Source organism: Ranitomeya imitator, chromosome 3 (assembly GCF_032444005.1).
Source record: "Ranitomeya imitator isolate aRanImi1 chromosome 3, aRanImi1.pri, whole genome shotgun sequence".
Taxonomy (NCBI): Eukaryota; Metazoa; Chordata; class Amphibia; order Anura; family Dendrobatidae; genus Ranitomeya; species Ranitomeya imitator.
Window position 1 is genome coordinate 364,389,253 of NC_091284.1, and position 144,179 is coordinate 364,533,431.

Here is a 144,179-nt window from a genome sequence, read left to right on the forward strand (position 1 = left end):
TTAAGAGGAGTACAAAAGCGGCATAGCTTTGACCAGCGGAGGAGGACAACTGTAATTAGAGGCTCACACAATTACTAGGCCCAAATAACTAAGTAGGCTAAATGCAGTTCAAAATTGGTAAGAGGAGTACACAGGCGGTATTGCTTTGTTCAGTGAAGGACACCTGTAATGAGAGGCTGACACAGTTACTAGGGCCAAGTAAGTAAGGTGGCTAAATGCAGTTCAAAATTGGTAACAGTAGTATACAGGCGGCATAGCTTTCTTCAGCGGAGGAGGACAACTGTAATGAGAGGCTGACACAGTTACTAGGCCCAAGTAAGTAAGTAGGCTAAATGCAGTTCAAAATTGGTAAGAGGAGTACACAGGTGACATAGCTTTGACCAGCGGAGGAGGACAACTGTAATGAGAGGCTGACACAGTTACTAGGCCCAAGTAAGTAAGTAGGCTAAATGCAGTTCAAAATTGGTAAGAGGAGTTCACAGGCGGCATAGCTTTGTTCAGCGGAGGACAACTGTAATGAGAGGCTGACACAGTTACTAGGCCCAAGTAAGTAAGTAGGCTAAATGCAGTTCAAAATTGGTAAGAGGTGTACACAGGCGACATAGCTTTGTTCAGTAGAGGAGTACAACTGTAATGAGAGGCACACACAGTTACTAGGCCCAAGTAAGTAAGTAGGCTCAATGCAGTTCAACATTGGTAAGAGGAGTACACAGGTGTCATAGCTTTGTCAAGCGGAGGAGGACAACTGTAATGAGAGGCTCACACAGTTACTGGGCCCAAATAATTAAGTAGGCTAAAGGCAGTTCAAAATTGGTAGCAGCAGTACACAGCTGGCATTGCTTTGTTCAGCTGAGGACAACTGTAATGAGAGGCTGACACAGTTACTAGGCCCAAGTAAGTAAGTAGGCTAAATGCAGTTCAAAATTGGTAAGAGGAGTACACAGGTAGCAAAGCTTGTCCAGCGGAGGAAGACAACTGTAATGAGAGGCTCACACTGTTACTAGGCCCAAAAAAGTAAGTAGGCTAAATGCAGTTCAAAATTGGTAAGAGGAGTACACAGGCGGCATAGCTTTGTTCAGTGGAGGACAACTGTAATGAGAGGCTCACACAGACATAGTAGGCCTAAAATAGAAAAGTAGGCTAAAAGCAGTTCAAAATTGGTAACAGGACTAAACAGGCAGCATTGCTTTGTTCAGCAGAGGACAACTGTAATGAGAGGCTCACACAGTTACTAGGCTCAAGTACGTAAGTTGGCTAAATGCAGTTCAAAATTGGTAAGAGGAGTACACAGGCTGCATAGCATTGTCCAGCGGTGGAGGACAACTGTAATGAGAGGCTCACACAGTTACTGGGCCCAAATAAGTAAGTAGGCTAAATGCAGTTCAAAATTGGTAATAGGAGTACACAGGTGGCATTGCTTTGTTCAGCGGAGGACAACTGTAATGAGAGGCTAACACAGTTACCAGGCCCAAGTAAGAAAGTAGGCTAAATGCAGTTCAAAATTGGTAACAGTAGTATACAGGCGGCATAGCTTTCTTCAGCGGAGGAGGACAACTGTAATGAGAGGCTGACACAGTTACTAGGCCCAGGTAAGTAAGTAGGCTAAATGCAGTTCAAAATTGGTAAGAGGAGTACACAGGCGACATAGCTTTGACCAGCGGAGGAGGACAACTGTTATACGAGGCTGACACAGTTACATGGCCCAAATAAGTAAGTAGGCTAAATGCAGTTCAAAATTGGTAACAGTAGTATACAGGCGGCATAGCTTTCTTCAGCGGAGGAGGACAACTGTAATGAGAGGCTGACACAGTTACTAGGCCCAGGTAAGTAAGTAGGCTAAATGCAGTTCAAAATTGGTAAGAGGAGTACACAGGCGACATAGCTTTGACCAGCGGAGGAGGACAACTGTTATACGAGGCTGACACAGTTACATGGCCCAAATAAGTAAGTAGGCTAAATGCAGTTCAAAATTGGTAAGAGGAGTACACAGGCGGCATAGCTTTGTTCAGCGGAGGACAACTGTAATGAGAGGCTGACACAGTTACTAGGTCCAAGTAAATAAGAAGGCTAAATGCAGTTCAAAATTGGTAACAGGAGTACACAGGCGGCATAGCTTTGTTCAGCGGAGGAGGACAACTGTAATGAGAGGCTCACACAGTTACTAGGCCCAAGTGAGTAAGTAGGCTACATGCAGTTCAAAATTGGTAAGAGAAGTACACAGGCGGCATAGCTTTGTCCAGCAGAGGAGGACAACTGTAATGAGAGGCCCACACAGTTACTAGGCCCAAATAAGTAAGTAGGCTTAATGCAGTTCAAAATTGGTAACAGGAGTACACAGGCGGTATTGCTTTGTTCAGTGGAGGACAACTGTAATGAGAGGCTCACACAGACTTTGTAGGCCTAAAATAAAAAAGTAGGCTAAATGCAGTTCAAAATTGGTAAGAGGAGAACACAGGCGGCATAGCTTTGTTCAGCGGAGGACAACTGTAATGAGAGGCTCACAAAGACTAAGTAGGCCTAAAATAAAAAAGTAGGCTAAATGCAGTTCTAAATTGGTAACAGGAGTACACAGGCGGCATAGCTTTGTTCAGCGGAGGAGGACAACTGTAATGAGAGGCCCACAAAGTTACTAGGTCCAAATAAGTAAGTATGCTAAATGCAGTTCAAAATTGGTAAGAGGTGTACACAGGCGGCATAGCTTTGTACAGTAGAGAAGTTCAACTGTAATGACATGAGAGGCTCACACAGTTACTAGGACCAAGTAAGTAAGTAAGCTAAATGCAGTTCAACATTGGTAAGAGGAGTACACAGGCGGCATAGCTTTGTCAAACGGAGGAGGACAACTGTAATGAGAGGCTCACACAGTTACTAGGCCCAAATAATTAAGTAAGCTAAATGTAGTTCAAAATTGGTAACAGGAATGCTCAGGTGGCATTGCATTGTTCAGCTGAGGACAACTGTAATGAAAGGCTGACACAGTTACTAGGCCCAAGTAAGTAAGTAGGCTAAATGCAGTTCAAAATTGGTAACAGGACTAAACAGGCAGCATTGCATTGTTCAGCAGAGGACAACTGTAATGAGAGGCTCACACAGTTACTTGGCCCAAATAAGTAAGTAGGCTAAATGCAGTTCAAAATTGGTAAGAGGAGTACACAGGCGACATAGCTTTGACCAGCGGAGGAGGACAACTGTAATGAGAGGCTGACACAGTTACTTGGCCCAAATAAGTAAGTAGGCTAAATGCAGTTCAAAATTGGTAAGAGGAGTACATAGGCGGCATGGCTTTGTTCAGCGGAGGACAACTGTAATGAGAGGTTGACACAGTTACTAGGTCCAAGTAAGTAAGTAGGCTAAATGCAGTTCAAAATTGGTAAGAGGAGTACACAGGCAGCATAGCTTTGCTCAGTGGAGGACAAGTGTAATGAGAGGCTCACACAGTTACTAGGCCCAAGTAAGTAAGTAGGCTACATGCAGTTCAAAATTGGTAAGAGAAGTACACAGGCGGCATAGCTTTGTCCAGGAGTACACAGGCGGTGTTGATTTGTTCAGTGGAGGACAACTGTAATGAGAGGCTCACACAGACTTAGTAGGCCTAAAATAAAAAAGTAGGCTAAATGCAGTTCAAAATTGGTAAGTGGAGTACACAAGCGGCATAGATTTGTTCAGCGGAGGACAACTGTAACGAGAGGCTCACAAAGACTTAGTAGGCCTAAAATAAAAAAGTAGGCTAAATGCAGTTCAAAATTGGTAACAGGAGTACACAGGCGGCATAGCTTTGTTCAGCGGAGGAGGACAACTGTAATGAGAGGCCCACACAGTTACTAGGTCCCAATAAGTAAGCAGGCTAAATGCAGTTCAAAATTGGTAAGAGGAGTACACAGGTGGCATTGCTTTGTTAATCGGAGGACAACTGTAATGAGAGGCTGACACAGTTACTAGACCCAAGTAAGTAAGTATGCTAAATGCAGATCAAAATTGGTAAGAGGTGTACACAGGCGACATAGCTTTGTTCAGTAGAGGAGTACAACTGTAATGAGAGGCTCACACAGTTACTAGGCCCAAATAAGTAAGTAGGCTCAGTGCAGTTCAACATTGGTAAGAGGAGTACACAGGTGGCATAGCTTTGTCAAGCGGAGGAGGACAACTGTAATGAGAGGCTCACACAGTTACTAGGCCCAAATAATAAGTAGGCTAAATGCAGTTCAAAATTCGTAACAGGAGTACACAGGTGGCATTGCTTTGTTCAGCTGAGGACAACTGTAATGAGAGGCTGACACAGTTACTAGGCCCAAGTAAGTAAGTAGGCTAAATGCAGTTCAAAATTGGTAAGAGGAGTACACAGGTGGCAAAGCTTGTCCAGCGGAGGAAGACAACTGTAATGAGAGGCTCACACTGTTACTAGGCCCAAAAATGTAAGTAGGCTAAATGCAGTTCAAAATTGGTAAGAGGAGTACACAGGCGGCATAGCTTTGTTCAGTGGAGGACAACTGTAATGAGAGGCTCACACAGACATAGTAGGCCTAAAATAGAAAAGTAGGCTAAAAGCAGTTCAAAATTGGTAACAGGACTAAACAGGCAGCATTGCTTTGTTCAGCAGAGGACAACTGTAATGAGAGGCTAACACAGTTACCAGGCCCAAGTAAGAAAGTAGGCTAAATGCAGTTCAAAATTGGTAAGAGGAGTACGCAGGCGGCATAGCTTTCTTCAGCGGAGGAGGACAACTGTAATGAGAGGCTCACACAGTTACTAGGCCCAAGTAAGTAAGTAGGCTAAATGCAGTTCAAAATTGTTAAGAGGAGTACAAAAGCGGCATAGCTTTGACCAGCGGAGGAGGACAACTGTAATTAGAGGCTCACACAATTACTAGGCCCAAATAACTAAGTAGGCTAAATGCAGTTCAAAATTGGTAAGAGGAGTACACAGGCGGTATTGCTTTGTTCAGTGAAGGACACCTGTAATGAGAGGCTGACACAGTTACTAGGGCCAAGTAAGTAAGTTGGCTAAATGCAGTTCAAAATTGGTAACAGTAGTATACAGGCGGCATAGCTTTCTTCAGCGGAGGAGGACAACTGTAATGAGAGGCTGACACAGTTACTAGGCCCAAGTAAGTAAGTAGGCTAAATGCAGTTCAAAATTGGTAAGAGGAGTACACAGGTGACATAGCTTTGACCAGCGGAGGAGGACAACTGTTATGAGAGGCTGACACAGTTACATGGCCCAAATAAGTAAGTAGGCTAAATGCAGTTCAAAATTGGTAAGAGGAGTTCACAGGCGGCATAGCTTTGTTCAGCGGAGGACAACTGTAATGAGAGGCTGACACAGTTACTAGGTCCAAGTTAGTAAGAAGGCTAAATGCAGTTCAAAATTGGAAACAGGAGTACACAGGCGGCATAGCTTTGTTCAGCGGAAAAGGACAACTGTAATGAGAGGCTCACACAGTTACTAGGCCCAAGTAAGTAAGTAGGCTACATGCAGTTCAAAATTGGTAAGAGAAGTACACAGGCGGCATAGCTTTGTCCAGCAGAGGAGGACAACTGTAATGAGAGGCCCACACAGTTACTAGGCCCAAATAAGTAAGTAGGCTAAATGCAGTTCAAAATTGGTAACAGGAGTACACAGGCGGTATTGCTTTGTTCAGTGGAGGACAACTGTAATGAGAGTCTCACACAGACTTTGTAAGCCTAAAATAAAAAAGTAGGCTAAATGCAGTTCAAAATTGGTAAGAGGAGAACACAGGCGGCAAAGCTTTGTTCAGCGGAGGACAACTGTAATGAGAGGCTCACAAAGACTAAGTAGGCCTAAAATAAAAAAGTAGGCTAAATGCAGTTCTAAATTGGTAACAGGAGTACACAGGCGGCATAGCTTTGTTCAGCGGAGGAGGACAACTGTAATGAGAGGCCCACAAAGTTACTAGGTCCAAATAAGTAAGTATGCTAAATGCAGTTCAAAATTGGTAAGAGGTGTACACAGGCGGCATAGCTTTGTCAAGCGGAGGATGACAACTGTAATGAGAGGCTCACACAGTTACTAGGCCCAAATAATTAAGTAAGCTAAATGCAGTTCAAAATTGGTAACAGGAATGCACAGGTGGCATTGCATTGTTCAGCTGAGGACAACTGTAATGAGAGGCTGACACAGTTACTAGGCCCAAGTAAGTAAGTAGGCTAAATGCAGTTTAAAATTGGTAAGTGGAGTACACAGGCGGCATAGCTTTGTCCAGCGGAGGAAGACAACTGTAATGAGTGGCTCACACTGTTACTATGCCCAAAAATGTAAGTAGGCTAAATGCAGTTCAAAATTGGTAAGAGGAGTACACAGGCGGCATTGCTTTTTTCAGTGGAGGACAACTGTAATGAGTGGGGCAGACACGGTTAGTAGGCCCAAATACAAAAGTAGGCTAAAAGCAGTTCAAAATTGGTAACAGGACTAAATAGGCAGCATTGCTTTGTTCAGCAGAGGACAACTGTAATGAGAGGCTCACACAGTTACTAGGCCCAAATAATTAAGTAGGCTAAATGCAGTTCAAAATTGGTAAGAGGAGTACAAAGGTGGCATAGCTTTGTTCAGCGGAGGAGGACAACTGTAATGAGAGGCTGACACAGTTACTTGGCCCAAATAAGTAAGTAGGCTAAATGCAGTTCAAAATTGGTAAGAGGAGTACACAGGCGGGATTGCTTTGTTCAGTGGAGGACAACTGTAATGAGAGGCTCACACAGACCTAGTAGGCCTAAAATAAAAAAGTAGGCTAAATGCAGTTCAAAATTGGTAAGAGGAGTACACAGGCGGCATAGCTTTGTTCAGCGAAGGAGGACAACTGTAATGAAAGGCTGACACAGTTACTAGGCCCAAGTAAGTAAGTAGGCTAAATGCAGTTCAAAATTGGTAAGAGGTGTACACAGGCGACATAGCTTTGTTCAGTAGAGGAGTACAACTGTAATGAGAGGCACACACAGTTACTAGGCCCAAGTAAGTAAGTAGGCTCAATGCAGTTCAACATTGGTAAGAGGAGTACACAGGTGTCATAGCTTTGTCAAGCGGAGGAGGACAACTGTAATGAGAGGCTCACACAGTTACTGGGCCCAAATAATTAACCCTTGTCAGGCTGCATAATTTTACAACCTTAACAGGCTGCATAGGTACAATTGTACCTTCACATATACCTCCACTGTGGGAAGACTTTACTTGGTTTCAGAAACTAAAGTTCATTCAGCTACAAATGTTATGCTGATATCTATTGTTCAGTGTTGTTACTGGTCACTTATGTTGCTGTCAATTAAGTTAATTCAAACTGGGAGTGGCTTCTACTTGTCTTCCTGCCTCCCTCCTCTCATTAGCCATTTTGCTGTTCATCTCATTGCTGTGAGCACACATTTCTAGGCTTGTGAAGTCTTCAATTTCTTGGAAACGAAGGTAGGAAAGTCTCACAGCATCTAACAGCCAGTTATACCTTTATTCTCATTATGTGGGGACAGAACAGTCAAATTGTCTTTCAGCCTGGACTTGGCTTACATATATTTTGTATGAAACTTATCACTATAGGTATAATTTTTATACGAAAAATGGATAATAATTAGTATCTACATATTGTTTTACGATGTTTTATTTATATTCAGCACAAAATACGAAGCCAAAATTCATCTAGCAAGTCATCATGAGTGATAGTAATGCTGGATCTAGTTTCCGCCATAATCCAAGAAAACGTGTTTGCAGGTTAGTATAATTTTGTGAAAAGCCAATAATGTAGTATTTCGGAAAATTATTTATTTTACATTTTTTCATATTTACAGATTTACGTCTGACGAAATAATGCGAATGCTAGAAGAATCTGATTCTGAGCATGAGGATGAACCATATGTTCCATCTGATGATGAAAACTATGTACCACAAGTGGATGTTACTGAAGAAGATTCAGACATTGAACAAGAAATGGTCATAGAGCATGAAAATGAATACGAATCAGACGAAAGTGTTGAGGATGATTCTGTGCCTCAAAGTGCAGGCGACATTTGGACTGCTAAGGATGAAACTCAATGGTGCAGTAATCCACTGCCAAATGCACAAACAAAATCTCGTAATGTCCTACGACAAAGAGGTGGCCCTGCAGCAATCAGCAACCTATATACAGCAAAAGAGCTATTCAAGTCCATCATGACTCCCGAGATGTGTGACATCATATTACGGGAAACGAATCGAAAGGCCAAGAGAGTTTGTGATGCTTACAACAACGAACTGGTACAACGTTTTCCTGATTCTTCCAAACGGCCACCACAAAAAACATTCAAGCAATTTACTGAAACTGAACTTCATGCATTTTTGGGCATACTGATTGCTGCTGGTGTGCACAGAGCCAACAAAGAGAATCTGGAGGAAATGTGGAATGTTGCTGCTCTGCCTCTTATACGTGCAGCCATGTCTCGTGACCGCTTCAAGATGATACTCAGATTTATCAGGTTTGACAACGAAAATACACGTGCAGAACGTGTGCAAACAGATAAAGCTGCACCAATACGGGACATCTGGACAATGCTGAACAGTAATCTGGAGAGAGCCTACAAGCCATATCATTGTATCACCGTCGACGAGCAATTATTTCCATTTAGAGGTCATACTAAATTTACCCAGTATATACCTTCAAAACCAGCTAAATATGGCATAAAGATTTTCTGGGCTTGTGACTCATCAAATGCCTACCCTTTACAAGGTCAGCTCTACACTGGGAAACCAACTGATGGTCCTCGACAAGTAAACATTGGAGAACGAACAGTATTGGACCTAGTGAGCTCGTATAAAGGCTCTGGAAGAAATGTCACCACCGATAACTTCTTTACAACCATGGAACTAGCTAAGGTATTGAACTCCTGGAACATGACACTAGTTGGTACAGTGAGAAAAAACAAAAGGTTCCTACCTAACAACATGCAGCCTGCCAAAGAAAGGCCTGTATACTCGACAAATTTTGCCTACAATCATGATGCAACAGTCTGTTCATATGTACCAAAGAAGAACAAATCAGTCGTGCTTCTATCATCTATGCACATGACGGGAGAAGTTGAAGAGACACTAGCAGCCAAGCCAGAGATAATAAAATACTACAACATAACAAAAGGTGGCGTTGATGTTATGGATAAAATGTTGGGAGAGTACACTGTGAAACGACGAACATCACGTTGGACTTTGGCATTTTTCTACAATATGATTGATGTCAGTGGGTTAGCATCCTACATCATCTACAGAGAACACAATCCAAGCTTCAGGGCAAAGGATCAACGAAGAAAGTTCCTGAAAGATCTCGCAAATCAGCTGTGTATGATTGCAATTGAAGATCGTAGTACAAACAAAATGATAATGAGAAACCATTTTCTTCGAGGTGCAGTAGAAATGGTGCTTGGACGATGCATTGTGGTAGCATCGCAGCCAGCAGCTGGCCCCAAAATACCTCATGGTAGTCGTGGACCCTCCCCTGTTGTTGGTAGTTGCTATGTCTGCAGAGACCTGAGGCGAAAACAACGCAAGACTAGAAAGTCTTGTGTGGTTTGTGTGAAACCCATTTGCGATGAACACTCTGTAGCAAAGCCAACATGCATTACTTGCAAAGAAAATCAATAAAAAAAAGTTTCTTACATTTTCTTTTATAATGTAAATGAACAGTTTTTTACTTGTTTATAATAGTTAAATAGCATTATCATTAAAAAAAAATTTATGCTTTTTCCCTTGCATTATCTTCATTCAAAATATATGAGGTACATTTGTACCTATGCAGCTTGTTATGGATGCAAAAAGATCTCGACCCCTTATCTCGGAAGCGGGTGGAGATATTTTATTGAAATTTGGCCAATATATTCTGGACCAAAAATGTAGAGATGTCACGAAATTTCAGCCCTCTACGTCTTTTCAAAAAAAAGTTATTGCAATTTTAAAACGGAATAGTTACAATTGTACCTATTCAGCCGGATAAGGGTTGAGTAGGCTAAAGGCAGTTCAAAATTGGTAGCAGGAGTACACAGCTGGCATTGCTTTGTTCAGCTGAGGACAACTGTAATGAGAGGCTCACACAGACATAGTAGGCCTAAAATAGAAAAGTAGGCTAAAAGCAGTTCAAAATTGGTAACAGGACTAAACAGGCAGCATTGCTTTGTTCAGCAGAGGACAACTGTAATGAGAGGCTCACACAGTTACTAGGCTCAAGTACGTAAGTTGGCTAAATGCAGTTCAAAATTGGTAAGAGGAGTACACAGGCGGCATAGCATTGTCCAGCGGTGGAGGACAACTGTAATGAGAGGCTGACACAGTTACTAGGCCCAAGTAAGTAAGTAGGCTAAATGCAGTTCAAAATTGGTAAGAGGTGTACACAGGCGACACAGCTTTGTTCAGTAGAGGAGTACAACTGTAATGAGAGGCACACACAGTTACTAGGCCCAAGTAAGTAAGTAGGCTCAATGCAGTTCAACATTGGTAAGAGGAGTACACAGGTGTCATAGCTTTGTCAAGCGGAGGAGGACAACTGTAATGAGAGGCTCACACAGTTACTGGGCCCAAATAATTAAGTAGGCTAAAGGCAGTTCAAAATTGGTAGCAGGAGTACACAGCTGGCATTGCTTTGTTCAGCTGAGGACAACTGTAATGAGAGGCTGACACAGTTACTAGGCCCAAGTAAGTAAGTAGGCTAAATGCAGTTCAAAATTGGTAAGAGGAGTACACAGGTAGCAAAGCATGTCCAGCGGAGGAAGACAACTGTAATGAGAGGCTCACACTGTTACTAGGCCCAAAAAAGTAAGTAGGCTAAATGCAGTTCAAAATTGGTAAGAGGAGTACACAGGCGGCATAGCTTTGTTCAGTGGAGGACAACTGTAATGAGAGGCTCACACAGACATAGTAGGCCTAAAATAGAAAAGTAGGCTAAAAGCAGTTCAAAATTGGTAACAGGACTAAACAGGCAGCATTGCTTTGTTCAGCAGAGGACAACTGTAATGAGAGGCTCACACAGTTACTAGGCTCAAGTACGTAAGTTGGCTAAATGCAGTTCAAAATTGGTAAGAGGAGTACACAGGCGGCATAGCATTGTCCAGCGGTGGAGGACAACTGTAATGAGAGGCTGACACAGTTACTAGGCCCAAGTAAGTAAGTAGGCTAAATGCAGTTCAAAATTGGTAAGTGGAGTACACAGGCGGCATAGCTTTGTCCAGCGGAGGAAGACAACTGTAATGAGTGGCTCACACTGTTACTATGCCCAAAAATGTAAGTAGGCTAAATGCAGTTCAAAATTGGTAAGAGGAGTACACAGGCGGCATTGCTTTGTTCAGTGGAGGACAACTGTAATGAGTGGCGCAGACACGGTTAGTAGGCCCAAATACAAAAGTAGGCTAAAAGCAGTTCAAAATTGGTAACAGGACTAAATAGGCAGCATTGCTTTGTTCAGCAGAGGATAACTGTAATGAGAGGCTCACACAGTTACTAGGCCCAAATAATTAAGTAGGCTAAATGCAGTTCAAAATTGGTAAGAGGAGTACAAAGGTGGCATTGCTTTGTTCAGCGGAGGAGGACAACTGTAATGAGAGGCTGACACAGTTACTTGGCCCAAATAAGTAAGTAGGCTAAATGCAGTTCAAAATTGGTAAGAGGAGTACACAGGCGGGATTGCTTTGTTCAGTGGAGGACAACTGTAATGAGAGGCTCACACAGACCTAGTAGGCCTAAAATAAAAAAGTAGGCTAAATGCAGTTCAAAATTGGTAAGAGGAGTACACAGGCGGCATAGCTTTGTTCAGCGAAGGAGGACAACTGTAATGAAAGGCTGACACAGTTACTAGGCCCAAGTAAGTAAGTAGGCTAAATGCAGTTCAAAATTGGTAAGAGGTGTACACAGGCGACATAGCTTTGTTCAGTAGAGGAGTACAACTGTAATGAGAGGCACACACAGTTACTAGGCCCAAGTAAGTAAGTAGGCTCAATGCAGTTCAACATTGGTAAGAGGAGTACACAGGTGTCATAGCTTTGTCAAGCGGAGGAGGACAACTGTAATGAGAGGCTCACACAGTTACTGGGCCCAAATAATTAAGTAGGCTAAAGGCAGTTCAAAATTGGTAGCAGGAGTACACAGCTGGCATTGCTTTGTTCAGCTGAGGACAACTGTAATGAGAGGCTGACACAGTTACTAGGCCCAAGTAAGTAAGTAGGCTAAATGCAGTTCAAAATTGGTAAGAGGAGTACACAGGTAGCAAAGCTTGTCCAGCGGAGGAAGACAACTGTAATGAGAGGCTCACACTGTTACTAGGCCCAAAAAAGTAAGTAGGCTAAATGCAGTTCAAAATTGGTAAGAGGAGTACACAGGCGGCATAGCTTTGTTCAGTGGAGGACAACTGTAATGAGAGGCTCACACAGACATAGTAGGCCTAAAATAGAAAAGTAGGCTAAAAGCAGTTCAAAATTGGTAACAGGACTAAACAGGCAGCATTGCTTTGTTCAGCAGAGGACAACTGTAATGAGAGGCTCACACAGTTACTAGGCTCAAGTACGTAAGTTGGCTAAATGCAGTTCAAAATTGGTAAGAGGAGTACACAGGCGGCATAGCATTGTCCAGCGGTGGAGGACAACTGTAATGAGAGGCTCACACAGTTACTGGGCCCAAATAAGTAAGTAGGCTAAATGCAGTTCAAAATTGGTAATAGGAGTACACAGGTGGCATTGCTTTGTTCAGCGGAGGACAACTGTAATGAGAGGCTAACACAGTTACCAGGCCCAAGTAAGAAAGTAGGCTAAATGCAGTTCAAAATTGGTAAGAGGAGTACGCAGGCGGCATAGCTTTCTTCAGCGGAGGAGGACAACTGTAATGAGAGGCTCACACAGTTACTAGGCCCAAGTAAGTAAGTAGGCTAAATGCAGTTCAAAATTGGTAAGAGGAGTACACAAGCGGCATAGCTTTGACCAGCGGAGAAGGACAACTGTAATTAGAGGCTCACACAGTTACTAGGCCCAAATAACTAAGTAGGCTAAATGCAGTTCAAAATTGGTAAGAGGAGTACACAGGCGGTATTGCTTTGTTCAGTGGAGGACACCTATAATGAGAGGCTGACACAGTTACTAGGGCCAAGTAAGTAAGTTGGCTAAATGCAGTTCAAAATTGGTAACATTAGTATACAGGCGGCATAGCTTTCTTCAGCGGAGGAGGACAACTGTAATGAGAGGCTGACACAGTTACTAGGCCCAGGTAAGTAAGTAGGCTAAATGCAGTTCAAAATTGGTAAGAGGAGTACACAGGCGACATAGCTTTGACCAGCGGAGGAGGACAACTGTTATGAGAGGCTGACACAGTTACATGGCCCAAATAAGTAAGTAGGCTAAATGCAGTTCAAAATTGGTAAGAGGAGTACACAGGCGGCATAGCTTTGTTCAGCGGAGGACAACTGTAATGAGAGGCTGACACAGTTACTAGGTCCAAGTAAATAAGAAGGCTAAATGCAGTTCAAAATTGGTAAGAGGAGTACACAGGCGGCATAGCTTTGTTCAGCGGAGGAGGACAACTGTAATGAGAGGCTCACACAGTTACTAGGCCCAAGTGAGTAAGTAGGCTACATGCAGTTCAAAATTGGTAAGAGAAGTACACAGGCGGCATAGCTTTGTCCAGCAGAGGAGGACAACTGTAATGAGAGGCCCACACAGTTACTAGTCCCAAATAAGTAAGTAGGCTTAATGCAGTTCAAAATTGGTAACAGGAGTACACAGGCGGTATTGCTTTGTTCAGTGGAGGACAACTGTAATGAGAGGCTCACACAGACTTTGTAGGCCTAAAATAAAAAAGTAGGCTAAATGCAGTTCAAAATTGGTAAGAGGAGAACACAGGCGGCATAGCTTTGTTCAGCGGAGGACAACTGTAATGAGAGGCTCACAAAGACTAAGTAGGCCTAAAATAAAAAAGTAGGCTAAATGCAGTTCTAAATTGGTAACAGGAGTACACAGGCGGCATAGCTTTGTTCAGCGGAGGAGGACAACTGTAATGAGAGGCCCACAAAGTTACTAGGTCCAAATAAGTAAGTATGCTAAATGCAATTCAAAATTGGTAAGAGGTGTACACAGGCGGCATAGCTTTGTACAGTAGAGAAGTTCAACTGTAATGACATGAGAGGCTCACACAGTTACTAGGACCAAGTAAGTAAGTAAGCTAAATGCAGTTCAACATTGGTAAGAGGAGTACACAGGCGGCATAGCTTTGTCAAACGGAGGAGGACAACTGTAATGAGAGGCTCACACAGTTACTAGGCCCAAATAATTAAGTAAGCTAAATGCAGTTCAAAATTGGTAACAGGAATGCTCAGGTGGCATTGCATTGTTCAGCTGAGGACAACTGTAATGAAAGGCTGACACAGTTACTAGGCCCAAGTAAGTAAGTAGGCTAAATGCAGTTCAAAATTGGTAACAGGACTAAACAGGCAGCATTGCTTTGTTCAGCAGAGGACAACTGTAATGAGAGGCTCACACAGTTACTAGGCCCAAATAATTAAGTAGGCTAAATGCAGTTCAAAATTGGTAAGAGGAGTACACAGGTGGCATAGCTTTGTTCAGCGGAGGAGGACAACTGTAATGAGAGGCTGACACAGTTACTTGGCCCAAATACAAAAGCAGGCTAAAAGCAGTTCAAAATTGGTAACAGGACTAAACAGGCAGCATTGCTTTGTTCAGCAGAGGACAACTGTAATGAGAGGCTCACACAGTTACTAGGCCCAAATAATTAAGTAGGCTAAATGCAGTTCAAAATTGGTAAGAGGAGTACAAAGGTGGCATAGCTTTGTTCAGCGGAGGAGGACAACTGTAATGAGAGGCTGACACAGTTACTTGGCCCAAATAAGTAAGTAGGCTAAATGCAGTTCAAAATTGGTAAGAGGAGTACACAGGCGGGATTGCTTTGTTCAGTGGAGGACAACTGCAATGAGAGGCTCACACAGACCTAGTAGGCCTAAAATAAAAAAGTAGGCTAAATGCAGTTCAAAATTGGTAAGAGGAGTACACAGGCGGCATAGCTTTGTTCAGCGAAGGAGGACAACTGTAATGAAAGGCTGACACAGTTACTAGGCCCAAGTAAGTAAGTAGGCTAAATGCAGTTCAAAATTAGTAAGAGGTGTACACAGGCGACATAGCTTTGTTCAGAAGAGAAGTACAACTGTAATGAGAGGCACACACAGTTACTAGGCCCAAGTAAGTAAGTAGGCTCAATGCAGTTCAACATTGGTAAGAGGAGTACACAGGTGTCATAGCTTTGTCAAGCGGAGGAGGACAACTGTAATGAGAGGCTCACACAGTTACTGGGCCCAAATAATTAAGTAGGCTAAATGCAGTTCAAAATTGGTAACAGTAGTACACAGCTGGCATTGCTTTGTTCAGCTGAGGACAACTGTAATGAGAGGCTGACACAGTTACTAGGCCCAAGTAACTAAGTAGGCTAAATGCAGTTCAAAATTGGTAAGAGGAGTACACAGGCGGTATTGCTTTGTTCAGTGGAGGACACCTGTAATGAGAGGCTGACACAGTTACTAGGGCCAAGTAAGTAAGTTGGCTAAATGCAGTTCAAAATTGGTAACAGTAGTATACAGGCGGCATAGCTTTCTTCAGCGGAGGAGGACAACTGTAATGAGAGGCTGACACAGTTACTAGGCCCAGGTAAGTAAGTAGGCTAAATGCAGTTCAAAATTGGTAAGAGGAGTACACAGGCGACATAGCTTTGACCAGCGGAGGAGGACAACTGTTATGAGAGGCTGACACAGTTACATGGCCCAAATAAGTAAGTAGGCTAAATGCAGTTCAAAATTGGTAAGAGGAGTACACAGGCGGCATAGCTTTGTTCAGCGGAGGACAACTGTAATGAGAGGCTGACACAGTTACTAGGTCCAAGAAATTAGAAGGCTAAATGCAGTTCAAAATTGGTAAGAGGAGTACACAGGCGGCATAGCTTTGTTCAGCGGAGGAGGACAACTGTAATGAGAGGCTCACACAGTTACTAGGCCCAAGTGAGTAATTAGGCTACCTGCAGTTCAAAATTGGTAAGAGAAGTACACAGGCGGCATAGCTTTGTCCAGCAGAGGAGGACAACTGTAATGAGAGGCCCACACAGTTACTAGGCCCAAATAAGTAAGTAGGCTTAATGCAGTTCAAAATTGGTAACAGGAGTACACAGGCGGTATTGCTTTGTTCAGTGGAGGACAACTGTAATGAGAGGCTCACACAGACTTTGTAGGCCTAAAATAAAAAAGTAGGCTAAATGCAGTTCAAAATTGGTAAGAGGAGAACACAGGCGGCATAGCTTTGTTCAGCGGAGGACAACTGTAATGAGAGGCTCACAAAGACTAAGTAGGCCTAAAATAAAAAAGTAGGCTAAATGCAGTTCTAAATTGGTAACAGGAGTACACAGGCGGCATAGCTTTGTTCAGCGGAGGAGGACAACTGTAATGAGAGGCCCACAAAGTTACTAGGTCCAAATAAGTAAGTATGCTAAATGCAGTTCAAAATTGGTAAGAGGAGTACACAGGCGGCATAGCTTTGTCAAACGGAGGAGGACAACTGTAATGAGAGGCTCACACAGTTACTAGGCCCAAATAATTAAGTAAGCTAAATGCAGTTCAAAATTGGTAACAGGAATGCACAGGTGGCATTGCATTGTTCAGCTGAGGACAACTGTAATGAAAGGCTGACACAGTTACTAGGCCCAAGTAAGTAAGTAGGCTAAATGCAGTTCAAAATTGGTAAGTGGAGTACACAGGCGGCATAGCTTTGTCCAGCGGAGGAAGACAACTGTAATGAGTGGCTCACACTGTTACTATGCCCAAAAATGTAAGTAGGCTAAATGCAGTTCAAAATTGGTAAGAGGAGTACACAGGCGGCATTGCTTTGTTCAGTGGAGGACAACTGTAATGAGTGGCGCAGACACGGTTAGTAGGCCCAAATACAAAAGTAGGCTAAAAGCAGTTCAAAATTGGTAACAGGACTAAACAGGCAGCATTGCTTTGTTCAGCAGAGGACAACTGTAATGAGAGGCTCACACAGTTACTAGGCCCAAATAATTAAGTAGGCTAAATGCAGTTCAAAATTGGTAAGAGGAGTACAAAGGTGGCATAGCTTTGTTCAGCGGAGGAGGACAACTGTAATGAGAGGCTGACACAGTTACTTGGCCCAAATAAGTAAGTAGGCTAAATGCAGTTCAAAATTGGTAAGAGGAGTACACAGGCGGGATTGCTTTGTTCAGTGGAGGACAACTGTAATGAGAGGCTCACACAGACCTAGTAGGCCTAAAATAAAAAAGTAGGCTAAATGCAGTTCAAAATTGGTAAGAGGAGTACACAGGCGGCATAGCTTTGTTCAGCGAAGGAGGACAACTGTAATGAAAGGCTGACACAGTTACTAGGCCCAAGTAAGTAAGTAGGCTAAATGCAGTTCAAAATTAGTAAGAGGTGTACACAGGCGACATAGCTTTGTTCAGTAGAGAAGTACAACTGTAATGAGAGGCACACACAGTTACTAGGCCCAAGTAAGTAAGTAGGCTCAATGCAGTTCAACATTGGTAAGAGGAGTACACAGGTGTCATAGCTTTGTCAAGCGGAGGAGGACAACTGTAATGAGAGGCTCACACTGTTACTAGGCCCAAAAAAGTAAGTAGGCTAAATGCAGTTCAAAATTGGTAAGAGGAGTACACAGGCGGCATAGCTTTGTTCAGTGGAGGACAACTGTAATGAGAGGCTCACACAGACATAGTAGGCCTAAAATAGAAAAGTAGGCTAAAAGCAGTTCAAAATTGGTAACAGGACTAAACAGGCAGCATTGCTTTGTTCAGCAGAGGACAACTGTAATGAGAGGCTCACACAGTTACTAGGCTCAAGTACGTAAGTTGGCTAAATGCAGTTCAAAATTGGTAAGACGAGTACACAGGCGGCATAGCATTGTCCAGCGGTGGAGGACAACTGTAATGAGAGGATCACACAGTTACTAGGCCCAAATAAGTAAGTAGGCTAAATGCAGTTCAAAATTGGTAATATGAGTACACAGGTGGCATTGCTTTGTTCAGCGGAGGACAACTGTAATGAGAGGCTAACACAGTTACCAGGCCCAAGTAAGAAAGTAGGCTAAATGCAGTTCAAAATTGGTAAGAGGAGTACGCAGGCGGCATAGCTTTCTTCAGCGGAGGAGGACAACTGTAATGAGAGGCTCACACAGTTACTAGGCCCAAGTAAGTAAGTAGGCTAAATGCAGTTCAAAATTGGTAAGAGGAGTACACAAGCGGCATAGCTTTGACCAGCGGAGGAGGACAACTGTAATTAGAGGCTCACACAATTACTAGGCCCAATTAACTAAGTAGGCTAAAGGCAGTTCAAAATTGGTAAGAGGAGTACACAGGCGGTATTGCTTTGTTCAGTGGAGGACACCTGTAATGAGAGGCTGACACAGTTACTAGGGCCAAGTAAGTAAGTTGGCTAAATGCAGTTCAAAATTGGTAACAGTAGTATACAGGCGGCATAGCTTTCTTCAGCGGAGGAGGACAACTGTAATGAGAGGCTGACACAGTTACTAGGCCCAGGTAAGTAAGTAGGCTAAATGCAGTTCAAAATTGGTAAGAGGAGTACACAGGCGACATAGCTTTGACCAGCGGAGGAGGACAACTGTTATGAGAGGCTGACACAGTTACATGGCCCAAATAAGTAAGTAGGCTAAATGCAGTTCAAAATTGGTAAGAGGAGTACACAGGCGGCATAGCTTTGTTCAGCGGAGGACAACTGTAATGAGAGGCTGACACAGTTACTAGGTCCAAGTAAGTAAGAAGGCTAAATGCAGTTCAAAATTGGTGACAGGAGTACACAGGCGGCATAGCTTTGTTCAGCGGAGGAGGACAACTGTAATGAGAGGCTCACACAGTTACTAGGCCCAAGTGAGTAAGTAGGCTACATGCAGTTCAAAATTGGTAAGAGAAGTACACAGGCGGCATAGCTTTGTCCAGCAGAGGAGGACAACTGTAATGAGAGGCCCACACAGTTACTAGGCCCAAATAAGTAAGTAGGCTAAATGCAGTTCAAAATTGGTAACAGGAGTACACAGGCGGTATTGCTTTGTTCAGTGGAGGACAACTGTAATGAAAGGCTCACACAGACTTTGTAGGCCTAAAATAAAAAAGTAGGCTAAATGCAGTTCAAAATTGGTAAGAGGAGAACACAGGCGGCATAGCTTTGTTCAGCGTAGGACAACTGTAATGAGAGGCTCACAAAGACTAAGTAGGCCTAAAATAAAAAAGTAGGCTAAATGCAGTTCTAAATTGGTAACAGGAGTACACAGGCGGCATAGCTTTGTTCAGCGGAGGAGGACAACTGTAATGAGAGGCCCACAAAGTTACTAGGTCCAAATAAGTAAGTATGCTAAATGCAGTTCAAAATTGGTAAGAGGTGTACACAGGCGGCATAGCTTTGTACAGTAGAGAAGTTCAACTGTAATGACATGAGAGGCTCACACAGTTACTAGGACCAAGTAAGTAAGTAAGCTAAATGCAGTTCAACATTGGTAAGAGGAGTACACAGGCGGCATAGCTTTGTCAAGCGGAGGAGGACAACTGTAATGAGAGGCTCACACAGTTACTAGGCCCAAATAATTAAGTAAGCTAAATGCAGTTCAAAATTGGTAACAGGAATGCACAGGTGGCATTGCATTGTTCAGCTGAGGACAACTGTAATGAGAGGCTGACACAGTTACTAGGCCCAAGTAAGTAAGTAGGCTAAATGCAGTTCAAAATTGGTAAGTGGAGTACACAGGCGGCATAGCTTTGTCCAGCGGAGGAAGACAACTGTAATGAGTGGCTCACACTGTTACTAGGCCCAAAAAAGTAAGTAGGCTAAATGCAGTTCAAAATTGGTAAGAGGAGTACACAGGTGGCATTGCTTTGTTCAGTGGAGGACAACTGTAATGAGTGGCGCAGACACGGTTAGTAGGCCCAAATACAAAAGTAGGCTAAAAGCAGTTCAAAATTGGTAACAGGACTAAACAGGCAGCATTGCTTTGTTCAGCAGAGGACAACTGTAATGAGAGGCTTACACAGTTACTAGGCCCAAATAATTAAGTAGGCTAAATGCAGTTCAAAATTGGTAAGAGGAGTACAAAGGTGGCATAGCTTTGTTCAGCGGAGGAGGACAACTGTAATGAGAGGCTGACACAGTTACTTGGCCCAAATAAGTAAGTAGGCTAAATGCAGTTCAAAATTGGTAAGAGGAGTACACAGGCGGGATTGCTTTGTTCAGTGGAGGACAACTGTAATGAGAGGCTCACACAGACCTAGTAGGCCTAAAATAAAAAAAGTAGGCTAAATGCAGTTCAAAATTGGTAAGAGGAGTACACAGGCGGCATAGCTTTGTTCAGCGAAGGAGGACAACTGTAATGAAAGGCTGACACAGTTACTAGGCCCAAGTAAGTAAGTAGGCTAAATGCAGTTCAAAATTGGTAAGAGGTGTACACAGGCGACATAGCTCTGTTCAGTAGAGGAGTACAACTGTAATGAGAGGCACACACAGTTACTAGGCCCAAGTAAGTAAGTAGGCTCAATGCAGTTCAACATTGGTAAGAGGAGTACACAGGTGTCATAGCTTTGTCAAGCGGAGGAGGACAACTGTAATGAGAGGCTGACACAGTTACTTGGCCCAAATAAGTAAGTAGTCTAAATGCAGTTCAAAATTGGTAAGAGGAGTACACAGGCGGGATTACTTTGTTCAGTGGAGGACAACTGTAATGAGAGGCTCACACAGACTTAGTAGGCCTAAAATAAAAAAGTACATTTCAAAAAACCTGATCTGCACATCCAAACATAGACACAGTGTGAACAGGTGCTGAACCCAGAGTCGCCAACTCGTATATATTTAAGTAAATAGGGCAGCACACTGCAGCGCCAAAACATGCAAACTTGAAAACACAAAATTTGAACTGCATTACTGCACTGAAAATATGAAAAATGAGAGCTTTTAGTGCATAAAAATGGCCAATTTTATGTGTACCTCGTAGCCACGATAAGGCATCTCTCTTATACGAGGCCCTACGCTTGACCTACCTCTCTGAGAATAAACGTCTCCATCTGAATGGGTACATGTGAAACCTCTCCTTGGACTCAAATTCTCTCTCACTGTGGAGGGGTATTGGACCTATTATAATTAAAACACCTGAAGCTAGGAGGCGGGGAGTGCACGATCAGAAGGCTAGAGAATACATTTCAAAAAACCTGATCTGCACATCCAAACATAGACACAGTGTGAACAGGTGCTGAACCCAGAGTCGCCAACTCGTATATATTTAAGTAAATAGGGCAGCACACTGCAGCGCCAAAACATGCAAACTTGAAAACACAAAATTTGAACTGCATTACTGCACTGAAAATATGAAAAATGAGAGCTTTTAGCGCATAAAAATGGCCAATTTTATGTGTACCTCGTAGCCACGATAAGGCATCTCTCTTATACGAGGCCCTACGCTTGACCTACCTCTCTGAGAATAAACGTCTCCATCTGAATGGGTACATGTGAAACCTCTCCTTGGACTCAAATTCTCTCTCACTGTGGAGGGGTATTGGACCTATTATAATTAAAACACCTGAAGCTAGGAGGCGGGGAGTGCACGATCAGAAGGCTAGAGAATACATTTCAAAAAACCTGATCTGCACATCCAAACATAGACACAGTGTGAACAGGTGCTGAACCCAGAGTCGCCAACTCGTATATATTTAAGTAAATAGGGCAGCACACTGCAGCGCCAAAACATGCAAACTTGAAAACACAAAATTTGAACTGCATTACTGCACTGAAAATATGAAAAATGAGAGCTTTTAGCGCATAAAAATGGCCAATTTTATGTGTACCTCGTAGCCACGATAAGGCATCTCTCTTATACGAGGCCCTACGCTTGACCTACCTCTCTGAGAATAAACGTCTCCATCTGAATGGGTACATGTGAAACCTCTCCTTGGACTCAAATTCTCTCTCACTGTGGAGGGGTATTGGACCTATTGTAATTAAAACACCTGAAGCTAGGAGGCGGGGAGTGCACGATCAGAAGGCTAGAGAATACATTTCAAAAAACCTGATCTGCACATCCAAACATAGACACAGTGTGAACAGGTGCTGAACCCAGAGTCGCCAACTCGTATATATTTAAGTAAATAGGGCAGCACACTGCAGCGCCAAAACATGCAAACTTGAAAACACAAAATTTGAACTGCATTACTGCACTGAAAATATGAAAAATGAGAGCTTTTAGCGCATAAAAATGGCCAATTTTATGTGTACCTCGTAGCCACGATAAGGCATCTCTCTTATACGAGGCCCTACGCTTGACCTACCTCTCTGAGAATAAACGTCTCCATCTGAATGGGTACATGTGAAACCTCTCCTTGGACTCAAATTCTCTCTCACTGTGGAGGGGTATTGGACCTATTATAATTAAAACACCTGAAGCTAGGAGGCGGGGAGTGCACGATCAGAAGGCTAGAGAATACATTTCAAAAAACCTGATCTGCACATCCAAACATAGACACAGTGTGAACAGGTGCTGAACCCAGAGTCGCCAACTCGTATATATTTAAGTAAATAGGGCAGCACACTGCAGCGCCAAAACATGCAAACTTGAAAACACAAAATTTGAACTGCATTACTGCACTGAAAATATGAAAAATGAGAGCTTTTAGCGCATAAAAATGGCCAATTTTATGTGTACCTCGTAGCCACGATAAGGCATCTCTCTTATACGAGGCCCTACGCTTGACCTACCTCTCTGAGAATAAACGTCTCCATCTGAATGGGTACATGTGAAACCTCTCCTTGGACTCAAATTTTCTCTCACTGTGGAGGGGTATTGGACCTATTATAATTAAAACACCTGAAGCTAGGAGGCGGGGAGTGCACGATCAGAAGGCTAGAGAATACATTTCAAAAAACCTGATCTGCACATCCAAACATAGACACAGTGTGAACAGGTGCTGAACCCAGAGTCGCCAACTCGTATATATTTAAGTAAATAGGGCAGCACACTGCAGCGCCAAAACATGCAAACTTGAAAACACAAAATTTGAACTGCATTACTGCACTGAAAATATGAAAAATGAGAGCTTTTAGCGCATAAAAATGGCCAATTTTATGTGTACCTCGTAGCCACGATAAGGCATCTCTCTTATACGAGGCCCTACGCTTGACCTACCTCTCTGAGAATAAACGTCTCCATCTGAATGGGTACATGTGAAACCTCTCCTTGGACTCAAATTCTCTCTCACTGTGGAGGGGTATTGGACCTATTATAATTAAAACACCTGAAGCTAGGAGGCGCCTTATCGTGGCTACGAGGTACACATAAAATTGGCCATTTTTATGCGCTAAAAGCTCTCATTTTTCATATTTTCAGTGCAGTAATGCAGTTCAAATTTTGTGTTTTCAAGTTTGCATGTTTTGGCGCTGCAGTGTGCTGCCCTATTTACTTAAATATATACGAGTTGGCGACTCTGGGTTCAGCACCTGTTCACACTGTGTCTATGTTTGGATGTGCAGATCAGGTTTTTTGAAATGTATTCTCTAGCCTTCTGATCGTGCACTCCCCGCCTCCTAGCTTCAGGTGTTTTAATTATAATAGGTCCAATACCCCTCCACAGTGAGAGAGAATTTGAGTCCAAGGAGAGGTTTCACATGTACCCATTCAGATGGAGACGTTTATTCTCAGAGAGGTAGGTCAAGCGTAGGGCCTCGTATAAGAGAGATGCCTTATCGTGGCTACGAGGTACACATAAAATTGGCCATTTTTATGCGCTAAAAGCTCTCATTTTTCATATTTTCAGTGCAGTAATGCAGTTCAAATTTTGTGTTTTCAAGTTTGCATGTTTTGGCGCTGCAGTGTGCTGCCCTATTTACTTAAATATATACGAGTTGGCGACTCTGGGTTCAGCACCTGTTCACACTGTGTCTATGTTTGGATGTGCAGATCAGGTTTTTTGAAATGTATTCTCTAGCCTTCTGATCGTGCACTCCCCGCCTCCTAGCTTCAGGTGTTTTAATTATAATAGGTCCAATACCCCTCCACAGTGAGAGAAAATTTGAGTCCAAGGAGAGGTTTCACATGTACCCATTCAGATGGAGACGTTTATTCTCAGAGAGGTAGGTCAAGCGTAGGGCCTCGTATAAGAGAGATGCCTTATCGTGGCTACGAGGTACACATAAAATTGGCCATTTTTATGCGCTAAAAGCTCTCATTTTTCATATTTTCAGTGCAGTAATGCAGTTCAAATTTTGTGTTTTCAAGTTTGCATGTTTTGGCGCTGCAGTGTGCTGCCCTATTTACTTAAATATATACGAGTTGGCGACTCTGGGTTCAGCACCTGTTCACACTGTGTCTATGTTTGGATGTGCAGATCAGGTTTTTTGAAATGTATTCTCTAGCCTTCTGATCGTGCACTCCCCGCCTCCTAGCTTCAGGTGTTTTAATTATAATAGGTCCAATACCCCTCCACAGTGAGAGAGAATTTGAGTCCAAGGAGAGGTTTCACATGTACCCATTCAGATGGAGACGTTTATTCTCAGAGAGGTAGGTCAAGCGTAGGGCCTCGTATAAGAGAGATGCCTTATCGTGGCTACGAGGTACACATAAAATTGGCCATTTTTATGCGCTAAAAGCTCTCATTTTTCATATTTTCAGTGCAGTAATGCAGTTCAAATTTTGTGTTTTCAAGTTTGCATGTTTTGGCGCTGCAGTGTGCTGCCCTATTTACTTAAATATATACGAGTTGGCGACTCTGGGTTCAGCACCTGTTCACACTGTGTCTATGTTTGGATGTGCAGATCAGGTTTTTTGAAATGTATTCTCTAGCCTTCTGATCGTGCACTCCCCGCCTCCTAGCTTCAGGTGTTTTAATTATAATAGGTCCAATACCCCTCCACAGTGAGAGAGAATTTGAGTCCAAGGAGAGGTTTCACATGTACCCATTCAGATGGAGACGTTTATTCTCAGAGAGGTAGGTCAAGCGTAGGGCCTCGTATAAGAGAGATGCCTTATCGTGGCTACGAGGTACACATAAAATTGGCCATTTTTATGCGCTAAAAGCTCTCATTTTTCATATTTTCAGTGCAGTAATGCAGTTCAAATTTTGTGTTTTCAAGTTTGCATGTTTTGGCGCTGCAGTGTGCTGCCCTATTTACTTAAATATATACGAGTTGGCGACTCTGGGTTCAGCACCTGTTCACACTGTGTCTATGTTTGGATGTGCAGATCAGGTTTTTTGAAATGTATTCTCTAGCCTTCTGATCGTGCACTCCCCGCCTCCTAGCTTCAGGTGTTTTAATTATAATAGGTCCAATACCCCTCCACAGTGAGAGAGAATTTGAGTCCAAGGAGAGGTTTCACATGTACCCATTCAGATGGAGACGTTTATTCTCAGAGAGGTAGGTCAAGCGTAGGGCCTCGTATAAGAGAGATGCCTTATCGTGGCTACGAGGTACACATAAAATTGGCCATTTTTATGCGCTAAAAGCTCTCATTTTTCATATTTTCAGTGCAGTAATGCAGTTCAAATTTTGTGTTTTCAAGTTTGCATGTTTTGGCGCTGCAGTGTGCTGCCCTATTTACTTAAATATATACGAGTTGGCGACTCTGGGTTCAGCACCTGTTCACACTGTGTCTATGTTTGGATGTGCAGATCAGGTTTTTTGAAATGTATTCTCTAGCCTTCTGATCGTGCACTCCGCCTCCTAGCTTCAGGTGTTTTAATTATAATAGGTCCAATACCCCTCCACAGTGAGAGAGAATTTGAGTCCAAGGAGAGGTTTCACATGTACCCATTCAGATGGAGACGTTTATTCTCAGAGAGGTAGGTCAAGCGTAGGGCCTCGTATATAAGAGAGATGCCTTATCGTGGCTACGAGGTACACATAAAATTGGCCATTTTTATGCGCTAAAAGCTCTCATTTTTCATATTTTCAGTGCAGTAATGCAGTTCAAATTTTGTGTTTTCAAGTTTGCATGTTTTGGCGCTGCAGTGTGCTGCCCTATTTACTTAAAATAAAAAAGTAGGCTAAATGCAGTTCAAAATTGGTAAGAGGAGTACACAGGCGGCATAGCTTTGTTCAGCGGAGGACAACTGTAATGAGAGGCTGACACAGTTACTAGGTCCAAGTAAGTAAGAAGGCTAAATGCAGTTCAAAATTGGTGACAGGAGTACACAGGCGGCATAGCTTTGTTCAGCGGAGGAGGACAACTGTAATGAGAGGCTCACACAGTTACTAGGCCCAAGTGAGTAAGTAGGCTACATGCAGTTCAAAATTGGTAAGAGAAGTACACAGGCGGCATAGCTTTGTCCAGCAGAGGAGGACAACTGTAATGAGAGGCCCACACAGTTACTAGGCCCAAATAAGTAAGTAGGCTAAATGCAGTTCAAAATTGGTAACAGGAGTACACAGGCGGTATTGCTTTGTTCAGTGGAGGACAACTGTAATGAAAGGCTCACACAGACTTTGTAGGCCTAAAATAAAAAAGTAGGCTAAATGCAGTTCAAAATTGGTAAGAGGAGAACACAGGCGGCATAGCTTTGTTCAGCGTAGGACAACTGTAATGAGAGGCTCACAAAGACTAAGTAGGCCTAAAATAAAAAAGTAGGCTAAATGCAGTTCTAAATTGGTAACAGGAGTACACAGGCGGCATAGCTTTGTTCAGCGGAGGAGGACAACTGTAATGAGAGGCCCACAAAGTTACTAGGTCCAAATAAGTAAGTATGCTAAATGCAGTTCAAAATTGGTAAGAGGTGTACACAGGCGGCATAGCTTTGTACAGTAGAGAAGTTCAACTGTAATGACATGAGAGGCTCACACAGTTACTAGGACCAAGTAAGTAAGTAAGCTAAATGCAGTTCAACATTGGTAAGAGGAGTACACAGGCGGCATAGCTTTGTCAAGCGGAGGAGGACAACTGTAATGAGAGGCTCACACAGTTACTAGGCCCAAATAATTAAGTAAGCTAAATGCAGTTCAAAATTGGTAACAGGAATGCACAGGTGGCATTGCATTGTTCAGCTGAGGACAACTGTAATGAGAGGCTGACACAGTTACTAGGCCCAAGTAAGTAAGTAGGCTAAATGCAGTTCAAAATTGGTAAGTGGAGTACACAGGCGGCATAGCTTTGTCCAGCGGAGGAAGACAACTGTAATGAGTGGCTCACACTGTTACTAGGCCCAAAAAAGTAAGTAGGCTAAATGCAGTTCAAAATTGGTAAGAGGAGTACACAGGTGGCATTGCTTTGTTCAGTGGAGGACAACTGTAATGAGTGGCGCAGACACGGTTAGTAGGCCCAAATACAAAAGTAGGCTAAAAGCAGTTCAAAATTGGTAACAGGACTAAACAGGCAGCATTGCTTTGTTCAGCAGAGGACAACTGTAATGAGAGGCTTACACAGTTACTAGGCCCAAATAATTAAGTAGGCTAAATGCAGTTCAAAATTGGTAAGAGGAGTACAAAGGTGGCATAGCTTTGTTCAGCGGAGGAGGACAACTGTAATGAGAGGCTGACACAGTTACTTGGCCCAAATAAGTAAGTAGGCTAAATGCAGTTCAAAATTGGTAAGAGGAGTACACAGGCGGGATTGCTTTGTTCAGTGGAGGACAACTGTAATGAGAGGCTCACACAGACCTAGTAGGCCTAAAATAAAAAAAGTAGGCTAAATGCAGTTCAAAATTGGTAAGAGGAGTACACAGGCGGCATAGCTTTGTTCAGCGAAGGAGGACAACTGTAATGAAAGGCTGACACAGTTACTAGGCCCAAGTAAGTAAGTAGGCTAAATGCAGTTCAAAATTGGTAAGAGGTGTACACAGGCGACATAGCTCTGTTCAGTAGAGGAGTACAACTGTAATGAGAGGCACACACAGTTACTAGGCCCAAGTAAGTAAGTAGGCTCAATGCAGTTCAACATTGGTAAGAGGAGTACACAGGTGTCATAGCTTTGTCAAGCGGAGGAGGACAACTGTAATGAGAGGCTGACACAGTTACTTGGCCCAAATAAGTAAGTAGTCTAAATGCAGTTCAAAATTGGTAAGAGGAGTACACAGGCGGGATTACTTTGTTCAGTGGAGGACAACTGTAATGAGAGGCTCACACAGACTTAGTAGGCCTAAAATAAAAAAGTACATTTCAAAAAACCTGATCTGCACATCCAAACATAGACACAGTGTGAACAGGTGCTGAACCCAGAGTCGCCAACTCGTATATATTTAAGTAAATAGGGCAGCACACTGCAGCGCCAAAACATGCAAACTTGAAAACACAAAATTTGAACTGCATTACTGCACTGAAAATATGAAAAATGAGAGCTTTTAGCGCATAAAAATGGCCAATTTTATGTGTACCTCGTAGCCACGATAAGGCATCTCTCTTATACGAGGCCCTACGCTTGACCTACCTCTCTGAGAATAAACGTCTCCATCTGAATGGGTACATGTGAAACCTCTCCTTGGACTCAAATTCTCTCTCACTGTGGAGGGGTATTGGACCTATTATAATTAAAACACCTGAAGCTAGGAGGCGGGGAGTGCACGATCAGAAGGCTAGAGAATACATTTCAAAAAACCTGATCTGCACATCCAAACATAGACACAGTGTGAACAGGTGCTGAACCCAGAGTCGCCAACTCGTATATATTTAAGTAAATAGGGCAGCACACTGCAGCGCCAAAACATGCAAACTTGAAAACACAAAATTTGAACTGCATTACTGCACTGAAAATATGAAAAATGAGAGCTTTTAGCGCATAAAAATGGCCAATTTTATGTGTACCTCGTAGCCACGATAAGGCATCTCTCTTATACGAGGCCCTACGCTTGACCTACCTCTCTGAGAATAAACGTCTCCATCTGAATGGGTACATGTGAAACCTCTCCTTGGACTCAAATTCTCTCTCACTGTGGAGGGGTATTGGACCTATTATAATTAAAACACCTGAAGCTAGGAGGCGGGGAGTGCACGATCAGAAGGCTAGAGAATACATTTCAAAAAACCTGATCTGCACATCCAAACATAGACACAGTGTGAACAGGTGCTGAACCCAGAGTCGCCAACTCGTATATATTTAAGTAAATAGGGCAGCACACTGCAGCGCCAAAACATGCAAACTTGAAAACACAAAATTTGAACTGCATTACTGCACTGAAAATATGAAAAATGAGAGCTTTTAGCGCATAAAAATGGCCAATTTTATGTGTACCTCGTAGCCACGATAAGGCATCTCTCTTATACGAGGCCCTACGCTTGACCTACCTCTCTGAGAATAAACGTCTCCATCTGAATGGGTACATGTGAAACCTCTCCTTGGACTCAAATTTTCTCTCACTGTGGAGGGGTATTGGACCTATTATAATTAAAACACCTGAAGCTAGGAGGCGCCTTATCGTGGCTACGAGGTACACATAAAATTGGACATTTTTATGCGCTAAAAGCTCTCATTTTTCATATTTTCAGTGCAGTAATACAGTTCAAATTTTGTGTTTTCAAGTTTGCATGTTTTGGCGCTGCAGTGTGCTGCCCTATTTACTTAAATATATACGAGTTGGCGACTCTGGGTTCAGCACCTGTTCACACTGTGTCTATGTTTGGATGTGCAGATCAGGTTTTTTGAAATGTATTCTCTAGCCTTCTGATCGTGCACTCCCCGCCTCCTAGCTTCAGGTGTTTTAATTATAATAGGTCCAATACCCCTCCACAGTGAGAGAGAATTTGAGTCCAAGGAGAGGTTTCACATGTACCCATTCAGATGGAGACGTTTATTCTCAGAGAGGTAGGTCAAGCGTAGGGCCTCGTATAAGAGAGATGCCTTATCGTGGCTACGAGGTACACATAAAATTGGCCATTTTTATGCGCTAAAAGCTCTCATTTTTCATATTTTCAGTGCAGTAATGCAGTTCAAATTTTGTGTTTTCAAGTTTGCATGTTTTGGCGCTGCAGTGTGCTGCCCTATTTACTTAAATATATACGAGTTGGCGACTCTGGGTTCAGCACCTGTTCACACTGTGTCTATGTTTGGATGTGCAGATCAGGTTTTTTGAAATGTATTCTCTAGCCTTCTGATCGTGCACTCCCCGCCTCCTAGCTTCAGGTGTTTTAATTATAATAGGTCCAATACCCCTCCACAGTGAGAGAAAATTTGAGTCCAAGGAGAGGTTTCACATGTACCCATTCAGATGGAGACGTTTATTCTCAGAGAGGTAGGTCAAGCGTAGGGCCTCGTATAAGAGAGATGCCTTATCGTGGCTACGAGGTACACATAAAATTGGCCATTTTTATGCGCTAAAAGCTCTCATTTTTCATATTTTCAGTGCAGTAATGCAGTTCAAATTTTGTGTTTTCAAGTTTGCATGTTTTGGCGCTGCAGTGTGCTGCCCTATTTACTTAAATATATACGAGTTGGCGACTCTGGGTTCAGCACCTGTTCACACTGTGTCTATGTTTGGATGTGCAGATCAGGTTTTTTGAAATGTATTCTCTAGCCTTCTGATCGTGCACTCCCCGCCTCCTAGCTTCAGGTGTTTTAATTATAATAGGTCCAATACCCCTCCACAGTGAGAGAGAATTTGAGTCCAAGGAGAGGTTTCACATGTACCCATTCAGATGGAGACGTTTATTCTCAGAGAGGTAGGTCAAGCGTAGGGCCTCGTATAAGAGAGATGCCTTATCGTGGCTACGAGGTACACATAAAATTGGCCATTTTTATGCGCTAAAAGCTCTCATTTTTCATATTTTCAGTGCAGTAATGCAGTTCAAATTTTGTGTTTTCAAGTTTGCATGTTTTGGCGCTGCAGTGTGCTGCCCTATTTACTTAAATATATACGAGTTGGCGACTCTGGGTTCAGCACCTGTTCACACTGTGTCTATGTTTGGATGTGCAGATCAGGTTTTTTGAAATGTATTCTCTAGCCTTCTGATCGTGCACTCCCCGCCTCCTAGCTTCAGGTGTTTTAATTATAATAGGTCCAATACCCCTCCACAGTGAGAGAGAATTTGAGTCCAAGGAGAGGTTTCACATGTACCCATTCAGATGGAGACGTTTATTCTCAGAGAGGTAGGTCAAGCGTAGGGCCTCGTATAAGAGAGATGCCTTATCGTGGCTACGAGGTACACATAAAATTGGCCATTTTTATGCGCTAAAAGCTCTCATTTTTCATATTTTCAGTGCAGTAATGCAGTTCAAATTTTGTGTTTTCAAGTTTGCATGTTTTGGCGCTGCAGTGTGCTGCCCTATTTACTTAAATATATACGAGTTGGCGACTCTGGGTTCAGCACCTGTTCACACTGTGTCTATGTTTGGATGTGCAGATCAGGTTTTTTGAAATGTATTCTCTAGCCTTCTGATCGTGCACTCCCCGCCTCCTAGCTTCAGGTGTTTTAATTATAATAGGTCCAATACCCCTCCACAGTGAGAGAGAATTTGAGTCCAAGGAGAGGTTTCACATGTACCCATTCAGATGGAGACGTTTATTCTCAGAGAGGTAGGTCAAGCGTAGGGCCTCGTATAAGAGAGATGCCTTATCGTGGCTACGAGGTACACATAAAATTGGCCATTTTTATGCGCTAAAAGCTCTCATTTTTCATATTTTCAGTGCAGTAATGCAGTTCAAATTTTGTGTTTTCAAGTTTGCATGTTTTGGCGCTGCAGTGTGCTGCCCTATTTACTTAAATATATACGAGTTGGCGACTCTGGGTTCAGCACCTGTTCACACTGTGTCTATGTTTGGATGTGCAGATCAGGTTTTTTGAAATGTATTCTCTAGCCTTCTGATCGTGCACTCCGCCTCCTAGCTTCAGGTGTTTTAATTATAATAGGTCCAATACCCCTCCACAGTGAGAGAGAATTTGAGTCCAAGGAGAGGTTTCACATGTACCCATTCAGATGGAGACGTTTATTCTCAGAGAGGTAGGTCAAGCGTAGGGCCTCGTATATAAGAGAGATGCCTTATCGTGGCTACGAGGTACACATAAAATTGGCCATTTTTATGCGCTAAAAGCTCTCATTTTTCATATTTTCAGTGCAGTAATGCAGTTCAAATTTTGTGTTTTCAAGTTTGCATGTTTTGGCGCTGCAGTGTGCTGCCCTATTTACTTAAAATAAAAAAGTAGGCTAAATGCAGTTCAAAATTGGTAAGAGGAGTACACAGGCGGCATAGCTTTGTTCAGCGAAGGAGGGCAACTGTAATGAAAGGCTGACACAGTTACTAGGCCCAAGTAAGTAAGTAGGCTAAATGCAGTTCAAAATTGGTAAGAAGAGTACACAGGGGGCATAGCTTTGTTCAGCGGAGGGGGACAACTGTAATGAGAGGCTAACATAGTTACTAGGCCCAAATAAGTAGGCTAAATGCAGTTCAAAATTGGTAAGAGGTATACACAGGTGGCATTGCTTTGTTCAGTGGAGGACAGCTGTAATAAGCTTCTGACACAGTTAGTAGGCCAAAATAATAAAGTGGGCTAAATGTCAGCCAAAAAATGTTCATAAATAAACTGGTGGCATAGCTAGTTACAGGGGTGGGCTCCTATGGGGAGTAGCAGACAGTGGTAGTTGGCACAAAGTATTAACTGGTCTAAATGGAGGCCAGGGCCCCTGTATATTTTTACTATCATCTGTCATTTGAACAAATTTGTGTTGGCATTGCCAGTGAAGAATTTAACAGCACAGACTACACAGTGGTGGAGCAGGGAGTGGTAGAGCACTGTTCGAGCTGGAGGGATCACTCTCTTGTGAGCGGCAGTACTGGCACAGGGCCCTTCATATTACGACGGTGTGTCTGACGTTGGTTGTCCACCACCACCATCAGAGACACTTCATTGTACTATGAGGGACCCTGTGCCAGTGCCGTCGCCCAAGAGTGAGCACACCCACCTGTCCAGACAAATGGCACTCGCACGGGTGCTTGTGCCAAGTGGTGACCACAGCCCTGTGGGGGGAGTCAGCCCATTTAGGGAGGTATAAAATGGCCTATGGTGGACATTCAGCAGCTGCAAATGGAGGAATTGGAGCAGTCAGTAAGAGGAGACACATGTAGTGCCACATATTGCCATCTTGGTGTCAATAATCTTTTAGCTGTACCTGACCAATGATACCTCTCTTTTGTATTCCTGTTTTATCTTTAATATATGTATAATAAAGTATACTATTTAATTGCATTAACCCCTTTTTGCTTTCTTTGGGAATCCTTAGTATAGATTTGATACGACCACAGTGTTATGCATTACTATTGCACAATATAATCATTACATGGACCCAAAAGCGTGTTCTGCTCTTGTTGAGCATTGTTGTTTGGTATATATGATTGGCGTTAGGGGTTAACATTCCGTTTTGGCCACAGAAATCTATTTGTAGGTTGTATCGTCCAGGAGAGATCCCTGAGCAAACAATGGCTGACTGTCATCAATGCTTCCCTCCTCCTCGGCTGCAGACGCCTGCTCCTTGATGTGCGTCAAACTTTGCATCAGCAGACTCATTAGTGGAATGCTCATGCTTATGATGGCGTCGTCTGCACTTACCAGCCATGTGCATTCCTCAAAACACTGAAGGACTTGACAGAGGTCTTGGAGCTTCGACCACTGCACACCAGACAACTCCATGTCTGCCATCCAACTGCCTGCCCGTGTACGTATATCCTACCACAAATAACTGACAGGACGCCTCTGTTCGCACAGCCTCTGAAGCATGTGCAGTGTGGAGTTCCACCTTGTTGCAACGTCGATTATTAGGCAGTGCTGGGGAAGATTCAGCGATCGCTGATGGTTCAGCATACGGCTGGAGTGTACGGACGACCGGCGAATGTGCGAGCAAAGTCTTCATACCATCAGGAGCAGGGCTGGTAACACCAGATAATTTTTCAGGAAGCACTGCACCACCAGGTTCAAGGTGTGAGCCAGGCAAGGTATGTGTTTCAGTTCTGAAAGGGCTATGGCAGCCATTAAATTCCTTCCGTTATCACTCACTACCTTGCCTGCCTCAAGTTGTACACTGCCCAGCCATGACTGAATTTCTTGCTGCAAGTACTCGGCCAGTACTTCCGCAGTGTGTCTGTTGTCACCTAAACACTTCATTTGTAGCACAGCCTGCTGACGCTTACCACTAGCTGTTCCATAATGGGACACCTCGTGTGCAACATTGCCGGGGGGGGGAATGGAGTGGTCGTGCGACTGCGCTCTGTGGACGAGCTTATACTTCTGGAGGAGGAGGAGGGGTGGCAAACGCCTAGAGCAAACTGTTTCCTAGACCATGTTCTAGGCAGAACTGTCCCACTATGGCTGTCCCCTGCGGACCCTGCATCCACCACATTAACCCAGTGCGCTGTGATGGACACGTAACGTTCCTGGCCATGCCTACTGGTCCATGCATCTGTTGTGAGGTGCACCTTTCTACTGACAGATTGCCTCAGTGCATGGACAATGCAGTCTTTGACATACTGGTGGATGGCTGGGATGGGTTTTCTCGCAAAGAAGTGTTGACTGGGTAGGTCATAGCATGGTACTGCATAGGCCATCAGGGCTTTGAAAGCTTCGCTTTCAACCAACCGGTAGGGCATCATCTAATGAGATTAGTCTAGCAATGTGGGAGTTCAAACCCTGTGTACGCGGATGACAGGATGAGTACTTTCTTTTCCTAATGAGAGTCTCTTGTAGGGTGAGCTGGACTGGAGAGCTTCATATGGTGGAACTAGCGGGGGTGGTGGTGAACATGGCAGATTGAGAGAAGGTTGGTGATGGTATCCTTGATGTTGGCCTACATACAGTGTTTCCTACCAAGAACCTTGTGATTGCCTGACTGCTTTGGCCTTGTGACGATACCTCCACATTTGCTGCTGGTGGTGTCCTAACCGGTGGGCTTACAGTGAGGGAAGCAATGTAGCGTTGCTGACTACCTTCATTCTGAGCAGGTGCACCAACTGTACGGGACGTTTGGTAGTTAGTCCAGGCTTGCAAGTGCATGCTGGTTCAATGTCTTCGCATGCACGTTGTATTTAAATTTAGGAGATTCTTCCCTCTGCTAAAGGTCTTTGAGCACTTCTTACAGATAACTTTGCACTGATCATTCGGATCTTGGTTAAAAAATTCCCACACTGCACTCTTCCTACTATGGATTACCTTTTCAGGCATTGCACGCTGTGCTACTTTCACCGGATCGCCACGCTGTCCTAAAACTGTTTTTGGTTTTCAAAAACATTTTTGGCCAGATACGGGCCTTCCAGATGAAAGCTGTTGCGATGTAGATGGCTGCTGCGGTCATCCTCCTCCACTTCTGAGTTACTGGCAGTGGCACCCCCTTCCCCCAATGGCTGCCAATCTGGGTCAACAACTGGGTCATCAATCACCTCCTCTTAAATGTCATGAGCACCTTCCTCTGTGTCACTGTGTAAGGTGCTATAGCATCCGTGATGGGGCACCATAGTCTCATCAGGGTCAGATTCTGGCTCAGTTCACTGCGAGGGCAATGTAGTTATCTGAGTTAATGGAACAGCATAATAATCTAGCTGTGGCTGTGCATCTGTGCACTCCATGTCCGATACATCTTGTAATGGGCTTTTAACAATTTCCCTCTCTAACTAAGGCACGGTATGTGTAAAGAGCTCCATGGAGTAAACTGTAGTGTCACCTGTCGCATCCTTCACTTTTGGTTTGGGTGAAGGACACAAGGAAGCGACTTGTTCCTGACCGGGAGCATCCACTGACGACTCGCTGCTTCTAGATTTCGAACCTTCTGAAGAGGAGGCGAAAGAGCTAGAGGCTGAGTCAGCAAGGTAAGCCAAAACTTTTTCCTGTTGCTCCGGCTTTAAAAGCTGATTTCCTACTCCCAGATAAGGGAGCCTTCGAGGCATTGTGTAGCCAGACGATGATGCTGGCTCAACACCTCGAGCAATTTGGTGCTATTTTGCTTTTCCCACTACCACCAGATGCTCCACCACCACCACCATCAGTACCAGCTGGCAACGACTGCCCACGGACTCTTCCACCAGACTTCCTCATTTTTGGAAAAATCTAACCAAAATAACACTCGTTATATGGTACTCTGAAATAAGGTAGAAGGTGTATATAAACTTGTAGAGAATTTAAATCTCCCTTTTTTAGGGGGGGGGGGGAGACTGCAACAAAACATAGGCGTAGTGTATTACACTACACAATGTAAGTGGCAGAACGTGGCTGGCTGATATACAACAAACTAACAGAACTGACATAGATCCACTTAGTGCCAATTTAAATCTCCCTTTTTTTGCGGGGAGACTGCAACAAAACTCAGGCCCAGTGTATTACAACACACAATGTAAGTGGCAGAACGTGGCTGGAAGATGTACGACAAACTAACAGAACTGTGACGTAGATCCACTTAGTGCCAATTTAAATCTCCCTTTTTTGGGGGGGAGACTGCAACAAAACTCAGGTCCAGTGTATTACACTACACAATGTACTGTAAGTGGCAGAATGTGGCTGGAAGATATATCAATAAATACAAGGGATGTAGTACAATTTCAATCTCCCTACAATGATCTCAGGAGTCAGGACAAGTATGGCAGCAATAAAAAGGACTGCTGCACACAAAAGTGTGGACAAAGAAGCAAGAGAACTGTGCAGAAAGGAGCAACAGGATTTTTGTTTTTAAAAAAGCAGTTGGTTTGCACAGCGGCGTGCAAACAGCAATGCAGCTATCAGGGAGCCTTATAAGGCAGCCTAATAAGCTACAGAGCTGATGCACAAAAATATAAACTCCACTGTCCCTGCAAACAAATGGTGGTGTTGGACAGTGGAAATCGCTACAGCACAAGCAGTTTCAGGGTTAATCTTCCCTCCCTAACTATATCCCTTCTTCTGAGGCAGCTGAAGCAACCTCTCCCTATGCTGAGATCTGCAGAAGTAAGATGGCGGTCGGCATGCACGCCCCTTTACAGCCCCTGTGACGACGCAGAAAGCAAGCCAATCACTGTCATGCCCTTCTCTAAGATGGTGGGGACCGAGTCCTATGTCATCATGCTGCCCACACACTGCGTCCTCCTTCATTGGATGAGAAATGGCCCTGAAAACATCATATGAAACCCGACTTTGGCGCGCTGATCACCGACCTCATGGCCGATCTCACACTAAGATCGGGTCGGGTTTCACAAAACCCGACTTTGCCGAAAGTCCGCAATTTTTCAATTTGTTTGATCCGTTTCGCTCAACCCTAAGTGGATGCATTAGCAGCACTGCTCCCGGTTGTAAACTGTACATTCCCCTAGATACGGATTACGGTGTGGGGCTGACTGTACGGCGGACAGGAATGGGTATATTGCTGTTTTTTAATTGTGACATGTTTTACAGGAGCTTGAGGGCTTCACTTGGAATGGCAGAGTAATAAAGTTGGCAAAACTGTGTTTGATTTCGTTAAAAGACTTATTTCTTAGTGTGTGGTGTTTTTTTTAACCCTTTGACAACTATAGGATTAATAATGGAGAGGTGTCTTTTTGACAGCAAAGCTCCAGAATTGTCACATCTAGTAGATATGCCTTTTCTGGGCAGCTGCGGGCTGCTGTTTTTAGGCTGGGGGGGGGGGCAATATCCATGACGCCTTACCAGCCTGAGAATAGCAGCCCGCACCTATGAGTTTTAGATTCTGTCTCTCATAGTTGAAGTGCACCTACCATTAAAATTATAGAGATATCCATTCTTTTTAGGTGGGAAAACTTGCAAAATCAGCAGGGCATGAAATGCTGAATTTCCCCACTGTATGCCTCCTAAATTATGTCAATAAAAATGTAAGCTCAAGTCACTAAAACCAAGTTCTTACCCAGATGAAAAATGAAAAAAATATGGGTTTAGGTATATGGTGACACAAACAAATTTTTTTTCTAGATTTTGTTTTCAACACTAAAATAATAACAAAAAAAAAAACAGGACAAATTTAGTATAAAAATAATTGTAAAAAACAGAATAATCATATTATCAGGCAATTTTAATCGAACAATGAATGGTGTAAAAACTTAATGTATATAAAAGCTGTAGCGGAATTGCTGTGTTTTTGTAATTTTTGTGCACTTGGAATTTTGTTATCGTTTTCCAGTATATCGTATGGCAATATTAATGGTGTCAACCAAATCTACAACTTGTCCCAAAACAAGCCATCATATGATATATTGATGGAAAAATAAAAAAGTGATGGAAATTGAAAAAATTCCATGACGTCGCGGTCATGGACGTGATGGAAATAGAAAAAATTCCATGACGTCGCGGTCAGGTGACCGGTCACCTGACCGCTCACGTGACCGTGACGTCATCAAAGGTCCTTCACTCACTGCATTCTTAGGAACGGAGGCAGACCCTTGCAGCGGTGACAGCCAGGGTTCGCCGGAGGGGTGAGTATAGCCATATATTTTTTTTTTATTCCTTATTTTTTACATGAATATGGATCCCAGGGCCTGAAGGAGAGTCTCCTCTCCTCCAGACCCTGGGAACCACACGCACCGCACACGCCGATTCTGATTTACGATATCGCAAAAATATCGGAACTCGGTATCGGAATTCCGATGCAGCAAATATCGTCCGATACCCGATACTTGCAGTATCGGAATGCTCAACACTACTTAACACTTATTACAATGTGATATTTCAGTTTTTCGTTTTTATTAAAGTTGCAAAAATTTCTACATTTCTGTTTTTTTTTCCGGTCAAGATGGGGTGCAGATTGTAAATTAATGTGAATCTACCAAATGGCTGCAATGAAACAAAGATTGAAAAATGCAAAGGGATCTGAATACTTTCCGTACCCACTGTATATACCAGAAAGGCGCCCAAAATGGGAGACATTACTTTGGTTAAGGATTTTCATCTATCTGTATGACACAGGATTAGACAGCCCCTCCAGAGTGAGAATTTTTTTTATAGTAAATTTCCACTGTGACCAAGAGTTAAAAAATACTGAATAGAGAATTCACTCTTCGTTCATTAAATCTTCATTCATTAAATTCTTTAATAGACTGTATCAAATGAGAGTTCTTCCATGCACTGTGACCTCTGCTTTAGCTTGCATATTTTTCTAATTTAATTGCCTTTGATATTTCTGTTAACATCATCTCATGAAACCCCAAAATTTGTCCTATGGAACTAGAATGAATGAAAGATAATAAATAGAATTTAAACACTTAGGAAGAAACATCCACCATGTCTTTTGAGGTTATAATGATGCAAAGCACTTTATTTTTATTCTGCTCAAGTATAATGGTGTTTTCCACTGGAGATAGGTTCTGTAATTTAATGTCCTACATATATCACAAGAAAATGGTTTTCCAGATAAGCAGGAGTGTCAGTAAATTAAACAGGAGCTTCTGATCTGTCTGTCTTCCAGTGCTGATGCATGCCGGAAACAGGAATGCTTTGAAATTGAGGAATGGTTGCATATTGGCAACTGTAAAGCAAGTACTGTGCTGCTGAGATAAATGTCATTGAATTCCATCTTCCTAGAGGAAAGTTCTGGCAAAATAATCAAGTATGAGCAACTGCATTACTAAGAAACAATTTTCACCTTTTTTGATCTGCTTTTTTTTTTACTTCCAGATGGCAAAAGTTTTAATTGTCATGGAAACTTCCAAAACATAACTATGCATTTATTTTTATACTGTACAAAATAACAAAATCAGATTAAATGATCTAACATAAACAACATTGTTGCTAATTCGATATTTATTTATTAACCCCATTAACCCCGAAGGTGATTTGCATGTTAATGATCAGGCCAATTTTCACAATTCTGATCAGTGTCAATTTATGAGGCGTTAACTCTGGAATGCTTTGGATCCCGTTAATTCTGAGATAGTTTTTTCGAATCGTGGCATATAGTACTTCATGTTAGTGATAAAATGACTTGTGTTTATTTGTGTAAAAAATGGAAATTTGGCAAAAATGTTGAAAATTTAGCAATTTTCAAACTTTGAATTTTTATGCGCTTAAGGCCGACCTCACACTAGCGTGTTTTACGGACGTAAGAGAGGTGCTGAAAATACGGAGTGCATACGGTACAATGCTTCTCTATGCCCCAGCTCGTATCATCCATATTTTACTGATCCGTATTATACGGTGTTCTACGGCCGTAGAAAATCGCAGCATGCTGCGTTTGTCACCGTATTGCGCAAAAATACGCCAATAAAAGTCTATGGGGGCCAGAAAAATACGGATTACACACGGACCAGCAATGTGACTTGCGAGAAATACGCAGCGGTGTTCTATAGAAAAGCCGGCAATTCAGTGCGGTGTACAGTAAAATCACACTGACAGGTTAGAATAGAATAGCTAAAATAAATGTCTACACATAGTATAGGGGTATACAGTGGGGCAAAAAAGTATTTAGTCAGTCAGCAATAGTGCAAGTTCCACCACTTAAAAAGATGAGAGGCGTCTGTAATTTACATCATAGGTAGACCTCAACTATGGGAGACAAACTGAGAAAAAAAAATCCAGAAAATCACATTGTCTGTTTTTTTATCATTTTATTTGCATATTATGGTGCAAAATAAGTATTTGGTCAGAAACAAAATTTCATCTCAATACTTTGTAATATATCCTTTGTTGGCAATGACAGAGGTCAAACGTTTTCTGTAAGTCTTCACAAGGTTGCCACACACTGTTATTGGTATGTTGGCCCATTCCTCCATGCAGATCTCCTCTAGAGCAGTGATGTTTTTGGCTTTTCGCTTGGCAACACGGACTTTCAACTCCCTCCAAAGGTTTTCTATAGGGTTGAGATCTGGAGACTGGCTAGGTCACTCCAGGACCTTGAAATGCTTCTTACGAAGCCACTCCTTCGTTGCCATGGCGGTGTGCTTTGGATCATTGTGATGTTGAAAGACCCAGCCACGTTTCATCTTCAATGCCCTTGCTGCTGGAAGTAGGTTTGCACTCAAAATCTCACGATACATGGCCCCATTCATTCTTTCATGTACCCGGATCAGTCGTCCTGGCCCCTTTGCAGAGAAACAGCCCCAAAGCATGATGTTTCCACCACCATGCTTTACAGTAGGTATGGTGTTTGATGGATGCAACTCAGCATTCTTTTTCCTCCAAACACGGCAAGTTGTGTTTCTACCAAACAGTTCCAGTTTGGTTTCATCAGACCATAGGACATTCTCCCAAAACTCCTCTGGATCATCCAAATGCTCGCTAGCAAACTTCAGACGGGCCCGGACATGTACTGGCTTAAGCAGTGGGACACGTCTGGCACTGCAGGATCTGAGTCCATGGTGACGTAGTGTGTTACTTATGGTAGGCCTTGTTACATTGGTCCCAGCTCTCTGCAGCTCATTCACTAGGTCCCCCAGTGTGGTTCTGGGATTTTTGCTCACCGTTCTTGTGATCATTCTGACCCCACGGGGTGGGATTTTGCGTGGAGCCCCAGATCGAGGGAGATTATCAGTGGTCTTGTATGTCTTCCATTTTCTAATTATTGCTCCCACTGTTGATTTCTTCACTCCAAGCTGGTTGGCTATTGCAGATTCAGTCTTCCCAGCCTGGTGCAGGGCTACAATTTTGTTTCTGGTGTCCTTTGACAGCTCTTTGGTCTTCACCATAGTGGAGTTTGGAGTCAGACTGTTTGAGGGTGTGCACAGGTGTCTTTTTATACTGATAACAAGTTTAAACAGGTGCCATTACTACAGGTAATGAGTGGAGGAAAGAGGAGACTCTTAAAGAAGAAGTTACAGGTCTGTGAGAGCCAGAAATCTTGATTGTTTGTTTCTGACCAAATACTTATTTTCCACCATAATATGCAAATAAAATGTTAAAAAAACAGACAATGTGATTTTCTGGATTTTTTTTTCTCAGTTTGTCTCCCATAGTTGAGGTCTACCTATGATGTAAATTACAGACGCCTCTCATCTTTTTAAGTGGTAGAACTTGCACTATTGCTGACTGACTAAATACTTTTTTGCCCCACTGTATATATATATATATATAAGTCAGTGAGACACATATATGTATATATATTAAGATTTCATACAGCGCTACATAGCTTAAAAGCCGGTAATTCAATTACCGGCTTTTGCTATCTCCTTCCCAAACCCGACATGATATGAGACATGGTTTACATACAGTAAACCATCTCATATCCCTTTTTTTGCATATTCCAGACTACTAATGTTAGTAGTGTGTATGTGCAAAATTTGGGCGCTCTAGCTATTAATTTAAAGGGTTAAATCGCGGAAAAAATTGGCGTGGGCTCCCGTGCAATTTTCTCCACCAGAATGGTAAAGCCAGTGACTGAGGGCAGATATTAATAGCCTGGAGAGGGTCCATGGTTATTGCCCCCCCCCCGGCTAAAAACATCTGCCCCCAGCCACCCCAGAAAAGGCACATCTGGAAGATGCGCCTATTCTGGCCCTTGGCCACTCTCTTGCCATTACCGTGTAGTGGTGGGATATGGGGTAATGAAGGGTTAATATCACCTTGCTCCTGCCTGTAAAACCCCAGCGAATGAAAATATTTTGAAAAGTTCCCAGGCTCGAGTTCATGTGAGGACATCCAGCAGAGGGTGCATGCAGGATCACAGCTGCATTAGTTAAAATTATATGAATAAGGAGTATACAAGGAGCATAAAGGTAATCAGCAAAAATAACAATACTTTATTAAGTTACATGTAAAAATACAACATACCAATATTAATAATGTGCTAATAACACAAACAATACAGTACTCAAGGATGGTTAAAAATAATACATAAGTGGGCAACCCCCGGTGTGCACCATCAATAGAGCCAGTGTACAAGCAAACTGTTAAAGTGTGCCGCTATAGGTGCATATATCTGTAACTGCACCAATACATTTAACCATGCCCAGTGGCGTAAGAGGAAGATGTAACGTCGCTACACTTACCGATGCATGACGCCTCCTGTGACGCGGCGCTCGGCGTTGGATGCGCGCATGCGCCGAATACTCCGCGGCCACTGGCTGGGATTCAGCACGTGACCTGTTACATGGCGGCGGGCCGGCTCTATTTAAAGCTGCCAAACTCTTCCGGCGTTATCTCCCCTTGATAAAGCCATCTTGTCTCTGGGCGAAACGCGCGTCGGGGGTCGCATAGGTGGATCCCGTCCGGTGTGCCCCCTCTTGGAGCCCTGAATCGGTAAGTGTAGCGACGTTACATCTTCCTCTTACGCCACTGGGCATGGTTAAATGTATTGGTGCAGTTACAGATATATGCACCTATAGCGGCACACTTTAACCGTTTGCTTGTACACTGGCTCTATTGATGGTGCACACCGGGGGTTGCCCACTTATGTATTATTTTTAACCATCCTTGAGTACTGTATTGTTTGTGTTATTAGCACATTATTAATATTGGTATGTTGTATTTTTACATGTAACTTAATAAAGTATTGTTATTTTTGCTGATTACCTTTATGCTCCTTGTATACTCCTTATTCATATAGTCGTATGGAGTTGGTTCTTTTGTTTGGTGGGGGGTTATCTTGCACTACTTAGTGCACTTACCCCCCCCCCAGGATTTATTATGTTGCCTGGACGTGTTATCATTAGTTAAAATTAGTTAACCCTCCGTCAGGAACAATGGATCTGACAGGCGCAGCACTTCTACTTTCATTTCTCCCTTCTCACCAGATTTTCAGGAAACCCCTTCCCTCTAGATAGTCTCCTGGCTCTAGCTGCTGTGTGAAACCTGATACCACAGTAGGTCTGCAGAGCTTCAGGAAGGAAGATATAGCTGTGCTGGCTTCTCAGGCTCATTGGTGCCGAACACATCACACTTTATAAGGTTGGTATGTAATGTTTTTAGTCATTACTATTATTTATTTAGCTTGTTTTATGAATGGATTGAGAAAGGTTTGTTGATATTTCATATAAATAAGGCAGATTTTCTTACAAATGAATGGCTATTTGGTGGCAGTTTTGAAATTTGTGTATATCAAAGTTATTACTTTTATGTTGAGTAAATGGGATTGTTTTGCACCTGATAATGTGTAGTCTTTTATTACATCCCTATGAAGGTCTATGATCACTTTTAGATCGCTGAAATTGAGAAAATTAGATATTCTAGGCATTTTTCCAGCCTGCGCTTGAAAGGCACATTGTTCCATTACGAGTTAATGCAAATATTGTTCCTGACGGAGGGTTAACCCCTTCAGATGGATTTACATCGTTGGACGTGACAGAACGACGGAAGGTATGGGATATTGTTGTTTTTTTATTTTACCTTTTTACAGAACGAGGGTCTTCAGGTGTACCAGTATAATAAAATATTACAAAAACCTGTGTATTTATTTCATTAAAAGACTTTGTAATAATGTGTGTGTGTTTTTTAACCATTTCAGACTATTGGATTAATAATGGATAGGTGTCATAATTGACGCCTCTCCATTATTAATCAGGCTTAATGTCACCTTACAATAGCAAGGTGACATTAACCCTTCATTACCCCATATCCCACTACTACACGGGAATGGGAAGAGAGTGGCCAAGTGCCAGAATAGGCGCATCTTCCAGATGTGCCTTTTCTGGGGTGGCTGGGGGCAGATGTTTTTAGCCAAGGGGGGGCCAATAACCATGGACCCTCTCCAGGCTATTAATATCTGCCCTCAGTCACTGGCTTTACCATACTGGCGGAGAAAATTGAGTGGGAGCCCACACCAATTTTTTCCGCGATTTAACCCTTTAAATTAATAGCTAGAGTGCCCAAATTTTGCACATACACACTACTAACATTAGTAGTGTGGAATATGCAAAAAAAAGGGATATGAGATGGTTTACTGTATGTAAACCATGTCTCATATCATGTCGGGTTTGAGAAGGAGATAGCAAAAGCCGGCAATTGAATTACCGGCTTTTAAGCTATCTAGCGCTGTATGATATATTAATATATATATATATGTGTCTAACTGACATATATATATATATATATACAGTATATATAGACAGTATATATGTTTTTACGATTTTGGGAGAACATGGATCCATTTTATGTCCGTATGTCGGTTTTGCAAGCCTGCGAGAAAATCGTGCAGTACGGATGCCATACGGATTACATACGGAGGATGCCATGCGCAAAATACGCTGACACACTCTGCCTATGGATGAGATACGGACCACTATTTTGGGGACTTTTCTGCGTATTACGGCCGTAAATTACGGACCGTATTTTTATACGCTGAGTGTGAGGCCGGCCTAAATCAGAGAGATATGTCAGCCAAAATAGTTAATAAATAACATTTCCCACATGTCTACTTTACATCAGCACAATTTTTTAAACAATTTTTTTGTTGTTAGGAAGTTATGGGGTTAAAAATTGACCAGCGATTTCTCATTTTTAAAACAAAATTTACAAATCCATTTTTTAGGGACCACCTCACATTTGAAGTCTCTTTGAGAGGTCTATGTGATAGAAAATACCCAAAAGCGACAGCATTCTAAAAACTGCCCCCTGCCAAAGTAATTAAAATTATATTCAAAAAGTTTATTAACCTTTCAGGTGCTTCAGAGGAATTAATGGAATGTGAAAGGAAAAAAAAATGAACATTTAACTTTTTTCACTAAAATTTAATTTTAGACTTTTTTTATTTTCACGAGGGTAACAGGAAAAAATAATCCCCAAAATGTGTAACACAACTTCTCCTGAACAAGCAAGTTCCCCATATTTGGGAAAATAACACTGTTTAGATGCACGGCAGAGCTCGGAAGAGAAGGAGCACAGTTTGAATTTTTTAATGCAGAATTGGCTGGAATTGAGATCAGATGCCATGTTGCATTTGGAGAGCCCCTGATGTGCCTAAACAGTGGAAACCACCCACAAGTGACACTATTTTGGAACTTATCTAGCTGTGTAGTGAGCACTTTGAACAACCAAGTTCTTCACACTGCCCCGATCTCACCCTTTATACTTACCGGTGTCCGTCCGTCTTCAGTGCTCCCGCGGAATCTGCCGGCCGGCAAATTCATTCCAGGTATATTTTGATCACTGTGATATAACCTATCACAGTGATCAAAATAAAAAAAATAGTAAATGACCCCCCCCTTGATCACCCCCACAGGTTGGGCCAATAATAAAATAAAGAAAATATATATTTTTTCTTTTTCCACTACAGTTAGAATTAGGGTTAGGGTTAGGGTTACAGTATTTGCACACGGTGCGGATCCGCAGCGGATTGGCCGCGGATCCGCAGCGGATTGGCCGCTGCAAATTCGTAGCAGTTTTCCATCAGGTTTACAGTACCATGTAAACCTATGGAAAACCAAATCCGTTGTGCCCATGGTGCGGAAAATACCATGCGGAAATGCTGCGTTGTATTTTCCGCAGCATTTCAATTTTGTGCGGATTCCGCAGCGTTTTACACCTGTTCCTCAATAGGAATCTGCAGGTGAAATCTGCACAAAAAACACTGGAAATCCGCTGCAAATCCGCAGGTAAAACGCAGTGCCTTTTACCTGCGGATTTTTCAAAAATCGTGCGGAAAAATCTCACACAAATCCACAACGTGGGCACATAGCCTTAGGGTTAGGGTTGGAATTAGATTTTGGGTTGGAATTAGGGCTAGGGTTGGAAATAGGGTTAAGATTAGTCTTGTGGTTAGGGTTATGGTTAGGGGTGTGTTGGGGTTAAAGTTGTGGTTAGGGTTGGGATTAGGGTTAGGGTTGGGATTAGGGTTAGGATTAGGGTTGGGATTAGGGTTACGGGTGTGTTGGGGTTAGGGTTGTGGTTAGGGGTGTGTTGGGGTTAGGGTTGTGATTAGGGTTATGGCTAGAGTTGGGATTAGGGTTAGGGGTGTGTTGGGGTTAGTGTTGGAGTTAGAATTGAGGGGTTTCCACTGTTTAGGCACATCACGGGTCTCCAAACGCAACATGGCGCCACCATTGATTCCAGCCAATCTTGCATTCAAAAAGTCAAATGGTGATCCCTCCCTTCCGAGCACCGATGTGTGCCCAAACAGTGGTTTACCCCCACATACGAGGTACCAGCGTACTCAGGACAAACTGGGCAACAACTATTGGGGTCCAATTTCTCCTTTTACACTTGCGAAAATAAAAAATTGCTTGCTAAATCATAATTTTTTAGGAAAGAAAACTTATTTTTTATTTTTACGGCTCTGCGTTATAAACTTCTGTGAAGCACTTGGGGGTTGAAAGTGCTCACCACATATCTAGATAAGTTCCTTGGGGGGTCTAGTTTCCAAAATGTGGTCACTTGTAGGGGGTTTCTACTGTTTAGACACATTAGGGGCTCTTCAAACGCAACGTGACGCCCGCAGACCATTCCATCAAAGTCTGCATTTCAAAAGTCACTACTTCCCTTCTGAGCCCCGACGTGTGCCCAAACAGTGGTTCCCCCCACATATGGGGCATCACCATACTCAGGACAAACTGGACAACAACTTTTGGGGTCCAATTTCTCCTGTTACTCTTGTGAAAATAAAAAATTGTGGGCTAAAAAATAATTTTTGAGGAAAGAAAAATGATTTTTTATTTTCACGGCTCTGCGTTATAAACTTCTACAAAGCACTTGGGGGATTAAAGTGGTCACTGCACATCTAGATTAGTTCCATGGGAGATCTAGCTTCCAAAATGGGGTCACATGTGGGGGAGCTCCAATGTTTTGGCACACAGGGGCTCTCCAAACGCGAAATGGTGTCCGATAACGATGAGCTAATTTTTCATTCAAAAAGTCAAATGGCATTCCTTCCCTTCCGAGCCCTGCCTTGTGCCCAAACAGTGGTTTTACCCCCACACCCCCACATGTGAGGTATCAGTGTACTCAGGAGAAATTGCCCAATAAATTTTAGGATCCATTTTATCCTGTTGCCCATGTGGAAATGAACAAATTGAGGCTAAATTAAAATTTTTGTGAAAAAAAGTACTTTTTCATTTTTACGGATCAAATTGTGAAGCACCTGGGGGTTCAAAGTGCTCACTATGCATCTAGATAAGCTCCTCGGGGGGTCTAGTTTCCAAAATGGGGTCACATGTGGGGGAGCTCCAATGTTTAGGCACACAGGGGCTCTCCAAACGCGACATGGTGTCCGCTAACGATTGGAGCTAATTTTTCATTCAAAAGTCAAATGGCGCTCCTTTCCTTCCGAGCCTTGCCGTGTGCAGAAACAGTGGTTTGTGACCACATATGAGGTATCGGTGTACCCAGGAGAAAATGCCCATCACATTTTACGATCCATTTTATCCTGTTGCCCATGTGAAAATGAAAAAATTGAGGCTAAAATAAATTTTTTGTGAAAAAAAGTACTTTTTCATTTTTACGGATCAATTTGTGAAGCACCTGGGGGTTCAAAGTGCTCACTATGCATCTAGATAAGCTCCTTGGGGGTCTAGTTTCCAAAATGGGGTCACTTGTGGGGAAGCTCCAATGTTTAGGCACACAGGGGCTCTCCAAACGCGACATGGTGTCTGCTAAAGATTGGAGCCAATTTTTCATTGAAAAAGTCAAATGGTGCTCCTTCCCTTCAGAGCGCTGTTGTGCGCCCAGACAGTGGTTCCCCCCCACATATGGGGTATCGGCGTACTCAGGACGAATTGTACAATAACGTTTGGGGTCCAGTTTCTCCTTTTACCCTTGGGAAAATAAAAAATTGTTGCTAAAACATCATTTTTGTGACTAAAAAGTTAAATGTTTATTTTTTCCTTCCATGTTGCTTCTGCTGCTATGAAGTACGTGAAGGGTTAATAAACTTCTTGAATGTGGTTTTGAGTACCTTGAGGGTGCAGTTTTTAGAATGGTGTCACTTTTGGGTATTTTCAGCCATACAGACCCCTCAAATTGACTGACCCCTCAAAATTGTGCTGATGTAAAGTAGACATGTGGTAAATGTTATTTATTAACTATTTTGTGTCACATAACTCTCTGGTTTAACAGAATAAAAATTCAAAATTTGAAAATTGCAAAATTTTCAAAATTTTAGCCAAATTTCCATTTTTTTCACAAATAAACGCAAAAATTATTGACCTAAATTTACCACTAACATGAAGCCCAATATGTCACGAAAAAACATTGTCAGAACCGTTAGGATCCGTTGAAGCGTTCCCGAGTTATTACCTCATAAAGGGACACTGGTCAGAATTGCAAAAAACAGCCAGGTCATTAAGGTCAAAATAGGCTGGGTCATGAAGGGGTTAAAATAATGGTCCTAAAATGATCCATTTAATTCATTTGTGACCAGGCAGACTGTTCTGTGTATACTGTACAATAGACTCAAACTGATGGTGTCATTGATAAAGGTAGCATCATCCTGCTGTGACTGAGAGAAGTGTGGAACCATAGGTTCTAATTGCAGAAGTCGCAAAGGTCTAAAAAGATAAAAGCACGAGAATAAGTAGGATATTGAAAAAGTTTAAAAACAAGGCACCACAATATAGCACTGTCTTAACTCTCATCCACAGGTGTGTCTATCTGGAACTTAAAGGGAACCTGTCACCCCCAAAATCGATGATGAGGTAAGCCCACCGTCATCAGGGGCTTATCTACAGCATTCTGTAATGCTGTAGACAAGCCCCCGATGTTACCTGAAAGAGGAGAAAAAGAGGTTAGATTATACTCACCCAGGGGCGTTCCCGCTGCTGGTCAGGTCTGATGGGCGTCCGCGTTCCCTCCGGCGCCTCCTATCTTCATTCAATGACGCCCACTTCTGGTCTTCACGCCAGGGCTCTGGTGCAGGCGTACTTTGTCTGCCCTCAAAGTACTGCAGTGCACAGACGCCGGGCCTCTCTGACCTTTCTGGCGCCTGTGCACTGCAGTACTTTGCTCTGCCCTCAACAGAGCAGACAAAGTACGCACGCGCCAGAGCCGCGGCGTGAAGACCAGAATAGGACATGATTGAATGAAAATGGGAGGCCCCGGAACGGACCGCGATGCCCAGGTGAGTATAATCTAATGTCTTTTTCTCCTCTTTCAGGTAACATCAGGGGCTTATCTACAGCATTACAGAATGCTGTAAATAAGCCCCTGATAATGGTGAGCTTAACTCACCATCGATTTTGGGGTGACAGGTTCTCTTTAACTCCTTAATGACCTTTGACGCATATTTACATCCAAAGTCATGTCTCTGCCTTTACGGCGGGCTAGCACACATAGCCCACATCTCTGCACAAAATGTCTGATTTTAGCAACCATCGTGTGCCCTTAACCCTTACATGATCTTTGATCTATGATCTACTTGCTCTTTCTATGATCTATTTAAGTCAAAAGCCATGTCCCTGCCTTTGATGCAAGTTTGCATGTCAAGTCCAAATCTCTTCCCACACAAATTAGCTGATTTAACCTGTTAGCGACATCCGCCGTACATGTACAGTGTATGTTCTGCAGCGAGCCCGCCCCATATCCAGCAGGTGATGGCTTCGTATTACAGCCAGGGCTTACCATTAATAATCGCTGTTGGAGCAGTCCACTGACTATGGGTTGTCATGTCACCTGGTAGTCAGCTGATGACCGCCGTGCATGTCATTACAGAGTTCCTTTGAAACCCAGCCTGTGACCGGGCTTCAAAGAAGACTGTTTTTACTGATACATGCAGCGATGCGCTATATATAGGACAAGAAATCGGACAATGGCATGTTTCAGTCCTCTATGGGGCCTAACAATAACAGTAAACAGTAAAAAAAACATGTTTTTAAAATATGAATAAGTAAATGAATAAATAAAAGTTCAAATTAACTCCCTTTTTCCCATTGAAAATAAAGATATACAAATAATACACAAATGTCGTATCACCGCATTCAGAAAAGTAAAATCTATAAAAATATAAAAGTAATTAAACTGATCAGTAAACACTATAAATGGAAAAAATTAAATGACGCCAAAATTAGCTTTTTTCGTCTCTGCAATGCCACAAAAAAGGCGGTAACAAGTGATTAAAAATTCATCTTTCCCAGAATGGTACTAATAAAAACGTCGTCTCGCCCTGAAAAAAATTAAGCCAGCACACAGCTCTATTGCCCAAAACATAAAAATATTACAGGTTTCTGAAAGTGGTGACAAAAAACAAAACATTTTTTGCAAACTTCAGATTTTTTTCACCACTACATTAATTAAAAACTGGATATGTTGAGTATTTGAGAGAAAAATAGAAGAATCTGGCTCCAGGAATTAAAATAGCAAAAGATTTATTTAAACATTTTAAAATTGAACAAGTGCTTGTAGATGACCAGCAAATTGTTAAGGAACAGCCATTAACCACTGAACGCGTTTCGAACAACTTCTGTGTTCTTAGTCCTCAGTACAAAGGTGGAGAATCCACGCCTTCTATAAACTATTCCCAACAGGTGAATAAAATTAGCAATAACAATGTGAACATTATTCAAACAAAGAAAAACAAAACAAAAATGAATAAATACATGCAAAATAAGAAACAAAAACTATATAAGTGAGATACTATCTTGTAGCCACTAGCCCAACGAGTCCCTGGCTATCTGAAGGATTCCAGAGATGTTCTCAGTATGTTTGATGGTGTGATTTGGGACTCTCAATGGTCATGGCTTACCTGTGACGTAGTTGTATTTTACACGTCTATACCTCATAGAATTGCTCTGAATGCGGTACAGTTTAATTTGCAGAAATATAGCAGATTTTCCCAGGATTTACCGTCATTTATCATTTCGGTTCTTGCATTTCTTCTTTACCATAACAATTTTTTATTTGATAAAAAAATTTTTTTACAAATAAACGGAGTTTCCATGGGAGCTATATTCTCCCTTTTGGTGGCTAATTTGGTCATGTCATGGTGGGAAGAAAATTACATCTTTTGTCCTGATAACCCATTTTTTTGAACATATCAAATGGTATTCCGGGTATATAGACGACTTACTGCTTGTATGGGATGGAGATTGTATTTCCATAAATACATTTAGTTTTTATATCAATAATAATCCTTTTAATTTAAAATTCACACACAACTGGAATCATGAATGCATCAACTTCTTAGATTTATGCCTTTCAGGGATCCCTTGTGAAATGATCAGAAGTCTTACTTATCGCAAACAGACCGCAGGTAATACCATCTTGCATGCAGATAGCTTTCATCCATCCCACACCATTCATTCCATCCCCATAGGAGAGGCACTTATAGCAAGGAGGAATTGTAGTAATGAATCAGCTTTCAATCGGGAAAACTCTATCATCCGAAAACGTCTCACCCATAGGAGATATCCCAAATGGACTATAGCAGTGATGCAATAAAGGAAGCACGGCGGATAACCAATAAAACACACTTTGAACAACCGGTTTTAGTACTTACCTATAGTATGTATTTTAAATCTATTTCGGAGATTGATTTCCACAATTTGAATCTCTTGAGAGATGAGCAGATTATGGATTCAATCCTTAAAAACGGCGTTAAAATAGTTCCCAGGAGGGCTCCTACATTGGGCAATTTTCTTTCCCCCAGTTTCTTGAATTCCAATAAATATAATATTCTCTTCAAATTGGTTGTCAACCACGTGTTTCTTCAGATGTGGATCATACCCCTGTAAAACCTGTCTTCACACCAAAAAAACTGCAACTTTCTCTTGTTCAAAAAAAACGAAAAAACATTTTCATAAAAAGATTTTTAAATTGCAATTCAGACCATGTAGTTTACATTATAGAATGTGTGGAATGTAAATTGTGGGCTCCACAATAAGAAAACTTAAAAATAGGTTTCGAGAACATCTTTATGACATCGTACAACCAACATTTCGCCATGTATCTAATGCATCCAACCACTTAATAAGAACTCACAATGGACAAACCACTTTTTTGAGAGTTTTTGCTATAGAACAAGTATACAAAGACATACGAGGTGAGGACAGGGAAAGAAGATTGCGCGATAGGGAAGCCTTTTCAATTTATTGCTTAAAGGGAACCTGTCACCCGCAGGCGTTTGTAACTAAAAGATCCACTTTGTGCAGCACTAATGCTACATTCTGACAAGGTGGCTCTTTTAGTTATTGTTCATTGCAATGCAGAAATAATCACTTTTGAATTTGGTCCCTCATACCTTCAAATCATCCGGGGGGCAGGGCTTTCCCCCCTCATCCAGACACAACACAGCCGTCACTCTGTGAGAAGGGCACCGCCTCCTCAGCATTATTCAGTTGTCCTGGCGCCTGCGCGGTCATATTCTGCATTGGGCATGCACAGTTCGCACTGCCCGACCACTGACATCACTTGATGTCTTGTTTATTGTGCCTGCGTATATTAGATAGAGTCATTACAAACAGTGTGATCTATTTCAAGTGTTTATTATTGTTAATGTTGATGATTATGGCTTACAGCCAATGAAACCCAAAAGTTATTATGTCAGTAAATTAGAATAGTTTATAACTAGTGTTGAGCGATACCGTCCGATACTTGAAAGTATCGGTATCGGATAGTATCGGCCGATACCCGAAAAGTATCGGATATCGCCGATACCGATATCCGATACCAATACAAGTCAATGGGACACCAAGTATCGGAAGGTATCCTGATGGTTCCCAGGGTCTGAAGGAGAGGAAACTCTCCTTCAGGCCCTGGGATCCATATTAATGTGTAAAATAAAGAATTAAAATAAAAAATATTGATATATTCACCTCTCCGGCGGCCCCTGGACATCACCGCGGGTAACCGGCAGGCTTCTTTGTTTAAAATAAGCGCGTTTAGGACCTGAGAATGACGTCGCGGCTTCTGATTGGTCGTGTGCCGCTCATGTGACCTCCACGCGACCAATCAGAAGCCGCGACGTCATTTGCAGGTCCTAAATTCCTAGAATGAGGAGTTTAGTGCATGAGAATGACATCGCGGCTTGTGATTGGTCGCGTGGCGGTCACATGAGTGGCACGCGACCAATCAGAAGCCACGACATCATTCTCAGGTCCTAAACGCGCTCATTTTAAACAAAGAAGCCTGCCGGTTACCAGCGGTGATGTCCAGGGGCCGCCGGAGAGGTGACTATATCAATATTTTTTTATTTTAATTCTTTATTTTACACATCACTATGGATCCGATATTGATTCCCGATACCACAAAAGTATTAAAACTCGGTATCGGAATTCCGATACCGCAAGTATCGGCCGATACCCGATACTTGCGGTATCGGAATGCTCAACACTATTTATAACTAGTGTTGAGCATTCCGATACCGCAAGTATCGGGTATCGGCCGATACTTGCGGTATCGGAATTCCGATACCGAGATCCGATACTTTTGTGATATCGGGTATCGGTATCGGATCAATAGGGATGTGTAAAATAAAGAATTAAAATAAAAAATATTGATATGCTCACCTCTCCGGCGGCCCCTGGACATCACGCTGCTAACCGGGAAGCTTCTTTGTTTAAAATGCGCGCCTTTAGGACCTGCGAATGACGTCCCGGCTTCTGATTGGTCGCGTGCCGCCCATGTGACCGACACGCGACCAATCAGAAGCCGTGACGTCATTCGCAGGTCCTCAATACCTAGAATTAGGAGTTTAGTGAATGAGAATGACGTCGCGGCTTCTGATTGGTCGCGTGCCGCCCATGTGACCGGCACGCGACCAATCAGAAGCCGCGACGTCATTCTCATTCACAAAGACTCCTAATTCTAGGAATTGAGGACCTGCGAATGATGTCACGGCTTCTGATTGGTCGCGTGCCGGTCACATGGGCGGCACGCGACCAATCAGACGCCGGGACGTCATTCGCAGGTCCTAAAGGCGCGCATTTTAAACAAAGAAGCCTCCCGGTTAGCAGCGTGATGTCCAGGGGCCGCCGGAGAGGTGAGCATATCAATATTTTTTATTTTTATTCTTTATTTTACACATCCCTATGGATCCCAGGGCCTGAAGGAGAGTTTCCTCTCCTTCAGACCCTGGGAACCATGAGAATACCTTCCGATACTTGATGTCCCATTGACTTTTATTGGTATCGGATATCGGTATCGGCGATATCCAATATTTTTCGGGTATCGGCCAATACTATCCGATACCGATACTTTCAAGTATCGGACGGTATCGCTCAACACTATTTATAACACAAACTTGAAAAATGATTTTAAAATCCAAATTGTTGGCCTACTGAAATGTATGATCAGTAAATGCACTCAATACTTGGTTGGGGCTCCTTTTGCATCAATTACTGCATCAATGCTGCATGGCATGGAGGCGGTCAGTATGGGCCACTGCTGAGATATTATGGAAGCCCAGGTTGTTTTGACAGCAGCCTTCAGATCGTCTGCATTGTGGGGTCTGGTATCTCTCATCTTCCTCTTGACAATACCTCATAGATTTTATATGAAGTAAAGGTCAGGTGAGTTTGCTGGCCAATCAAGCACAGTGATACTGTTGTTTTTAAACGAGGTATTGGTACTTTTGGCATTGTGGACTGCTGGAGAATGAAATTTCCATCTCAATAAAGGGTGCTGACAGAATGAAGCATGAAGTGCTCTAAAATTTCCTGGTAGACAGCTGCACTGACTTTGGTCTTCATGAAACACAGTGGACCTACACCAGCAGATGAAATGGCTCCCCAAACCATCACTGATTGTGGAGACTTCAAACTAGACCTCAAGCAGCTTGGATTGCGTGCCTCTCCACTCTTCCGCCAGACTCTGGTACCTTGATTTCCAAATGAAATGCAAAATTTACTTTCATCTGAAAACAACACCTTGGACCACTGAGCAACAGTCCAGTTCTTTTTCTACTTGTCCCAGGTAAGATGCTTCTGGCATTGTCTACTGGTCATCAGTGGCTTGACACATGGAATGCGACACTTATAGCCCATGTCCTGGATACATCTGTGTGTGGTGGCTCTTGAAGTAATGACCCCAGCCGTAGTCCTCTCCTTGTGAATCTCCCCTAAATTTTTGAATGGCCATTTCTTTGCAATCCTTTCAAGGCTGCGGTTATCCCGGTTGCTTGTGCACTTTTTTCTACCACACTTTTTCCTTTCACACAGCTTTCCATTCATATGCTTGGATACAGCACTCTGTGAACATCCAGCGTCTTTAGCAATGATCTTTTTTGGCTCCTTGTGGAGTGTGCAAATGACTGATTTCTGGACATCTGTCAAGTAAGCAGTCTTCCCCATGAATGTTGAATCTACTTAAACAAACTAAATGACCTTTTTAAATGCTTATTTGATGTGTTTTTTGTTAATTATTCTTATTTACTGAGATAATGACTTTTGGGTTTTCATTGGCTGTAAGCCATAATCATCAACATTAACAGGAATAAACACTTGAAATAGATCACTCTGTTTGTAATGATTCTATATAATATATGAGTTTCACCTTTTGAAATGAAGAACTGAAATAAATGAACTTTCTTTTATATTCTAATTTAGTGTGAAACACTTGTATGCGTAGTGTGTATATGAGGCATTTTAGGAGCTAGTCTCTACTCACTACCTCAGAGACAGCTAAAAATTGGAGCAAGAGACTCCAGATTGGAAAACTGAAGAATAATGAGGCATACACATCATGATGGTCAAAAATAGTATTATTCCTCAAATACACAAAATAACCTATTGTGAAAGTTTTGTGAAATGACATTTATGCTTTAATGATTAATTTTGGGCAGTGATTAACTGTTTATTTTCTCTACAGGGCTGCAATCCTTCCTGTATCTCTTTTTACTAAGCATCCTATTGACAATTCCACAATTATAAAGCAATATTTCTCTTCGACTATAAAGCACAATAATGGCTAGAAAATATGCTTCTTCCTGTTCTTCACATTTCTAAGCTTTCAGAGTCAATATAGATGGTTCTGTGCAGGATTATAAGCTACATGTTATCTTAAAATGTTACTCTCAATAATTAAACCATGTTTATATGGCCTATTAGGGCATATAGCTGTCATACATTGGGGTTTTCAGCTCAGGTCACCTTCATTAGCAATGCCACAAAGCCACTAAACAAACAGACCAATAACTTTGGAAATATCAGTCCAATCAGTTAAATGGCCACCATATAATTCTTCATTTCTGAAACAGCATCCAAAACTTTTACCACTAATAGAATAGTTAGACTGTGTCGCGGTTAGCAGCGGGGGTACCACAGGGGTCAGTATTGGGCCCTCTTCTTTTTAACATATTTATTAATGACCTTGTAGGGGGCAAATTTTAATATTTGCAGATGACAATAAACTCTGCAGATTAATCAATACAGAGGAGGGAAATTTTATATTACAGGATGATTTATGTAAACTAGAAGCTTGGGCTGATAAATGGCAAATGAGCTTTAATGGGGATAAATGCAAGGTCATGCACTTGGGTAGAAGTAATAAGATGTATAATTATGTGCTTAATTCTAAAACTCTGGGCAAAACCGTCAATGAAAAAGACCTGGGTGTATGGGTGGACGACAAACTCACATTTAGTGGCCAGTGTCAGGCAGCTGCTACAAAGGCAAATAAAATAATGGGATGCATTAAAAGAGGCATAGATGCTCATGAGGAGAACATAATTTTACCTCTATACAAGTCACTAGTTCGACCACACTTAGAACACTGTGCACAGTTCTGGTCTCCGGTGTATAAGAAAGGCATAGCTGAACTAGAGCGGGTGCAGAGAAGAGCGAACAAGGTTATTAGAGGACTGAGGGGTCTGCAATACCAAGATAGGTTATCACACTTGGGGCTATTTAGTTTGGCAAAACGAAGGCTAAGGGGTGATCTTATTACAATGTATAAATATATGAGGGGACAGTACAAAGACCTTTCTGATGAGATGATATTTTTAATCATAGACCTGAGACAGGGACAAGGGGGCATCATCTACATCTGGAGGAAGGAAGGTTTAAGCAACATAACAGACGCATATTCTTTACTGTAAGAGCAGTGAGACAATGGAACTCTCTGCCATATGATGTTGTAATGAGTGATTCATTACTTAAATTTAAGAGGGGACTGGATACCTTTCTTGAAAAGTATAATGTTACAGGGTATATACACTAGATTCCTTGATAGGGCGTTGATCCAGGGAACTAGTCTGATTGCCGTATGTGGAGTTGGGAAGGAATTTTTTTCCCCAATGTGGAGCTTACTATTTGCCACATGGTTTTTTTTTACTTCCTCTGGATCAACATGTTAGGGCATGTTAGGTTAGGCTATGGGTTGAACTAGATGGACTTAAAGTCTTCCTTCGACCTTAATAACTATGTATGTTACTATGTATGTAGAAAGGATTGAAGCGTTTTTATGTTGCGTGTAGGATGCAAGGTATTCTACATCTGCGAGAGACAAATACATTTGAAGTCCTGGTTAGAAGATATGTTACCCTGTATCTTGTGACATGCTTTATAAATATAAATTCAGAATATATACATGGCATGTCACATATTGATAGATTTTTGCAATATGATTTGTTTGGAGGATATAATTACATTTAAAGAGGTTGTCCACTACTTTTACATTGATGGCCCATCCTTAGGAGAGGTCATCAATGTCTGATAGTATTAAAGATAGACGTTTCGGTCAGTTTAGACCTTCATCAATGTACCTCACTTAAGTACTTTATTATGGGTCACATAGGGTTAAAAGTACCCCACTTGGAATAGAGAGACGATCTCTGATAAAGCTGGGTCCGGCACTAACGGACAGGAGTGACGAATGCAGTATCCACCGCTAGTCCAGTGTCCAAGTGAGTACATCTGGCTGGCGGCCTTTACCACTGACACCAATATCAGCTGTAAGCTGGTGGGGGTGCTTGTGGGGTTTTCAGACCTCAGCTAATTAAGTATTGATGACCTATCCTAAGTATAGGTAATCAATTTAGAAGTAATGAACAACTTCTTTATGGTGGACTTTTCTCAATATAAACTGCATACATTTTTAAAGCAGAGCTCTTAGGCCTGATGAGTAAAGTGTACTTATTTTGAAAATTCATGTTAGAACAACAGTATAATCCTTAGAGCTCATTCACGTGTGCATATTATGCGGATGTGTCCACGTAAATATCTGACAGCACACTGACCAAAGTAAATCATTGCGGTCAGTGTTAAAAATAAAAAATTGCAACATGCACTATTATCTTCCAAGTATCAGATGAGAATCACCTATACAAGTATATAGGTTTGCAAAAACAATCAGATCCAAAATCGATCATCTGTGTATTATCCACTTATTTGCCATATGAAACTGTATTTTCAAAATGTTAATGTATAAAAAAATGAATGCCACAAAGATGTCACATGGATAAAAAAAAAAAAATGAACAAACGAGTGGCAAATGGTGTTTTCAGGATGAAACTCAGATAATTTGGGGGGACTTGTTGAGCATAAAATGAATACTCTTGGACTCATGAGCACCCTTAATCATTAGCAGTACTCATAAAATACTGATTTTAATTTGAGGACTATACGGCCATTAATTATTTTGAAGTCAGCATACTAGCCTCATCAGATCCATGAGATCTATTTAAAGAGGTTCTCAGTTTGAATTGTGATGGTTTCCAGTGGGACCAAAAGTTTTGCAGTTTTTTTAAAGTGTGATTACTTCTGTCTGGTTGTTGTGATGCCATTTTCCTCATGATGAATTGTAAGTGCATGAAGCTGTCATCATGCAAGACCTTAATTTTAACCAAAACACTTTAGAATATAGGTATGGTTATTTAATGATAGAAAACTGAGAGGCAAAAGTTCTGCATATACTTTTATTGATTACAACATAGAGAGTAATTCATTGTTTACAATGCCACAGTATAAACTCTTGCTTTAATTACTGCACCAACAGAGCATTGAAGCTACTAGTGTATCCAAGACATCCTGAGGGATTTTGTTCCATTCCATTTGCAAACAATTCATCTTTATTGCTATTGGTATGGGCCCTAACTTAACGCCCTAACTCATCCCAAAAATGCTCTATAGGGTTTAAATCAGGTGATTGGCTTGGTCATTGCAACAGGCGAACATTTTTCTTTGCTAATTCATTTTTATTAAGTTGGATTTGTACTTATGAACATTGTCTTACTGGAATGTCCAGCCCCTGTCTACTTTAGTTTTACCATGTGGCAGCATTACATTCTCCAGTATATCCTTGTACATGGTAGAATTTATATTTCCATCAATTCTCTGCAGAGGGCCAATGGGAGATGCAGAAAAGCATCCCCAAACCATGACATTGCCACCACCTTGATTCACACTATAGGTGTTTGGCACCTTATATCATTATATTTTCCAATTGGGCAGTATGAATAGTGCTTGCCATCACTATGAAATGAATTGACCTTCGATTCATCCAACCACATTACCTTATACCAATCTGACTCTTCATTGGCTGTGTTTTTTGGCAAATATAAGTCAGACCTTCTGGTTCTTTTCAGAGATGAAAGGCTTCTTGACTGAAATTCATACATTCAACCCTACTGCTCTTAGCCGTCTCCCCACAGTTTGTTGACTCACTTTGACCTAATTTTCCTCATTCATTTTGTATGAAATCTGTACAGCACTTTTATGGACATCAGATAATGACTTTTTCTTAATAACGTGATCAACTTTGCAGGAAGTTTTCCGTGGTCATCCACTTCTAGGTTTGTCAACTGTCCCGTAACCTTCTTTTTCTTTCATTATTGTGACACTTGACTCTGAGAGCAGTTGAATTCCATAGCTACCTCATTTTGGATTTTGCCTGGCATCACTCTCAGAATAATAAGCTTCCTACATCTGGTGATAAATTTGGCTTTGAATTTGCCATGTTTTAACAGAAAAACACACAAACAAGCAAACAAACAAAAAAAAGTGTTAAAATTTGACTACCCATGACAAAAAATGCAAAACATTTTGCCAAGCAAATATTAAAAACTAGCGCATAAAGGGATAATGTCAAACACAATTTTCAGCCTTAATAATAATCTTTATTTTTATATAGCGCTAACATACTCCGCAGTTTGCACACATTATCATCACTGTCCCCGATGGGGCTCACAATCTAGAATCCCTACCAGTATGTCTTTGGAATGTGGGAGGAAACCGGAGTGCCCGGAGGAAACCCACGCAAACACGGAAAGAACATACAAACTCTTTGCAGATGTTGTCCTGGGTGGGATTAGAACCCAGGACCCCAGCGCTGCAAGGCTGCTGTGCTAACCACTGCGCCACCGTGCAGCCTTATAGCTGACAACCATTTCCTTCTGGTTTACTAAAATCATCTGGAAAATAGCATACCATCTACTAACCTCCCTAAATCTGACATTTCCCTCTCTGTGGGTGGCACCATAATAACACCCCGGCAGCAGGCGCGCTGTCTGGGTGTTATGTTTGACTCCGATCTCTCCTTCACCTCCCATATACAATCTCTTGCCCGCTCGTGCCGCTTACACCTAAAGAACATCTCTAGAATCCGCCCTTTTCTCACCATGGAGACAGCTAAAACCCTCACTGTCGCCCTGATCCACTCCCGCCTGGACTACTGTAACGCTCTATTAATTGGCCTCCCCCTCACGCGACTTTCCCCTCTCCAGTCCATCCTTAATGCAGCAGCCAGGGTCGTCCATCTAGCTAATCATTACTCGGACTCGTCCGCTCTTCGCCAGTCGTTACACTGGCTACCCATTCATTACAGGATACAATTCAAAGTACTTGTTCTCACCCACAAAGCTCTCCACAGTGCGGCACCCCCTTACATCTCCTCCCTCATTTCTGTCTATCAGCCTAACAGACCACTGCGCTCTGCAAATGACTTTCGATTAACCTCTGCACTATTCCGTACCTCCCACTCCCGACTCCAAGACTTCTCCCGTGCTGCGCCAATCCTCTGGAATGCTCAACCCCAAGATATTAGGACCATCCATAATTTGCATAGTTTTAGGCGCTCGCTCAAAACACATTTGTTCAGAGCGGCCTATCACGTTCACTAATCAAAGTTATGTTATGTTTGTGTGTGTGTACCCCATTCACTATCCCCATCTATCCCCCACCCCCTGATGATGGCTGGACCATGATTGTAAATACATCATTGTAAATACACACCTGTACTTTGCATCTCCCCCTCCTCATTGTAGATTGTAAGCTCTCACGAGCAGGGTCGTCTTATTTTGCTTTAATTATTGTATTGTTGACGTTGTTACTTATGACTTTTGTGTTTGAAACTGTTAAACTGTAAAGCGCTGCGGAATATGTTGGCGCTATATAAATAAAGATTATTATTATTATTATTATTATTAGCATTAAAACATCCAGGAAGAAAATCACACTTAAAAAAAATGCAAATGTTTTGGTCGCCACTGTAAATATTATTCTGCACATACTAACGTTTTTAAATGAACTCTACAACACACGTCTTTATAGAATATACAGGCGAGGTGACTACATTGTTAATTAAGGATTGTAAAGACAAAGCTTTATAGATGTACTCTGTATTATTAAAGGATTTACTGTATTCAGACTAAATCCTGAACATTTCCATCTAATCAAGTCTCAGGGGGTATTTTAGCCTCACAATGAAACATCTGATGTTTCAACTATTTGTTATTCTGAACATTCTGTAGGCACATTAGAAAACGTACATAGATATAGAGAGATGTGCTCAACATAAATGTGTTCACTCCAACAGATTTGGTAGAATTTTTTTTGTTTCCTTTCAGAATCAATAGTTCTATGGGTTACCACACTACAGAATACTCTCACAAAGGTGGGCCATTGATTTCAGACAAGATTTGTTATTTTGCTTAACCAAAAAAATAATTTTCTTAACAGCAAATTCATTCAATGCTACAATGGAAAAATGTTTATACCCCAATGAAAATTTTAGGAGCAAAGCTGAAGTTTAGACTATAAAATTCTGATTAGCAAAAAATCCACCACAGAAGTCTAACTATTCATTAAACATGCATCCTTTAGATGGTTGACTATAAAATGGCATTACTAAGAAAACCTCTTCCTATTTCATGGTGTCAGCAATAGCACCACATGGAAGAGAAATGTCACAATACCTGAGAAAGAAAATCATTTCTTTCCACAAGAAATGTGAAAGCTATAAGAAGATCAGCAAAGCTTTACTTCTCAGTCACACCACAAAGGTTATTACCTAACAGAAGCATCTTCTGATAAGAAGGATTCAAGAAAATCGACAAGCAAGTTCATTGCAGCTAGCTAAAAAAGTAGAGAGCCAAACCAGGGTGAATGTTTTCAGTGACACAACACGACATTCACTGAAAAGGAATGGCAGGCGTGGATGTCATCCAAAAAGAAAGCTTATTCTAAATTCCATGCACAAAAAATCCCTCCTACCTGCTGAAAAATATAAAGTTTACTGTGACTCTATACTCTGGCGTGATGAAACTAAGATAAAGTGACTGATGGTTTCAAAGGTATATGTCATTACAGGGGTGACAAACACAATGAAAAATGCATGGTGCTCACAGTGAACAATGGTGATGGCAGTGTCCTTTTGTGGGGCTGTATGAGTTCTGCTGGTGTCGTTAATGGTGTCATCATAATTAATAGTGTCATTAATTTACAGATTTCCTGCTTTTTATTGAAAGAAAAGATGGTACCATAACCCTATGGCATTGGTAGACATCAAACACTCATCTAAAGACCATTGCTGCATTTCTGAAGGACAGTGTGAAAGTGATTCAGTAACCAAGTATGTCTTCTGATCTGAACCCAATTGAATATCTGTGGGGAGTTCTGAACAGACAAGTTGATCACTAGTCTCCATCCAGCATCCAGACTCTATAAGAGGCTGTTCTTGAAGAATGGAAAAAGATAGATGTTGCAACATGTCGTCAACTTCTTCATTCCATGCCTATAAGGCTTGATGTTGTCCTTAAAAATCATGGGGGTCATACAAAATACTAGATGTAGCTGTTTATATGTGGGGTGTTCATTTTTCCTTTGACTAATTTGAGTAAAACTTTTGTAATGAAAGTTAAAATACTATTATTATGAAAATCAGTCTTTTCAAAATTTGGGAAACTGTTCTTGTGCTCAATGAGATATTGACTAAAATCTTCCTTTTTGAAAGGCGTGTGTGTACTCATTTATACTGAGCACTATATTTTCCAAAAAGTTTGGAACACTGTAAAATGTAAAGAAAATCAAGAACACAATGAACTGGAAATCTCCTATTTTATTCACAGAACACATATTAATCTATATTATGCTATAAATATAAATATATATACATATATATAAAAATATAAATATAAATGTATCATATATTTTATTCAAAACAGAACAAGGAACACAAATCAGAAGTTGAAAGCTACACATTTTCCATTTAACTTGGAAAAATTAACTGATTTAGAAATTGATGGCAGCACCACATCTCAAAATATTTGGGACAGAGCCATATCTACCATTGATTAGCATCCCCACTTCTTTTTACAACACTCTTTAAATGTCTGGGAAGTAAGGAAACCAATTCCTGGAGCTTTTGGAGAGGATTGTTGTCCCATATTTTTCCTTTGTAGGATTATAGCTGTTCAACAGTCCTAGGTCTTTTTTGCTGAATTTTTCATTTCAAAATGCATCAAATTTTTTCTGTTGGTGAAAGATCTGGACAACAGGCAGTCAGTTCATCACTTGAACTCTTCTTTTGCACAGCCACAATGTTTTGATGGATACAGTAAGTGATTTAACATTGTCCGGCTGAAATATGCAAGGCCTTCCTTGAAATAGATGTGGTCTAGGTGGGAACACATGTTGTTCTAAAACCTCTATGCAATGCTCAGTATTGATAGTGTATTTCAATATGTATAAGATGCCCATGCCATAAGCACTAGCATAGTCTCATAGTATCAGGGTACTAGGCTTTTGATCTGTTCGCTGATGATAAGAAGGATGGTTCCTCTCTTCCTGAAGTTTCAAAACATGGTGTCTGTGGTTTCCATAAAAAATAAATTGATCCATCTGACCACAGAACAGTTTTCTACAGTCCATTTTAATTGAGTTCATTACATGAAAGAGCTTTGTTTTAAAAATGCAGTGTCGCCTGTTAGAGTATATGCACACGCTGCAGATTTTGCTGCGGATCCTCAGCGTTTCCGCAGCTGCGGATCTGCAGCAGTTTCCCATGCATTTACAGTACCATGTAAAGCAATGGGAAATGAAATCCGCAGTGCACATGCTGCAGAAAAAACCGTGCGGAAACGCAGCGGTTTATTTTCCGCAGCATGTGAATTCTTTCTGCGGATTCCGCTGCGGGTTTGCCCCTGCTCCAATACAAATCTGCAGTTGAAAACCCTCAGAGGAAACCGAAAAGAAACCGCGGTAAATTCGCAGTAAAAACGGTTTAGCAAATCCGCTGCGGAAAATTCCACAATGGAATCCGCAGCGTGTGCACTTAGCCTTAGCCTGTTGATCACAAGCATCTGGTATTAACTGTCTACCTTGTCCCTTGTGCACATGGATATCTTTAGTTCCTCTCAATCTTATGCTGATATTTTGTTTTATAGATCTTTGTAGTATATTCAAAGTATGTTCAATTTAGCATTGAGTAACTTTTTCTCTGACATTATTTACAACTTTTAGTTGCAGTTGTTCACAGATTGGTGAACCTCTCACCATCTTTGCTTCTGAGAGACTCTGGCATAGAAAGGATTCAGAAAGATCTAGATAAGCTTGAACAATAGGCAGCAACTGATAGAATAGTATAAACCAAAGACAGAAATAAAGTAAAACACCTTACACTAAATACATAAATAGCATAGTGGATGAAAATAATACACAGTATTTATTAAAAAAATCCTGCCTCGTCATGGCGACCGTAATTGGGACGGTCCTAACTCTAATATTAAAAGCCTTACTGAGATGGACTGCGACCAACAAGTGGATACATGTCTTAGGGAGACCACAGGCAGAAATGCACAATTATGCACCTGGGCAACAAAATTGAAAATTGCATCTACAGAATGGGAGGAATAGAACTAAGCAATAGCACATGTGAAAAAGACTTGGGTAAACTAATAGATAGAATCATAGAATGGTAAAGTTGGAAGGGACCTCCTGGGTCATCTTGTCAGACCCCCTGTTCAAAGCAGGATTCACTGAACCATGCCAGACAGATGTCTGTTTGTTGACTTCCATGGAAGGAGAACTCACCCTCCTCTCATGGCAGCCTGTTCCACTCATTGATCACCCTAACTGTCAAGAACTTTTCTCTAATATTTAATCTGTGTCTCCTCCCATTCAGTTTCATCCCATATCTTCTAGTCTTTCCTTCTGCAAATGAGAATAAAGATGATCCTTCTACAATGTGACCGCCCTAGAGATATTTGTAGACAGCTGTTAAGTCTCCACTCGGTCTTCTTTTTTGCAAGCTAAGGATTCCCAAATCCTGTAACCGCTCCTCATAGGACATGGTTGGCAGACCAGTCACCATTCTGGTCGCTCTTCTCTGAACTTGCTCCAGTTTGTTGATGTCTTTTTTAAAATGTGTACACAGTATTCCAGGTGAGGCCTGACCAAAGAGGAGTAGAGGGCAATAATGACTTTGCGTAATCTAGACTGCCTGCTTCTGTTAATACATCCCATCTATTAGTATACCCAAGCCTTTTTCACATGTGCTGTTGCTTAGCCCTATTCCTCCCATTCTGTATGTGCTTTTTTAATTTTTAATTTTTATTGCCTAGATGTAGCACTTTGCATTTTTCCTTGTTAACATTTTTTTTAGTTGCTGCCCACTGCTCCAGTTTATTTATATCTTTTTGAATCCAATCTCTCTCTTTTTCTTCTTCACAGACTGCATAAGGGTCAACAATGTGATGCAGCAGCCAAAAAGGCAAACACAGATCTAAAATGTTTTAAGAGAAGATAGTCTAGATCACGTGAAGTAATTACTCCCTTCTATTCCTCCTTTGTCAGGCCGCATCTGGAAAACTATGTCCAGTTCTGAGCACCACATTTTAAAAGAGACATTTAAAAACTAGAACAAGTAAAGAAAAAAGACATTAACCGCTTAACCCCGGAGGTATTATTATTTTTGCATTTTCATTTTTTGCTCCCCTTCTTCCCACAGCGATAACTTTTTTTTTCACTCAATATGGCCATGTGAGGGTTTGTTTTTGTGGGACGAGTTATACTTTAGAACAGCACCATTGATTTTTACATATTGTGTACTGGAAAACAGGAAAAATAATTCCAAGTGCAGTGAATTGCAAAAAAAAACTGCAATCCAATGCAATTTTTTAACGATGTTCACCAAATGATAAAACTAACCTACCAATATGATTCTCCAGGTCATTATGAGTTCACAGACACCAAACTTGTTTAGGTTGTTTTTAGACAGAGAAAAAATGAAGGCAGCACTCCTTTTTTTTATCTAAGTGGTGAAAAAAAATTCCAAAGTTTATTAAATAAATAAATAAAAAATAGTGTCATTTCCAAATACCCATAGCGTCTCTTTTCATGATTTTGAGTTGAGTGAGGGCATATTTTTTGCGTGCCAAGCTGATTTTTTTAATATACCATTTTGTTGCAGATAAGATCTTTTGATCACCCATTATTGCATTTTAATTCAATGTTGCAGCGACCAAAAAAACATAATTCTGGCGTTTTTACTTTTTTTTCTCATTACACCATTTAGTGATTGAGTTAATTTTTTTATATATTGATAGGTCGGGCAATTCTGAATGCGGCGATACCAAATATGTGTATGATTGATTTTTTTTCATTGTTTTATTTTGAATAGGGCAAAAGGGGTGATTTAAACTTTTATATTTTTTTATTTTCTTAATATTTTTAAACACTTTTGTTTTCCACTTTTGGCATGCTTCAATAGTCCCCTTGGGAGACTAGAACCTGCCATAACTCGATTGTCTCTTCTACAAACAGGCAATGATCATACCATAAACCCAAACATATGCGCCCTTGAGAAAAAGTAGGTGAAGTATTAGGGCTATAAAGCAGCAAGTAGTCAAAGTGGAGGCAATCCAGAAGTGGCAGCAGTCAGTCTTCAAAAAGCAGATCAGGGTGTTTCTGGGAATTATGGGATATTATCCCGAACTTCGCCATGATTGCTGTCCCCTGACTGATCTTCTCAAAGGCACAAAGTCGACAATGGTCAAATGGTCCTCTGAAGTGGAGATGGCATTCTAGGAGTAGAAGCTCATCCTGTGCAGACAGCCAGTCTTGGTTGCACAAGACTTCAATAGGGAGTTTTTGCTCCAAATGGACGCCTCCGAAGTCGGTTTAGGAGCAGTGCTGTCCCAGGAAATAGATGGCGATGAACACACAGTCCTATACCTGAGTAGGAAACTCTTCTCCAGTTAGAAGAACTATGCCATCATGGAGAAATAGTGCTTGGCCATCAAGTGGGCAATCGACACCCTAGGATATTACCTGTTATGCAGAAGGTTCAGGCTAATATCAAATCATGCACCCCTGAGATGGATGATGGAAAAGAAGGGGAAGAATACATGTGTAACTAGTTGGTTTTAGGCATTCCAGGACTTCACTTTCCGTGTGGAGCACAAGCCAGGGAGGTTGCATGGAAATGCAGATGCCCTGTCCAGAATCCCTTGCTTAACCAGTGAATGTGCCAAAACCCCCTGCTTTGGGAAGAAGGGGGGCCTATATGTGACAGATTCACTGGGAAAGTGATGGAAGGGAGATATGTATCACTGCACATGATGGTGTCAGTGATGTAAAACCAGAATAGTTTCCTCCAGCACACTATGTGTTGGGAGGATTAAATGAAAGTTATATTATGGGCTAATTATAGTGGACCTTTATAGAGTGGGTTGGAGGAGGTCCATTGTATCTCCACCTGCAGAGTCCTGACAATACCTGTATGATGTCAGGATCATGTGATCAGTCACATGATAAAGGAGTCACAAGGTCTGGGCTTAAATTGCTGATGGCCAGAGCTTTCAGTGTTCAGTGTGTGTCTGGAGAGGGAGCACTCCAGGAAGATGTGTGCTAAACCTGAATCGTGGGCATTGCTGCCTGTGAGCGGGCTGATCCCCACTAGGAAAGGGATTGTGTTCCTTTTTGCTTCTTTATTTCTTTGTTTTGCCCAGAGGACCATGTTTATTTTCCCAAGCTTGGTTTATGCTGTTTACAATAACCAAGCCTCTTCTTAAATAGACAGTGTTTCTGTTATACCTCTGTGTGCAGCTGTGTTAGCCGCTCTACCACACTTAGTATTGGGGTGCAGTGATGAGGCCCAATTAGCTACTCCAAATTGTTTGTGATAAAACTTTTTCAGTGACAAATCAGAATCCCAGATTTCCACCTAAAAATCATTAGGCCTAATATTTGGGTGCAGTGAGGAGGCACAATTAGTTACTCCAAATCGTTTGAGATAAAACTGTGTTTCAGTGGCAAATTAGAAGGCCAGAGTTACACTTAAAAAATGTTATGCCTAATATTGGGGTGCAGCAACGAGGCCAAATTAGCAACTCCAAATCATTTGAGATAAAACTGTGTTTCAGTGAAAAATCAGAAGGCCAGATTTCCACGTAAAAATCACTAGGCCTAAAATTGGGGTGCAGTCATGAGGCCCAATTAGCTACTCCATATCGTTTGTGATAAAACTGTGTTTCAGTGACAAATCAGAAGGTCAGATTTTCAATTAATAATATTGGGATGCAGCTAGGAGGTCAAATTAGCTACTCAAAATCATTTGTGATAAAACTGTGTTTCAGTGACAAATCAGAAGGCCAGATTTTCACTAGTGATGAGCGAGCATACTCGGTAATATTCGTTACTCGCCCTAGCATCACTGTACTCGCGTTACTCGGCAAACACCGAGCATTTCCGGGTTTGCTCGGCAAGAGCTCGGGTCTCCACCCTGAATGATTGGTGCTCTTTACAGAGCCAATCAAAATGCAGGGATTGTCTGCCATGCACTGTAATGCCGCAGCCATCTTTGTTGTGGTGTTACAGTGATTGGCTGGCCGCACAGCTTCATCAGGTCTATAAGAGACCTGGAGCCGCCTGGCTCGGCGCATTTAGCTCCAGGATCAGACAGTGTAGGAAGAGCTGCTGCTGAGATAGGGTCAGATTTGTGCCTTTTATTAGTTAGTGTGGGTCTGCTAGTGTTCAATCCACACCTCCTGAGAAACCAACAGTCCTTCTAAGGACTAATTACGGGGTCTATAGTTTGCAGTGCTAGGTAGGCAGGGGAATGTATGTGCGTAGTACACATCAGTGCAAGACATGCAGGCACTGTATGTGGCTATATAGATATTGCATACATCAAGAGGGTCCACTACTGTCTGCTACTGCTGCCTATTAAATATATACTGTATCTAGTTCCAGGTATCAGTGGCTAGCAATAATTTTTAATTGCACCTTAATCCTGATTTTTTTTTATTCCAAAGCAATCCAGACCCCCTTTTTTTCTCTATTTGCTTGTTGACAATGCAGAATACAGCCATATCATTTTAATATTCCAGTGTGAAAATCCAGCAATTTTAAACAGCTTTGCCTGTTCCAGGTATCACATCTGAGTGCGCAGAAAAATGTTGCATTTTTTGTGGTACTATAGTATTTTTTTCAGTGTCTTATAAAACTTTTTTACACCATTTTGTTGACCCAAAAAATATTTATCTGCCCAAAAAATATTTAGCTGCTCCAAAAAAATTTAGCTGCCTCAAAAATATTTAGATTGCAAAAAAATATTTATCTGCCAAAAAATATTTAGCTGCTCAAAAAATATTTAGCTGCCCAAAAAGATTTAGCAGCCCCAAAAATATTTAGCACGCAAAAAAATATTTAACTGCCCCAAAAAATATTTAGCTGCCCAAAAAATAATTAGCTACAGTTCATATATTTAACACTGTGTTTTGTCCACCACACACATCACATATCATTGTGCTAAATATTTAACAATTTTTTTGTAGTGTCATAGCCTAGTTATTGACACAATTTTGGTGGGCAAAATAAAACAAACAGGCCACATATTTAACAGTGTGCTATCTCCGTCAAAAGCCTGATCTATCTGTGGCCTACAAATTGTGGCATTTCAGGCCTACATTCTCCTTTTTTGCCTGTGTCTTCCCGTAATTCTATACAGTATTTTTTGTTTAAAAAAGAAACATACAGGCCACATATTGAACAGTCTGGTATCTCCGCAGGACGCCTGATCTATTTGTAGGTTACAAATTGTGGCATTTCAGGGCTACATTGTCCTTTTTTTGCTGTATCTTACCCTAGCTCAATATACTACTTTAGGGTAAAAAAAATTTCAAAATAAAGGCCACATATTGAACAGTCTGGTATCTCCATCAAACGTCAAATCTATCTGTGGGCTACAACTTGTGGCATTTGAGGGCTTCTTTGAACTGGTTTTCTTGTGTCTTACCCTAGTTATTACCAACATTTACAAAATGCTTTTTGTATCCTTCAAATGAACAACTATGTTGAATAACCTTTGTTTTCAGATCATTAGATAGTTGTTTTGAGGAGCACATGATGCCACTCTTCAGAGAAGATTCAAACAGGAGAACAACTTGCAAGTGGCCACTTTAAGTTGCTTTTCTCATGATTGCATACACCTGGCTATGAAGTTCAAAGCTCAATGAGGTTAGAAAACCAAAAAAAGTGCTTTAGTAAGTCAGTAAAAAGTAGGTAGGAGTATTTAAAACAAGAAAATGACAAGGGTACCCATACTTATGCACCTGTCAAATTTTGTTTTAATGCAGATTGCACATTTTCTGTTAGTACAATAAACCTCATTTTAAGGCAGAAACATTACAGTGTCCAACAGTTATTAGATATATGAAACTGAAATAGCTGTTGCAAAAAAAACAATTTTAATAAAACATTAAGCTTAAGATTAATAGGGGTGCCCAAACTTTTTCATACAACTGTAAATAAAATTGAAAAATGTACCTACATTCTACATAAGTAAAACTGTGTTTTTTAAGCACACTGATCACACATAAGTTTGCTCCAAATTCAGCCATTTGAACGTGGAAAGTATCTTAGTAGTCCATTTAAAATGGGCAAGGAACGTGGCAAGGGACAGGAAAGTAGATGTGATGCTGATGGTGCAGAGGACGAGGCTGTGGCCAAGCTGAAAGTGGGCAACAACAAACACCCACATCTTCTAGCTTGACCTTCCTGTCCCAATTACTAGGGGACCGCAGAACACCACTATTGATCCCAGAGCAATGTCAAAAGTTTGTTGGTTTGATAGTGAATAATGCTTCCAGTCACTTTGCCACCACCACACCACATCTTCCACATGGTCAAGCCTGAGTAGCCGTGAGTCTGGTCTGCATATTACTCACCCTGATCCTCCTTCCTCCCACCATGCCAAATGCTCAGAGGCAACTGATCCCACACTTGGACACTCCGAAGAGCTGTTCACTTTTCCATTTATAGATTCGGGACTCTCAGCCGGTCCACTTGAAGTGGGGCAAGATGACATCACATGTAGCGATGCTCAAATATTTGAGCAGCCACGGTCACACAAAGACGACGGTGGGAAAGTGTCACAAGAGGTGAACTATGATGAGACACAATTGCCAGAAAGTCAGGAGGAGGACCAGAGTACAGATGTGGAAGACGAGGCAGTGGATGATATAGTAACTGATCCAACTTGGCAGGAGAAAGTGCAGAGCAAGGAGAGCAGCACACATGGAGAAGGAGGCTTAGCACCCCAAATGGCAGGAAAAAGCAATGTGTTGCCACAGACAGAAGGCATTCATCTGTTTCCCGTAACACCAACATGATGGAAGTTGCCACTCCAACTTTTAGGTCTTCCCAATTATGGTTATTTTTTAAAGACTCTGACGATAACCACAAAGAGGCCATTTGCACCTCCTGCCATGCCTGCATCAGCAGGGGTAGCAAAACTAACAGCCTCACCACCACCAGCATGATCAGACACATGGCAGCAAAGTACCCAACTTTGTGGGACAAACCCCAGGCTCCAGGAACACTGTCTGCAGGTGACACCACTACCACTACTTCTTCCACTGTTTTGCGCGCAAGCCAATCCCCTGTCCACGGTGCATGAGAAGATGCCTCGCACCCTGCACATGTCGTTGCCCACAGTCAACTAGCATCATCATCAAGTACGTCCATGTCCTTGTCCCAGCGCAGCCTTCAGTTGTCCATACCCCAGTCATTGGAACACAAGTGGAAATACGCAGCCAATGCCTCACAGGCTACAGTACTAAATTCACACATTTCTCATCTGTTTGTGGTCGAAATGTTGCCTTTAAGGTTCATGGAGACAAAAGCTTTCCACAACTTGATGGCGGCAGCCTTCCCAAGGTACTTGGTCACCAGCCGACATTATTTCTCCCTTTGTGACGTACCGGCATTACATCAGCACGTGTCCCACAACATTACCAGTGCCCTCAACATTGCTGTTACAGGGAAAGTCCACCTAACCACAGACACGTGTACAAGTGCTTGTGGGCAGGGACCATACATCTCACTGACAGCACACTGAGTTTACATAGTGGAAGCCGGGACCCAGTCGGATCTTGGGATGGAACACGTCCTCCAGTCACTGAGAATTGCGAGCCCTATGTTAATCAGGATTGCCCCACACAGTCTACAGCTCCTGCACCTCCTCCTCTTCAGCCTCCATCTCGGAAATGAGCACAACAGTCACAAGCTGTAAGCATTGCAGCACTGCCTCAGCCTTGCGACAACAGGCTGTGCTGAAGCTAATCTGCTTAGATGAAAAACCGCACAATGCTGAAGAGTTGTGGACATCTCTGAAAAAGCATATAGTAGAAAAAAGGTAAGGCTGACAGCACTCACTCAGGGGGCGCTCGTTCCTTGTCCAGGGAACCAACCTGGATATTCCAAATAGTCCAAGAGAAGATGAACAGCGCTCCAGCCGGGTGTCGTAATCTCAAACAAACTTTATTAAGCCATGAATACACGACGTTTCAACCAGTACCCTGGTCTTTTTCAAGCATACAGCAAGGTACAAAGTGCCGGCTTAAATGGTGTGGACACCACGCAGGGCACCAATCACCAACTAGCCACTAATTACTAATAAAAATAATTCAAGTAACACAGATCAGACAGTACCTGTTCTCTTCAACATATTCATTAATGATCTGGTAGAAGGTTTACACAGTAAAATATCGATATTTGCAGATGATACAAAACTATGTAAAGCAGTTAATACAAAAGAAGATAGTATTCTGCTACAGATGGATCTGGATAAGTTGGAAACTTGGGCTGAAAGGTGGCAGATGAGGTTTAACAATGATAAATGTAAGGTTATACACATGGGAAGAGGGAATCAATATCACCATTACACACTGAACGGGAAACCACTGGGTAAATCTGACAGGGAGAAGGACTTGGGGATCCTAGTTAATGATAAACTTACCTGGAACAGCCAGTGCCAGGCAGCAGCTGCCAAGGCAAACAGGATCATGGGGTGCATTAAAAGAGGTCTGGATACACATGATGAGAGCATTATACTGCCTCTGTACAAATCCCTAGTTAGACCGCACATGGAGTACTGTGTCCAGTTTTGGGCACCGGTGCTCAGGAAGGATATAATGGAACTAGAGAGAGTACAAAGGAGGGCAACAAAATTAATAAAGGGGATGGGAGAACTACAATACCCAGATAGATTAGCGAAATTAGGATTATTTAGTCTAGAAAAAAGACGACTGAGGGGCGATCTAATAACCATGTATAAGTATATAAGGGGACAATACAAATATCTCGCTGAGGATCTGTTTATACCAAGGAAGGTGACGGGCACAAGGGGGCATTCTTTGCGTCTGGAGGAGAGAAGGTTTTTCCACCAACATAGAAGAGGATTCTTTACTGTTAGGGCAGTGAGAATCTGGAATTGCTTGCCTGAGGAGGTGGTGATGGCGAACTCAGTCGAGGGGTTCAAGAGAGGCCTGGATGTCTTCCTGGAGCAGAACAATATTGTATCATACAATTATTAGGTTCTGTAGAAGGACGTAGATCTGGGTATTTATTATGATGGAATATAGGCTGAACTGGATGGACAAATGTCTTTTTTCGGCCTTACTAACTATGTTACTATGTTACATCATTAATTAAAAGTGAACAAAAAACCGCCCACATCATAGAGGATGATGAAAATCATGGCAGAATATATATTGTGTACCGATATTGCAATGTTTATTTTCTGTCAAGCCAGTCAGACTCCAGCATTCTTGTAACCATGGTCACTAGGCACCAATGATGTAGCCACTGGAATGATTATCACAACCAATCCGGATCTCTTTGTGTGGTTGGCGCCAAACAGCAAAGTCAGCCTATCCAGCCTTCCAGTATTCCAAGGTATGACCTGAATAACAAATCAGGTAACTGCTTACATCTTGTATCATACCTGCGTCATAATCCTGCGTCACACATCCGACAAACAGCAGGATCGCAGACTGCCCAGAATCCCCCTGGTGTGCGTAGCTGCGCATCATGGCAACAGACAGCCCACAGCACATGATCGCAGGAAGAGCCCGCCCAGCCGCGATGCAACCACCTACACCAAAGAGTGGAAGAACGCCCACAAGTGCGCACAGGCGCAGCGTCTCCGGACAGGACTAGAACATAAACAAAGACAAAACAAAATCCCCTATGTACAAAAAATATAAAAACAATTTAAAAACAAAATTTATTTTGTTTTTAAAGTGTTTTTATATTTTTTTGTACATAGGGGATTTTGTTTTGGTGGTTTAGTTGCAGGCGTTTTTTTTTTTTAGATGTATATGGCTGTGGTGGGCTATTGGCCCCCTCACCCATTGGTCTCTATACCGCCTTTATACATTGCTATGTTCTAGTCGTGTGCTGTTTTTTATTGTCTAAGTCAGGGGCTTGTTGGCTCTTAGATGGTTAATCTGCCTGTTTTTTTCTTCCAGGTCACCTTGACAACCTATAGTGGTTGCGGGGACGCAGATCCACTGGTGGTTCTTGCGCTTGCGCTCTGGCGTCTGATATGCCCGCGCTGTGGTGTTGAGATGTGGACGCTCTAGCGATGACGCCGCTGCATCTCCAATAGGTGGTTGACGCTACGGGTGTGGCGGTCGCGTCTCCGTTGGGCTGGTCTGCACCGTGTCATGCGATGCAGCTGGTCCCGGAGATGCTGCGCCTGCGCGCACTTGTGGGCATTATTCCACTCTTTGGTGAAGGTGGTTGCATCGCGGCTGGGCGGGCTCTTCCTGCGATCATGTGCTGTGGGCTGTCTGTTGCCATGATGCACAGCTACGCACACCAGGGGGATTCTGGGCAGTCTGCAATCCTGCTGTTTGTCGGATGTGTGACGCAGGATTATGACACAGGTATGATACAAGATGTAAGCAGTTACCTGATTTGTTATTCAGGTCATACCTTGGAATACTGGAAGGCTGGATAGGCTGACTTTGCTGTTTGGCGCCAACCACACAAAGAGATCCGGATTGGTTGTGATGATCATTCCAGTGGCTACATCATTGGTGCCTAGTGACCATGGTTACGAGAATGCTGGAGTCTGACTGGCTTGACAGAAAATAAACATTGCAATATCGGTACACAATATATATTCTGCCATGATTTTCATCATCCTCTATGATGTGGACGGTATTTTGTCCACTTTTAATTAATGATGTACTGTCTGATCTGTGTTATTTGTATTATTTTTATTAGTAATCAGTGGCTAGTTGGTGATTGGTGCCCTGCGTGGTGTCCACACCATTTAATCCGGCACTTTGTACCTTGCTGTATGCTTGAAAAAGACCAGGGAACTGGTAGAAACGTCGCGTATTCATGGCTTAATAAAGTTTGTTTGAGATTACGACACCCGGCTGGAGCGCTGTTCATCTTCTCTTGGACTATCTCTGAAAAAGCAGTCAGATTTCTGGCTGACACTGCTGAACCTACAGCGAGGCATGGTTGTGTGTGACAATAGCTGGAACCTGGTGGTGGATCTAAGGCAAGGTGAGCTCACACGTGTACCATATGCCTGGCCGATGTGCTTAACTTCGTTGTTCAACGGTTTCTCAAAAGCTACGTGGAGCTGTCGGATCTGCTTGTGAAAGTACGCCACCTGTGTGCCCATTTTAGAAAGGCACCTACAGCTTCAGCTGCCCTTGCCATGCTTTAGCAGCATTTGCAGCTTCCGACTAACCGACTGGTGTGTGATGCCCCACGCATTGGAACTCTACTCTGCATACGTTGGAAAGGATTTGTGAGCAGAAGAGGGCAGTTGTTGACTACCAACATCAGTAAGGCTGTCGTTATTCAATTTAGACTCCACACATAAAACCTCAGGAGTGGACATGGATGTCAGACTCAGGAGTGGACATGAATGTCAGACATGTGTACCATCCTACAAAGCTTTGAGGACTCCACCAAGATGGTGAGCGGTGATGATGCCATAATTAGCATTACTATCATGCTTCTCTGCATTCTGAAAAGCTCTCTGCTCACAATGAAAAAGGATGCATTGCAGCCGGAGCACAAGGACATAGTTCAAGGAACCATACAGGGTGATTACTGACAGCCCAGCATCATGTCATCCCAACATGGATTGGTAGACAATGAAGAAGAGGAGGAGGAAGAACAGGAGCTACTTTCAAGCACTATAGACGGTACTACAAGCACAACTGTTATACCGTCTGTTCCACGTGGATGGCCTGAGGACAGGGAGGAGGAGGACAGCATGGTCAGTCATCCTGTTGGTGAGGACACAGAAGTATTGCCTGTTAGCAGTCTGGCATGCATGGTTGACTTTTTGTTGTGCTGCCTTTCCCGTGACCCTCGCATTATGAAAATTTCCGGTGACACTCATTACTGGTTGTGGACACTTCTAGACCCAAGCTACAAGGAGAACTTTCATTCTCTTCTTCCAAAGGCAGACAGGTCTACTAAAATGGTGGAGGATCAGAGGGCTCTTGTTGCGGAATAACTAAAAAAATTCTTATCTGAGAACGCTGGTGGCAGACATCATAGTTCATTTGACAACCAAGGAGTACATGCGAGAGAGACACAGCTCCAATCCAGCAGAGGAAGGGGAACACTGGCAAAGTTCTGGGAGAGTTTTCTCAGACCCTCCCATCGCCCTGGCCCAGAGGCGCAGGGTACCGTGACAAGGAGTGCAATGTTTTGGAAGATGCTGAGGGAGTACCTTGCTGACCGTACCAATGGCCTCCATGATTCCTATGTGGCTTTTAGTTTTTGAGTATCCAAGCTGGACACATGGCATGAACTGGCTCTCTATGCCTTGGCGGTCCTGTCCAGTCCTGCTGATAGCGTTTTGTCAGAGCCGGATTTTAGTGCCACTAGTAGAATTATAACTGATAAGCGCATCCGCCTGTCAACTGAATATGCTGACAGGCTGGCTTTTATAAAAATGAACAAGGGCTGGATTGGGCCAGACTTCTCTACGCCACCGAATGATAACAGCGAAATGTTACCTCCAATACATTGTCTTTTTTTGGCAGCTGTGCTTCCTGATTTTGGCTATTTGGTGTTATCCTCCTCCTTCTCCTCATCCTCATCATCCACCACGACTAGAACACCAGGGTGAACGTGTTCCTTGATGCTACAGCCACTCTAGTTTTTGCAAGGGTGTTTATGATGCCCATAAAATTTTTTAAACAAATATGTACCCCCAAGAGGAAAATGTTTGTCAGCTCATACACTTAGTGTATTTGCATTCCAAGTATAAGAGACCCACTCCTTTAAATTGGGAAAAGATTCATAGGAGGATATCCTCCACGTCTCTTCAGACACCACCACTAGAACACAAGTGTGAACGTATTCCATGATGCAACAGCCACTCTAGTTTTTAGCAAGGGTGTTTATGATGCCTGTAAGAAAAATTAGAAAAGAAAAAAGCTGATGTGTATTCCTCCGGGGGAAATATTTTTCAGGAGACCTGCTCTTTTAAATTGGGAAAAGACTCATAGGAGGACATCCTGCACATTTCTTCAGACACCACCACTAGAACATGAGGGTGAAAGCATTCCATGATGCAACAGCCACTTTAGTTTTTGACAAGGGAGTTTATGACGCCCATAAAAAATTAAGAAAATATGTACCCCGGTGGAAAATGTTTGTCAGCCCTTACACTTAGTGTTTGAGCATTCCAAGTATAGTAGACCCTCCCATTTAATCCGTTCCTGACCTATGACGCATACACTGCATAATCAAAGTCGGTGCTGATCTGACCTGTGACACAGCGTATGCGTCATGGCGGGATCACGTTCTTGCAGGTCGGGTGAAAGGGTAAACTGAAACTCATCTGACCTGCAGGAACAGGGAGACTTGTATTTTAGCCCAGGGGGGTGACTTTGCCCCCTTGGCTACGATTGCCTTGGTGACGACTTTGTCACCACCCCTCAGATCTGATTGGAGCTAACGTCTATGTGACGCTAGCTCTCCATTCAGATGTGAAGGGGTGGAGAAAACCATGGCTGCCCCAATGTCCAGCTTCATGCTGTCTGTGGAAGCTGAACAGCGAGGTGCCTGCTTGGCTATCTTTCACATACCGAGATAGCTGCCTCTGCCATCGCTGCCATCACCACCGCCGCCATCGCCTGGTACTCCCCTCTGCTGCCCTCCAATCCCCTGCCATTTGATTCCACGCCCCCAACTTCTGCTCCCTTCGCCTGCCCCGGTGATAACGCCTGATCACCCCCTGCTGCTGCCTGCTCCATTACCTTCATTTGCTGCTGCATCTCAGCCCCCCTGCACCTGACATCCCCTCCTGCCCCCTGTGATCACCCCTCCGCCCCAGTAATCACCCCCTGATCGCCCCCTGCCCCCCTGATCTCCCCCCTACCCCGCTGATCTCCCAACAGGCCCTGCTGATCTCCCCCTGCCCTGCTGATCTCACATCTGGCCCGCTGATCTCCCCCTGCCCTGTGATTCATCCCCTGCACCGCTGATCTCCCCCTTCCATGCTGATTTCCCCTCTGCCCTGCTGATCTCCTCCCTGCCCCGCTGATCTCCCCTCTGCTCTGCAGATCTCCCCCCTGCCCTGCTGATCTCCCCCTGTCCCACTGATCTCCCCCTGGCCCGCTGATCTCCCCCTGCCCCACTGATCTACCCTCTGCACCGCTGATCTCCCCTTTGCCTCAAGGATCTCCCCCTTGTCTCGCTGATCTCCCCCTGCCCCGCTGATCTCCCCCTGCCTTACTGATCTCCCCTCTGCCCTGTGGATCTTCCCTTTGCCCCACTGATCTCCATCCTATCCTGCTGATCTCCCCTCTGCCCCGCTGATCTTACACATGCCTCGATGATCTCCCCTTGCCCTGTTGATCGTCCCCTGCCCCGCTGATCTCCCCTCTGCACCGCTGATCTCCCCCTTTCCTGCTGATCTCCCCTCTGCTCCGCTGATCTCCCACTGCCCCGCTGATCTCCCACTGCCCCATGGATCTCCCTCTGCCGTGCTGATCTCCCCCCTGCCCCGGTGATCATCCCCCTGCCCCAGTTTTTCCATTAGGGTTAGAGTTGGGCTAAAGTGAATTGGGCTAAAGTTAGGGTTAGGGTTGGGGATAAAATTAGGGTTGAGGATAAAATTAGGGTTAGGGTTGGGGCTAAAGTTAGGGTTGGGATTAGGGTTAGGGGCAGGGATAGGGGTAGGGTTAGGATTAGGGTTGGGATTAGGGTTTGGGGTAGTTTTAGGATTAGGGTTTAGATTAAGGTTAGGGGTAGGGTTAGGGTTGGCATTAGGGTTAGGGGTAGAGTTAGGGTTGGCATTACGGGTAGGGTTAGGTGTAGGATTAAAGGTAGGGCTAGGATTAGGGGTAGGGATAGGGTTTGGATTAGGGTAAGGGGTGTGTTGGGATTAGGGTTGGAGTTAGAATTGGAGGGTTTCCACTGTTTAGGCACATCAGGAGCTCTCCAAACGCAACATGACGCCCGCAGACCATTCCATCAAAGTCTGCATTCCAAAATGCCACTTCTTCCCTTCCGTGTCCCGATGTGTGCCCAAATAGTGGTTTACCACCAGATATGGGGTATCAGCGTACTCAGGACAAACTGGACAAAAAATTTCGGCATACAATTTTTCATGTTACCCTTGTAAAAATAAAAAATTGGGGGTTAAAAATATCATTTTTGAGGAAAAAAAGATTTTTTATTTTCATGGCTTTGCGTTATAAACTTCTGTGAAGCATTTAGAGGTAATAGGTGCTCACATTTAGATAAGTTCCTTTGGGGTCTAGTTTCCAAAATAGGATCACTTGTGGAGGCGCTCCAATGTTTACACACACAGGGGCTCTCCAAACGCGACATGGTGTCCGCTAACGATTGGAGCTAATTTTCCATTCAAAAAGTCAAACCGCACTCCTTCCCTTCCGAGCCCTGCCGTGCACCAAAGCAGATGGTTTACCCCCACATATGAGGTATCGGTGTACTCAGGAGAAATTGCTCAAGAAATTTTATGATCTATTTTATCCTGTTGCCCATGTGAAAATGAAAAAAATGAGGCTAAAAAATATTTTTGTGAAAAAAAAGTAGTTTTTCATTTTTATGGATCAATTTGTGAAGCACCTGGGGGTTCAGAGTGCTCACTATTAGTGTTGAGCATTCCGATACCACAAGTATCGGGTATCGGCCGATACTTGCGGTATCGAAATTCCGATACCGAGATCCGATACTTTTGTGGTATCGGGTATCGGTATCGGATCCATAGGAATGTGTAAAATAAAGAATTAAAATAAAAAATATTGATATATTCACCTCTCCGGCGGCCCCTGGACATCACGCTGGTAACCGGCAGGCTTCTTTGTTTAAAATGAGCGCGTTTAGGGCCTGCAAATGACGTCGCGGCTTCTGATTGGTCGTGTGCCGCTCATGTGACCGCCACGCGACCAATCAGATGCCGCGACGTCATTCGCAGGTCCTAAATTCCTAGAATTAGGAGTTTAGTGAATGAGAATGACGTCGCGGCTTCTGATTGGTCGCGTGCCGCTCATGTGACCGCCACGCGACCAATCAGAAGCCGCGACGTCATTCTCATTCACTAAACTCCTAATTCTAGGAATTTAGGACCTGCGAATGACGTCGCGGCATCTGATTGGTCGCGTGGCGGTCACATGAGCAGCACGCGACCAATCAGAAGCCGCGACGTCATTCGCAGGCCCTAAACGCGCTCATTTTAAACAAAGAAGCCTGCCGGTTACCAGCGTGATGTCCAGGGGCCGCCGGAGAGGTGAATATATCAATATTTTTTATTGTAATTCTTTATTTTACACATTAATATGGATCCCAGGGCCTGAAGGAGAGTTTCCTCTCCTTCAGACCCTGGGAACCATAGAGGATACCTTCCGATACTTGGTGTCCCATTGACTTGTATTGGTATCGGATATCGGTATCGGCGATATCCGATATTTTTCGGGTATCGGCCGATACTATCCGATACCGATACTTTCAAGTATCGGACGGTATCGCTCAACACTACTCACTATGCATCTGGATAAGTTCCTTGGGGGTCTAGTTTCCAAAATGGGGTCACTTGTTGGGGAGCTCCAATGTTTAGGCACACAGAGGCTCTCCAAACGCGACATGGTGTCTGCTAAAGATTGAAGCTAGTATTCCATTCAAAAAGTCAAATGGCGCTTCTTCTAAGCCCTGCCGTGCACCCAAACAGTGGTTCCCTGTTATGGAAGGCAATTCAGTACTACAATGGACATAGCGGTCAGAGCACATACAGTGATCTGACAATAACCCAAAATCATAGAACGAGCTCTGAGACGTGGGAACTCTGCAGACCGCAATCCCTAATCCTCTCCAAACAACACTAGAGGCAGCCGTGGATTGCGCCTAACTCTGCCTATGCAACTCGGCACAGCCTGAGAAACTAACTAGCCTGAAGATAGAAAATAAGCCTACCTTGCCTCAGAGAAATACCCCAAAGGAAAAGGCAGCCCCCCACATATAATGACTGTGAGTTAAGATGAAAAGACAAACGTAGAGATGAAATAGATTCAGCAAAGTGAGGCCCGACTTTCTTAACAGATCGAGGATAGAAAAGGTAACTTTGCGGTCTACACAAAACCCTAAAGAAAACCACGCAAAGGGGGCAAAAAGACCCTCCGTACTGAACTAACGGCACGGAGGTACACCCTTTGCGTCCCAGAGCTTCCAGCAACAAATTAGACAAGCTGGACAGAAAAAATAGCAAACAAATAGCAAAGAAGAACTTAGCTATGCAGAGCAGCAGGCCACAGGAATGATCCAGGGAAAAGCAAGTCCAACACTGGAACATTGACAGGAAGCCAGGATCAAAGCATTAGGTGGAGTTAAGTAGAGAAGCACCTAACGACCTCACCAGATCACCTGAGGGAGGAAACTCAGAAGCCGCAGTACCACTTCCCTCCACCAACAGAAGCTTACAGAGAGAATCAGCCGAAGTACCACTTGTGACCACAGGAGGGAGCTCTGCCACAGAATTCACAACAGTTCCCCCCCACATATCGGGTTTCAGCATACTCAGGATAAATTGGACAACAACTTTTGGGGTCCACTTTCTCCTTTTACCCTTGGGAAAATAAAAAAAATGTTGCTAGAAGATCATTTTTGTGACTAAAAAGTTAAATGTTCATTTTTTCCTTCCACGTTGCTTTAGTTCTAGTGAAGCACCTGAAGGGTTATTAAACTTCTTTAATGTAGTTTTGAGCACCTTAAGGTTTTAGAATGGTGTCACTTTTGGGTATTTTCAGCCATATAGACCCCTCAAACTGACTTCAAATATGAAGTGGTCCCTAGAAAAATGGTTTTGTAAATTTTGCTTTAAAAATGAGAAATCGCTGGCCAACATTTAACCCCTTATAACGTCCTAGCAACAAAAAAAAATTGTTTCCAAAATTGTGCTGATGTAAAGCAGACATGTGGCAAATGTTAGTCATTAACTATTTTGTGTCACATAACTCTTTGGTTTAATTTTCGCCTAATTTCCATTTTTTTCACAAATAAATGCAAAAATGAATGATGAAAATTTACCAATAACATGAAGCCCAATATGTCACGAAAAAACAGTCTCAGAATCTCTAGTATCCGTTGAAGCATCCCTGAGTTATAACCTCACAAAGGGTCACTGATCAGAATTGCAAAAAATGGCGAGGTCATTAAGGTCAAAATAGGCTGGGTCATGAAGGGGTTAAATTGGAAAAAGATTCATAGGAGGACATCCTCCATGTCTCTTCAGACACCACTAGAACACCAGGGTGAACGTATTCCGTGATGCAACAACCACTCTAGTTTTTGGCAAGGGTGTTTATGATGCTCATAAAAGAAAATAAAAAAAAAGCTTATGTGTACCCCACAGGGGGAAAGGTTTGTCAGCTCATATACTTTGTGTATGGGCAATACAAGTATAGGAGACCTACTCCTTTATAATGGGAACATTTTTTCATGAGGCCATCCTCACATCTCTTTCAAGGGGCATCGGAGTGCCTCCTAATTTTTTTGTAGGCCTTGCATTCACTGCATAGGCAAGCACTATGGGAGACCCACTTCCTAATAATGGGAACATTGTTTTCAGAAGGCCCACCTCTATGTCTCTTCCAAGAGTTATTGGGGTGAGTGTAACTTTGTGGCAGGGCAGGCCTTGCATTCAATGCATAGGCTAATAGTATGGCAGGACCAAATGAAAAAAAAAGAAATCTTTGATTTCATGTGGCCATCCAGGATGTCTGTGTTATATGTAATTGTGGTGCATCTAAATTTGGAGCAGGCCTTGCATTCACGTCATGGGCAAACTGAATAATGGGAATTTTCATTTCATGTAGCCATCCAGGATGTTGGTTCAAAGGCTTATTGGCGTGTGTGTTACTTTGGTGCAAGGCAGGTCTTGCATTAAAGGGACTCTGTCACCTGAATTTGGAGGGAACAATTTTCAGCCATAGAGGCGGGGTTTTCGGGTGTTTGATTCACCCTTTCCTTACCCGCTCGCTGCATGCTGGCTGCAATATTTAATTGAAGTTCATTCTCTGTCCTCCGTAGTACACGCCTGCACAAGGCAATCTTGAAATTGTACTACAGTCCTTGTATTTTTTCATATATCCTCCAGCCACTTTCTGCCACTTACATTGTGTTGCTTTATACACTGGGCCTAAGTTTTGGTTCAGTCTCCCCCCAAAAAAGTGTGATTCAAATTCTCACAAAGTGGATATACTTCTGTCCTGTTAATTTGTCGTATATCAGCCAGCCACTTTCTGCCACTTAGATAGCGTTGTTATATATACTGGGCATAAGTTGTGGTTCAGTCTCCCAAAAAAAAGGGAGATTCAAATTCATACAAAGTGGATATACTTCTGTCCTGTCGGTTTGTCGTAAATCAGCCAGCCACTTTCTGCCACTTAGATAGCGTTGTTATATACACTGGGCCTAAGTAGTAGTTCAGTCTCCCCCCAAAAAAGAGGGAGATTCAAATTCTAAAAAAGTTGATATACTTCTGTCCTGTTAGTTTGCCGTATATCAGCCAACCACTTTCTGCCACTTACATTGTGTTGTTATATACACTGGGCCTAAGTTGTGGCTCAGTCTCCCCCAAAAAGGGGATATTCAAATTCTCACAAAGTGGATATACTTCTTTCCTGTTAGTTTGTCGTATATCAGCCAGCCACTTTCAGCCACTTACATTGTGTTGTTTTTTGCACAGGGTCTGATTTTTTGTTCAGTCTCCCCCCAAAAAAGGGAGATTTAAAATCTCAACACGTTTATATACACCTTCTACCTTCTTTTACAGTACCATATAACGGTTGTTATTTTGGTTATATTCTCCAAAAGATGAGGAAGTCAGGTGGAAGAGGCCGTGGGCGGTGAATGCGAGCTGGTACTGATGGTAGTGGTGGTGCATCTGGTGGTTGTGGTAAAAGCACAATAGCACCTAAGGCTGGAGGTGTTGAGCCAGCATCATCGTCTGGCTACACAAGGCCTTGAAGGCTCCCTTATCTGGGAGTAGGAAAACGGCTTTTAAAGCCGGAGCAGCAGGAAAAAGTTTTGGCTTTCCTTGCTGACTCAGCCTCTAGCTCTTTCGGCTCCTCTTCAGAAAGTTCCAAATCTAAAAGCAGCGAGTCGTCAGTGGATGCTCCCGGTCAGGAACAAGACGTTTCCTTATGTCCTTCACCCAAACCAAAAGTGCAGAATGCGTCAGGCGACACTAAAGGTTACTCCATGGAGCTCTTTACACATACCATGCCTGGGTTAGAACGGGAAATTGTTAACTGCCCATTACAAGATGAATCGGGCATGGAGTGCACTGATGCATAGCCACAGCTAGATTATAATGCTGTTCCATTGACTCAGATCACTACATTGCCCTCGCAGTGTACTGAGCCAGAATCTGACCCTGATGAGACTATGGTGCCCCGTCCCGAACACTATAGCGCCTTACACGGTGACACAGAAAAAGGTGCACATGACATTGAAGAGGAGATGATAGATGACCCAGTTGTTGACCCAGATTGGCAGCCATTGGGGGAAGAGGGTGCCACTGCCAGTAGCTCAGAAACGGAGGAGGATGATCCGCAGCAGCCATCTACATTGCAAAAGCTGTCATCTGGCAGGCCCGTATCAGGCAAAAAACGTTTGTCAAAAACAAAAACAGTTTTAGGACAGCGTGGCCATCCAGTGAAAGGAGCACAGTGTGCAATGCCTGAAATGATATTCCATAGTAGGAAGAGTGCAGTGTGGCAATTTTTTAACCAAGATCCGAATGATCAGTCAAAAGTTATCTGTAAGAAATGCTCAAAGACCTTTAGCAGAGGGAAGAATCTTTAAAATTTAAATACAACGTGCATGCTTAGACATTTAACCAGCATGCACTTGCAAGCCTGAACTAACTACCAAACGTCCTGTACCGTTGGTGCACCTGCTCAGAATGAAGGTAGTCAGCAACGCTACATTGCTTCCCTCACTGTAAGCCCACTGGTTAGGACACCACCAACAGCAAATGTGGAGGTATCGTCACAAGGCCAAAGCAGTCAGGGAATCACAAGGTTATTGGTAGGAAACACTGTATGTAGGCCAACATCGAGAATACCATCACCAACCCTCTCTTAATCCGCCATGTCCACCACAACCACCACCGTTAGTTCCACCATATGCAGCTCTCCAGTTCAGCTCACCCTACAAGAGACTCTCATTAGGAAAAGAAAGAACTCATCCTCTCATCCGCGTACACAGGGTTTAAACACCCAAATTGCTAGACTAATCTCGTTAGAGATGATGTCCTACCAGTTGGTTGAAAGCGAAGCTTTCAAAGCCCTGATGGCCTACGAAGAACCACAATATTACCTACCCAGTTGACACTTCTTTGCGAGAAAAGCCATCCCAGCCCTCCACCAGCATGTCAAAGACCGCATTGTCCATGCACTGAGCCAATCAGCCAGTAGAAAGTTGCACCTCACAACAGATGCATGGACCAGTAGGCATGGCCAGGGACGTTATGTGTCCATCACGGCACACTGGGTTAATGTGGTGGATGCAGGGTCCACAGGGGACAGCCATAGTGGGACAGTTCTGCCTAGCCCACGGTCTAGGAAACAGTTGGCTGTAGGCGTTCGCCACCCCTCCTCCTCCTCCTCCAGAAGCAAAAGCTCATCCACAGAGCACAGTCGCACGACCACTCCATCCGCAGCTGCCAGTGTTGCACACGAGGTGTCCCATTATCGAACAGCTAGTGGTAAGCGTCAGCAGATTGTGTTAGAAATGAAGTGTTTGGGTGACAAGAGACACACCGCGGAAGTACTGGCCGAGTACTTGCAGCAACAAACTCAGTCATGGCTGGGCAGTGTACATCTTGAGGCAGGCAAGGTAGTCAGTGATAACAGAAGAAATTTTATGGCTGCCATAGCCCTTTCAGAACTTAAACACATACCTTGCCTGGCTCACACCTTGAAACTGGTGGTGCAGTGCGTCCTCAAAAATCTTCTGGAGTTACAAGCCCTGCTCCTGAAGGTGCGAAGACTTTGTTCGCACATCCGCCGGTCGCCCGTACTCTCCAGCCGTATGCTGAAACATCAGCGATCACTGAATCTTCCCCAACACTGCCTAATAGTCGATGTTGCAACAAGGTGGAACTCCACACTGCACATGGTTCAGAGGCTGTGCGAACAGAGGCGTGCTGTAATTAATTTGTGGGAGGATACACATACACGAGCAGGCAGTTGGATGGCAGACATGGAGTTGTCTGGTGTGTAGTGGTCGAAGCTCCAAGACCTCTGTCAAGTCCTTCAGTGTTTTGAGGAATGCACATGGAGTGCAGACGATGCCATCATAAGCATGATCATCCCACTAATGTGTCTGCTGATGCAAAGTTTGACACACTTTAAGGAGCTGGCGTCTGCAGCCGAGGAGGAGGGAAGCCTTGATGACAGTCAGCCATTGTCTGCTCAGGGAACTCTCCTGGATGAGTTTGCGGATGAAGAGGAGGATGATGATGGGGATTAATATTTATGGGAGGAGGATGCTTCTCAGGGGGCATTAGAAACTGATGGCGCTGCAAGGTCAGGTACAGGGTTTTTGTAGAACACAAGTGATGTTGATTTGCAAGAAAGTGCTCCTCAACCCAGCACAAGCAGTGAATTGACACCTGGAACATTGGCCAACATGGCTGAGTATGCCTTGCGTATCCTAAAAAGGGACCCCCGCATTATCAAAATAATGACGGATGACGATTACTGGTTGGCCTGTCTCCTGGATACACGATATAAAGGAAAATTACAAAATATCATGCCACATGAGAACCTTGAGCAAATATTGGCTACCAAACAAGCAACTCTTGTAGACTGTTTGGTTCAGGCATTCCCAGCACACAGCGGCGGTGATGGTTCTCACACGAGCCGTAAGGGGCAAAATGGAAGAGGTGTTAGAGGTGCACAAATCCGAAGTGGCGTTGGACAGAGGAGTTTTATGACCAGGTTCTGGAGTGATTTCGCAATGACCACTGACACGACAGGTAGTGCTGCATCGATTCAAAGTGACAGAAGACAGCATTTGTCCAGTATGGTTATGAACTACTTTTCCTCCCTTATCGATATTCTCCCTCACAGGTCATTCCCATTTGATTACTGGGCATCTAAAATAGACACCTGGCCTGAATTGGCAAAATATACATTACAGGAGCTCGCTTGCCCTGCTTCTAGTGTGCTATCAGAAAGTGTCTTCAGTGCTGCTGGTTCAATACTGACCGAAAAAAGGACACGTCTGGCTACCCAGAATGTTGATGATCTAACCTTCATTAAAATGAACCAATCATGGATTTCAAATTATTTTGCCCCACCTTCTCCTGCTGACAAGTATATTGCCTGAAAAATGTCTTGCTTTTGGCCTCCTCTTACTGACTTCTCCAATTCTGTCATTTGCAGCTGCTGAATGTCCACCATAGGCCATTTTTATACCTCCCTAAATGGGCTGACTTCCCCCTCAGAGCCGTGGTCACCACTTGGCGCAAGCACAAGTGCGAGTACCGTTTGCCTGGACAGGTGGGTGCGCCAACTCTTGAGCGACGGCACTGGCACAGGGTCCCTCATAGTACAATGAAGTGTCTCTGGCAGTGGTGGTGCACAACCAACATCAGACACACCGTCGTAATATGAGGGGCCCTGTGCCAGTACCGCCGCCCACGAGAGAGTGTTCCCCCAGCTCGAACAGTGCTCTACCATTTGCAATACTTACCTCTCCCTGCTCCACCACTGTGTGGTCTGTGCTGTTAAATCCTTCAATGACACTGCCAATACAAATTTGTTGAAATGATAGATGATAGTTAAAATATACAGGGGCCATGGCCTCCATTTAGACCAGTTAATACTTTGCGCCTACTACCACTGTCTGCTACTCAGCAGAGGAGCCCACCCCAGTACCTAGTTATGCCGCCTGTTTAGTCCTGTTACCAATTTTGAACTGCTTTTAGCCTACTTTTGTATTTGGGCCTACTAACCATGTCTGCGCCACTCATTACAGTTGTCCTCCACTGAACAAAGCTAGGCCGCCTGTTTAGTCCTGCTACCAATTTTGAACGGCATTTAGCCAACTTTTTTATTTTGGGCCTACAAACTGTGTCTCTGTCACTCATTACAGTTGTCCCCCACTGAACAAAGCTATGCCACCTGTTTAGTCCTGTTACCAATTTTGAACTGCATTTAGCCTACTTTTGTATTTGGGCCTACTATCTGTGTCTGCACCACTCATTACAGTTGTCCTCCACTGAACAAAGCTATGCCGCCTGTTTAGTCCTGTTACCAATTTTGAACTGTATATAGCCTACTTTATTATTTGGGCCTATATCTGTGTTTCCTCCTCATCCTGCCCATTGCCCAGCCACTGCTAGATGAGTCTGCTGGTACATTGACCCAGATCACTACATTCCCCTTGCACTCTACACAGCCTGAATCTGACCCTGCTGAAAGTCAGGTTCCCCTTCCCGCATACTATACCACCTTACACGGTGACAAAGAGGAAGGTGCAGATGAAAGTGCAGTTTCCTTCATCAGGTGGGGGGGGCATACTCGTTGGCGATGTCACTGGCACAGGGCCCCTCATAGTACGCAAAAGTGTCTCTGGCAGTGCGAGGCGCCACCCGCCATCAAACACACCGATGTACTATGAGGGGCCGTGTGCCAGTGCCAAGTGCCAACGAGTGGGCCCCCCTGCTTGCTCAGGATCACAGCACTTGCAAAGTTGAAACACTTACCTCTCCCTGCTCCACTGCCGTGACATATTCCGCGTTTCCTGGGCCCACGAAAATCTTGAGCCAGCCCTACCCCCCCACAACTTTAGCCAAATGACCCCCTGTTTTCAATGCCTAACTATTATTATAAAGTAAATTAAGATTGACAAGCTTAGGAAATAAGAATTGATGTTTTTGGCATTAAAATGGGCACTGTAGGTGTTTTCCTGTCCTCCACTCACTGCCGTCTTTGATTCCCCATTGATTGCATTGGGTTTCGTGTTCCAGTCGGCCCCCGACTTTTCGAAATAATCGGCCGATTTCACCCAACCCGACTTTTGACAAAGTCGGGTTTCGCGAAATCCGACTCGATCCTAAAAAAGTAAAAGTCGCTCAACTCTAATTAGTACCCTGTTGTGAATTCCGCTCTTGGGCTCCCTCCGGTGGTTGTAAGTGGCACTTTTGTGAGTTCTGCTCTTGGGCTCCCTCCGGTGGTTTTAAGTGGTATGGCTGCTCCTTGGATTTAGCAGTCTACAGCTGCTTCCACTGATTGTCCTTCTGCTCGGCTATTTTTGCCTGGCTCTTCCTTTCAGCCAGTGCCACTTGTCAATGGTTCCTGGTTGGCTTCACATCTCTTTTGGATTTCCCTGTTATCCTGACCAGTTCTGCAAAGTTAAGTCCTTGCTTGCTCTTTTCTGTCCACAGGTTGTGGACTTATCCGTTCTGTGCTTTCTATGTTTTGTCCAGCTTGTCAGTATGAATTAATTCAGGGAAGCTGGAAGCTCTGGGAAGCAGATTTACCCTCCACACCTTTAGTCAGGTGTGGAGATTTTTGTAAACTCTGTGTGGATTTTTTGTAGTGTTTTATACTGACCGCACAGTATTCCATCCTGTCCTATCTATCTAGCTAGACTGGCCTCCTGTGCTACATCCTGGTTTCATTCTGTGTATGTCTTTTCCCTCTCCACTCACAGTCATTTTTTGTGGGGGGCTATCTATCCTTTGGGGATTTTCTCTGAGGCAAGATAGTTTTCCTGTTTCTATCTTTAGGGGTAGTTAGTTCTCAGGCTGTGATGAGGTGCCTAGGGAGTGTCAGGAGCATCCCACGGCTACTTCTAGTGTTGTGTTGAGCTTAGGGACTGCGGTCAGTACAGGTACCACTTCCTTCAGAGCTCGTCCCATGTTGCTCCTAAACCACAAGTTCATAACAGTACCCTTCTTTTTATGTAAATTTCTTGTTTTTAAGATCTATTAATAAAAGCGAATTCTTATATATAAGTACTACTTGGGGATCGGTTCTTACAATTGCTTGGCCACCATTAGTGATAAACTTTTGAAAATATGCTGAACAATGTTTCTGGATCCCGATTTCATGGATTTCTGGGTCAGCAGATTGGACCAGTTGCAAGAACTGGCCCAGTTTGCTGTCAGTGCACTGTCATGTTTATCTTCCAATGTGTTGTCAGAGAGGATGCAGTGCAGTTGCTGGCTTTGTCAAACGCAAGCACATAAGGGTATCTACTGCAAGAGAGGAAAATCTTACAATTGTCAAAATGAGTTAGCATGAATCAGTGATGGCTTTTCACCTACTTCTGATGCTAATGATTAAAATGCCCATACAATTCCCTGTATCTTCTCTGTCTTCTATACCCATCGCTGCAGCCAATACTGATGTCCCCGGTCTGCTAGGCATCTACTTTCCATCCAACATGTCATCTACACTCTACTAATGCTACTGATTGATAAAAAGCCTTTGTAATTGTTTATCTTTTTTGAAAATAGTAAATTTGTTGTGAATCCCCCTGCAATTTTTTTTTCAATACTCATTAAGAAGCCATTGTTTCTTCATTTATAAAAGTGCTGAGCAAACTTGTTTTTCTGCTTTTGATCCCTTAATAAATATATAATTTTTTCTCACATTGTGAAAAGTTTTACTTCTTTATTTAGCAAAGAAAAACAACGCTTTTAAAACTTCCCATATTTTGATAATTTTTGCACTGCACTGTGTGAAAAAGCCACATTTTTTTTTCATTTTCAACACCTGTTCATAAACACCAGCAAGGCAGACATTCACCCTTAAAAGCGGAAATTTTTGGATCATTTTTACAATTTAAGTCGCCTCAGAAGTATAACACTATACTGTTATTAAATAGCATATTATTTAACACCTACCACCATCCGTTTTCCCCTAGCCACATAGGTTGAGGTCACTTTAGCATATTTAAGACTATGTTTGCATTAAAGTGCTCAAATGGATTTAATACACTCCTAGGAGACTGCCAAGTGTTTTATACCTATTGTTAGAATTATTAGAGACTTTCCATTAGTAAGATTCCCAGCAAATTTATTATACGCAAATTGAGTTTTTGGGATACATTTTACGTCAGCAAACTAGAATTTCAAATGGTTCAGTAATCTCTACTTAGATATGCAGATATTGTACATCCATTAAAATTTTATTTACATTTCCTCCCTAGGCTAAGTTACTACTTTCCAATGGCTGAAACGCTTACCTGAAAGAATATTCTAACATATTGCTGTTTAGGCAATTTACTAATGATTAAATTATACTAACTTGAAAACAATTTTTAGTGTATAACACATATTTCTTACCTTTAGCATTTATATTTTATTTATAATTATTATTATTCTTCAGATGTTAGATATATTTTTTGTCAGCTAAAAAGGGTTAACAAAAATCAAAATTTCTGGCAATCCATAACCTTCATAAATACCTCTGTACTTTATACACAACTACACCACAGCTGTTTTACTGAAAACAAAAGGAAACATCACAACTGCCTGCTGTTTCATTTTTTCTCAATGCTCAAAGGCCTTCTATTTCATAATGTAGAATTGCCCATAATCCTCCTGGGATAAGTGTCAACAAAGAAGGAACCTCGCTTTCTCTGGCTGCCCTCAGTAAGGTTTGGAGACATGAATGAATAGTTTGAAGGGAGTATAGTAGGGGTCAGACAAAGAATGGACCCAATAAAGAAGCTAAACTTTGTTCATCCGAGATTCCAATTAACTCAGCATCAGCCCATAATGCTTTGCAAAGAGTCTTTCAATATTAAACATCAAACGAGACTTATTGGCCTGACCTCTATTCTTCTAAATGGGCCAGTATGTGAGAATACTTGGTGGTGTTTCACTGCGCAGCATGCCCCTTTTTTTATGTGTGCCCAGCCCCATAACATCCACACAGATAATTAATTTCATTGCATAAAATGGCTGCAAATCTAAAAGCAAGCACACTAATAGACTTTTTGTGTATGTAGAGCTAGAAGTCTTGAAGATTTTTGCAATTACATTACTTGTAAGACAAAATATAACACATTCACAGAAAAAAAACTATTATTTTTGATAATAAACTATGTCTGTTAAAGCTAGTGACTAGAGATGAGCGAGCACTAAAATGCTCCAGTGCTCGTTGCTCGGGCCAAGCAAATTGGAATACTCGGGTACTCTGCCAGAACAACGAGCCCAATATAAGTCTATGGGATCCCCCCAGGGGTCTTTTATGGTCTAAAAACATCTGAAAACGATGGGAACAGTGCTCAAATGACATGGGAACATTATGGGGTAGACCCATGGAAGCATTTCTGACGCCTAGGTCACAGCTGTGACCAATGTTGTCAGAGCGTGGTGCCACTTTTTCAGGCGCACACTAAAACATACAAAAACGAAAACAAAATAGATTTTCACTTGGAAAATTTGGGATTTGGGAAATTAATTATTTAACAGCAAAAGGAAAACTCTTCGATATCACAGAAACAAGAGCCAACTAAAATGTTTCATTGTCATATTTGAATTTAGTTGGTCAAAATCATTAACTCATTATCTACGAATGTCCTTTTTTTTGGCACGCCTAATCTTTTGCTTCTAGCAACTAAGATTTTATAATTAGGTCCAATATTGTGTGTTGTGTTTGTAAAATGAATGTTTTCAAAACAGGAAATCATCAAAGTTATTAGAACTATTGTTTATACTTGAAAGAAGGTATATAATGCAATGGCATTTATGCAGATTTACCAAGGCCAGAGTTATATTCAAGTGAAATTGCCGTCCCATCTATTTTCAACGTTTTTTTTTAAATTCAGCAAATTATGTTTCTAATTCATTAGGACCCAAATCATTAAAAATCCGTCATTTAAAAAAAAAAAAGAAAATTGCTAATTTGGCAAGTAATGGGTTAAGAAATTGATTATTTAAAAAAAAATTGGGTCACTTTTGGAGGTTTCCACTGTTAAGGCTAGGTTCACATTGCGTTAGTGCAATCCGTTTAGCGGATATGCTAACGGATTGCGCTAACGCAATGTCCAAAAAGGGATTGCGTTTGGCAATCCCGCTAGCGCAGATGCCCGATCTGCGCTAGCAAAGAACGGACCCTGAACGCTGCTCGCAGCGTTCGAGGTCCGTCTGAAACTAACGGCACATCGCTGACGCATGCCGAAAAAGGCATACGTTTAGCGATCCGTTAGCACATTGCAGTCAATGGGTGCGCTAATGGATCCATTACATAGCGTTAATTGCGCCAATTTCGCCATGTAATGGATTCCCTTAGCGGACACCCACTAACGCAATCTGAACCTAGCCTTAGGCACATCAGAAGCTCTCCAAACGCGACATGGCATCTGATCTCAGTTCATGCCAATTTTGCGCTGAAAAAGTCAAACAGTTCTCCTTCTCTTCCATGCTCTGCCATGCCCCTAAACATTGGTTTTTCCCCATATATTTGGTATCGGCATATTCAGCCACCGAAGGACTCTTGGGCTTGGGCCACACGGACTAGCTGTTGAAACACTCTCCTTTGGGGAGTGCGAGGGCTCCACTGTTTCAGGAACACATCTGGGGAGTCGTTGATGAGAAGACTTCCAAATTGTTTCAGCATGTTCATTCCCAGAGTGTCCGTCACCTGTATCACTTTCTTCCTAGATCTTTACCGCAGACAGTTATTTGCATCCAGACCACCCCTGTGACCGGGATGGGCAAGTGATTGGCAGCCATCAACTTTATCACTTGGCCCCACTCAGGCAGCAATACCTCTGGAAAGTGTCATCGGAAGTATGTTTCAGGCATCATGGTTACCTATGAGCCAGTGTCTACCAGACAATGTACAGCCCGACAATCCATTTTGGCCAAGATTAGAGGACACATGAAAGCTAGATTTGTGGGACTTCGGCTACTCCTTCTTTACTGTTCAGGCTCCTGGTGGGGTCCCCCAGGCTCGGAGACTCCTAGTTTAACGGACAGCATTGGAGAGGCCTATTCCGTTGTGCGCATCCCCGAGCCAAGTGTCCAGCTTTACCACAGTTATAATAGGTGGGGAATCCCTCTCGCAATGGCGTTCTTATTTCTCGACAAGGGTCAGGACCATTGCATCACCTGCATCCAGGTGAATTTGATGGAACTACAAGTTTCTTTTTTGTATCAGCCAATTCTTCTCGTATATCCTGAATTTACTTCCGCAATTCTTCCAACAATCTCGGTTTGGTGGCCATTGTCACAGATTTCTCTCTGCTCCAGACCTTCCCTGTCAGAACTTTCACCCCCTGCTCCTGCTTACGCATGCACACTTCGATCCCCACCTCTGAAAAGGTCATACATGGATTTACCCGCAAGTGCTCCCACAAAGCCTTTTTCAGCAGCACGTCAAGCAAGACTGTCACCAACTGGTCCTGCAGCACTATTTCAATGGACCCTATTTCCATCACGTCTTTTCTAGTAATGGCAATTTCGATATCTTGTAGCACATTCATGTACTGGATCACCATCTCCACTTCCCTTTGAACCTGGCAGAATAAGCGCATGCATAACTCCCTTACGCCAGTGGGGTCTCCATGGGTTTCCTCTAGTATTTGTAGCACTTTGTTAAAGATGTCTCATTCCTGGGGGGGCCGTAGCATGACAGAATCCCTCGCCTCTCCATCCAAAGCTATCATGGCAACCTCTGCTTCTAAAGCAGAAGTCATGTGGTGTATACTCATCATCCCCTTGATCTGCTCAGTCCAGCTCCATAATACAGTATTGTTCCCAGTAAACTTGGTAGGTTGTTTAACATGGCTCCCAGGGATATACTGGACCTAGGGCCCACCCCAACTGCTTGGTCTGTCACCTCCGTGCTGTTTAACTGCATACTGTGACTACGCCAAGTGTGAGCAGGAAGCGGGATGCAGTGACGGACAGGAAGCAGAAGAAGAGTTAACAGGTTAATTAACAAAGGTATTACTCCATGCAGGGAGGTGATGGGTAAACAGGGATATGGCAGGGGAAAAGGCCCAGTATAAGGGTGGGTTAAAGTAACAATGGCAATGGATAAAGCAATTGTTCATGAGAGGTTAAACTTATCAGTCCGACGGCTTCTTAGCTGCAGAATCCTAATGCTCAATGGTGGTGGCTTCGCAACTGGCACGTGATGATAGTCATGAAGAAGTTGCAGATCCAGTTCTTAACAGTGGTGACGAGTCCTCGCTGTCTCGAGCGGACTCATGGGTCTGGATTCGCCTTGAAGAGTAAAGAAATGTCTATGATGCCTGAGTGTGGTTCTGCTTGGTAGAACACTACGGGTGAGGTAGGACACAGTTCTATGCAAGTCACCTTCTCTGTCTCAGGCAGCACACGCGCAGCAACAACTGTCCCAAAGCATCTGGCTCTTGCACAGGCACACTGTAGGTCTCTGCTCACATTTACTGTATTTGACAGTCCGTGGTCTAAAGTGCGGGCCTGCGCTGTCACATTGCTTGAAGGATTGAGCACCAATATACTCCTGCTGCGCATGCTGTCTTCCCACCAAGTCTCCTGCTCTCTACCCACGCACAGCCCCTTTTATGTCAGACACGTCCCCTGTTGAAAAGTGCAAAAGTCAGTCCAGGTCAGAAAGCTTTCCCCCATGCAACAATGGTGACAGCCCTGACAGTTCTGAAACCGGCATAAGAAAGGTACCCCCAGTCCAGTCCATCTTCTTACAAAAGCAGAGCATGGGCATAACTTTCTGTGAGACGTAATTGGGGCTAGGTATCTTCCAGAACTTTTAAAAATAGTTGGGAAGAACTGACTAATACTTGTTCCAGGGGATTAATGGTTCTACTCAAGCAGATGAACCATGAGTCACTGGAACTAATTGAGAAAGAGATTGATGGTTTACAGTCGAGTCTGCAGAGGGATACGTCAAGTGATGCCCTAAAGAAATTAAATGAAGAAATTGATGTTGAATTACAAAAGTGGGCTAACGACATTCAAACTACCAAAAAAAAAAATTTAATAGAGATATCCAGGACAAACAACAGTCCAGGGTATACAGATGGCGGAATTCATGGGGTCGGTCACGTCCGAGATCTAGGAACATGTCCTATTCTCGATCCAGATCTACCTCTGTACGTTCAGGCAGATCCAATTATGATGAAGATATAAGATCCAACACATCTCAATCTGAACATGTTCCTACCTCTGAGTCCACTAATAAAAGGATGACCACCAGACAACATGCCAGGAGCAAGGGAGCCGTGGGAGCTACAGCCCGGGGCGACCTTCATGGAGGACTCCAGGTACTAAATATGTCATCACATGTACTTACTGAGTCTCAGTTGGAAGTCCTGAGTAGGGGCTTGACCTTCTCTCCAACGAATTCATTTAATTATTTTACAGCTCTGAAGGACCTACACCTGTTCTCCCGCAAGTTGATTTTGAAAAAGCTACATGGAAAGAAATCTACTACAGATACCATGAGTGAAATTGAAGCACAGACTCTTCGTGATTTGGAGGATTTACTTGAGGAACAGGAGTACCCAAATGCAAGTAAGTTCCCGCCTTCCGTCCTGCCCAGATCTACCAAGTTCCCCCCCTTGTCCCTTAGTCCAGCAGTTGAAATATTTACAAAGCTGGTCAGTGAAGATTTCAAAAAACTATCTACTAGGCGGACTTTCGATAATCTAACCGCTAAACAGCGTCAGGCCATTTTACAGCTGTAATCATTGCAGGACATTGTCTTTAAACCTGCGGACAAGGGGGGAATATTGTTGTCTGGCCAGGTGAGAAATATGAGCAGGAGGCATTTTGTCAGCTTCGGAACTCCAATACCTATCTCAAGTTGTCCTTCAATCCGATGGTCACTTACTTGCGGGAGCTGGAGCGGGTCCTTGTCAGAGCTTTTGAGGGAGGGATCATCCCCAAAAATGATTTGATGGTCAAGTCCCCCAGGACTCCAACTTTTTATTTGTTACCAAAGGTCCACAAGGATGCCCTCGACCCCCCGGGGCATCCAATTGTGTCCGGGATTGGGGGTATATGTGACCATGTGTGTCAATTTATAGATTTTTATCTAAAAACCCTAGTCCAAACTGCCTTCATACATTCGTGACACTACGGACGTCCTGGCGCGGGTCGATGGCATCCTTGTGGATAGTGCAACCCTTCTCGTCACTGCTGACGTAGAGAGTTTGTACACTTGTATTGAACATTCTCATGGGATTGAGGCGGTTCACTTCTTCCTGGGGACCTCCGACCTGGACGGCCCTCTACATGGATTAATCCTCGAGCTGTTGGACTATGTCCTTACCCACAATTTTTTTGTCTTTAAAGATGCTTTTTATTTACAGAAGCGTGGCATGGCCATGGGCGCAGCCTGCGCACCCTCATACGCCAATCTCTTCCTGGGTTACTGGGAGAGATTCCTTTTCGGCGACGAGGGCCCGCCGGCCGCCTCCCATATGCTGTGCTGGTATCGCTTCATTGATGATATTCTTTTTTTGTGGGACGGGACCGTCCACCAGCTCGAGGATTTTATGGGTACACTGAATGATAATACTTCTAACATCAGACTCACATATACTTATAGTGATGTCACGGTCGATTTCCTGGATGTCCGCCTGGAGGTCGATACTCATCGGCGCATCCAGGTGGACGTCTTCAGGAAATCAACTGCTGTTAATTCGTTATTACATGCCTCATCGGCACATGACCCATCCACAATTCGGGCCGTCCTCGTCAGACAGGGATATAGCCAGAGATCTGTCAAGCATGGCTATGACCGAGCCAGAAAAACCCAACGTGAGACTCTATTACACCCGCATAGTAGACGGACTGATAGGGATGGAGCCGGTTCCATCCATTTTATTTCTACTTACAATCATGAGTGGAATAACAAGCGCTCCATCCTTGTCAAACATTGGTCCGTCCTTGGCACTGAGCCCTCCCTGGCGGCCTCCCTTGGCCCATTTACACGGATGACCTCTAGGAGGTGTAAAAACTTATATGATCTATTGGTGCGTAGCCACTATGTCCCCACCCCGAACAACCCATTTGGTACTAGTGGTCCCAACCGGGGATGTTTTCCGTGCGGGCACTGTCTTGCCTGCACCAATGTCCTGCGCTGCTCTAGTTTCGCTTCTACTGATGGAACTAGAGAATTTGACATCAGAGAACGGATTTCATGTAGTACAACCAATGTAATTTATTACGCTACATTTCCTTGCCCCATGGTTTATGTGGGGTTAACTATTCGGGAACTTAGAGTCCAAGTTCGTGAGCATGTGCGGGACATTGGTGTGGCCAGGACAGTGTCAGACATATCTGATCTTAAATCAATTTCACACCGTTTTAGGTCGCATCATAAATGCGACGCTAAACGTCTTAAGGTAACGGGAATTGATGTCTTACATCTGGGGATTTGGGGTGGGGACAACAAAAACTTTTAGCACAAAAAGAAACAAAATGGATAGTGCAGCTCGGCACCATGTCACCGAATGGCTTAAATGAAGCACTTAGTTTTGCCTCCTATCTATGAGCAATTTTACTATTGTTATGCTCCATTAGTGCCCATGGTGTGTTTTATGTAAAATGAACCTCCTGCTCCCCATCATATACATTTGAAAATCCCCCCTTCTTGGCCTCCATCCCCTTTTCGGTCGTGATGTTGTTTTTAATATTTTATTTTTTGCATCTTATTTTAATGCTTGTTTTCTTTTTACATTATTAGTGATCTGAATAGACTTGGTGCCTAAGGTTTTCCCTATGAATGTGCTTCTGGCCCTGCCAATACTCGTGATTGATGCCACCCCAACTCTAGGGGAACCTGATAAAAAATTTTTCAAGAAGAAGCATGATTCCTTCTGCTGTCTACCATAATGGACACTGCTCTCTTGAATAGAGGAACTTTTACCTGGAATGTGGACTTGATGTACTGTGACGGGACTATTTCATTAATATGTGTCCTTTCTTATGTTTTGTTATTGCAGAAACGCATATACCGGGTCTCTGATCTGTTGTGGGGTGATTGGCATGATATGGAATGATTATCCACGCTCCTTGTTTTGAACACACTTCTCATTGGTGGCCGTGCGTGTCGCGCTGCGGTCCGCTGTGTACTGGTGTGGATCGGCATCTCTTGGCCTCGTTCGCACGCCCCAGGTGCTGTTTTGCTCCCCGCGCGTGCGCTCTTGTCCTGACGCCGAGCTCCACGGCCAGGACCTGTCGGACGCAGCGCGCATGCGCCGACAGCACAACCATGATTGGCCGCCGAGTACCATGTGATCAGAGTCAGGGGCTATTTCAAGGTCCTTTTCGGCACAAAGTGGTTATCCCCTTGAGGAAGCGGTACTGTGCTGCCGCGAAACGCGCGTTGGGGTCCACCTCCCGGCTGTCTCCCCACCTCGCCCCATTATTGGTAAGTCTTGCACCGATACCAACCACCTTACTTTGTGGTGTTACCATGGAGTCCTACTTATGGACACTTGTTTGGTAGGCTGGTGCTTCATTTAGGCTAGGCCTATTGTGGTCCTTTTTTTGCATACAGCACTTTACTACGTGTGATCATTGGGGGGGCTTTTTGTATACTTCCCATTTGGGGAGCATCATTTGTGGGTTTGGGATGGGGGTTTTCTTCAGCATTTCCTAGGCATTCATTTTGTTCTTGTTACTACATAATGTTAATTGCTATTGAATTTCATGTTTGATTATTAACTATTTATGGAATAAACATTGTTTGATATTATGTTCATTGATGCTCTGTATCTTTCTCCTCAAATTAATTAAGGTATTTTTTGAGCTGATTTAGTGAGTTCGGGGGGTGGCTGGTAAGATTTCCGCCAGACCTCGTTTTTCACAATATGCATTTGGGATTTTTGTTAACAATGGTGACAGCCCCGACAGTTCTGAAACCGGCATAAGAAAGGTACCCCCAGTCCAGTCCATCTTCTTACAATAGCAGAGCATGGGCATAACTTTCTGTGAGACATAATTGGGGCTAGGTATCTTCCAGAACGGCTAAGGTAATGGCAACAATACTCAAAAAGACATCATATTCCATAAAATGGTACAGCAGTGAGTGTAAAATAAGCAACCTGACCAATTGAGACTCTTTGAGATCTAGGAGTATGACAAGCAGTACCGTTGACTAAAATTATACCAAAACAAAATTGTTGTGATACAAGTGTATACATTTTTTCTTCACTATCCAATAGTATAAAATTCTGTGACACATCCTTTCCCACATCCTGATTTTACCAGTACTGGAAAAACAAGTACCATTGTTATCAGTGTTACGTGTCGGTGTGAAGTCCGAGTGCATGTTTGCATCATCTGCAAGGCAACTGTGTGCCATCTGTGTGTACGTGTGCGTCATCCGTGTGTTGCCGTGTGCTGTCCTTATGCTGTTCGTGTCACACGTATCAGAATAAAATGCCAGCAACCTCCCAAGAAATGGCACATCACACACCCTGATGTAGTCCACGTTCTCCAATATTCCTAGTGTCTCTGAATAGCAGTAAAGTACTGTCATTCACATGCTAGGTAGTGACAACAACTCTCATCAGAGCTGCTTGCTCCAGCTGAATGCAGTGTTGAGCCAGCAGCTCTGATGAGAGTTGTCACTACCCGGCACCTGTGGATGCTGGATACATTGGGGAATGTGGATTACATTGAAGAAGCTTCATGCAAACATTTTTGGTAATAAATTGGTGACGAGGGATAGTATTGGGGAGTCTTTATTCAAATAAAATATTTTTTTCTATGTGTTTTTTTTTATTACTAGGTTAGTAATGGAGGAGTCTGATAAACACCTCTCGATCACTAACCCCTAGACTTGATGCCAGCTGACACTATACTGCTGACTCCACCCCTAGAAAATATAACCACAATTACCCTGGTGCAGTGACAATCAGGAAGAGCCGAGCAAAGCACCAGAATTTGCCCATCTAATGGTTTTTCTTTAAGCCTCGATGACAGCATGCAGCCGGTCAATCACAGTAATGTCAGTAGCCAACATGGTTACGGCTTTACTGTGTATAGCAGGGAATACCCATATGATTATTGACAGTTTAACAAAAGCAAAACATGAGGGTCGTGGGCACGATCACCCAGGACTAGTGTTGAGCATTCCGATACCGCAAGTATCGGGTATCGGCCGATACTTGCGGTATCGGAATTCCGATACCGAGTTCCGATACTTTTGTGGTATCGGGAATCGGTATCAGATCCATGTTAATGTGTAAAATAAAGAATTAAAATAAAAAATATTGATATGCTCACCTCTCCGGAGGCCCCTGGACATCACCGCTGGTAACCGGTAGCCTTCTTTGCTTAAAATGAGCGCGTTTAGGGCCTTCCATGATGTCATGGCTTCCGATTGGTCGCGTGCCGCTCATGTGACCGCCACGCGACCAATCACAAGCCGCGACGTCATTCTCAGGCCCTAAACTCCTCATTCTAGGAATTTAGGACCTGAGAATGACGTCACGGCTTGTGATTGGTCGCGTGGCGGTCACATGAGCGGTACGCGACCAATCAGAAGCCGTGACGTAATGGAAGGCCCTAAACGCGCTCATTTTAAGCAAAGAAGGCTACCGGTTACCAGCGGTGATGTCCAGGGGCCTCCGGAGAGGTGAGCATATCAATATTTTTTATTTTAATTCTTTATTTTACACATTAATATGGATCCCAGGGCCTGAAGGAGAGTTTCCTCTCCTTTAGATCCTGGGAACCATCAGGATACCTTCCGATACTTGGTGTCCCCTTGACTTGTATTGGTATCGGGTATCGGTATCGGCGATATCCGATACTTTTCGGGTATCGGACGATACTATCCGATGCCGATACTTTCAAGTATCGGACAGTATCGCTCAACACTACCCATGACATTTGATTGACTTATGAGAATACATGAGCACACTGATGCTTAATCAAGTATTGAGCCGTGGTGAGCATGCTTGAACATCACTATGTTAGGGCTGGCGGAACGCACTGAGTATATTTAGATATTATTATTAGTGCGTTCGCCCGGGGTCCACCATGCAGGAGACCAACCTGCTGCTAGCAAATGGTGGCACAATATGGCGGTAGAAGCGAAATCTGTTACTTCACAGAGTCGAATAGAAGGGAAAACGGTGTGCCCTGTTAGCGTCACAGGGGAACACAGATGCCTAACAGAGCAAAAGCAATCAGTGGTCAGGGAGTAGCAAGCACACAAACACCTCCTCTCCGGTGGAGCTGGAATTCTAATGGCTTTACGCCAGCCCTGAATTCACCATATAAACTCCTCACTGGAGGTGGCGGTATTCTAGTGGCTTATTTCAGCCGGACCCTGACCACAAGCAGACAAGACCACTGAATAGCTAAAGCTCATAACTAGCGTTGAGCGATATCTTCCGATACTCGGAAATATCGGTATCGGATTGGATCGGCCGATATCCAAAAAATAACGGATATCGCAGATACCGATACCCGATACCAATGCAACTCAATGGGACAAAAATATCGGAATTAAAATAAACCCTTTCTTTCCTTGTAGGTTAATTCTACATGAAGGAAAACAGCTAAGAATAATGTAAGATGTACAGTTAGGGCCAGAAATATTTGGACAGTGACACAAGTTTTGTTATTTTAGCTGTTTACAAAAACATGTTCAGAAATACAATTATATATAACTAGATGGCAGCCCGATTCTAAAGAATCGGGAGTCTAGAATCCATATATACTTTATTTATTCAAATGTAAGAATAATACAATTAATAAATAATAGTAAGAAAGAACAAAAATAATAGGCAGTATATGGAGAAAACACCAAACAAAAGTTCAAAATTGGTGTGAAAATGTCACTGAACCACTTCACAACTAAAAATATATAGTTTTGGTAAATGGCATTATCATTTTTTGACGAAATTCGGCAGGAGCTTGAAGAGCAACGTCACTGGGCCCGCCTCCACGCAGTAGAAACTTGCTGTGAGGTAAAAATTCAAAAATCACACCAAAATGGCGGGCGGAGTGTGTCACAGTATGGCACGTTTCTGATTGGTCGCTCGCAGCAGGCGGCAACCAATCAGACACTGGACACTGTTGACGTCACTTATCTCCGGACATTAGCTCCGGACATTAGCTCCGGACATTAGCTCCGAACAGGAAGTTGGCATAAATTGCAGGAAGTAGTATTCTAGGCAATTATATATTAGATATGGGCTGAAAGTGCACACTCCCAGCTGCAATATGATAGTTTCCACATCCAAATCGGAGAAAGGGTTTAGGAATCATAGCTCTGTAATGCATAGCGTCCTCTTTTTCAAGGGACCAAAAGTAATTGGACAATGGACTCTAAGGGCTGCAATTAACTCTGAAGGCGTCTCCCTCGTTAACCTGTAATCAATGAAGTAGTTAAAAGGTCAGGGGTGGATTCCAGGTGTGTGGTTTTGCATTTGGAAGCTGTTGCTGTGAGCAGACAACATGCGGTCAAAGGAACTCTCAATTGAGGTGAAGCAGAACATCCTGAGGCTGAAAAAAAAGAAAAAATCCATCAGAGAGATAGCAGACATGCTTGGAGTAGCAAAATCAACAGTTGGGTACATTCTGAGAAAAAAGGAATTGACTGGTGAGTAGTGTTGAGCATTCCGATACCGCAAGTATCGGGTATCGGCCGATACTTGCGGTATCGGAATTCCGATACCGAGATCCGATACTTTTGTGGTATCGGGTATCGGTATCGGATACATAGAGATGTGTAAAATAAAGAATTAAAATAAAAAATATTGATATATTTACCTCTCTGGCGGCCCCTGGACTCAGCGCGGGTAACCGGCAGGCTTCGTTGTTCAAAATCAGCACTTTTAGGACCTGAGAATCACGTCCCGGCTTCTGATTGGTCGCGGGCCGCCCATGTGACCGCCACGCGACCAATCACAAGCCGCGACGTCACCGCAAGCTATTAACGCGCTCATTTTAAAAAATGAGCGCGTTAATGACTTTCAAAGACGTAGCGGCTTGTGATTGGCCGCAGCCGCGACCAATCACAAGCCGCTACGTCTTTGAAAGTCATTAATGCGCTCATTTTTAAAAATGAGCGCGTTAATAGCTTGCGGTGACGTCGCGGCTTGTGATTGGTCGCGGCCACGCGACCAATCACAAGCCGCTACTAGAGTTGAGCGACCTTGACCTTTTTAGAGTCGAGCCGGGTTTCGCGAAACCCGACTATCTCAAAAGTCGGGTCGAGTGAAATCGGCCGATTATGACGTAAAGTCGGGATCGACCGAAACACGAAACCCAATGCAAGTCAATGGGGCAGCATAGTCGGCAGTGAGTGGGGGCCAGGAAAACACCTAGAGTGCCCATTTTAATGTAAAAACCATCCATTCTTCTTAATGAAGCTTGTCAAGCGTAATTTACCTTATAATAATTGGAAGGCATTTGAAATTGGGGGTCATTTGGCTAAAGTTGTGTGGGGTAGGGCTGGTTCAAGTAATTAGTGGGCCCAGGAAATCTGGACCACGTCACGGCAGTGGAGCAGGGAGAGGTAAGTATTTCAACTTTGCAAGTGCTGTGATCCTGAGCAAGCAGGGGGGGCCCACTTGTTGGCATTGGCACTGGCACAGGGCCCCTCAAAGTACAGCGGTGTGTTTGCACGGCGGGGGCGCCTCCCACCGGCAGCAACACTTTTGCGTACTATGAGAGGCCCTGTGCCAGTGACGTCGCCAACTAGTATTCCTCCCCCCACCTGATGAAGGAACCTGCACTTTCATCTGCACCTTCCTCTTTGTCCCCGTGTAAGGTGGTATGGTATGCGGGAAGAGCAACCTGACTTTCAGCAGGGTCACAATGTTGTTGTGTAGCATGCACGGGGAATGTTGCGTTATGGGTCAATGTACCAGCAGACTCATCTATCACTGGCTGGGCAATGGGCACGATGAAGTGGAAACACAGATATAGGCCCATAGAATAAAGTGGGCTAAATGCAGTTCAAAATTGGTAACACAGGAATAACCAGGGGGCATTGCAGTGGAGGACTACTGGAATGAGAGGCTGACACAGAGAGTAGGGCCAAATCAGTAAGTAGTCGAAATGCAGTTCAAAATTGGCAACCGTAGTAAACAGGCGGCACAGCTTTGTTGAGTGGAGGAGAACAGCAAGGAGTGGCAGACACCGATAGTAGGCCCCAACCCAACTAGTAGGCCAAATGCAGTCTAACATTAACAACTACTTAACGAGAGCCTGAAAATGGAATTTCAGGACAGGAAACCAGGAGAACAGCAAGGAGTGGCAGACACCGATAGTAGGCCCCAAACCAACTAGTACGCCAAATGCAGTTGTTCCATTTAACCACAATTTAATGAGAGCCTGAAGATAGAAGCTCAGGAAAGGCAACCTGGGGAACACCTTGGAGTGTAACACACCATCTCTCTCCACCCCATACCCATTTTGTAGGCCTAATGCAGTGTACTTTTCTACAACTACTAAACGAGAGTCGGAAGACCGAAGCAATGGCAAGGAAACCTGGGGAACACCTTGGAGTGTAACACACCATCTCTCTCCACCCCATACCCATTTTGTAGGCCTAATGCAGTGTAGTTTCCAAGAACTACTAAACGAGAGCCGGAAGATCGAAGCTCAGGAAAGGCAACCTGGGGAACACCTTGGAGTGTAACACACCCTCTCTCTACACCCCATACCCAATTTGAAGGCCTAATGCAGCGTAGTTTCCAACAACTATTAAACGAGAGCCGGAAGATCGAAGCTCAGGAAAGGCAACCTGGGGAACACCTTGGAGTGGAACACAACGTCTCTCTACACCACGGAAGGGCTGATTCTTAGGAAGGAAGGCTGTTGGAAATAAGCATTGCGCGTCCGAGGGTGATTATATTCTTATTAGGTATATACTCACCCTCGGACGCGCCCTGCTTCTTTATTTGGAATGAATGTTTATTTGCAATGTGGTGTTGACTTTCTCTATTATTTTTGTAATTAATGATTTTATTATTTTCATTGTTTTGCATCTTCTCGGCAATAATATAAAGAAGACGCGACAGGACAACACTCGGTGGATGCCATATGTGTGTTTTCAATTGAAAAAACCTTTCAGTTAACTACTTGCAGGAGAAAGTAATTGTAGCTGGTGGCCATTTTTAGTACTGTACCAGATTTTAGTTGTGTGTTTGTTTTTAATGTTAAAATGTCTGCATTTGATATCTCACCAGTATTTTCTTTTTTATAAGCAAAATACTTTTTTTTTTATTTTATGATGTTGGTTCAAGGGGTACACGGGCAGCAGTAGACAGGTCAGTGGAGGCCTAGTGGAAGGAGGGACCGCAGACAGGCTTCGAAGCCCTAACATAATAAATTGGGCTGCCTGTAGGCAATTTAAAATTGGTTCCAGGGGAACACGGGCAGCAGTAGACAGGTCAGTGGAGGCCTAGAGGAAGGAGGGACCGCAGATGCGCCAATGTTTCCCCCATACCAAATTTGTAGGCCTAATGCAGTGTAGTTTCCAACAACTACTAAACGAGAGCCGAAATATCGAAGCTCAGGAAAGGCAACCTGGGGAACACCTTGGAGTGTAACACACCCTCTCTCTACACCCCATACCCAATTTGAAGGCCTAATGCAGTGTAGTTTCCAAGAACTACTAAACGAGAGCCGGAAGATCGAAGCTCAGGAAAGGCAACCTGGGGAACACCTTGGAGTGTAACACACCCTCTCTCTACACCCCATACCCAATTTGAAGGCCTAATGCAGTGTAGTTTCCAAGAACTACTAAACGAGAGCCGGAAGATCGAAGCTCAGGAAAGGCAACCTGGGGAACACCTTGGAGTGGAACACACCATCTCTCTACACCCCATAACCAATTTGAAGGCCTAATGCAGCGTAGTTTCCAACAACTACTAAACGAGAGCCGGAAGATCGAAGCTCAGGAAAGGCAACCTGGGGAACACCTTGGAGTGGAACACACCATCTCTCTACACCCCATACCCAAATTGAAGGCCTAATGCAGCGTAGTTTCCAACAACTACTAAACGAGAGCCGGAAGATCGAAGCTCAGGAAAGGCAACCTGGGGAACACCTTGGAGTGGAACACACCATCTCTCCACACCCCATACCCAATTTGAAGGCCTAATGCAGCGTAGTTTCCAACAACTACTAAACGAGAGCCGGAAGATCGAAGCTCAGGAAAGGCAACCTGGGGAACACCTTGGAGTGGAACACACCATCTCTCTACACCCCATACCCAATTTGAAGGCCTAATGCAGCGTAGTTTCCAACAACTACTAAACGAGAGCCGGAAGATCGAAGCTCAGGAAAGGCAACCTGGGGAACACCTTGGAGTGGAACACACCATCTCTCTACACCCCATACCCAATTTGAAGGCCTAATGCAGCGTAGTTTCCAACAACTACTAAACGAGAGCCGGAAGATCGAAGCTCAGGAAAGGCAACCTGGGGAACACCTTGGAGTAGAACACACCATCTCTCTACACCCCATACCCAATTTGAAGGCCTAATGCAGCGTAGTTTCCAACAACTACTAAACGAGAGCCGGAAGATCGAAGCTCAGGAAAGGCAACCTGGGGAACACCTTGGAGTGTAACACAACATCTCTCTACACCACGGAAGGGCTGATTCTTAGGAAGGAAGGCTGTTGGAAATAAGCATTGCGCGTCCGAGGGTGATTATATTCTTATTAGGTATATACTCACCCTCGGACGCGCCCTGCTTCTTTATTTGGAATGAATGTTTATTTGCAATGTGGTGTTGACTTTCTCTATTATTTTTGTAATTAATGATTTTATTATTTTCATTGTTTTGCATCTTCTCGGCAATAATATAAAGAAGACGCGACAGGACAACACTCGGTGGATGCCATATGTGTGTTTTCAATTGAAAAAACCTTTCAGTTAACTACTTGTAGGAGAAAGTAATTGTAGCTGGTGGCCATTTTTAGTGCTGTACCAGATTTTAGTTGTGTGTTTGTTTTTAATGTTAAAATGTCTGCATTTGATATCTCTCCAGTATTTTCTTTTTTGTAAGCAAAATACTTATTTTTATATTTTCTGATGTTGGTTCCAGGGGTACACGGGCAGCAGTGCCCTGGTCAGTGTAGTAGTAGTTGAAAGAATGGACCGCAGACAGGCATCGAAGGCCTAAAATAAAAAAATTGGGCTGGCTGTAGGCAATTTTAAATTGGTTCCAGGGGTACACGAGCAGCAGTGGTGTGGTCAGTGGAGGCCTAGTGGAAGGAGTGACCGTAGACAGGCATCGAAGGCCTAAAATAATAACACATGGCTGTAGGCAATTTTAAATTGGTTCCAGGGGTACACGGGCAGCAGTGGTGTGGTCAGTGGAGGCCTAGTGGAAGGAGTCACCGCAGACAGGCATCGAAGGCCTAAAATAATAACACATGGCTGTAGGCAATTTTAAATTGGTTCCAGGGGTACACGGGCAGCAGTGGTGTGGTCAGTGGAGGCCTAGTGGAAGGAGTGACCGCAGACAGGCATCGAAGGCCTAAAATAATAACACATGGCTGTAGGCAATTTTAAATTGGTTCCAGGGGTACACGGGCAGCAGTGGTGTGGTCAGTGGAGGCCTAGTGGAAGGAGTCACCGCAGACAGGCATCGAAGGCCTAAAATAATAACACATGGCTGTAGGCAATTTTAAATTGGTTCCAGGGGTACACGGGCAGCAGTGGTGTGGTCAGTGGAGGCCTAGTGGAAGGAGTCACCGCAGACAGGCATCAAAGGCCTATAATAATAACACATGGCTGTAGGCAATTTTAAATTGGTTCCAGGGGTACACGGGCAGCAGTGGTGTGGTCAGTGGAGGCCTAGTGGAAGGAGTCACCGCAGACAGGCATCGAAGGCCTAAAATAATAACACATGGCTGTAGGCAATTTTAAATTGGTTCCAGGGGTACACAGGCAGCAGTGGTGTGGTCAGTGGAGGCCTAGTGGAAGGAGTGACCACAGACAGGCATCGAAGGCCTAACATAACAAAAATGTCAATACAATGGTATTGTCAGTGGCAGGCATTGAAGGATGTCAGCGCATAGACTAAACATTGGTGGAGCTGTGAGATAATTTTGCAAGTGGTAGAGCACTGTTTGAGCTGGGGTGGGGGGAAACTGTCTTGTGGCCGGCGGTACAGGCCCAGGGCCCCTCATATTACAACGGTGTGTCTGACGTTGGGTGCGCACCACCACCGCCAGAGACACTTTATTGTACTAGGAGGGACCCAGTGGCAGTGCCGTCGACCAAAAGCGGGCTCACCCACCTCTTCAGACAAACTGCACTCTCACGGGTGCTGTCGCCAAGTGTCGATACCACGGCCCCGTGTGGGGAGTTTGGCCATTTAGTGAGGTGTAAACATGTCGTATGCTGGACAATCAGGTGCTGAAAATTACGAGATTGGAAAAGGCATTCAGAATAGTCCACAGGCAAGACCTTTTCATAGGAAAGCTAGGTGCCAGCCGGGCAAGGTGGGGCAAAAGATTTCGAAATCCAGTTGTGGTTCATTTTAATGAAGGTTAGATCATCTACATTTTGGGTAGCCAGACGAGTCCTTTTTTCTGTTAGTATTGAACCTGCAGCACTGAATACTCTTTCTGATAGGACACTAGCTGCCGGGCAAGCAAGCTCCTGCAATGCATATTCTGCCAATTCTGGCCAGGTGTCTAATTTTGATGCCCAGTAAACAAATGGGAATGACGGTTGAGGGAGAACATCGATAAGGGATGAAAAATAGTTTGTAACCATACTGGACAAATGTTGTCTCCTGTCACTTTGAATTGATGCTGCAGTACCTGTCCTGTCTGCGGTCATAGCAAAATCACTCCACAACCTGGTCAGAAAACCCCTCTGGCCAACGCCACTTCTGATTTCTGCCCCTCTAACTCCTCTGGTCTGCTGGCCCCTGCAGCTCGTGTGAGAACGATCACGGGCGCTGTGTGCAGGGAATGCCATAAGCAAACGGTCAACAAGAGTTGATTGTTTGGTTGCTAATATTAGTTCCAAGTTCTCATGTGGCATTATATTTTGCAATTTGCCTTTTATAGTGAGGATCAAGGAGGCAGGCCAACCAGTAATCGTCATCATTCATCATTTTAGTTATGCGTGTGTCCCTTTTGAGGATACGTAAGGCATAATCCGCCATGTGGGCCAAAGTTCCAGTTCTCAAATCTGCGGTTGTGCTTGGTTGAGGGGCAGTTTCAGGCAAATCCACGTCACTTGTGTCCCTCAAAAAACCAGAACCCGGCCTTGCCGCGCCACCAATTTCCAGTGGCCCCGGAAAAGCTTCCTCATTAAAAATATAATCATCCCCATCATCCTCCTCGTCCTCCTCTTCGCCCGCTACCTCGTCCTGTACACTGCCCTGGCCAGACAATGGCTGACTGTCATCAAGGCTTTCCTCCTCCTCAGCTGCAGACGCCTGATCCTTTATGTGCGTCAAACTTTGCATCAGCAGACGCATTAGGGGGATGCTCATGCTTATTATGGCATTGTCTGCACTAACCAGCCGTGTGCATTCCTCAAAACACTGAAGGACTTGACACATGTCTTGAATCTTCGACCACTGCACACCTGACAACTCCATGTCTGCCATCCTACTGCCTGCCCGTGTATGTGTATCCTCCCACAAAAACATAACAGCCCGCCTCTGTTCACACAGTCTCTGAAACATGTGCAGTGTTGAGTTCCACCTTGTTGTAACGTCTATGATTAGGCGATGCTGGGGAAGGTTCAAAGAACGCTGATAGGTCTGCATACGGCTGGAGTGTACGGGCGAACGGCGGATATGTGAGCAAAGTCCACGCACTTTGAGGAGCAGGTCGGATAACCCCGGATAACTTTTCAGGAAGCACTGCACCACCAGGTTTAAGGTGTGAGCCAGGCAAGGAATGTGTTTCAGTTGGGAAAGGGAGATGGCAGCCATGAAATTCCTTCCGTTATCACTCACTACCTTGCCTGCCTCAAGATCTACAGTGCCCAGCCACGACTGCGTTTCTTTCTGCAAGAACTCGGACAGAACTTCCGCGGTGTGTCTGTTGTCGCCCAAACACTTCATAGCCAATACAGCCTGCTGACGTTTGCCAGTAGCTGCCCCATAATGGGAGACCTGGTGTGCAACAGTGGCAGCTGCGGATGGAGTGGTTGTGCGACTGCGGTCTGTGGACGAGCTCTCGCTTCTGCAGGAGGACGAAGAGGAGGAGGAGGGGGTGCGAACGGCTACAGCCAATTGTTTCCTAGATCGTGGGCTAGGCAGAACTGTCCCAAACTTGCTGTCCCCTGTGGACCCTGCATCCACCACATTTAACCAGTGTGCCGTGATGGACACGTAACGTCCCTGGCCATGCCTACTGGTCCATGCATCTGTTGTCAGGTGCACCTTTGTGCTCACAGATTGCCTGAGTGCATGGACGATGCGCTCTTTAACATGCTGGTGGAGGGCTGGGATGGCTTTTCTGGAAAAAAAGTGTCGACTGGGTAGCTCGTAGCGTGGTACAGCGTAGTCCATCAGGGCTTTGAAAGCTTCGCTTTCAACTAACCAGTAGGGCATCATCTCTAACGAGATTAGTCTAGCTATGTGTGCGTTCAAACCCTGTGTACGCGGATGCGAGGCTAAGTACTTCCTTTTTCTAACCATAGTCTCATGTAGGGTGAGCTGGACTGGAGAGCTGCAGATCGTGGAACTAGCGGGGGTGCCGGTGGACATGGCAGACTGAGAGACGGTGGGAGATGGTATTGTTGCCACCGGTGCCCTAGATGCAGTGTTTCCTACTACGAAACTGGTGATTCCCTGACCCTGAAGGCTTTGGCCTGGCAAAGAAACCTGCACAGATACTGCAGGTGGTGCGGAAAATGGTGGCCCTACACTGCCGGAAGGGATGTTGCGTTGCTGACTAGCTTCATTGGCCGAGGGTGCTACAACCTTAAGGGACGTTTGGTAGTTAGTCCAGGCTTGCAAATGCATGGTAGTTAAATGTCTATGCATGCAACTTGTATTGAGACTTTTCAGATTCTGTCCTCTGCTTAAGGTAGTTGAACATTTTTGACAGATGACTTTGCGCTGATCAATTGGATGTTGTTTAAAAAAATGCCAGACTGCACTCTTTCTAGCATCGGATACCTTTTCAGGCATTGCAGACTGAGCTTTAACCGGATGGCCACGCTGTCCTCCAACAGGTTTTAGCTTTGCCACGCGTTTTGGGCAAGATACGGGCCCGGCAGATGGAACCTGTTGCGATGTTGATGCCTGCTGTGGCCCCTCCTCCTCCGCTTCAGAACTGCTGCCGCCTGCACCCTGTTCCCCCAATGGCTGCCAATCGGGGTCAAGAACTGGGTCATCTATTACCTCTTCTTGTAGCTCGTGTGCAACTTTGTCTGTGTCACCGTGGCGGTCGGTGGTATAGCGTTCGTGATGGGGCAACATAGTCTCATCAGGGTCTGATTCTTGATCAGCACCCTGCGATGGCAATGTTGTGGTCTGAGTCAAAGGACCAGGATAGTAGTCTGGCTGTGGCTGTGCATCAGTGCACTCCATGTCAGATTCAACTTGTAATGGGCATGGACTGTTAACTGCTTCACTTTCTAAGCCAGGGACGGTATGTGTAAAGAGCTCCATGGAGTAACCCGTTGTGTCGCCTGCTGCATTCTTCTCTGTTGTTGTTTTTGCTGAAGAGGACAAGGAAGCGACTTGTCCCTGACCGTGAACATCCACTAACGACGCGCTGCTTTGACATTTACCAGTTTCACGAGAGGAGGCAAAAGAGCTAGAGGCTGAGTCAGCAAGATAAGCCAAAACTTGCTCTTGCTGCTCCGGCTTTAAAAGCGGTTTTCCTACTCCCAGAAAAGGGAGCGTTCGAGGCCTTGTGTAGCCAGACGACGAACCTGGCTCCACAGCTCCAGACTTAGGTGCAATATTTTTTTTCCCACGACCAGCTGATGCTCCACCACTACCACTACCCTCATTACCAGCTGACAATGAACGCCCCCGGCCACGACCTCTTCCACCAGACTTCCTCATTGTTTTAAAAACGTTAACAAACGAACGGTATTTGTTGCTGTCACACAACTTACACGGTGAGCTATAACTTCAGTATGATTTAGCTACCCCTTTACAGGTGGGTGAGACCACAACGAAAATCAGCCACAATGTTACACACTCTGTTGTTGTTGGCAACAAATGAGATGGCACACACGCAGGACTGTCACTGAAGCGCAAATGTAAATATTTATCTCCCACTGATTTGTGTTTGTTTTTTTTAAAAGGGAGACTTCAGAAAAAAAAAAATAAAAAAAAAAATATTTTTTACAGAAGAATTTATAAAACAAATAAAATGAAATGATTGTTTCAGGGAGAATTTAGGAAAAAAAAAAAAAAAAAAAAGGCTTTGTAGGGCCCACTGAGTGAGAGAGGACGCACACAGGAGTCAGGAGTGGCACACAAGCCCAGAGGCCAATATTAATCTCCCACCGATTGATTTAGTTATTTTTTTTGGTAGATTTTGGAACCCAAATCAAGCAAAAAAATTAATAGGCTTTCTATGGCCCACAATTGGAGAGAGAGAGAGAGATGGCACACCCAGGAGTCAAGACTGGCACACAAGCAGAAAGGGCAATATTAATCTCCCACTGATTTGTTTTTTTTTTTGTTTTTTTCAGGGAGACTTTAGGAAAAAAAAAAATAGAATAAAATGATTTTTTCAGGAAGAATTTAGAAACCAAAGAAAATAAAATGATTTTTTCAGGGAGAATTTAGAAAACAAATAAAACAAAAAAAGGCTTTCTATGGCCCACTGAGTGAGAGATGACGCACACAGGAGTCAGGAGTGGCACACAAGCCCAGAGGCCAATATTTATCTCCCACTGATTGATGTAGTGATTTTTTCAGGTAGATTTTGGAACCCAAATCAAGCTAAAAAAAATAATAGGCTTTCTATGGCCCACAATTGGGGAGAGAGAGAGAGATGGCACACCCAGGAGTCAAGACTGGCACACAAGCAGAAGGGGCAATATGAATCTCCCACAGATTTTTTTTTTTTTTTTTTTCAGGGAGACTTGAGAGAAAAAAAAATACAAAAAAAATGATTTTTTTCAGGAATAATTTAGAAACCAAAGAAAATAAAATGATTGTTTCAGGGAGAATTTAGAAAACAAATAATACAAAAAATAGGCTTTCTAGGGCCCACTGAGTGACAGATGACGCACACAGGAGTCAGGAGTGGCACACAAGCCCAGAGGCCAATACTAATCTCCCACTGATTGATTGATTGATTTTTTAAGGTAGAATTATGAACCCAAATCAACCAAAAAAATAAATAGGCTTTCTATGGCCCACTATTTGTGAGAGAGATGGCACGCTCAGGACTGGCACACAAGCCCAGAGGCCAATATTAATCTCCCACTTTTTTTTTTTTTCCAGGGAAAATTTATAAACCCAATAAAATAATAAAAAAATAGGCTTTCTATGGCCCACTATCTGAGAGAGAGAGAGATGGCACGCTTAGGACTGGCACACAAGCCCAAAGGCCAATATTAATCTCCCACTGATTGATTTATTGATTTTTTCAGGTAGAATTTAGAACCCAAATCAAGCAAAAAAATTAATAGGCTTTCTATGGCCCACTGAGTGAGAGATGGCACACACAGGAGTAAGGAGTGGCACACAAGCCCTGAGGCCAATATTTTTCTCCCACTGATTGATTGATTGATTTTTTCAGGTAGAATTATGAACCCAAATCAACCCAAAAAATAAATAGGCTTTCTATGGCCCACTATTTGTGAGAGAGATGGCACGCTCAGGACTGGCATACAAGCCCAGAGGCCAATATTAATCTCCCACTTTTTTTTTTTTCCAGGGAAAATTTATAAACCCAATAAAATAATAAAAAATTAGGCTTTCTATGGCCCACTATCTGAGAGAGAGAGAGATGGCACGCTTAGGACTGGCACACAAGCCCAAAGGCCAATATTAATCTCCCACTGATTGATTTATTGATTTTTTCAGGTAGAATTTAGAACCCAAATCAAGCAAAAAAATTAATAGGCTTTCTATGGCCCACTGAGTGAGAGATGGCACACACAGGAGTAAGGAGTGGCACACAAGCCCTGAGGCCAATATTTTTCTCCCACTGATTGATGTTGTGATTTTTTCTGGTAGATTTTGGTACCCAAATCAAGCAAAAAAATAAATAGGCTTTCTATGGCCCACTGAGTGAGAGATGACACAGGCAGAGATGGCACTCTAGCAGAAATGTCAATCTTAATCTCCCACCAAAAAAAAAAAAAAAAAAAAAAAGGAACTGTCCTTCAATTACTATCTCCCTGCAGCAATCTCAGCCAGGTATGGCAGGCAGCAATAAGGAGTTGACTGATGCACAAATTAAATAAAAAGTGTGGACAAACAAACAAGATAGCTGTGCAGAAAGGAAGGAACAAGAGGATTTGTGCTTTGAAAAAAGCAGTTGGTTTGCACAGCGGCGTACACACAGCAATGCAGCTATCAGGGAGCCTTCTAGGGCAGCCCAATGAGCTACAGCGCTGAGGAAAAAAAAAAACAAAGGAGCTTCCACTGTCCCTGCACACCGAAGGTGGTGTTGGGCAGTGGAAATCGCTACAGCACAAGCGGTTTTGTGGTTAATGGACCCTGCCTAACGCTATCCCTGCTTCTGACGAAGCGGCAGCAACCTCTCCCTAAGCTCAGATCAGCAGCAGTAACATGGCAGTCGGCGGGAACTCCCCTTTATAGCCCCTGTGACGCCGCAGACAGCAAGCCAATCACTGCAATGCCCTTCTCTAAGATGGTGGGGACCAGGACCTATGTCATCACGCTGCCCACACTCTGCGTTTACCTTCATTGGCTGAGAAATGGCGCTTTTCGCGTCATTGAAACGCGACTTTGGCGCGAAAGTCGCGTACCGCATGGCCGACCACGCACAGGGGTCGGATCGGGTTTCATGAAACTCGACTTCGCCAAAAGTCGGCGACTTTTGAAAATGTTCGACCCGTTTCGCTCAACCCTAGCCGCTACGTCTTTGAAAGCCATTAACGCGCTCATTTTTAAAAATGAGCGCGTTAATAGCTTGCGGTGACGTCGCGGCTTGTGATTGGTCGCGTGGCCGCGACCAATCACAAGCCGCTACGTCTTTGAAAGTCATTAACGCGCTCATTTTTCAAAAATGAGCGCGCTAATAGCTTGCGGTGACGTCGCGGCTTGTGATTGGTCGCGTGGCGGTCACATGGGCGGCCCGCGACCAATCAGAAGCCGGGACGTGATTCTCAGGTCCTAAAAGCGCTGATTTTGAACAAAGAAGCCTGCCGGTTACCCGCGCTGAGTTCAGGGGCCGCCGGAGAGGTAAATATATCAATATTTTTTATTTTAATTCTTTATTTTACACATCCCTATGGATCCCAGGGCCTGAAGGAGAGTTTCCTCTCCTTCAGACCCTGGGAACCATGAGAATACCTTCCGATACTTGATGTCCCATTGACTTGTATTGGTATCGGATATCGGTATCGGCGATATCCGATATTTTTCGGGTATCGGCCGATACTATCCGATACCGATACTTTCAAGTATCGGACGGTATCGCTCAACACTACTGGTGAGCTTGGGAACTCAAAAAGGCCTGGGCGTCCACGGATGACAACAGTGGTGGATGATCGCCGCATACTTAATTTGGTGAAGAAGAACCCGTTCACAACATCAACTGAAGTCCAGAACACTCTCAGTGAAGTAGGTGTATCTGTCTCCAAGTCAACAGTAAAGAGAAGACTCCATGACAGTAAATACAAAGGGTTCACATCTAGATGCAAACCATTCATCAATACCAAAAATAGACAGGCCAGAGTTAAATTTGCAGAAAAACACCTCAAGAAGCCAGCTCAGTTCTAGAAAAGTATTCTATGGACAGATGAGACAAAGATCAACCTGTACCAGAATGATGGGAAGAAAAAAGTTTGGAGAAGAAAGGGAACGACACATGATCCAAGGCACACCACATCCTCTGTAAAACATGGTGGAGGCAACGTGATGGCATGGGCATGCATGGCTTTCAATGGCACTGGGTCACTTGTGTTTATTGATGACATAAGAGCAGACAAGTGTAGCCGGATGAATTCTGAAGTGTACCGGGATATACTTTCAGCCCAGATTCAGCCAAATGCTGCAAAGTTGATTGGAAGGCGCTTCATAGTACAGATGGACAATGACCCCAAGCATACAGCCAAAGCTACCCAGGAGTTCATGAGTGCCAAAAAGTGGAACATTCTGCAATGGCCAAGTCAATCTCCAGATCTAAACCCAATTGAGCATGCATTTCACTTGCTCAAATCCAGACTTAAGACGGAAAGACCCACAAACAAGCAAGACCTGAAGGCTGCGGCTGTAAAGGCCTGGCAAAGCATTAAGAAGGAGGAAACCCAGCGTTTGGTGATGTCCATGGGTTCCAGACTTAAGGCAGTGATTGCCTCCAAAGGATTTGCAACAAAATATTGAAAATAAAAATATTTTGTTTGGGTTATGTTTATTTGTCCAACTACTTTTGACCTCCTAAAATGTGGAGTGTTTGTAAAGAAATGTGTACAATTCCTACATTTTCTATCAGATATTTTTGTTCAACCCTTCAGATTAAACGTTACAATCTGCACTTGAATTCTGTTGTAGAGGTTTCATTTCAAATCCAATGTGGTGGCATGCAGAGCCCACCTCGCGAAAATTGTGTCACTGTCCAAATATTTCTGGCCCTAACTGTATTAGGGAGGTGGAGGAGACAGAAAAAGCATAGAGATTTAGCCCAATCAAATGGAATAGCAGGAATTTTTTTTAAGATGTTCAGAGTTACAAAGATATTGACTATGTTAAGATTTTTTATTTTTTGTCAGATATTTAAGTCTCACTAGTCACTACTTCCATGCTCTTCACCTTCTTTTTTACTTCTCCCACACTTTCTTCTTCATCATCCTCGGCAGCAGCATATTTTTCATCAACTTCTTCTTCACCTTATTCATCTTCTTCTTCTTTGCCTTTTTCCTATTACACTTTTTTTTACATTCTTCGTATTCATTTATTCAACTATTATTGTTCTTCATATTCTACTTCTTCATCTTCTTCATATTCTTCTTCTTCATCATATTCTTATTTGTGACAGTCATTCCTGTAGTTGTTATCTATAAAAGTTTGAAGATTACACCATCCGTTCTGCCTGTCACAAAAGATTTACAACTGGATTTGTCCACGTTCAGTATGGCCTGCAGCAGCAGGTTTTTTCCAGGGGCACCACGAGGAGGAACGGACTCACCCCCATACACTGCTTAGTCTTCTTCTGCTTATAATTTAGATAATATCTTTTGCTCTGATTATGCTTAATGTTCGTCTGCTTTTTGTTTTGCAGCTTCTTGTTCTTCTGCTTCTTGGTCTTATTTGGGGTGGTCTTCAGGGTCGTCATCTCCAGGGTCGTCGTCTCTGGGGTCGTCGTCTTCTTCGGGGTGGTCTTCAGAGTTGTCGTCTCCAGGGTCTTCGTCTCTGGGGTCGTTGTCTCCGGGGTCGTCGTCTTCTTCAGGGTGATCTTCAGAGTCGTCGTCTTTAGGGTCGTCATCAGATAGATCCAGAGTGATTAGCAAAATCCATTTCCAAAAGCTTGAACTTGGAAATGTAGCAGAAGGTACAAGAAGGCTGAGGAACTGCCAACAACCAGCTGACAGTACTCAAACCTGGATAGCTACCTGAAGGTGCAAGAGCCAATGGAACTACTGAGGACCAGCTGACGGTACTGGAACCCGGTTATAAGCAGGAGGTACCCGTGCCCGAAAGCACTACCAAGGACCACCAGACAATGGTAGAACTTGGATACTGAGAAGGAGGCACCTAAGCCAAAGACTCTGCCTGGAACCAGCTGATGGTACTGGAACCAGGATGGGGAGAAGAATGTACAAGAGCCAAAGACACTGCCCCCTCATACCGTGAAACCATCCCGGAGGCGGTACTTTCCTTCTTAATGAGACGCAGCACAGCCGTCATTCATACCCCTTCTCAGTGTTGTTTGAATCTGTCCCAGAGCCTGCACTGTTATGTTATCCCTTGGGCATGCGCAGTTAGCGCTGCCCATCTTCTGACATCATTTGTTGTCAGGCTGACTGCACCTGTGTGTCCGCGCTGCCCGAGATCCCGCCCCGCAGTGTATTTTGATTTATTCACACTGTGGGGCTGGGATTCATGGGCATGCGCAGTGCATATCTTCACCTCTCACTAATCTCCCTCCCCCTTCTTCAGACTGTGCGGCATCAGCTGATCCCTAATCGCCATGGCATGCGCTTAGGGATCAGCTGACGCCGCACAGTCTGAAGAAGGCGGAAGGAGATGAGTGAGAGGCAAAGATATGCACAGTGCATGCCCATGAATACCAGCCCTGCAGTGTGAATAAATCAGAAGACACTGCGGGGCGGGATCTCAGGCAGTGCGGCCGCACAGGCGCAAACAGCCTGACATCAAATGATGTCAGAAGACGGGCAGCGCTAACTGCACATGCCCAAGGGATAACATAACAGTGCAGGCTCTGGGACAGATTCTAACAACGCTCAGGAGGTGGCGCATGGCGCCAAGGGTATATGAATGACAGCTGTGCCGCGTCTGATTAGGAAGGAAAGTCCCACCTCCGGGACTTTCATGGTATGAGGGGGTCACATTTTATAAGTGTTTAGTTCAGCGTGTGCAACGAGCATAACTAAAGGACCACCTTGTCCAAATGCAGCATTAGTGCTGCACAAGTTGGCTCTTTTAGTTACAAACGCCTGGGGGGACATGTTCCCTTTAATATCTGTAGTAGTGTGAGTGTGGAGGGAGCAGGAGAAATTGCCAGATACACAGCAGGGGATCAGCTGACATTACTGAACCCCAATAACACGGAAGCAAGTGTTGACTGTGCAGACGGCACTTCCGAGCAGCAACTGGCAGTGTTGGAGACCAGGGTCAATGCTAAAAGCAGAGTGTAGGCTGAGGCCTATTTGGAGCAAGTTTAATATCTGTTGTAGTCTTAGTGTGAAGGGAGCAGGAGAAATTGCCGCACACACAGCAGGGGAGCAGTTGGCGTTACTGAACCCCAATAACAGGGGAGCAACTGTTGACTGTGCAGACGGCACTTCCGAGCAGCAACTGGCGGTGTTGCAGCCCATGGTGAATGCTAGAAACAGAGTAGCAACACGAAAATAGATGATGAAAGGTCAGACAAATATCATAACAAAAAATACTTTATTGGTGATTATTAAAACAAGTGCAAAGGAGGTGATACAAAAAATGGCGACATGTAGGAAGACGCTGTAAAAACTAGCAGGAGGCACGTACACAGGGGTATCAGTCCACAAGGAGTCAAATATCCACCAATACTACTAGCAATAGTATAATCAGATGCTCATAGTATATACTAGCGTAATCCAGAAAAAAATAAATAAAATGCAAAAAATAACCTAACAAATGAAAAAAATGAAATAAATATAGATGTATATGGAATAATCCATTAAAGGTGGGGAATATAGTCAGCAAGCGGAGGCCAGAAAAAATCCCTACAGACCATAGTCATACAGACACCATCGGCCTAGCTGTACACCATGTGAAAATACAGATTTAACATAAGACTAATGGTCTACAACATAATAATTAGGCCATAATGCTGAATAAACCGCCGCAGAATATACCCACCGCAATGTGGACTGTGAATCCTGGGGACGCGCCTCCGCCCCATGCTAGAAACAGAGTGGAGAAATTGTCGCACACACAGCAGGGGAGCAGCTGGCGTTACTAAACCCCAATAACAAAAGAGCAATTGTTGACTGTGCAGACGGCACTTCTGAGCAGCAACTGGTGGTGTTGGAGCACAGGGTCAATGCTAGAAGCACAGTGAAGGCCGAGGCCTAATTGGAGCAAGTTTAATATCTGTTGTAGTCGTAGTGTGGAGGGATCAGGAGAAATTGCCGCACACACAGCATGGGAGAAGCTGGTGTTACTGAACCCCAATAACAGAGGAGCAACTGTTGACTGTGCAGACAGCACTTCCAAGCAGCAACTAGCAGTGTTGGAGCCCAGGGTCAATGCTAGAAACAGAGTGGAGAAATTGCCGGATACACAGCAGGGGATCAGCTGACGTTACTGAACCCCAATAACACGGCAGCAAGTGTTGACTGTGCAGACGGCACTTCCGAGCAGCAACTGGCGGTGTTGGAGCCCAGGTCAATGCTAGTAACAGAGTGGAGAAATTGCTGCACACACAGCAGGGGAGCAGCTGGTGTTACTGAACCCCAATAACAGAGGAGCAACTGTTAACTGTGCAGACGGCACTTCGGAGCAGCAACAGGCGGTGTTGGAACCCAGGGTCAATGCTAGAAACAGAGTGGAGAAATTGTCGGATACACAGCAGGGGGATCAGCTGATGTTACTGAACCCCAATAACAGAGGAGCAACTGTTGAAAGTGCAGACAGCACTTCCGAGCACCAACTGGCGGTGTTGGAGCCCAGGGAATCCAGGAGAAGCAGAGTGTAGGCTGAGGCCTAATTGGAGCAAATTTAATATCTGTTGCAGTGTGAGTGTGGATAGAGCAGGAGAAATTGCCGGACACACAGCTGGGGATCAGCTGACGTTACTGAAACCCAATAACAGAGGAGCAACTGTTGACTGTGCAGACTCACTTCCGAGCAGCAACTGGCGGTGTTGGAGGCCAGGGAATCCAGGAGAAGCAGAGTGTAGGCTGAGGCCTAATTGGAGCAAGTTTAAAAATTGAAGCAGTGTGAGTGTGGATGGAGCAGGAGAAATTGCCAGATACACAGCAGAGGATCAACTGATGTTACTGAACCCCAATAACACGGCTGAAAGTGTTGACTGTGCAGACGGCACTTCTGAGCAGCAACTGGCAGTGTTAGAGCCCAGGGTCAATCAGGGTGTAAGCCGAGGCCTAATTGGAGCATGTTTAATATCTGATGTCATGTGAATGTGGGGGGAGCAGGAGACATTGCCGGACACACAGCAAGGGAGCAGCTGACGTTACTGAACCCCACTAACACAGGAGCTAGTGCTTTTCTCTGTGCAGATGGCACTTCTGAGCAGCAACTGGCGGTGTTGGAGCCCAGGGTCAATCAGGGTGTAGACCGAGGCCTATTTGGAGCAAGTTTAATATCTGATGTCATGTGAATGTGGAGGGTGCCGGAGACATTGCCAGGCACACAGCAGGGGAGCAGCTGACATTACTGAACCCCACTAAGACAGGAGCTAATGTTTTTCTCTTTGCAGACAGCACTTCTGAGCAGCAACTGGTGGTGTTGGAGCCCAGGGTCAATCAGGGTGTAGGCCGCAGCCTAATTGGAGCAAGTTTAATATCTGATGTCATGGGAATGTGGAGGGAGCAGGAGACATTGCCAGACACACAGCAGGGGAGCAGCTGACATTTCTGAACCTCACTAACACAGTAGCTAGTGTTTTTCTCTGTGCAGCCGGCACTTTTGAGCAGCAACTGGCGGGGTTGGAGCCCAGGGAATCCAGGAGAAGCAGAATGTAGGCTGAGGCCTAATTGGAGGAAATTTAATATCTGTTGTAGTGTGAGTGTGGACGGAGCAGGAGAAATTGCCGGATACACAGCTGGGGATCAGCTGATGTTACTGAAACCCAATAACACTGGGTCATTTGTTGACTGTGCAGATGGCACTTCTGAGCAGCAACTGGTGGTGTTGGAGCCCAGGGATTACAGTTCAGGTGGTAGAAACATGAACACAAGAGGAGACCTGGGTACTTTTGCCAACCAAATATTTAATCTGGAAGAGGAGTGGCAAAATCCTGCGAGATCCAGGCCTTGTTCATTTTCAGAAAAGTAAGCCAGTCAACATTATTGGAGGATAGTTGCATGCAACGGTCTGTTACTACACCACCTGTGGCACTAAAGACGCGTTCCGATAATACACTAGCAGCAGGGCAAGCCAGCAACTCCAATGCATACTGGCTAAGTTCTGGCCATGTATCCAGCTTAGAGACCCAAAACTTGAAGGAGGAAGAGCTGTGTGGGAGTACACTGAGAGGGCAAGACATGTAATCTGTCACCATCTGACAGAAACGTTGCCTCCTGCTGACTGGAGCCGTCTGTGATGGTGTAGAAATTTGTGGCGGGCACACAAAATGTTGCCACATTTGGACCATAGTGGTCTTGCCTTGTGCAGAGGCACTGCTTCTGCTCCCTCTTTGTGCAGAGCTTCCTCCACTGCCTCGATGCACTAAGCTGCTTTGTTAAGCACTAGCAGCACTGCTTTTGGTTGTAATGGAGAAGATGATAGAATGCACCAGTGTGTCTTGGTACTCCCGCATTTAACGCTCCCGGGTCAACAGTGTTATGAGGCTTTGTAAGTTGTCCCGGTAGTGAGGAACTAGGAGGGTGTACACCCAATAATCAGTCGTGTTGCGTATGTGGGCGATGCGGCGGTCGTTTTTCAGGAACTTCAGCATGAAATCAACCATGTGCTGCAGACTGCCAACTGGCCAAGAAACGCTGTCCCCTGCTTGAGGCGTGATCTCTGCCTGCTCTGCATCACCCCACCCTGGTTCTACATACTGACTGCTAGAGCATTGTATAACTCCCTCCTCTGGACAGATGTCTTCCTCTTCCATTGACTCATCCTCATCCTCGTCGCAAAGTGTCCCCTGCCTAGGCCTTTGTGAGGAACCACGTTGTGCAGACTGTCCAGAAGCAGATGACGTTTGTGACTCCTCATCCTCCACCTCTTCCACAACCTCCTCCCTGAGTGTTTGCAGTGTTTTTTCAAGCAGGAAGATAAGGGGGATAGTCATGCTGACTAGTGCATCATCTGCACTCGCCATCTGCGTGGAATCATCGAAGACACGCAAAACCTGGCAGATGTCCTTCATAGTGGCCCACTCAGTGGTGGTGAAGTCTGAACGGCGCTCAGTGCAACTTTTTTGCATCTGATGCAGCTGGTACTCCATTACTGCTGCTTGCTGCTTACAAAACCGTTCCAAGATATGTAAGGTTGAATTCCTCCTGGTGGGTAGGTCATATATGATGCGATGTCCCGGAAGGCGGAATCGGTGCTGCAGAGCTGCAATGCACGATCTTGCCATGCTGGAATGCTGCAAGTGAGTGCACTCTAGGTGGAACTTGTGCAGCAGTGCATCAAGATCCAGATAGTCCTTCAAAAAACCATGCACGACCAAGTTGAGCACATGTGCCAGACATGGGATGTGAGTGAGGTTGCCTGGGCCCAGAGCTGTCACTAGATTTCGGCCATTGTCACAAACTACCATGCCTGGCTGGAGATTCGCTGGCGCTAACCACATGTCGCTCTCCTGCTTGATGGCATTCCAGAGCTCCTGCACTGTGTGGCTTCGATTCCCCAAAGAAATTAATTTCAATATGGCCTGTTGACGTTTGGCCATGGCTGTGCTCATATCGGTCGTAACAGTAAGCGTTCACAGGTTTATGTGGAGGTAGACTTTGACGGCTCCTGCAGTGGTGCTTCAGAGGAACTGGAGTATGAGGAGGAGTCAATGTGCACAGACTGGATTCCTGCAATCCTTGGAGTTAGCAGAATACGTACAGCGCCACTCTCACGATCTGTCCCCGGCTCCACAACATTTACCCAATGGGCAGTGAGGGAAAGGTATCGTCCCTGTCCATGGTGACTGGTTCACGCATCGGTGGTCAGGTGGACCTTGCTTCTGATGGCATTTAGTAGTGCATGTTTAATTTTTCCCTCCACATGCTTTTGCAGGGCAGGGACGGCTTGCCTGCTGAAATAAAAGTGGCTGGGCACGTTGTATTGTGGGACTGCCAATTCCATGAAGTTATGCAAGGTGTCAGTCTCCACCAGCCTGAATGATAGCATTTCAAGGGACAGTAGTTTTGCAATGCCAGCCTTCAGAGCCTGTGCTCGGGGGTGGTTTGCCAAGTATGGGTGCCTTTTCTCCCATGCCTGTACTACCGATAGCTGTAGACTGGGCTGGGAGTGTGAGGATGACTGGTAACGTGGTGCTGTGGGTGGAATTACAGTGGGTCTCTGTCCAACAGTGCCAGAGGTTCCTCCATGGCGATCCTGTGAGGAAGCCGAACCAGCTGTGTGTGAGCTGGAGGAAGAGTCTACAACACGAGCTGAAGAGGTGGTAGGTGCCGCTGTTGGTTGGCCTAGGTCTTCAGTGTGTTTTTGTAACTCCACCACATGCTTGGTCCACACATGTTTCCACACATTTGTGGTATTGAGGTTGCTCACACTTTTCCCTCTTTTGACTTTCTGATTACACAGCTTGCATTTGACAAAGCATATGTCATCTGCAGCTGTGTCAAAAAAGGACCAGGCACTGCAAGTCTTGGGAGCGCCCGTTTTGGCTTTTGGAAGAGGCATGCTCCTAATGGGTGCCGAAGTGGAGGCTCCATGCAACGCAGTCTTCTCCCTCCCTCTCCCTCCTTTTTGGGCTGTTCGGGGAATCACTTCCTCAGAGCTGCTCCCCCCACCTTCCTGTACCTCACGCCATGATGGGTCAAGGACCCCATCATCTACACTACCCTCTTCCAACAACTGCTTCTCCTGGGTAGTCTCGGCAGCACAGTAAGAAGCAGAAAGTGGCACCTGAGTCTCATCATCAGATGCGTACTGAGGTGTGCTGACAGTAGGCACTGGCCCAATGGAACAGTATGAGGCAGTGATGCACGCTGAGCTGACTACAACCAGCTGTGGCTGCAGAACAGGCTACAGCGTGAGCTGCACTCACACACAGACCTTGCAGACAGCCGTGAACAGCGCTGCAAGGCAAAAACAAGGTTCTCACACAGCAGTTCCTAAATTAGCCTGGGTAAAGCACTATGAAGCAAATCGCTATCTCAAACTATCCTCAGTAAGAACAGCAGTGTCCTGTCCCTAACTGAATTCACAGCAGAGTGAACCCAAAATGGCAGCAGCGGCTTTTATAGTGCATCATGACATAATTTCAGCAGCCAATCACAGCCATGCCCTTACTTACATGCCTAACATGCATAACAGGATGTGCTCACACTCCTTAGGATTCCTCATTGGCTGAATTAAATCAAACTGGCTGATTGCACTATGGGAACTTCCGATTCCGGTATTCAATATACAGAAAGTATCGGAAATCAGTATTGGAATTCCGATACCGCAAATATCGGCCGATACCATATATTTGCAGTATCAGAATGCTCAACACTACTCATAACATAAGCTGAAACTAGCGCATGGCCGTGCAGCCATGCAAACCTTTTATAGCTGCAGCAACTTCATAACCTTCATAGAGGACCAATGAGAGCTGCTACAGTACCTGAGCAATTTCAGGACCTTCCTAGAGGACCAATGGTAGCTGCCACAGTACCTGAGCATGTGACCCCCGACTTCCAAAGAGAGGTCTCACCCTGGGCATGCTCAGAAGGGAAAAGCAGGACTTAGTCCCAGAGATGTCTGCTCGCCGCTGACCAGTACTGGCCACAATGGCTGAGCCTGGAAAGGCAGCAGTAACCATCCGCACAGCATCAGGCTGAGCCAGACGTTGGGACCGACGTCTCCACTGTGGCAGGAGAAGAATGGGAAACTGCAGCGGAGATGGTTCAAAATTCCCCCTGTGCAGAGGCGGGAACTCGACCCCTAACACACTATTCCTGATGAATTCAAGCAATTTACAAAACAAATGCCAACTACCTTGTTACACAATGCTGATTATTGCATCAGTGACAAAAGACTCAGATGTAACTGTGCAGGATTACTCAAAATGTTTTGCAGCTATCACATCACATGGTAAAGCACAACCAATCGGAAGGTAGCTGCAGGGAATGCAGCATCAATTTTGAATTATTTTAGTATAAGGAGAGGACATCAGATCTCTTTGCTCAGAAATAGATAGAAAGAAAAAGCCACAACAAATTAGACAAATACTCCAGATTGTAGTGTGTTATACATCTTTGGAATTAAAGATGAGTGTAATATTAGAGAATAATACAGAGATTTAGTTGATAGAGGGAGAGAGAGATAGGTAAGGTGCTAGTAGCATCAGCACCAGAATGTGTGAATGATCAGTGATGTGCTGTAGCTTGCACTTGTCCTACTGCATTTGAATAACAATCACATTTTTTTCCTTCATTTTTAATGACACTGCTGTCAAAATAATTGATGTAGCCTGATCTGGAATATGCAGGTCAGTTATGTATAATAGCACACAGTGGCATATAAAAGTTTGGTAACTCCATGTCAAAATTACCGTTACTGTGAAAAGTTAAGCAAGTTGAAGACAAAATGATCTCTAAAGGCCTAAAGTTAAAGTTGACACATTTCCTATGTATTTTGGTATATATATATATATATATATATATATATACTAGCTATTGAACCCGTTCTACGCCCGGGTGGCGAGCATTTATATTGGTATATGGTCTCCATCCTGGTATGTGCTGCTCCCATCCTGCGTCCCCATCCTGTCATGAGCTGCTCCCATTCTGCGTCCCCATCCTGTCATGAGCTGCTCCTATCCTGTGTCCCCATCCTGTCATGTGCTGCTCCATCCTGCGCCCCATCCTGTCATGAGCAGCTCCCATCCTGCGTCCCCATCCTGTCATGAGCTGCTCCCATCCTGCGTCCCCATCCTGTCATGAGCTGCTCCCATTCTGCGTCCCCATCCTGTCATGAGCTGCTCCCATCCTGCGTCCCCATCCTGTCATGTGCTGCTCCATCCTGCGCCCCCATCCTGTCATGTGCTGCTCCATCCTGCATCCCCATCCTGTCATGTGCTGCTCCATCCTGCGCCCCCATCCTGTCATGTGCTGCTCCATCCTGCATCCCCATCCTGTCATGTGCTGCTCCATCCTGCGCCCCCATTCTGTCATGTGCTGCTCCCATCCTGCGCCCCCATCCTGACATGTGCTGCTCCATCCTGCCTCCCCATCCTGTCATGTGCTGCTCCATCCTGCGCCTTCATTCTGTCATGTGCTGCTCCATCCTGCGCCCCCATTCTGTCATGTGCTGCTCCATCCTGCACCCCCATCCTGTCATGTGCTGCTCCATCCTGCATCCCCATCCTGACATGTGCTGCTCCATCCTGCCTCCCCATCCTGTCATGTGCTGCTCCATCCTGCGCCTTCATTCTGTCATGTGCTGCTCCATCCTGCGCCCCCATTCTGTCATGTGCTGCACCCATCCTGCACCCCCGTTCTGTCATGTGCTGCTCCCATCCTGCGCCCCCGTTCTGTCATGTGCTGCTCCCATCCTGCGCCCCCGTTCTGTCATGTGCTGCTCCCAGCCTGCGCCCCCGTTCTGTCATGTGCTGCTCCCATCCTGCGCCCGTTCTGTCATGTGCTGCTGCCATCCTGCGCCCGTTCTGTCATGTGCTGCTCCCATCCTGCGCCCGATCTGTCATGTGCTGCTGCCATCCTGCGCCCGTTCTGTCATGTGCTGCTCCCATCCTGCGCCCGTTCTGTCATGTGCTGCTGCCATCCTGCGCCCGTTCTGTCATGTGCTGCTGCCATCCTGCGCCCGTTCTGTCATGTGCTGCTGCCATCCTGCGCCCGTTCTGTCATGTGCTGCTGCCATCTTGCGCCCGTTCTGTCATGTGCTGCTGCCATCCTGCGCCCATTCTGTCATGTGCTTCTGCCATCCTGGGCCCGTTCTGTCATGTGCGGCTGCCATCCTGCGCCCGTTCTGTCATGTGCTGCTGCCATCCTGCCCCCGTTCTGTCATGTGCTACTCCCATCCTGCGCCACCATTGTATGATATGCCCCCCATAAGGCGCTCCAGTGTGTATGCCCCCGTATGCTGCTGCCATATAAAAAAAAAATACCATACTCACCTATCGTCCGGCTCCACTGCAGGTGTGTCTTCAAGAAAATGGCGCCGGAAAGCGCGGACTGCGCAGGCGCCGATTCCTGCTGCCGGAATCGGCGCCTGCGCAGTCCGCGCTTTCCGGCGCCATTTTCTTGAAGACACACCTGCAGTGGAGCCGGAGTGTGTCTTCAAGAAAATGGCGCCGGAAAGCGCGGACTGCGCAGGCGCCGATTCCGGCAGCAGGAATTGGCGCCTTCGCAGTCTGCGCTTTCCGGCGCCATTTTCTTGAAGACACACTCCGGCTCCTCTGCCTGTGACTGGTAAGTCAGAGGGCGGCGCCGGCGCGCATTAAGCGCGTCATCGCGCCCTCTGAACTGTCACAGCAGAGGAGCCGGGAGACGGAGCCGCACGCAGCGCTGGAACGGGGAAAGGTGAATATACTTACCCTCCTGGCGGTCCCTGACTCTCCGGTGGAGATCGCGGTATGCGTTCAGTGTTTACGCATACCGCGATCTCCTGGGAGCGTCACTCTGTGGGGGCCAGACCGCGCCGGCGCTTGTGCCTGCGCAGGCTATAAAGGCTTCGGACAGAGTGACGCTCCCAGCGTTATATTATAGATTTTTTTTTTCCACTTTTGCATTTTAAAAATTACAAAAAGGAAAGTGAGCAGATGCAAAAGTTTTGGCACCCTGCATGGTTAGTACCTAGTAGCAGCCTCTTTTGAAAGTATCACAGCTTGTAAACGCTTTTTGTAGCCAGACAAGTGTCTTTCAGTTCTTCTTTGAATGTCTCTTGAGAGACGAAGAGGACTGGGACACTCACACTTTGCACTGATGAGGGGCAGCACTGGGAAACACAGTGGAAATTGAGAATCTGGTTTTGGCTTTTATCCTAAGTCGTGTAACAAGGCTAGTTAAAGGGTTGACATTGACTTCTGAGATTGCTACATCCTATAGGTGGCACTACAGTTCTAGTCCTCTTCCTCTCTGAAGGGAGGTATCACTCCTAGAATACTTTTGTCATCATTGGGCAGAAAAGTATTCACATCGATCTCTAAAGAGACAGTTTTCATATTTCCCAGTTGAGCATTGCGGCTCAAGTTTCCTCATCTCGGCCTGCTTAACATGTCACTCTCTGCAAGGAGAAACGTTACTTCTTGGATCCCAATCAGATGCCTCTCACACAGCCAAACCAGATCTCACACTTTGCACTGACAGGGGACAGTATCCCAAAACACAGTGTCTGCAAATTGAGATTCTGGTTTTGGCTTTTATCCAAAGCTATGTAACAAGGCTCGTTGAAGGGTGGACATTGATTTCTAGGATTGCTACTTTCTATATGTGGCACTAGAGTTCTAGTCCTCTTCATTTCTGAAGAGACAATTTGCATATTTCCCAGAGGAGCATTGCGGCTTTAAGCCTCTTCATCTCAGCATGCTTAACATGTCACTCTCCTCAAAGAAAAAGGTTACTTCTTGGATCCCACTTCTTGTTTAAGGAATTTTCATCCATTCTTCCTTGGAAAATTCTTCTAGTTCTGTGAGATTTCTGGGTCATCTTGCATGCACTGCTATTTTGAGGTCTAGCCACATATTTTTAATGATGTTCAGATAAGGGTACTGTGAGATCCATTGTAAAACCTTCAACTTGCGCCTCCAAAGTCTTCTCAAATTTCTGAAGGTCTTTTGCAGTCAAGTGGGGGTTCTGATTTGCTTCTCTAGCAATCCTATGAACAGCTCTCACTAAATTTGTGCTCGGTCTTTCAGACCTCTACTAATACTGTTAAATGCCATTTCTTAATTACATTTCAAACTGAGGAAAGGGCAACTTCTAATCACTTTGCTATCTTCTAGTAACCTGCTCATGCTTTGTGCGCCTCAACCATTTTCATTTTCAGAGTGCTAGGCAGCTGCTTAGAAGGATCCATAGCTGCTGTTTTCTGGCACAAAGTTAGAGGAGACTAGGTTTTTATAAAACTGGGAAATTTGCATTACCTGACCTTTCCTAATGATAGTACTGAACAAATAGAGATGAATGAACGCAAACCAGAAAGTTCGGGGTTCGTATCGAACACCTAGTGTCCCGTACCGAACACGAACATATCACTGTATGTCCGGTTTCCTGTTTGGTTTTACCAGTCAAATAAAGATTTTTGAAAGGCTGAAGTTAAGCCAACCAGCAGTCTTTTAGTCTGTGGGCAATTCCTGAGCCATCACAGCCATGCCAAGTGTGGGTGCTCTTGTCTGTGGGCTTGGGACCGCATGGACCAGTGCTCATTCCACTGAATGCCCGCTCTCTTTATTGTGCTCATAATACTACTCAGACAATGCAGGGTGAGGGGAAAACATCTTGGCAATACTTTATCGAACCACAAAACAGACGTATAACATATAGAATAGTCCCAGCAAAATACCCAAGATGGTGCAAAATTCCAGATCCTCTCGCTGGGATTAGAATAGCTGCGAGTAGAGTTGAGCGACCTTGACCTTTTTAGAGTCGAGCCGGGTTTCGCGAAACCCGACTATCTCAAAAGTCGGGTCGAGTGAAATCGGCCGATTATGACGTAAAGTCGGGATCGACCGAAACACGAAACCCAATGCAAGTCAATGGGGCAGCATAGTCGGCAGTGAGTGGGGGCCAGGAAAACACCTAGAGTGCCCATTTTAATGTCAAAACCATCCATTCTTCTTAATGAAGCTTGTCAAGCGTAATTTACCTTATAATAATTGGAAGGCATTTGAAATTGGGGTTCATTTGGCTAAAGTTGTGGTGGGTAGGGCTGGTTCAAGTAATTAGTGGGCCCAGGAAATCTGGACCACGTCACGGCAGTGGAGCAGGGAGAGGTAAGTATTTCAACTTTGCAAGTGCTGTGAACCTGAGCAAGCAGGGGGGGCCCACTCGTTGGCATTGGCACTGGCACAGGGCCCCTCAAAGTACAGCGGTGTGTTTGCACAGCGGGGGCGCCTCCCACCGGCAGCAACACTTTTGCGTACTATGAGAGGCCCTGTGCCAGTGACGTCGCCAACTAGTATTCCTCCCCCCACCTGATGAAGGAACCTGCACTTTCATCTGCACCTTCCTGTTTGTCCCCGTGTAAGGTGGTATGGTATGCGGGAAGGGGGACCTGACTTTCAGCAGGGTCACAATCTTGCAGTGTAGCGTGCACGGGAAATGTTGCGTTATGGGTCAATGTACCAGCAGACTCATCTATCACTGGCTGGGCAATGGGCAGGATGAGGAGGAAACACAGATATAGGCCCAAAGAATAAAGTGGGCTAAATGCAGTTCAAAATTGGTAACACAGGACTAATCAGGGGGCATTGCAGTGGAGGACAACTGGAATGAGAGGCTGACACAGAGAGTAGGCCCAAATCAGTAAGTAGTCGAAATGCAGTTCAAAATTGGCAACAGTAGTAAACAGGCGGCACAGCTTTGTTCAGTGGAGGAGAACAGCAAGGAGTGGCAGACACCGATAGTAGGCCCCAACCCAACTAGTAGGCCAAATGCAGTCTAACATTAACAACTACTTAACGAGCGCCTGAAAATGGAATTTCAGGACAGGAAACCAGCAGAACAGCAAGGAGTGGCAGACACCGATAGTAGGCCCCAAACCAACTAGTACGCCAAATGCAGTTGTTCCGTTTAACCATAATTTAATGAGAGCCTGAAGATAGAAGTTCAGGAAAGGCAACCTGGAGAACACCTTGGAGTGGAACACACCATCTCTCTACACCCCATACCCAATTTGTAGGTCTAATGCAGCATAGTTTCCAACAACTACTAAACGAGAGCATGATGATCGAAGCATTGGCGAGGAAACCTGGGGAACACGTTGGAGTGGAACACACCATCTCTCTACACCCCATACCCAATTTGTAGGCCTAATGCAGCGTAGTTTCCAACAACTACTAAACGAGAGCCGGAAGATCGAAGCTCAGGAAAGGCAACCTGGAGAACACCTTGGAGTGGAACACACCATCTCTCTACACCCCATACCCAATTTGTAGGCCTAATGCAGTGTAGTTTCCAAGAACTACTAAACGAGAGCCGGAAGATCGAAGCTCAGGAAAGGCAACCTGGAGAACACCTTGGAGTGGAACACACCATCTCTCTACACCCCATACCCAATTTCTAGGCCTAATGCAGCGTAGTTTCCAACAACTACTAAACGAGAGCCGGAAGATCGAAGCTCAGGAAAGGCAACCTGGGGAACACCTTGGAGTGGAACACACCATCTCTCTACACCCCATACCCAATTTGTAGGCCTAATGCAGCGTAGTTTCCAACAACTACTAAACGAGAGCATGATGATCGAAGCATTGGCGAGGAAACCTGGGGAACACCTTGGAGTGGAACACACCATCTCTCTACACCCCATACCCAATTTGTAGGCCTAATGCAGCGTTGTTTCCAACAACTACTAAACGAGAGCCGGAAGATCGAAGCTCAGGAAAGGCAACCTGGGGAACACCTTGGAGTGGAACACACCATCTCTCTACACCCCATACCCAATTTGTAGGCCTAATGCAGCGTAGTTTCCAACAACTACTAAACGAGAGCATGATGATCGAAGCATTGGCGAGGAAACCTGGGGAACACCTTGGAGTGGAACACACCATCTCTCTACAGTGGAACACACCATCTCTCTACACCCCATACCCAATTTGTAGGCCTAATGCAGCGTAGTTTCCAACAACTACTAAACGAGAGCCGGAAGATCGAAGCTCAGGAAAGGCAACCTGGAGAACACCTTGGAGTGGAACACACCATCTCTCTACACCCCATACCCAATTTGTAGGCCTAATGCAGCTTAGTTTTCAACAACTACTAAACGAGAGCCGGAAGATTGAAGCTCAGGAAAGGCAACCTGGGGAACACCTTGGAGTGGAACACACCATCTCTCTACACCCCATACCAAATTTGTAGGCCCAATGCAGCGTAGTTTCCAACAACTACTAAACGAGAGCATGATGATCGAAGCATTGGCGAGGAAACCTGGGGAACACCTTGGAGTGGAACACACCATCTCTCTACACCCCATACCCAATTTGTAGGCCTAATGCAGCGTAGTTTCCAACAACTACTAAACGAGAGCATGATGATCGAAGCATTGGCGATGAAACATGGGGAACACCTTGGAGTGGAACACACCATCTCTCTACAGTGGAACACACCATCTCTCTACACCCCATACCCAATTTGTAGGCCTAATGCAGCGTAGTTTCCAACAACTACTAAACGAGAGCCGGAAGATCGAAGCTCAGGAAAGGCAACCTGGAGAACACCTTGGAGTGGAACACACCATCTCTCTACACCCCATACCCAATTTGTAGGCCTAATGCAGCGTAGTTTCCAACAACTACTAAACGAGAGCCGGAAGATCGAAGCTCAGGAAAGGCAACCTGGGGAACACCTTGGAGTGTAACAAACCCTCTCTCTACACCACGGAAGGGCTGATTCTTAGGAAGGAAGGCTGTCGGAAAGAAGCAGGGCGCGTCCGAGGGTGATTATATTCTTATTAGGTATATACTCACCCTCGGACGCGCCCTGCTTCTTTATTTGTAATGAATGTTTATTTGCAATGTGGTTTTGACTTACTCTATTTTTTTGGTAAATAATGATTTTATTATTTTCATTGTTTTGCATCTTCTTGGCAATAATATAAAGAAGACGCGACAGGACAACACTCGGTGGATGCCATATCTGTGTTTAAAATTGAAAAAACCTTTCAGTTAACTACTTGCAGGAGAAAGTTATTGTAGCTGGTGGCCATTTTTAGTACTGTACCAGATTTTTGTTGTATGTGTTTGTTTTTAATGTTAAAATGTCTGCATTTGATATCTCTCCAGTATTTTCTTTTTTATAAGCAAAATACTTATTTTTATATTTTCTGATGTTGGTTCCAGGGGTACACGGGCAGCAGTGGTGTGGTCTGTGGAGGCCTAGTGGAAGGAGTGACCGCAGACAGGCATCGAAGGCCTAAAATAATAACACATGGCTGTAGGCAATTTTAAATTGGTTCCAGGGGTACACGGGCAGCAGTGGTGTGGTCAGTGGAGGCCTAGTGGAAGGAGTGACCGCAGACAGGCATCGAAGGACTAAAATAATAAGACATGGCTGTAGGCAATTTTAAATTGGTTCCAGGGGTACACGGGCAGCAGTGGTGTGGTCAGTGGAGGCCTAGTGGAAGGAGTGACCGCAGACAGGCATCGAAGGCCTAAAATAATAACACATGGCTGTAGGCAATTTTAAATTGGTTCCAGGGGTACACGGGCAGCAGTGGTGTGGTCAGTGGAGGCCTAGTGGAAGGAGTGACCGCAGACAGGCATCGAAGGCCTAAAATAATAACACATGGCTGTAGGCAATTTTAAATTGGTTCCAGGGGTACACGGGCAGCAGTGGTGTGGTCAGTGGAGGCCTAGTGGAAGGAGTGACCGCAGACAGGCATCGAAGGCCTAAAATAATAACACATGGCTGTAGGCAATTTTAAATTGGTTCCAGGGGTACACGGGCAGCAGTGGTGTGGTCAGTGGAGGCCTAGTGGAAGGAGTGACCGCAGACAGGCATCGAAGGCCTAAAATAATAACACATGGCTGTAGGCAATTTTAAATTGGTTACAGGGGTACACGGGCAGCAGTGGTGTGGTCAGTGGAGGCCTAGTGGAAGGAGTGACCGCAGACAGGCATCGAAGGCCTAAAATAATAACACATGGCTGTAGGCAATTTTAAATTGGTTCCAGGGGTACACGGGCAGCAGTGGTGTGGTCAGTGGAGGCCTAGTGGAAGGAGTGACCGCAGACAGGCATCGAAGGCCTAAAATAATAACACATGGCTGTAGGCAATTTTAAATTGGTTCCAGGGGTACACGGGCAGCAGTGGTGTGGTCAGTGGAGGCCTAGTGGAAGGAGTGACCGCAGACAGGCATCGAAGGCCTAAAATAATAACACATGGCTGTAGGCAATTTTAAATTGGTTCCAGGGGTACACGGGCAGCAGTGGTGTGGTCAGTGGAGGCCTAGTGGAAGGAGTGACCGCAGACAGGCATCGAAGGCCTAAAATAATAACACATGGCTGTAGGCAATTTAAAATTGGTTCCAGGGGTACACGGGCAGCAGTGGTGTGGTCAGTGGAGGCCTAGTGGAAGGAGTGACCGCAGACAGGCATCGAAGGCCTAAAATAATAACACATGGCTGTAGGCAATTTTAAATTGGTTCCAGGGGTACACGGGCAGCAGTGGTGTGGTCAGTGGAGGCCTAGTGGAAGGAGTGACCGCAGACAGGCATCGAAGGCCTAAAATAATAACACATGGCTGTAGGCAATTTTAAATTGGTTCCAGGGGTACACGGGCAGCAGTGGTGTGGTCAGTGGAGGCCTAGTGGAAGGAGTCACCGCAGACAGGCATCGAAGGCCTAAAATAATAACACATGGCTGTAGGCAATTTAAAATTGGTTCCAGGGGTGCACGGGCAGCAGTGGTGTGGTCAGTGGAGGCCTAGTGGAAGGAGTGACCGCAGACAGGCATCGAAGGCCTAAAATAATAACACATGGCTGTAGGCAATTTTAAATTGGTTCCAGGGGTACACGGGCAGCAGTGGTGTGGTCAGTGGAGGCCTAGTGGAAGGAGTGACCGCAGACAGGCATCGAAGGCCTAACATAACAAAAATGTCAATACAATGGTATTGTCAGTGGCAGGCATTGAAGGATGTCAGCGCATAGACTAAACATTGGTGGAGCTGTGAGATAATTTTGCAAGTGGTAGAGCACTGTTTGAGCTGGGGGGGGAACTGTCTTGTGGCCGGCGGTACAGGCCCAGGGCCCCTCATATTACAACGGTGTGTCTGACGTTGGGTGCGCACCACCACCGCCAGAGACACTTTATTGTACTAGGAGGGACCCAGTGGCAGTGCCGTCGACCAAAAGCGGGCACACCCACCTCTTCAGACAAACTGCACTCTCACGGGTGCTGTCGCCAAGTGTCGATACCACGGCCCCGTGTGGGGAGTTTGGCCATTTAGTGAGGTGTAAACATGTCGTATGCTGGACAATCAGGTGCAGAAAATTACGAGATTGGAAAAGGCATTCAGAATAGTCCACAGGCAAGACCTTTTCATAGGAAAGCTAGGTGTCAGCCGGGCAAGGTGGGGCAAAAGATTTCGAAATCCAGTTGTGGTTCATTTTAATGAAGGTTAGATCATCTACATTTTGGGTAGCCAGACGAGTCCTTTTTTCTGTTAGTATTGAACCTGCAGCACTGAATACTCTTTCTGATAGGACACTAGCTGCCGGGCAAGCAAGCTCCTGCAATGCATATTCTGCCAATTCTGGCCAGGTGTCTAATTTTGATGACCAGTAATCAAATGGGAATGACGGTTGAGGGAGAACATCGATAAGGGATGAAAAATAGTTTGTAACCATACTGGACAAATGTTGTCTCCTGTCACTTTGAATTGATGCTGCAGTACCTGTCCTGTCTGCGGTCATAGCAAAATCACTCCACAACCTTGTCAGAAAACCCCTCTGGCCAACGCCACTTCTGATTTCTGCCCCTCTAACTCCTCTGGTCTGCTGGCCCCTGCAGCTCGTGTGAGAACGATCACGGGCGCTGTGTGCAGGGAATGTCAGAAGCAAACGGTCAACAAGAGTTGATTGTTTGGTTGCTAATATTAGTTCCAAGTTCTCATGTGGCATTATATTTTGCAATTTGCCTTTATAGCGAGGATCAAGGAGGCAGGCCAACCAGTAATCGTCATCATTCATCATTTTAGTTATGCGTGTGTCCCTTTTGAGGATACGTAAGGCATAATCCGCCATGTGGGCCAAAGTTCCAGTTCTCAAATCTGCGGTTGTGCTTGGTTGAGGGGCAGTTTCAGGCAAATCAACGTCACTTGTGTCCCTCAAAAAACCAGAACCCGGCCTTGCCGCGCCACCAATTTCCAGTGGCCCCGGAAAAGCTTCCTCATTAAAAATATAATCATCCCCATCATCCTCCTCCTCCTCCTCCTCCTCTTCGCCCGCTAACTCATCCTGTACACTGCCCTGGCCAGACAATGGCTGACTGTCATCAAGGCTTTCCTCTTCCTCAGCTGCAGACGCCTGATCCTTTATGTGCATCAAACTTTGCATCAGCAGACGCATTAGGGGGATGCTCATGCTTATTATGGCGTTGTCTGCACTAACCAGCCGTGTGCATTCCTCAAAACACTGAAGGACTTGACACATGTCTTGAATCTTCGACCACTGCACACCTGACAACTCCATGTCTGCCATCCTACTGCCTGCCCGTGTATGTGTATCCTCCCACACAAACATAACAGCCCGCCTCTGTTCGCACAGTCTCTGAAGCATGTGCAGTGTTGAGTTCCACCTTGTTGCAACGTCTATGATTAGACGATGCTGGGGAAGGTTCAAAGAACGCTGATAGGTCTGCATACGGCTGGAGTGTACGGGCGAACGGCGGATGTGTGAGCAAAGTCCACGCACTTTGAGGAGCAGGTCGGATAACCCCGGATAACTTTTCAGGAAGCACTGCACCACCAGGTTTAAGGTGTGAGCCAGGCAAGGAATGTGTTTCAGTTGGGAAAGGGAGATGGCAGCCATGAAATTCCTTCCGTTATCACTCACTACCTTGCCTGCCTCAAGATCTACAGTGCCCAGCCACGACTGCGTTTCTTTCTGCAAGAACTCGGACAGAACTTCCGCGGTGTGTCTGTTGTCGCCCAAACACTTCATAGCCAATACAGCCTGCTGACGTTTGCCAGTAGCTGCCCCATAATGGGAGACCTGGTGTGCAACAGTGGCAGCTGCGGATGGAGTGGTTGTGCGACTGCGGTCTGTGGACGAGCTCTCGCTTCTGCAGGAGGACGAAGAGGAGGAGGAGGGGGTGCGAACGGCTACAGCCAATTGTTTCCTAGACCGTGGGCTAGGCAGAACTGTCCCAAACTTGCTGTCCCCTGTGGACCCTGCATACACCACATTTACCCAGTGTGCCGTGATGGACACGTAACGTCCCTGGCCATGCCTACTGGTCCATGCATCTGTTGTCAGGTGCACCTTTGTGCTCACAGATTGCCTGAGTGCATGGACGATGCGCTCTTTAACATGCTGGTGGAGGGCTGGGATGGCTTTTCTGGAAAAAAAGTGTCGACTGGGTAGCTCGTAGCGTGGTACAGCGTAGTCCATCAGGGCTTTGAAAGCTTCGCTTTCAACTAACCGGTAGGGCATCATCTCTAACGAGATTAGTCTAGCTATGTGTGCGTTCAAACCCTGTGTACGCGGATGCAAGACTAAGTACTTCCTTTTTCTAACCATAGTCTCATGTAGGGTGAGCTGGACTGGAGAGCTGGAGATCGTGGAACTAGCGGGGGTGCCGGTGGACATGGCAGACTGAGAGACGGTGGGAGATGGTATTGTTGCCACCGGTGCCCTAGATGCAGTGTTTCCTACTACGAAACTGGTGATTCCCTGACCCTGACTGCTTTGGCCTGGCAAAGAAACCTGCACAGATACTGCAGGTGGTGCGGAAAATGGTGGCCCTACACTGCCGGAAGGGATGTTGCGTTGCTGACTAGCTTCATTGGCTGAGGGTGCTACAACCTTAGGGGACGTTTGGTAGTTAGTCCAGGCTTGCAAATGCATGGTGGTTAAATGTCTATGCATGCAACTTGTATTGAGACTTTTCAGATTCTGTCCTCTGCTTAAGGTAGTTGAACATTTTTGACAGATGACTTTGCGCTGATCAATTGGATGTTGTTTAAAAAAATGCCAGACTGCACTCTTTCTAGCATCGGATACCTTTTCAGGCATTGCAGACTGAGCTTTAACCGGATGGCCACGCTGTCCTCCAACAGGTTTTGGCTTTGCCACGCGTTTTGGGCAAGATACGGGCCCGGCAGATGGAACCTGTTGCGATGTTGATGCCTGCTGCGGCCCCTCCTCCTCCGCTTCAGAACTGCTGCCGCCTGCACCCTGTTCCCCCAATGGCTGCCAATCGGGGTCAAGAACTGGGTCATCTATTACCTCTTCTTGTAGCTCGTGTGCAACTTTGTCTGTGTCACCGTGTCGGTCGGTGGTATAGCGTTCGTGATGGGGCAACATAGTCTCATCAGGGTCTGATTCTTGATCATTACCCTGCGAGGGCAATGTTGTGGTCTGAGTCAAAGGACCAGCATAGTAGTCTGGCTGTGGCTGTGCATCAGTGCACTCCATGTCAGATTCAACTTGTAATGGGCATGGACTGTTAACTGCTTCACTTTCTAAGCCAGGGACGGTATGTGTAAAGAGCTCCATGGAGTAACCCGTTGTGTCGCCTGCTGCATTCTTCTCTGTTGTTGTTTTTGCTGAAGAGGACAAGGAAGCGACTTGTCCCTGACCGTGAACAACCACTAACGACGCGCTGCTTTGACATTTACCAGTTTCACGAGAGGAGGCAAAAGAGCTAGAGGCTGAGTCAGCAAGATAAGCCAAAACTTGCTCTTGCTGCTCCGGCTTTAAAAGCGGTTTTCCTACTCCCAGAAAAGGGAGCGTTCGAGGCCTTGTGTAGCCTGACGACGAACCTGGCTCCACAGCTCCAGACTTAGGTGCAATATTTTTTTTCCCACGACCAGCTGATGCTCCACCACTACCACTACCCTCATTAACAGCTGACAATGAACGCCCCCGGCCACGACCTCTTACACCATACTTCCTCATTGTTTTAAAAACGTAAACAAACTAACGGTATTTGTTGCTGTCACACAAATTACACGGTGAGCTATAACTTCAGTATGATTTAGCTACCCCTTTACAGGTGAGTGAGACCACAACGAAAATCAGGCACAATGTTACACACTCTGTTGTTGGTGGCAACAAACTCCTGAAGCTTGAAACCAGGGATTCAAGCTTCAGGAGGCTAATTTGCATATTCCAGGTGCCTTCTGGGAGAAGCGAAGTCTCCCTAAGCTAGAAGATCGTTGGGTACAGCCGGGACCAGCTGCTTCGAAAGCATCACCAAACCAGGGATTCAAGCTTCAGGAGGCTAATTTGCATATTCCAGGTGCCTTCTGGGAGAAGCGAAGTCTCCCTAAGCTAGAAGATCGTTGGGTACAGCCGGGACCAGCTGCTTCGAAAGCATCACCAAACCGCGCGCCGTAAGGTAATTTTTGCCTGTAGGACATTATTGCAAGAGAGCTTGGCTGAGTAGATTACACAAGAAGGAAAACATACAGCAAGTCAGCAGGATCTAGGAGCAACATGGCAGATGTGACAACCTACATGGTGAGCTGCAGCATGTGCTACATGTTCACAGATCGACCAGAAGAAGAATCCAATTTCACCTGTCAGAAGTGTAGACTAGTGGCCCTTTTAGAAGAAAAGGTGCGGGGTCTGGAAGAAAGAATAGCAACTTTGAAACTCATCAAAGAGAATGAAGACTTTCTAGACAGAACAGAAGCATCTCTACTGGTCACAGAAGGTGAAAAAAGTGTCAGAGAACCTCCAAAAGCAGATGAGTGGAAGCATGTGACCAAAAGAAGCAAGAAGACCATGGAGAAATCACCAACCACACAACTGAAGAACCGATATCAAATCTTTGTAGAGGATGAAGATGGCACACCTAAGAATGAAGCAATACCAGCAAGCAAAAAAGAAAAGGGCACACAGCAACAAGTGACAGCAAAAAGTAAAGCCAAGAAGCAACGAAGAGTGGTGGTGGTGGGAGACTCACTACTGAGAGGCACAGAAGCAGCCATCTGCAGACTGGACATAACTGCAAGAGAAGTATGCTGCCTTCCAGGTGCGATGATCAAGGATGTGACCGATAGGATACCAAAGCTCTTCAGCTCCAAGGACGTCCACCCATTTCTTCTGATACATGTTGGCACCAATGACACGGCAAGGAAGGACCTACCGACAATCTGCAAGGACTTTGAAGAGTTGGGGAAGAAAGTACAGGAACTGGATGCACAGGTAGTTTTTTCTTCTATCCTTCCAGTAGACGGGCATGGCACCAGGAGATGGAACAGGATCCTTGATGCAAACAACTGGCTAAGACGATGGTGCAGACAAAAAGGATTTGGATTCCTGGACCACGGTGTGAATTACTGGTATGATGGACTCCTCGCCAGAGACGGACTACACCTCAACAAACCTGGGAAACACACATTCGCCAGAAGACTCGCTACACTCATCAGGAGGGCGTTAAACTAGAAGAAGAGGGGACGGGAAGAAAAACATTAGACTCGAACAAAGACGACCCAGGAAAACATACTCTGAAGGGAGGTAAGAACATTTCTAAAACAATCCACAGTGAGGAGATTGGAACAAAACAAAATCCTCTAAACTGCATGCTCGCAAACGCCAGAAGCCTGACAAACAAGATGGAAGAACTAGAAGCAGAAATATCTACAGGTAACTTTGACATAGTGGGAATAACCGAGACATGGTTAGATGAAAGCTATGACTGGGCAGTTAACTTACAGGGTTATAGTCTGTTTAGAAAGGATCGTAAAAATCGGAGAGGAGGAGGGGTTTGTCTCTATGTAAAGTCTTGTCTAAAGTCCACTTTAAGGGAGGATATTAGCGAAGGGAATGAGGATGTCGAGTCCATATGGGTTGAAATTCATGGAGGGAAAAATGGTAACAAAATTCTCATTGGGGTCTGTTACAAACCCCCAAATATAACAGAAAGCATGGAAAGTCTACTTCTAAAGCAGATAGATGAAGCTGCAACCCATATTTTAA